Consider the following 122708-nt stretch of genomic DNA (forward strand, 5'->3'; position numbering starts at 1 on the left):
TTTTCAGGAAGGTCTATTATGAGTTGTCTTCATTTACTTGCACACAAAAGCAAGACGCAAGTGCAGTCTGATTTATAAACAAATGACTTTTGAACCGGCTGGTTTATTAATGATTTAATAACGAATCATTAATTAATTAATGATTCCATAATTAATTCACACTATTGTTGACACTATTGTTGCTATAGTTCACACTAATTAATTCATTAAAATTCAACAAAAATAGCTTGATAGCTAACTAAATTATCATGGCAATGATATTGCAGATGCTTTCTTATTAAATCATTTAACAAAGAATGACACATTTCCCCTGATCTGCATATATACCTTATTTTAAAACAATGCTTTTCATAGACAAAATCTCAGTTTCCAAACTAAAAAAAAAAAACTAAAAAAAACATTTTCAACAATTAAAGTAAGCACCTGCAGAACTAATTTATTCCATGAAAAGTGTGGGTTACAGTAATTAGCAGAACAGCAGGAGTCTAATTAACTTAAATTCAATAAAAGAAACAGACCTTGGACTGCTAATTGCTACAAAAAAACCTTCTTGGATTTTCTTGATGAAATAATTGCACTTGCTTTTGTATTTAGTACAAAATCTACACAGAAGCCACACCAAACTATAATTAATATAGTAATATGATATAATTAATACAATAAAAAAATGTTTTTAATTACGAACCAAACCAAACATTAACACTGAGTTGTTGAATGCACTTGGGAAAAGTTGCAATTCTGGATGTGATTTTGTATTTATCATGCCATCTTTAGATATTAGTTTGAAGAACTGTGTTTGAAACCACCGTAACCCAATTTTTATTTAAAGAAGTGCTTGAAAAGTACTTGTCAAAGCTAAGCAAATGTACATTCTGATGTGCACAATAATGATAGATCCTGTGAGTAAAAGGTACACCTGAAAGTACCTTCCTAAAAATAATTGGGTCATTTGCAAATTCTTGTTCTTCACGTACAAGCATCAAAGCTACTGACTGACACAAAATCAGCTAATTATCTGGCAACTGTCACTTGGTATTGGCTTGATGTTGAGTACGGCACAGAAAAATGTATATATATAGAGGCTTTCCTATAAATTAAAAACATAATTTGTATTTTCCGTGATTCTGTGCACAACAATAACTGCAACAAAACATAAACAAGTATGTCATTGTTTTAATTATATACACTAATCCACTATAATTTTCTGTCCTTTTGCCAAACAAAATGTCAGTTTCCATTCTCCCTTCCTCCTTAAGCATTCAAACAGAAATCAAAAGCAATCAAAAACATTCTCTAAAACCAAGGGTTATGCCCTTTCCCCCACTCCCATACAAAATCTCTTGGCTAAGAATGTCTTCGTAGATTAGGGAATAGGTAGCTCTGTAAGAGCCGACAGATGGGGAGCCTAATTTAGTAAACCATTAGCTGGCGAAAAAAGAAGAAGCAATAGCTCCCTCCCTCCACTTCACTCAAATCCTCGCACACTGAGGCCTGAGGATTGGCATGCCGCTTGTAGACTTACACTTAGACAGAATATGTCAAAGTTGATTTATACAGCACCATTTATACAGCAACAGCTGAACAACATGCTTTACAATACATCATAAACCATTGATCAAATAACATAAAAGAAGACAGAAGCCATACATAAAATGCTGGTGATACATTTAAAGCCGGTGAAAAGAAGTGAGTTTTAGTTATATGACTTGGAAATGGTAAGCATGATGCAGATCTAATCTGAAGTGGCAGGCTGTTCGACAGTCTTTATGTGTTTTTCTGAGCTGATTTTGAGCGAACGTGCAAAAATGGAGTCCTGCACTCCAGTGTGTCATGAACAGGATTGAGGAATGTATGTAATTGTATGAAGGCATGCAGCAATTCATTTTAAACGTGAGTCGCTGATTTGAGTATGTATGAACGATGTGACAGTTGAGCAGAGTTTAAATTTATGTAAATGCTGTGGCTATCAATTGGAGAGCATGAAAGTGTAATACAGTTGTATGCAGTAGTCAAGTAAGAACGCCAGAAAATAAAGTATCACCATTTCCAGATAAATAATAGGCAGCACAACATGCTTTATTGATAATCATAAATGTTTCTTGAGCAGTAAATCAGCATGTTATAATGATTTCTGAAGGATCATGTGACACTGAAGAGTGGAGAAATGATGCTGAAAATTCAGAACTCATCTTTTTAAAATTGTAATTAACACATTACTGTCTTTTTTTAAATCAAATACATGTAGCCTAGATGAGCAGAAGAGACTCCTTTCAAACTAATTTGTGTAAATAAGTGAATTTGTTATTTTTGTGAAATTTCCCATTATTATTTAGGTCTCTCCAACTGTCTCCCTTATCTGTCACGATGGTTATAGTATAGGAAAAACAATATTCCCATAGCTCTACCTGTATCTTATACCCTCTGGCAACAGCAGACACACTCTCAATGGGAGATTCTCCAGCACAGGAGACGGGAGCCTAACACACTTTTGAGTTGAATCAGGTTAGATTAGGGAGAAATCCCAAATATGCAGTGCTGAATAGCCACTATGAACAGGGATGTGAAACATATTTCATACATAAGTGTGCACTATTTGTAATATTTATTTGTAATAATAATATGTAATAATATTTCTAATAATTCTATATTGGATTGATGGATTGAAGAAACTTTAAAGCTACACTGTGTAAGATTTTCTAGCGGAGAAATTGTATATGACTACCAACTGAATATTACTTTCTAGCCCCTCCCATTCCATGCGTTTTAACTCCTACGGTGGCCGTATTATTCCAGTCACGAGTAATCTCCCCCTCGCATTCATCACGGTCCCACTGAATGTAAAAAAAAACAACCAAAACAACGTAAAAGGCGAAGCTTGAATTTCCAGGTATGTCCCTCTTTGGCTAAGACGGAGGCGCAACACGGCTGCCGCCATTCGAGTGACTCGCTCATATGTATTCTGAATGGCAGATTCTACGCTTACGCGAATACTTGATTAGTTGGTGGAAGTATATACTCACGAATGAGCACATATAATTTTGAAAGAACAGTGTTTTTTGCTAAGAATCAAATTACACAGTGTTAGCTTTAACATCAAGGAATCTTTCTATTTTACACTTAGAAAAAAATTGGTTCGTTTAAAGAACTGTTAAAGGGATAGTTCACCCAAAAATGAAAATGACCCCATGATTTACTCACCCTCAAGCCATCCTAGGTGTATATGACATTCTTATTTTCAGACAAATACAAGTTATATTAAAAAATGTCCAGGCTAATCCAAGCTTTATAATGGGAGTGAATGCCTGGAGAAAATTTGAAGTCCCAAAAATTGCATCCATCCATGATAAAAATACTCATCACGACTCCGTTGGGTTAAATAAAGGCCTTCTGAAGTGAAGCCATGGGTTTTTGTAATCGGAACGGAAGAGCGGTGTTTTGTCCCGCGACTACAGCGTCTCACCGTCCCCCAGTTGCACGGGCTCTATTTCAGCCGGAACCGAACAATGTAAAGAGTTCACTAAGCTAGTTGCATCCAAAGCAGTATCTAAAGCCCTTGCACTCTTACAATTAACCTCTATTAAAGCTTGGATGCGTGTCTCTAGTTCTGAAATCTTCCCCGTCAGCTTTACTATCTCCCTGCATTTATCACATGTAAATCCTGTGCTGACAGAGAAGGATATGCTAAACATGTAGCATGAGGTGCAAGTAACAATAAGAGGAGAAGATGACATGACTTACCCTGTTTGTTGACTGATCCTACTCACCTAAGTTGTTTAATGGACTCGTAAAAGGCGCGAGAGAAAAAAAAATAAAAAAAAAAAAATAAATAAAGAGTGCACAGATGGCACGCTAACAGGCTAGCGAATTACTAGCGTGTTGTGCTAGCAATAACAATTTAGATTGAAGCTAGCAATGTCAGGTTAATGTGTAATGTTGTTGAGTAAGTTATATTTAGCAGTGTAAACAACAAGGAATGATAGTAAATAATGATTCAAAACAGAAAGATATACAAAGCTTTCAGACGCACACCAAAGCAACAGCTGCAGCAGGAGCAACGTGTAACCGTAAATCGATGCGTACAGCCGTCTGTCGGAAACTAGTGATTATAGTTTATAAAGTTTTAAATATGGGTATTTTCCTTACACAAACGCATCGCTTCACTTCAGAAGACCTTTATTAACCCCCTGGAGCCATATGGATTACTTTTATAATGGATGGATGCACTTTTTTGGGCTTCACATTTTCTCCAGCCATTCACTCCCATTATAAAGCTTGGAGGAGACAGGACATTTTTTTATATAACTCCGATTGTATTCCCTAAGAAAGTCATATACACCTAGGATGGCTTCAGGGTGAGTAAATCATGGGCTAATTTTAATAATAACTATCCCTTTAACTGAAAGGTTCTTTGGAGAAACAAAAATGGTTCCCTATCAGTCAGTCACGTTCTAAGTTTGGTGACTGACGAATTGTGATCTCACCGGAGAGCCCAATCACCTTCGAGTGTAAACAAAACAAGCCAATGGACATTGGCGAGTGAGATTGGCATCATGAACCCCGCTCAGCGAAGTGGGTATATAAGGAAGCGTGCAGCACTCACTCATTTAAGCTTTCGCTTCAGAGCAGAGAGCATTTCGTTGATTTTACAAACCCGGAAGAAGCTCTCCAGAGAGTGTTGGTGTGGAGTATCTTTTGTACATCTTTAGTCTCTCTGACTCCACTTGTACAGTGTCTGGAAGCTTGTCTAGCACTTCCTAGCCTGTCTCGCTGGCTCATTCGGACTATCAGACTCGGCTATGCGATTCAGTTTGCGTGCCGTCCCCCCAGGTTCAGTGGCGCCCGGTACACCTCAGTGGTGGACAAGGATGCTCCTGTCCTGCGCGAGGATATCGCAGTCCTACTGGCGAAGGACACGATAGAGCCGCGGTGTTCACATTCTCAACTGCCTTGACGACTGGCTCATCCTGGCCCACTCACGGGAGCAGTCGTGCTAACACAGGGACCTGGTGCTCAAGCACCTCTGCCATCTAGGGCTTCAGGTCAACTGGGAAAAGAGCAAGCTCTCCCCCATGCAGAGAATCTCTTTTCTCAGTATGGAGTTGGACTTGGTCAACATGACAGCATTTCTCACAAACGAGCCTGCTAAGTCAGTACTGAACTGAATTCATTCAAGGGCAGGACAGCAGAGGTTGTTCCACAGAAACTGTTTCAGAGGCTCCTGGGGCATATGGCATTCACAGCCACAGTCACGCCGCTCGGGTTGCTTAATATGAGGCCGCTTCAGCACCGGCTACACGGCCGAGTCTCGACATGGGCATGGTGCAGCGACACACACACCGGGTGGCAATCACACCAGCCTGTTGCTAAACCTTCAGCCCGTGGTCAGACCTTGTTCCCCTAGAACAAGTGTCCAGGCATGTTGTTGTCTCAACAGATGCTATGGTGCCATGTGCCACGAGCATGAAACCTTGGGCTCCTAGACATGACCTCGACTGCATTGGCACATCATTTGTTTTGTGTTGCTAGCCGTACGGTTTGCCCTGTGCAACTTCAGACCGCTTCTACAGGGAAAGCATGTGCTGGTCCAGGCGGACAACACTGCAGATGTTGCGTACATCAACCACCAGGATGACTACGCTCCTGCTGTATGTCGCAATTCGCTCCCCGCCATCTCCTCTTCTAGAGTCAGAAGCATTCACGTACCGGGCGAGCTCAATTGTGCAGCCGACGAGCTCTCATGACAGCCCACGCTTCCGGGAGAATGGAGACACCACCTGGGGTCCAGCTAAATTGGAGACGTTTCAGAGCCACACAGGTAGACCTGTTTGCCACTCTGGACACGTCCCACTGTCAGTAGTTATACTCCCTGACCGAGGGGACCAGTCATGCGCTGGTAACGCAAGTATGAGTTTCCCCTAGTGAGCCTTCTCGCACAGACTCTTTGCAAGGTCAGGAAGGAGGAGGAACAGGTCTTGTTAGTTGCGCCTTACTGGCCCAACCGGACCTAGTTCCCAGAACTGGTGCTCCTCGCAACAGCCCCTCCCTGGCCCATTCCTCTGAGGAAGGACCTGCTTTCTGAGAGACGGGGCACTTTATGGCACCCGCGTCTGGACCTCTGGAACCTCCACGTGTGGCCTCTGGACGGGACATGGAGGACTTAAGTGATCTACCCCCAGCAGTGGGAGACACTATCACTTTGCATCACTTCAGTGAAAGCGCCCTTTGCAAGGGGGCTTCAACCCTGCTTAGAGTTCCTCCAGCACACGGTGGCAGTCAACGCTGCGGGGGCATCTGGCTCTAGGTCTATCTGTTTGTTTAAATATGATTTCGGTCATTTTTTTCTAGTCTAAGGTGCACATTAGACGAATGAAAAAAGACACCAAGAGTTTTCTTTCTTCATTTAGAATTTACATCAACCATATTAGTATTATATTCACATTTTCAAAACGTACCTTTTGTCTCTGGGTTCATGGCTGCAGCATGGTTCCTTGCATGGGTCATTGTTTATTTAGATAGTATGTAGAAATGTATTGTTTATTATTTTGTATTTTTTTCCATGTAAAATTTATGTTAAAGGTGCATTGCGCAACATTTCATGTTAAAAATACCCGTTTTTCTAACCCATACATGCTTAAACAATTGCCTGATGGGCTGAATGAGCCCTTCTCTGATCACTGCGATTGCCTCTATAATCCTGTACAGTAAAATAAATAAGAGGGATTCGGGACGGAATGAGCGTGCACACGTCTGATTGCAGTTTTGCTTGTCGCCAGAGGGGGCATAGTTCTGCAAAAACTCAGAGACTTGCGCAATGCACCTTTAATGTATTTGGAATTTTATTTTCATTTAAGTTTATTTATGTATTCATGTATGTGTTCGATGGGGGACGATGGGGCTAGTGGAGGTGCCGTTGAGCTGATTCCCTCTGAGACTTCTTCTAAGGACATTGGTGAGCTCAAGGATATGTTCCAGAAATTCCTGGTGGATCAACAAGAAAGACAAGTTCGTCAAGAACAAGAAAATGCACGACAAGAAACAAGATGGAGGTCCATGCAACATCCACCGCCTGTGGAGAGTGAGGGCCCAGACACTTCTGATTGAGTTCGACATCCAACTGCTGGGGGTCCACTGAAAGAGCCAAAGAGGCAGCAGCTCGGTGGGATGGATGACATCGAGCATTATCTGACTACCTTTGAGTGAATTGCTACCGTGTGCAAATGGTCTCCAGAGGATTGGGCCATTCGACTAGTTCCTCTACTCTCTGGCAAGGCCCGTGCTGCCTATATGTGGCTATAGATGTGGAAGAAGCGAGAGACTATGGGGACGTGAGAGAGGCAATCCTGGAGAAATATCCTATCAAGGATTTACTCTACAAGTGGGTGAAACCTGCAGAAAAGACAGTACAGCAGTTTGCAGAGACTATAATCAGTTTTGAGAATTTTGTGTCCAGAACTACAAACCTGGATTAAAAAGCATGATCCATCTTCTACTGAGGAGGCCTGGCTGGCGGATGTCTTTGTGGCAGCTAGGCGAAGGACTGAGTTTTGCTCATTGGAAGATCGCAAGGGACAAGCCTTCCTCTCACTTTTCCAAAGGTACATGGTCAAGAATGGCAGTAATGTAGCGCAGTTTGCTAAGGCAGCATACTCTGCACGCAACCGTCCACTGTGCTTGTGTTGATGCAGTCAGTTCTGACTGTGAAAGATGAGGTTATTTGATTGGATGTCATGTATTTACGGCATTTTACCTGCTAGAAATACATGCTCAGTTTTAATGTTATTTTACGGTGGGGTAGAATTAATTGAAAGGCAAAACTCAGTATTTCATTCATATACCCCCTCTGTCCTTTTAAGAATGATATGTAGGCTACTGTTTCTTGATCCTTTCCTCACTGCAAAAAAACTTTCTCTAATTCAACTTAAAAAAATTGGCTGCACAAGTCATTTCAACTCAATTTTTTTAATATTAAACCAAGGTTAAATTGCTTACATTATTTTGATGAAAAGTAATGGGAAAAACACTCTTTTTTGGTTTTAGTTTAATTCTCAGCCTGGTCTTGTTGTTAAACGTAGGTATAAAGACGTAACATTTACAGGTACAAAAGTTAAATTTTTGTACGTTTAGATAGATGCTTAAACATACAATATGGATGTATTGACAACACTTAAATGTAAACATTATTACATATCTACAGCTAAAAACGTTAAATCGGCTTATCCTTCCATTGCTTCACTTCTCTCTCATTCCTATCTAATGAGTATAAATAAATAGACTCGGTTTCACTTTATTTTGATGGTCCCTTTAACACATTCTGTTGCCTATAAGTAATGTTCCACCTTCATGTCTACTAACTCTCATTAGAGTATTAATAGACTGCTAGGGATGGACATGTTGACTGATATTAAGCAAACAGTCTACTAAAACTCTAATGAGAGTTGAAATGTAGTTGCAAAATTACTTCAAAAGTTTAAATGAAAAATGTTCAAAAGGGACCATCAAAATAGTGTTACCAATAAATTGTAATAAGTACTTCAATTCATAATATGTCAGTATTCAATCCAAGAAAACTCATTATGTTAGATATGTCATCTAAACTGTGTCTTTTGTCACACATCTTTTTTTTTGTACCACATATCTACAGGGAAACATCATAATCATGACCCATCATCTCACTCGGCAGCATGATCACAAATAAATGCATCTTAAGTGAACTGACATAAAGGCTTAATGTATTACATTTGAACCCTTTCACTATTGAGTTTGCCGCCTTTTGGAGAACAACCCCAGAAAATAACATTCCTTGTTTTTTTTTCTTTAACTGCAGGCATTTTGTCGGCAATGCATAAATATTGTTATGCTATACATATTACAGATGCAGAAAGACAAAATGGTTTTGATCTGAACTTGTAAATTATTGCAATTGAGTAGAAGCAAAAGGGTAGAAGAGCGTTTTTTTCCTCATGAATTCCAAAGTTGTTAACTAGATTTTTTTAGGAAAGAATAGAAACACAAGACTTCAAAAATATATCTTAAAAGTACATATAAACACAGACCACATTGAAAGAGCAGACTTGTGCAGAAAGGTTAGTTTGCAGACTAATTGCATTTATTTTTACTTATGTCCTTTTGATAATCTGTTTCTTTCATGCTTGTACTGTGATAATTTAAGCACTAAGACTCAAAGTCATCTTTACTTATTTTCTGTGTCTGTTGAAGGATGGTATTTTGTGCGAGGTGTGGAATCTGTGGACAAAAATACAGTGATAGATGCGGCACTTGAGTTCTCAGTAATGCACCACGGCAAGAATACATTATGTAAATTACTATTTGTTTTAATGTTTACTGCCTTGATTCCTACTGCTGCTTTCCTTGTCACTTTCAGTTATTTACATTGATTATTTAGATTCTTTTACTTCATGTTTTCTGTGATGTTTTTACGAATTGTGTGTTAAATTTAGAAGTCCATCCACATCTAGCAATGATAAGTTCACTCTTCTTGACTGTGAGCGATGCATTGTGTTGTGACATGAGAAAGCTCAAGTTTTGGGGTCTGTATTTGTTGAATATTACAGAACTGATTTCATTTCAGTTCCTGATTATCATGTAGAGTAAATAAGCATTTTTGTTTCAGATGGTGTGATACTACCTCAGACATTTACTTTAGCAGATTTTCTTTTAATCGAAGGACATTGTGTGCGGGAAGGGCTTTCATGACTTACTACTACCTCAGAAATTTTACATTTGTAATTAACAAGCGCACAAGTAAGGATGTGTTTGTGAATGGTGTTCAAAATTTGGAGAATTTGTGGGTGTAAATATCACGTCAACCTCGTGATAGTAGCCAACCAGGTTGATATATCAGATCGGCATGCTGAGATCTTTTCTCAGATTGCAAAGGCGGAGACGTTTTGGTGAAATTACTGAGCAATTTTGTGAACAGATTTGGAGACTAGAAGCGGACTCAGTACTGAACCCTGTGGGATTCCAGTGGTGAAAGTGTGGGTTAGCCATTAGAGATATGAGATGATTTAGGAAATAAGCCATCAAGAAACAATTATGCCAGTTTTGACAGAAATAAACAGCTCTGGTGGTTTAACAGGTGGATAATAATGTTTACTCCAGTGTGTCCATGGGCCATTGTGTTTGATGAATGTGCGTGCTGTGGCCTAGTAGTAGTTAAATCTCTGGGTTGGTATCTGAAAGGCTTGTAGGTTCAAACTCCTCAAGGATGATCCAGTAAGCATTGCACCATTGAGCAAGGCACTTAACCCCAGGTTGCTCCAGGGGGACTCTTCCTTTAGTAACTGTTTTGTTCAGTGTCACTATGGATAAAAGCATCCGCTAAATGCCTAATTAGGTAAATCATTTGTTAATTAATTAGTGTCCAGTGCAAGACGCTTTGGCTGACGAAGGTATTTCAAGTCACAGCAAGCAGAACACTTTTTAGTTTTTTTGTATTTGTTGGTAAACTAAAGCTTAGTGACCATATTAGACAGTATTATATAAAAACCATATCCTAATATATAAACAGAGATATTTTAGGCTACTGTTTATCAGTTAACTACAAGCGAACATTTTTTTTTTTTTTTTTTAAAAGAAAGAAAACAAAAGGAAAACTTAACTTGATGATATTAGTAATAGTGATATTTTTATTCCCAAAAGTTTTTTGGAAACTTTATTTTGTATATGAAGGATGACTGATTTTAAAGGGTTAGTTCACCCAAAAATGAAAATTCTGTCAGTAATTATTCACCCTCATGTTGTTCCAACCCCGTAAGACCTTTGTTCATCTTCGGAACACAAATTAAGATATTTTTGATGAAATCTGAGAGTTGTCTAACTCCTCCATAGGCTTCTAAGGGACTGAAACTTGCTGGCCCAGAAAATGTATTAAAGACATCGTTAATATAGTCCAAGTGACTCCAGTGGCTCAATCTTAAGTTTATAAAGCGACGAGAATACTTTTTGTGCGCAAAAACAAACAAAAATAACGACTTTATTCCACTATTCATTTCCTTCTCTCTGGGCCTCGAGTCTTTTCACGTAGTGTTTAAGCGTAGCGCGTCTGTGTTGTACGTCACCACGTAGGCTCACTATTGGGCGACGCTAATCATGTGTGTGATACGTGGTGACGTACAACACAGACGCGCTACGCTTAAACACTACGTGAAAAGACCCGAGGCCCAGAGAGAAGGAAATGAAAAGTGGAATAAAGTCGTTATTTTTGTTTGTTTTTGCGCACAAAAAAGTATTCTCGTCGCTTTATAAACTTAAGACTGAGCCACTGGAGTCACTTGGACTATATTAACGATGTCTTTAATACATTTTCTGGGCCAGCAAGTTTCAGTCCCTTAGAAGCCTATGGAGGAGTGAGACAACTCTCAGATTTAATCAAAAATATCTTAATTTGTGTTCTGAAGATGAACGAAGGTCTTACGCGGTTGGAACAACATGAGGGTGAGTAATTACTGACAGAATTTTCATTTTTGGGTGAACTATCCCTTTAAGCCTTTAAGACCTTTGTAAAGTAAAATGCTAGATTAAGACATAAACAAATACAATAGAAAGACATTGCCAGTAATGATACTGAAAGTTTGTTTTGCTTCATAATTGTATGGATAATTATACGTCTGCAAGTGAGCAGATAACTCGAGTGAATCTCCTTAAAATTTCACTTGATGTCCATATGCCTTCCTAACGCCAGTGCCCATTTAAATCTTCCTAAAACTTGCTTCAGGTTGTGTTTAAAATGGACTTTAACCTCACCAACTGCTCTGTTGACATAGGGACATTGTAGTCACCTTAATTTGCATCACCTTGCAATGCTGCAGTGTGTGAAGTGCTGCAACAATTTAGCCTGCTCCAAGCGTAGGGCCTGTTGCCATGGCAAAATATTGAAATATTCAGAACTGTACAGGCTTTACCTGGCATTCAAAATGTGTTCGCAAATATATTCTTTGTTCAGGGACTGAACATATATATTGCCAATTCTATCCCCTAGTTAAAAATAAAAAAATACCAATATGTATTTGAAATACATTTATTTCATGCTAAGTATACTACAAATGCATTTACATATTTATGTACTTAATAAAAAAATACCCTGCAATTGTACTTTTGGTTTACTAAATTGATAAACTTGAAATCTGCTAAATTGGAACAACTACTGTTATACTTAATGCACTTTATTTGTTTCATTAGTGCTGAGGTTCAACTAAAGATATTTAGTTTGTCTGTAAAGATATTTAAAGATAAGTATATTTGGAATACTTTCTTTAAATAACTTGCATTTAAAGACTGATATTATACAGTGATCATCATGCTATCCTTACTAATAGTGATATTAAAACACATTTTATGCTTAATATTAAGAAATGTGCAATAAAGAAGAACTCCAAATTAAGTTTAATTATAATATCTATACCAATTAGTCTCAAGCGACATGCCAGTAAATATGATAATGGATTTGTACTATACTTAAATGTATTTTAAATGGTATAGTTTTTTTTTCATTAGGAGTTTTGAGTTATTTTCTATATTTTTGATTGATCGAAACCGAGGTGTGTTTTGTTTGACACATTTTGCACATTATATTTCCCCCGTGTTCAGTTAAATCTTTGGCAGCTTTACATTTCTGACCAAAGTATACGAGTATGGACGCGAAGTTGCATGACTTTCCCTCGAAGCATAAGTCTGAAAGAAAGCTCTTTTCCCCAATATTATTGGAAAGACATCGATCAGAAATACTAAATGTGTACTGAAATTAATGACAGGTGCGTGCAAGTGTAGGAACGGCCAAGGATTTGCTCTGGAATTGATGAGAAAAACAAGACAAAAAGTTATTTTTACATTTTGAAATCATTTCTTCAAGAAGCAATATGACACTATAGTTTCAAATGCGTAGTTTAGTCAACATTTTAGACAATTATATCATCATAATACATCTACATTACTGTGTTGTGTCTGTCTAACTGTCTAACCTTAACCCTAACCCTAGCAGTAACCTGGGGAAACACAACTTCAACATGAGACTGGGTTTGAGTCTGATTGTTGAGGCCTATCAAAATGATTATTTGGTGCAATTCACATCTTCATTTGAATGAGCGGCAGGTAACGCATCTATTTGACCGACACAATCGTTCGCGTGCCATGAATATGACTGATTTTTTTGTATGCTGAGGTGTCTTTCTATTCTTTTCCTTTAGCACTGCAAATTAAAACTGGCCAACCAATAAAGGTGTGGTCCCATTTTACTGTTGTTCAGCGAATTTTGGCAGGCGAAGTCCAGTCATTTCAATAGGAATCCACGTGATCGGGAATGTTGCTTGAGGGCAAAGAGATTTCCCCATGCAGAATTTGACACAGAGAAAACGAAGGTAAGGAAGCTCGTTTCCGCCCCAGAATAAAAACTATTAAAAATGATAATTGCAACTTTTTATCAAAACATTCTGATTTTTTTTCTTCGAGCAATTCTGACATTTTCTCACAATTCTGACTTTTTTCTCGCAATTGCGTGTTAAAAAGTCAAATTCTGTGAAAAAGACTTTATTTCTCAGAATTGTGAGTTTATATCACGCAATTCGGAGAAAAAAAGTTAGCAAAACAAAAATCACAATTATCTTTTTTCTTCAGTGGCGGAAACAAGTTTCCATAGAAAGCTGCTCGGTTTGAATATTTAGCTAATGTGAGCACACCTTATGTCTAGCACTTTTCACCAATCAATTGTTGGGTTTCAGGATTTTTTTTTAACCAAAATTTGCATAAAGATGATTCTCAAGTATGTTATGAAAGGTATAACGGAATGAATTGATACACCATTTTTCTTAAATGAGTAAAATGTATCTATACACTGTATCTAATTTGTATATTAATGTGTTCTTGGGGCAACATGCAATGAAAGAAGTTTAATAATGCGAGTAAAATTGGCAAAATTGTAATAATATCATCTAATATTTCATAGGAATATTGATGTATCATTTATTTCCCTATTCACTTGTTGTGTCTCCCAAAATGCCTGATAAACATGATTGTGTGTGATTGATACGGGGAAATCAATGCCCTTGTAACAGAAAGTCATATTTTGAATTGAAACCCCATTACGTTTTCCTTTAGATGTTGGTTTATGAAATATAATTTGAAAAGTAGTCCGATTTAAATTACAATTACAATACATTACAACTCGGGTTCGGACCAGGCAATCGAACCAAGTGTGAATTGTGAAAATTCACACTTCTGGTCATGTGCCTGAAGGTGCTGTTTTAATACTTTTTTTACTCCCAAAACTTAGAATGGAAATATACAACATATTTGCAAACTTGGTTTCAAGTTCAATTAAAGCTCTAAATGTTAGAGATTGTCAGAAGAAACGAGGCTTTGCCTCAGGAACTAGTTAATCATGTGCAACTCGGCTCAGTAGAGGAGCGCAAAGGGTTCGGGCTGAAAGCACAGCAGACACAGACGGGTCAGGAGGATGAAGAATGATATGAATACCTTTAAAACATCTTTCTTCATTACCACTGCATTAATGACTGAGAGGGTAACGTGTTGGTGTTGTCTCGAGGTCGACGCATCGCCTTGGGTGAGGACCCGTGCTGCAGAAATGGTTGAGGAGATGTGAGAAGAAAAGAATAGTTCACACAAGGTTTGGCAACAAGGACAGTCAGACAAGAAATTTACAGAGAAAAAAATCTGAAATGTCAGAGCAACAGCTCTCTAAATAGACTGAGAATGAGGTGAAGAGAGAGGATAATGACTGCTCTCAGTCTAGAGTTTCTTGTCATTTTGCTCCCAGCAAGAGTCTCTCTCTCTCTCTCTCTCATTTTCTCTCATCCTCCAACAATCTACCATTTAGAGATGCATGACTTATACCAATGCTTTTTATCCTTTATATCTTTAAAAAAGACAGGTTTGCACCTCATCAGACAATATAAACGCCGCTTGGTGGTGAAGAGCGCCCACTTGTGGTCGCACATGAAACTGAACCCTCTGGTTCACTATAATACCGTTTCGTTTCACAAACATTGTATTTAAAAGTTTTGAAAGTATTGAAAACATTGTTTTAATTAAAAAAAAAAAGGATATACTAATATTGTCTCGTGATCCTACAGGGAATAGGTGTGGATGAATACAAATATTGTACTTTCAAAATATGCAAAGCATTTTTACTTCAAAACAACATAATATTGTCCAGTCAAAATCCTAAAAATGTTGTTCCGTTTCTAAAACAAGAATGTAACAAATATTGAAAGTATTGTTTCCTCTCTTACTCAAATAAGGATTTCATACTGTATTTTAAGTGTTGTTTTGCTTTATTTACAACTGTATAAGCTGTACATACAGTTGCATGTGAAATTTTGAAGTCCATCCACCACATCTAGCAATGAAAGAGAAGTTCACTCTTCTTGAGAGTGAATGCAGGACGTAATATCACATCGGGAATGGCTTTTAAAGATGTGTTGCACCATGCATAGAGAAACAATACTGTGATGCAGGAAAATAATAATTAAAACACTGAAACTATGCAAAAACTGAATGAACAGTTTGATTTATAATAAGCACGCAACATAAAACATCCAGAATGGAAGAGAAAATCAATGGAAATATTTTACGTTTCTTGAAAGGGAAAATCTCATGAGAACATTAGTTTAAATGAATGATATCACAAAAAGAATAATTAAACATTGGGTTTACTGTAACACTTTGATTCTGTTGCGCTCTCTACGTCTACAGCCATCCGTTGGAGGAGAAGCTCAGTTGAAGCCGAGCTAAATCTGCCTTTGACAGCGGCTGTAAAGGGGACCGGCACGCGCCACCGTGATATCCAAACCACTCCATTGCTTGTTTCAAAGCTGGAACGCCATACTGTCGAGTTACCTATAAAAACCAGAGGGAGACATTGTGCTTTAATGAATACAGTTAAAGTCAATCATTGGTTTAAACAAGGTCAAAGACATCATTCAGAGTCTGTTTATTCTCATCAAACGTTTTTAAAAAGCGCATTTGCACCATAGTGCAAATTTTTCTCTTGGCCTTTGAAGCAAAGCTCAACAGCTCTTGGGGGAAGGGTTGCTTCCAGTGTTTATCGTGCCTATATGGCAGTAAACGTATCTGTGGTATAAATGTGCGGCGTTGCCATGGCGATGTGATGCTCACTGCTGTGTTGGGTTCGATGAGGCGATACTGGAGCTCTCTGGCCTCGTCCCAGCGTCCTGAAACACACAGCTGTGCTAGATCACACACCTGTTGACCCAGGACATTCGCCAGGGCGCACACGCCTCCCACGGCCCCTGCAACAAACAGAGAGAAAGCGGCCTTTAAAGGAGACCTATTTTACAAGATGTAATATAAGTCTCAGGTGTCTGTGAAGTTTCAGCTCAAAATACCAAACAGATCTTGGTTACACTTTATTTTAAGGGTGTCATTGTTACAGTGTAATTCTATATTTAAGTACTGAGTAATATTAAGCAACTATAGGGTTAGGGTTTGGTCGAGGGTTAGTTGCATGTAATTATGCATAATTTACTGTTATTACTATGGTAAGTACATGTAACATATGTGACAAGGACACTGTAAAATAAAGTGTTACCCAGATCATTTGTTATAACATGTTGCAAACGGCCATTTTTGAGTTAAAGCAAAAACATGCTGTTTTTTGTGCATGTATCTTTAAATGCAAATGAGCTGCTGCTCCCCGCCCACTTTCCAGAAGAGGGCGGAGCCTTTACAGCTCGTGCCTCAGATGCTCTAACAACTAACTTGTTTTGATTATCATCTCTATCGAGGTCATGCTCACGTGACATTGCAGTTCTTCAAAATCATGAAAGTTTATTATCTGTGTGTATTTTAAAGCCATATCAATCTAAACTTCTGATGGTTTTCTGAGCGAACACATCCGAAGCACGCATCCAGACGGCGCGTCCCGTATTAAACTAAGTTCTCTTTCACGTCTTTTTGCGCTTAAATTGTCAAAAACACAGTCGGTTATGTCTGTGAACATAAACAGCAGGGAAAGAAATCGCATGTGTGTATTAGATCTGTGTATTAGCAGCGTAATATACAGTATTTAATGCTATATATGCTGTTAATATGAATCAAACAACAAAAGAAAAACAGAAAATCACTCACTGCTCTTGACTGAATAACATTAGTAGCTTTAATAAGAATACATTTCTTACTTGAATGCTGCTGTTAATGCTCTGGCGAGGAGATAAACATGGCGGACTGTGTTCGGATCACTGAGGGGAGGAGCTAAGCTAATAGGGCGGAGCCTGTCAGCAGTCGTGGGCGGGGCCTGTGCAATGTGACATCGCATAGAAACTGCAAACGGCTTGTTCTGAGACACTGATTATGATTTAAGGGATTAAAAAAGAGGAGTGGGTGGATTTTTACCATTATAGGGTGGTTGTGAACACACAGCCGACAGACAATTTTGCATAATTGGTCCCTTTTAACCACATTAGTAACATGCATGCAACAAATACAGCCCGAAAATGTCCAAGTGAAAAATTTCGCAATTCAATACCCCTACATTCCCTCTACAATCTGATTGACACCGTATAAACCACTCCAACATAAACAACAGCTTGACTGACGGGCCGACACCACCCATGCACATTATAATAGCCCAGACCTCGCCAGGCTTTCTGACAGACATTAAAGCCACTTTGATTGTGTTGATTAATTGACAGACTCCAGACGCTCTCCCACAAGCTGACATGTGATTAACCATAGTTTAGTCTCCGTGGAAGTTATCAAACCTTGCCATTATGAGAAAAATGCAGTGGATATTGTATTATGACTGATATGTTTCTATTAAGGACCCTATTTGTACTGTTACTCCATGAATCAATCGCCCTTCAAGGTGGATGGTGACCGGATTTGCATAATTCGTTTTTTTATTACGGTAGCAAATTGTACGACATGTTCAACACGTGCTACCTGTACATTAAGATGAATTTTTACCGATTTGTGTAGACAAACAGTACATATTAATCAGTTGTGCAATGTGCAATGTCAAAAACAGGTCATAATTAACCTAAAATATTAATAACATTTTTTCTTTCATTGTGACTAAACAGATCTACACACAATTTCCCACCATTCTTAGTCGCCTACTGTAAAGTGAAAAAATTGCATTCATTTGTGAAGTACAACTGCAAGTTTATACAGCTGTAGTACGTTTTGCAATTCATTTCTGATTATCTATTTTTTTTAAACATACATACATATTTTATGACAGGGTGCATCCAAGTTTATTGTTTATAAGAGTATTAATACTTGGACTGTGTAAAGATGACAAGGAAGTCATTCTCACCTACAGCGTACGCAGCCATGAGGAAACCCGCTGATCCTGCAAGCACCTGGAAACCCTGAGATCTGGTCTTCTGCACGATCAGAGCTATTCTGGTGATCTATCAATTATCAGAGATGAATGTGTTTTAAGGTGATAGAAGACTGTAAAATAAGGGAGATCGTGAACAGAACTGCTACACAGTATTTAGAGTGGTTAGAGGCGAGGGCAATTAACAATGGCACAAAACATTTAACTTTGAATACAGTGATTACTCTGTCAACTCAAGTCAAAAAACAACACTGGAGCATCTGTGGGAAATTAACACACTCCCAGTGACGAAGAGAGAGAGTCCAGTTTCTTTCCATGTAATTTTGTTTCCTGTCACTTATGTCCGAGACAGTGCTGGGTCGATTACTGATTCCAAATTACATTACAAAACTTGTGGTTAGTAACATAATCCATTATATTAAACATTTAAGGTATTATAATCGGACTACTTTTGGATTACTTTTAGATTACTTTTTAACTGATTTGTTTATCACACTGATTTGATTATAAACTTGTACTTTATAAAATACAAAGGGAAAGAAAATATATTCCATTCTTTGTAGGGCTGAGAAAAGATTAATCGGGATTAATCGCATCCAAAATAAAGGTTTGTGTTTACATAATATATGTGTGTGTACTGAGTATAATTATTTTGTATATATGAATACACATACATGTATATATTTAAGAAATATTTGCAAACACACACACACACACACACATATATATATATATATAATTTATATTATATATAAATATATATTATTTTATATATATATATATATATATATATATATATATATATAAATATTTTTCTTAAATATATACATGCATGTGTGTGTATTTATATATACAAAATTAATTATACACAGTGCACACACATCAGGGTTACTATTATTATTACAGACTGGGGTTCGTGGTGGAACTGCAGAGGGTTTGTGAGTTTAATGAAAAGCTATTAAGTAATTAAATCATAATTTTTTTTTAATTAAAATAAATAATGAAAAAATAAAAACAATCAAAATAAATTGTATTTGTTTACCTGCGTGTCATCTGTCCATTAACCGAAATCAGAGAACCGTGAACTTAATTTTATTCATTTATTTATTATTATTGACTTAATTTTATTACTGGCCCAATTTATTCATTTAAAATCTATTTAAGTAAATATATTAGGTCAAATAGATTCAGCTGACAAAAAAAGTTGGGGAATCCCTGCATTGCATGAAAATATGAAATTATGTGAATTTGAAGATTTTAATGTGTTTGAAAGACAAAATCCTTCTGAAGAGAGCAATACATGGTTAAATCACTCACTGTGTGATACCAAATAATAATTAATGTGTTCGTCAGGAGCGGATTAGATATGCACTGTTGCAATGTTGAGAAAACACTTGTTTTCTGTGATCGAATGCTGTGGGTCTCAGTTTTCAGTGATAGTCACATGACCAGTATCTGATGGTGTGTGTGTGTGTGTGTGTGTGTGTGTGTGTGATTCCACAAACCTGGAAAACCTTCTGAACGGATTTAAGCAGTGGACGTTTTAGGAAGGAACATTTAAAAGATGAAAAGGAAGTAGTTGGAAGAATAAATGAATTACGAATAATTTACTGCCATTATGAAAATAACATGTAATAAATAAAAAATTAACTGTAGTCTGATTACGAGTATTTTAAAATGTAATGCAATCTAATTACAAGTACTTATTTTTTGGAATCTGATTATGTAATTCAGATTACATGTAATCAGTTACTACCCAGCACTGGTCTGAGTGTAATATATATATATATATATATATATGAAGGGTTCAAATGCAAAAGCCTCTAAGTGCCATCTTAAATTTTCTTCTTGAATGATCATTTTTATCAAGCTCGTATATTTAAGTTCAGGCTTTTGCATCTGAACTCTTCATATATATATATATATATATATATATATATATATATATAGCTCTCAACTGAAATGTTAAATACAGCTAATCATCTGAAATGTTAAAATGTTAATTAAACATTATTATGGAAAATACATATTACTATACTAAATCTGTCTAATGGTAGCTCTTACATCACCACCACTATCTTTGAGGCCGACAATATTGGGGTGCTGTGAGAGTTGTATGATTGCGTCCACCGGCAGGTCCAGACCAGTGTTTGCGGGAACACTGTACAACACAACCGGCACTGAACTGGAATCTGCCACCTCGGGAAAGAGGGAAGCAACAATGCATTTTAATAAGACGGAGTGTGAAGCTCAGCCACAACTGAACTAAGTAAAATGCAAATGAGCGCAAAAAAGATATGCATAATGTCCACGGTTTCATTTGATCACGACGGAGAGAACAAGTCCTTGATTAAATGGATCATTATTCATGAAAATATTCTCTCCAGTTTATACATATTATCAACTGAGTGGAATGAAAATGAAAAACAATTACTCAAGACTTACCTTGGTGTAGTGGTTTATAAGAGCTCGGCTGTCCATCCGACCTCTGTAAAAACACGGTGTTACCACTAACAAACAATCGGCCCCGGCCTCAGCCATTCTCTGGCTCATGAGGATCGTGCCTCGGGTGGCTACAACAACACACAAAGACAAAACTACTGGCATCTGGTGTGTAAATCTTATGTATTTAATACAGAGCATGTGCTACAAAAACACTGGTCTGTGCGATGAATACATTTACCACAGTAGCTCGCGATTCAGTTTTGCATGTGTGTGAGGCAGAGCTGTTTGTGTGAAGTGAGAGTTTGTTGTCTGATTAAACTGAAATTGAGCCAAAATTGTGATTTGGCTGCAACCGCAACATTTTAAAGTGCGGATTGATCGGTTCGCAGTAAATGCTCCATCTCTGAAAGCACTGCGAGTTTGAGAAAGCAACATATACGCCAAACATCTCTCCAAACTTGTAACGAGAAGCGTTTACAATCCTGTTGTGCAACAAAAGAGAACATTTAAACATTCCAGACTCACTTCGTAACGCCAGTCGAGTGTTTGAAATAACTGTCTTTTGTGAGCGGATGTGGCTTCTTATCATAGATTATATTATCTTATGCTATACAGTGATAAAGGCTGTCGATTAGCATTGCATTATACATATACTTTGCTCTTATGAAAAAACCCAAGATGTCTAGAAAAACACGGCCATCATATTGTCGCAATGTGTTTATTGTCTTCATTCTTCATCAGTCAATACGTCTCTCTCTGTGTTTTATATATATATGTACACTCACCTAAAGGATTATTAGGAACACCTGTTCAATTTCTCATTAATGCAATTATCTAATCAACCAATCACATGGCAGTTGCTTCAATGCATTTAGGGGTGTGGTCCTGGTCAAGACAATCTCCTGAACTCCAAACTGAATGTCAGAATGGGAAAGAAAGGTGATTTAAGCAATTTTGAGCGTGGCATGGTTGTTGGTGCCAGACGGGCCGGTCTGAGTATTTCACAATCTGCTCAGTTACTGGGATTTTCACACACAACCATTTCTAGGGTTTACAAAGAATGGTGTGAAAAGGGAAAAACATCCAGTATGCGGCAGTCCTGTGGGCGAAAATGCCTTGTTGATGCTAGAGGTCAGAGGAGAATGGGCCGACTGATTCAAGCTGATAGAAGAGCAACTTTGACTGAAATAACCACTCGTTACAACCGAGGTATGCAGCAAAGCATTTGTGAAGCCACAACACGCACAACCTTGAGGCGGATGGGCTACAACAGCAGAAGACCCCACCGGGTACCACTCATCTCCACTACAAATAGGAAAAAGAGGCTACAATTTGCACGAGCTCACCAAAATTGGACAGTTGAAGACTGGAAAAATGTTGCGTGGTCTGATGAGTCTCGATTTCTGTTGAGACATTCAGATGGTAGAGTCAGAATTTGGCGTAAACAGAATGAGAACATGGATCCATCATGCCTTGTTACCACTGTGCAGGCTGGTGGTGGTGGTGTAATGGTGTGGGGGATGTTTTCTTAGCACACTTTAGGCCCCTTAGTGCCAATTGGGCATCGTTTAAATGCCACGGCCTACCTGAGCATTGTTTCTGACCATGTCCATCCCTTTATGACCACCATGTACCCATCCTCTGATGGCTACTATCAGCAGGATAATGCACCATGTCACAAAGCTCGAATCATTTCAAACTGGTTTCTTGAACATGACAATGAGTTCACTGTACTAAAATGGCCCCCACAGTCACCAGATCTCAACCCAATAGAGCATCTTTGGGATGTGGTGGAACGGGAGCTTCGTGCCCTGGATGTGCATCCCACAAATCTCCATCAACTGCAAGATGCTATCCTATCAATATGGGCCAACATTTCTAAAGAATGCTTTCAGCACCTTGTTGAATCAATGCCATGTAGAATTAAGGCAGTTCTGAAGGCGAAAGGGGGTCAAACACAGTATTAGTATGGTGTTCCTAATAATCCTTTAGGTGAGTGTGTATATATATTTATACTACAGGGCCGTTGAATGCTTGAATCTGATTGGTTGACGAACATTCTAAGGTGTGCATTATTTTCAGGGAAACGCACAGCTAAAGTAGTTCCAGGCAGGTCTTGACCGCATTACAGTTCCATATCACTTCGCATAGTTAACTGTAATAAAGGAAAATAGGATACAATTCATAACAAGAAAAAACATGCAGCCCCATGCGCTTGATCTGCAATTTTCAATGTCTAGCTTCACAATCAATGGAAACATGCAGTTTAATTTTAATAAATAAAGTATATAGTCCTATCTATATTATAATCAATAGAAAATTAAACTGAATATAGGCTAAATAAATGGATAGTCCTGCAGTACGGATTTTTATTGCAGATAATAACAAATAAATAATTATTGATAGGCCTACTTGTTAAAAGGGCTTTGTGTTTCATTTATTTGGCTATAGTCTACTGTCATCTGTCAATGAAAAAAAAAAAAAAAGAATGAACGAATGAATTAAAACGAATTAAATTAATAAATAAATAGGCTAATAATACTGACGCACATGCTTTTCTGTCTCATTATTGCAACATCTCTCTCTAATAATTGCATTAACAACTGCATAAAGCCGGGGACACACTTTAAGGCTGGTTATGAATGTAATTTGATACTTATGACTGATCATGTCCAAACGCGTGTTCAGCGCGTTCAGTCTGTGTTCAAAGTCGGTGTTTAAAATCTGCTGCAGTCGATGAAAACAGTCAGAGAATGTGTCAGCTAGTCGTGTGTCCCAGCATTAGTCTGCTATCAGAGGCTCAACCCTCCGTTACTAACTCTAAAATGACGTTTTGGAATTAGCAACGGAGGCATTGGATTAGATGCGTAAGAAATTAGTCCTACATACAAGAGCGTTTTAATGACAAAAACTTTACAAACGTCTTGAAATACATAATCTGAACAATGTTTCGAGGTGAGGTAACTGTAGTATAAGCGGAATAATTGACTTCAGGCCGTTGAATTATTTTTCTAATAATTCAACGGCCAGTCGTCAATTATTCCTTACATATATACATATAGTTATTATATCAGGATGTCTTTATCCATATAAAGGACTTCCTGGAATATCATAAGTTTTATGACTTCTATGAGTCTCACTTGTGGACTTTCTGCACGAGGGCGCCCCCTGGCAAGGAGGATGAATGAAACAGACATTACATAACATGTGAGACCACAATAATGCTCACAACACTCTATTTTGGGGAAAAATAGGGAAAAGTAAACATGTAAATCCACATGTTTTTCTCCAGTGTAGAGAAGTGTACAGGTTTTATTTCCTCTCAGTGGATATATAAGATTTCCTTACCAAAATTACGAAATTGTCGTCACAGATTTTTATCAGAACAATTTAATATTTTATAATAAAAAGTTACGCCTTTCTTATGATTGGTAGGAAAACGAAGTGGTATTTTCAAGCGCTCAACCAAAACGGACGGATGTTGTTTGGATCGTATATATACAGTATAAAAAACTTACATTCACAGCCAGATCCAGCCATGACCAGCTTGTGTCCTGGCAGGGCCTGTTTGACCCTCTTCACCACCTCCACCCTCTCCTCCGCGGTCAGGTATGGATATTCCCCATTAGAGCCCTGCACTACAAGACCTGCCAGCGGAGGAGTTGTCAAATAAACACATTTCAACTGACTTTAGGATGAGGAAAAATATTGACATGTAATTTTCAAAAAGTCCACTAGGTCGAGCACTGTAAACGGTCTGAAGGTGGACTTTAACCTGCAACGGTTCACTAACATCTGTGTTTACTAACATGAGTCACACACATATTATTACTGTATATGCCACATAATCGGTGTTGTAGGTTTTATATTCATATAACACTTAATTACATGAAATGCTGTATTGTAGTTTTGCACGTGTCAAACAATGACTGCAAACCTCTTTAACTCGCCTCTGAAAGGTAAGTTGCTGTACTTCTTGAGATTGTCTTCAAGTTTCTGATAGTCCACATCTTCACTCTGGGTAAACGGAGTGGCGATGGGAGGATAAATCCCACTTATATCCAGCCTTTTCCCAGCACTCTGACTTGTATTTCTCCATGTTGACACTGTTGATCTTCTGCACAGAAGATTGAAACTGCGAATTGCAAACATGCCTCTGGTTGGGATCCGACTGTAGAAAAAGGGGGAAAAAATAGATGGTTAAAGGAAAGGGTGAACTCTATACCAAGCAGTTAATAATCAACACACTTATCAACTCAACATGCTGACAATGTAGGAACACATATTTAGGAAAACTAAAGTCACTAGTAAACACTTTAAACCTCGCAAGTAGCCTATGCATTCGTGAAGCATAGACAGTCTTAAAATATAGGCAACATATTGCATAAATAAATCAATATAGCTAAAGCTTTTAAAATGCTGCTGGGTTTTGCATACCTGGTTGCTGCAGATGTCCAGACAAACTTTGTCAAACAGTGTCACAATGTGTCTCGTTAATATTAATGTGTATTATTATAGTATCTGAAGGAGAGAAACAGTGATTAGCTCAGTTCACTTTCTCCTGCACAAGCAGAAATGGGTCTTCACGTGACGGTACTGCAGGTTTAGCTTATGAATATAAATGAGGAGGTTGTCCTGGAGTTGCATGGAAACCTTCTTTAAACGTTCTGTCGCTTATTGTAAATAATAATAATTTGGTAGTTTCACCACAGCGTTTGCCTTTCAGCGCAGTCAGACTCCGGAAGTATAACGTTAAATCCCTTTAATTTTCTCTATAGGGGACTTAACTTTGAACGACAACTTATAAAGTCAGATGTACCATGAGCTCCGAGCTTGTTTATTAATTATATGTAGGCCTACTTCAGTTTAAGCGGCCAGTTCACGTTATTTCATTTTTTAAAACCATGTTTACCATTAGTTAAAAACTACACTACCCATGAGCCTGCAGAGAAATATAGACCAATCACAGAATCGGAGCTCTGCGGTGATCACGCCCACTCTCTGAAAGACCTCCGAATGTCGCTAATGTAAACGAGAACCTCTACACGTATAAACTACAACTAGTACACACATATATATACGAATCTGGTTATTTTGCTAAATAAATGAACAAATCATATATTATAAAAACTAAAATATTTATATTATAAACAACTAAAATAGTTTCCTGTTTTTCTGCCGTTTTAAAAAAAAATTATTACGTTGTTCACAATGCTTAATGGGATTATAGTTAATTTCTTTATTTCTTTATTAAAGACTTAGTCGGATTTTCAGATACTTGTTTTTTGCTTCATATGAAAGTTTGTGATATTCTGATTTCCCTCACAGGTTAACTCTTTAATGAACACTTACAAAAATTAATAAATAAATAAATGGCAAAAATATTTAAAGAAAGGCTGAAAAACTGTTCTTAAGCATTAGTAATTATGCATCAGGATTTTGGCATATAGATGTAGATCAACATAAACATTTTTTTATTTAGTTTTTCCTTTATGAAAGCCATAAGTAATGAATTTGATCAAGACTGTAGCCTAATGCATTTGTAGAGTTAATTTTTTTTTTTTTATATATATATATAAAAAAATAATTCTGGCAAAAAAAAAAAAAAGAACAGATCACAATGAACTTTCTGATTCATTCTGTTATCAATGTTAACATATACATATTAATTTACGGTCAAAGTTTGTAGTTATTATTATGGTATGAATACACAGAATATATTTAAAACGCTTTTCAATTCTTCCAAACAGTTCACAACTAATCAACAAAAAACCCAGATGAATCGCATGCTATCAAGGCCGTTTTGCTTGTTTTCTTGCTTGTCTAAGTATTAACATCAAATCCTTTCAAAACGAGTCATAATAGTTTTTAATCAATTCTTATTGTTGTACAGTCCTTGAATTGCAAAAACTTCTGTACGCTTCTTCTGACCTACCCATGCAAACATGACTGATATAAACCTGTGGCCCGACACGCATTCAGAAATCAAACATTCTCTAATCCTGCATACTTCATACACAGCAGGTCACGCCATCATAACAACATCACAGACCTTCAGTCGCTTCAATACTCCGCTTTATTTTCTGAAGAGCTTCCTGGTTTTTCATTAACACGTCTGACACAGCTTCAAAATCTACATCTGATGACAGAACACATCAATAGGACGCCATTCACGTACAAATAAAAAAATAAAAACCATAAATGAAAATTGCAAGTAAAAGTGGATACAGTGTCACATGCAAGTGAGGACAACATAATAAAAATAAGTTAAAGTCACACATTCTTCAACATAAGCCTTACTAAACAAAACGAAAACCATTTACTCATACAGTATAGTCATATTACTCTCTTCTTCACATATCACAATAATATCATTATCATTTTGTACATAGAATGCTTTCAGTAGTATTTTCCACATATTTGATTCATTATGTTGCATTATGTGAAGTAAAACATTGTAACTGTTGTTTAATGTTTTCCCTTGAAGTAGATCCTTCACTGTTTTGTGGGATTATTGATTGTAATAGTTAAGCCAGTTGAGATAAATACTCTGAATCTTCCACGGGACACCTGCAAGACATGAGGATAATAATTAATCAAATCTCAATCATTATAGTATCCTCGTTAATCCAGTTTTCAACAATGAATCTGACATGAGTGCAGGTTTAGCCTACCTCCATCTACTCCCAGAAGTACCGCAGATACCATATGGTCTCATTTTTAAGCTGAGGTCCGAATAGAGGATTTGTTTGGGCCAGTATTGCGATTAACCAGCTGAAATGGGTGCATACGATATTAAACAATCAATATATTATTTCATACATTTTAGTTACAATATCAGCAACAAATGCACTGCAAACAGTGAATTTGTAACGCTGATTTCCTACATTATCATGCATGCATGCATAGAGGGTTAATATTTTAATCCAATTACCAAACATGATTAAATGTCTATTTAACCATGTAAGAATATATTTGACAGTACTTCCAATTATTTTTTACATTATACTCACAATAGATAGCAGCAAACGGCGGTCAGCACCAAACTGGTTATGATGACACTGCAAATATAAAACACAATCAATGTAATAATGCAATAAGGAATAGCACTGCAATAATATTTAAATGAAGCGAGTGGATGCGTGTAAAGATGGATGGATGAATCTCTGTTCGGCCTGTTCCAGCATCATTCCTCACCCTCTGTTCGGTCCTTTCGGGACAAAAAACGGGGCGACAATCCCGACCAGACCCCACAACGTGGTGAAGCAGATCACGGGTAAAGCCAGCGAGTGCGAAACCATTGCGACACTACTGCGTTATTCTGGAGATATTATAGAAATATAACAGTAACCAGTTCAACAACACAGCTCGATTCCGCACTAATCCTCTGGTCACGCCCACCTGTTCCTGATTGGGCCGAGGGTATTCTGAGTCTGTACGCTATTGGTTGAAAGCAGTTGTCACTCAAACCGAATCCTTGCTCACTACCACTACACTGACGTAATAGACCCCATAGGTCATTTAAAATGCTATATATATATATTTCATTTTTTATTGAACAACATCATAGGGAACAATAATATGCATATGGAAAAATACACAAATATCTCCAGTCGTAGCCTATATCTATAATTTTGTGTGCATGGTCTTGTTTTCCGTAAAATTTCAGCTGCAGGATAAACATTATTAATGACTTTAAACTGAATTTTCTTCATTTTAGGATACATTTGCCCATTTAATATAATTACAGTATTTGTTTCTAAATGTTTCATTATCAAAGATTCATCATTATCGTAAAATAATTTACCTTTTGTCCCCAATGTATTCTTTGCCAAACTTCAACTCAGGCAACTTAACAAAAACATTTCAATATGTTAAGAGTGTTTTGTATTAGTTGTTCTAATGAAAGAGGGATTTATCTACACAAACTATTACATTCTTTAAAGGAATATTTTATCACAAACTTCTCCATGAATATATTATATTGAATAAATCAAATTAACTATCAAATTAACAACATATACAGCTTTTTTCTCATACCACTCTTGTTTGAATATCTTCCTATTTATTGTAATGGGTCTATTACTCCACAAGGTGGCGCCATGCGGTGTGAAGTTAACAGGTATTAAGTAAATATACTTTTCCAGTATATCTAAATATCTGCTTGTGGGAAAACGAAAACTTAATAGGCTATTTAGAAATGTCAAAATCACATTTCAGCAAAAAATTCTAATCTGAAGACTAACACACTTTGGTATATGAAAACATATTGAATTATGCTATTTAATCCAATTCAGTTTGAGTACTCAAATCACTGATTCAAATTCAGTGGCTTTCAGACCTCCATTTTTATAATTTATATAATTTTATTCTAATTAAAGATCTGAGATTTTTTAATATTATGAGTTTTATTTAATGTTTTGTTTTGTCTCCTCAATGAGAGTCATCACAAGTCATAATTGAACTTACAAATATTAAGAGAGATCAGAGGCCTGTTGCATGAAGCTAGTTGAACTTGAGTTGACAAATCCATATAAATCTGGTTTAGATCAGTGTCAGCGGTCTCACAACGCTATAAAGTTATCGTGAGAGAGCCAGTACAATTCATTTCTCTTTTGAAGATTATGAAAAAAATTCATGATATTAAACGCATTCACAAGGCAGGAGTAAACACTGCAGCTGCCGCGAAAGTTTGAGAAGGCAGCTGAAAGAAAATATCTGACTATTAATGCAAGTACATCAAACAAATAGGCCTTATAATTTAGTTTCACAAAGAGCTCGAAAGAAGCTCGTATTCTTTGTAAAAGATAAATATATAGGCTATTAAAGCTTGCATTTATATTTATGTTAATTTAAAAGCAAAGTTTACTATTAATTGTAAATTTATATAATTGTTATATGAATTATACATTTTTACAATTCATTTAATATAAATATAATAAATAATTAGCAGCTAAAGATGGGCACATTTGTCTTTCACTCTAAAAAACTGCTTTAATTTGGAGCGAGAGTTAAAGTGTTTGGAAACGGTCCGTGTAACGCTTCACAATTCAGTTTTCAGACCATACAATGCAAATGCAAAAATGAAAAAGTGAAACCAGACATTCTTTTTTCTTGTTTTTCCAGTACATTATCAATGGATATTTGCCTTTTCCCCCCCTTTTTTCAATTTTACTTTTGCTAAATTGTGACTTCAGAAACAAACATTTGAATAAATGAAATCTAACCGATTTTTTATTTTTCCATTTTTTCGTCTTGTAATTTGTGCCGTGGGCGGTACCATTAGCACGGGGGTGTGGCCGTGGACTAACTTAGTCTTTACTATCATTTCATTGATGTAACTGCTTTATTTACACTGCATGCACGTTTGAGGGAAAGTTTAAAAGACGGAACACAGGACAACATTTTTTCACCCGAAGTGCCATAACTTGTATTATTAGGCTAATAGTCTACGTGTACTAAATTATAAGGCAGTCTCGGACCGGCCATCGGGAGCAGCCGGGAAAAGTGAAATCCCGGTGGCCTGGGTATGATTTGGCACATTGCCCTACCTGTTTGTATTGACCTTATAAAAATACTACCAAGCGAAAATATAGAAAAAAAAAAAGTTTATTTTTTTTTGTTAGGTTTTTAGCTCTCGTTTGTAATAGTCTACAATACAATAAAGATGCAGATGTTTTCACTATAACGGGCATTGTTCGTTACCACGGCATCCGCTTGAGCTTCTGTGTGCTTTAGCTCTACACCGCTTCACTATGGAGGTAGATTTGTGTCTTTATTATTCAATCAAAAAAAAGGTTGCTTCAATCAAAAAATATATTTTCAATCAAAAAAACCCGTTTCAATCAAAGAAAAAAAGTGTTTGAATGCAAAAATATATTTGAGACTCAAAAAAATGCATTTGAACACTATTTTTTTTTGCTTGAAAATGTTTTTTTTGATAGAAGTGAAGGTTTTTTTGTTTGAAGCAACTTTTTTGATTGAAGTATTGTTGTTTTGTGTTTGGGCCATATTATGGGTAGGACATTTGTGTCTTTATAATTCAATCAAAAAAGAAGTTGCTTCAAACAAACAAAACATATTTTCAATAAAAAAATCACTTCAATCAAAAAATAAACCTTTTCAATCATAGAAAAAATGTTTTTGAATGCAAAAAAATATTTGAGATTCAAAAAATTGCACTTGAACACTTTTTTTTTGATTGAAAATGTTTTCTTTGATTGAAGTAATCTTTTTTGTGTTTGGACCATGTTATGGGTAGGACATTTGTGTCTTAATTATTCAATCCCAAAAAAGTTGCTTCAATCAAAAAAAAAACATTTTCAATCAAAAAAAAATAATTTCAATCAAAGAAAAAACTGTTTAAATGCAAAAAAAAAAAAAATCATTTGAAGTGTTTTTTTTTTATTGAACTTTCTTTTTTTTTGAATGAAGTGAAAAAAGTTTTGAAGTCGTTTTTTTTTTAAATCATTTTGACACAAACGTACCGCAGTGGGGGCGGGTGCTTCCCCATTGGTCAGACATGCTTGAGTGACAAGTGTCTACACCAACGACGTCTTTCTGACAAGCAAGTCATGGTCGCCACTCGCCAGCGAGCCAGGAAGCAGTGGTGGAGTTGTTGGTAAGTAGATAAAACCGTATTAAAATGATTGGTGTCACGTTATTAGCCTACTCTGTTTGATATTTCGATTAAACATACAGCTTGCTAACTTAGCTCACGTTGACTAATTTGTGTGATGGTGTTAGATATCTGACGCCTCATATTGTCAGGCAGGCTAGCAGGGTGCGCTAACGGCTAATTGAATTGTTTATTTCACTTAAGTAACGTTACAGAGGCTTGCTATGTGCTTGTGCTATATTGTGTTATAATACGTAACGTCATTAGTGGTCAAACAACAGTCCACAGGCCAACTGTTGCCCACAGCGCTGCCTGTTTAGCAGCAACAGGTCATGCAGAGCCTGAGTCTATCTTCTCACACAGCCCACAGGATTACAGCTATTTGACCGTCCCGCTCTCTCTCTCGCTCACGGGTAGTGGTCTCCCCACCATCACAGTCAAATGCTCGCAGACACAGAGGCAGATGCTGTTATTTTGAGAGCGGGGCTTACATATGCCGTCCCGTACGGAAAATAATGTTGCATACCACCGGTAACATGAATATATATTCCGTTGCTCGGTGCGCAAACTAGCTGTGTCAGGCATTATTTATAAGTAGCCTAATGTCCTGCACAACTCCACATGGAAAACTGGCAGTTCAATGAAGTGATGCTTATTGTCTGACATAGTGTACAAGTAGTTACTAGCTTAAAGTATTGTGCCAATAATGATCCTTATTTAAGTTAGCAAGCTGTATGTTTAATCGAAATATCAAACAGAGTAGGCTAATAACGTGACACCAATCATTTTAATACGGTTTTATCTACTTACCAACAACTCCACCACTGCTTCCTGGCTCGCTGGCGAGTGGCGACCATGACTTGCTTGTCAGAAAGACGTCGTTGGTGTAGACACTTGTCACTCAAGCATGTCTGACCAATGGAGAAGCACCCGCCCCCACTGCGGTACGTTTGTGTCAAAATGATTTAAAAAAAAAACGACTTCAAAACTTTTTTCACTTCATTCAAAAAAAAAGAAAGTTCAATAAAAAAAAAACACTTCAAATGATTTTTTTTTTTTTGCATTTAAACAGTTTTTTCTTTGATTGAAATTATTTTTTTTTGATTGAAAATGTTTTTTTTTTGATTGAAGCAACTTTTTTGGGATTGAATAATTAAGACACAAATGTCCTACCCATAACATGGTCCAAACACAAAAAAGATTACTTCAATCAAAGAAAACATTTTCAATCAAAAAAAAAGTGTTCAAGTGCAATTTTTTGAATCTCAAATATTTTTTTGCATTCAAAAACATTTTTTCTATGATTGAAAAGGTTTATTTTTTGATTGAAGTGATTTTTTTATTGAAAATATGTTTTGTTTGTTTGAAGCAACTTCTTTTTTGATTGAATTATAAAGACACAAATGTCCTACCCATAATATGGCCCAAACACAAAACAACAATACTTCAATCAAAAAAGTTGCTTCAAACAAAAAAACCTTCACTTCTATCAAAAAAAACATTTTCAAGCAAAAAAAAATAGTGTTCAAATGCATTTTTTTGAGTCTCAAATATATTTTTGCATTCAAACACTTTTTTTCTTTGATTGAAACGGGTTTTTTTGATTGAAAATATATTTTTTGATTGAAGCAACCTTTTTTTTGATTGAATAATAAAGACACAAATCTACCTCCATACTTCTCGTTCCCGTAAAATGCCATTAAATCTAGCACAGTTGTAGAACTCTAGTCTGTTCATTACAATAGAAGCAGTTCGCCGGGATATGAGCATGAGGCGATATAGGCTATAGCTACTGTGCTGCAAATCAAAAGCAATAATATTTATTTATTTTCAATAAATAAACAGAAATACCTTGCTACGTTTGGCACATTGCCCAGCTTGTTTTTTATTTATTTATTCGAGCACATTAAATTCGCCATTCGATAATGAATCAGCACTATAGACATTAAATATTGTATTAGCCTACAAACGGGGAATATGCTTATTTTTTTCTATATTTTTGCTTAGTAGGCTATAATTTTTATCGTTATTCTAGATTCCCGTGAAGGATCTTGAAAAGCGCTGCTGCTCGCGAGCCACCCCCGTTCTGCTGCACTGAAAATGAACTGTCTGGGATTTCGTGGTTGTGGCTGCCTAGGCTTCTGTACCATGTAAAATGAACAACAACAAGGATATAGCTAGGCCTATATATCAATAAAATAAAGTAAGAATGAATAGGTAAATACAAACAAGGGCAATGTGCCAAATCCAGGCCACCGGGATTTCACTTTTCCCGGCTGCTCACGATGGCCGGTCCGAGACTGCCTAATTTAGCACAGACTATTAATAATAAAAATGATGGCACTTCGGGTGAAAAATGTCGTCCTGTGTTCCGTCTTTTAAACTTCTCCTCAAACGTGCATGCAGTGTAAATAAAGCAGTTACATCAATGAAATGACAGTAAAGTTAGTCCACGGCCACACCCCCGTGCTAATGGTACCGCCCACGGCACAAATTACAAGACGAAAAATGGAAAAATAGAAAATCGGTTAGATTTCATTTATTCGAATGTTTGTTGTGCATCACACTGGTGCATCGAGAAGAAAGGCTTTTTCTGCCTCCCCGATGTCAGCCAAGTTCAACCACAGATGCCACCATCGCCGCCATCGAGCTCACCCGTTCGCGGCGGCTGTTTGTTTGATGGCCCAGAGAGCTAAATCTGCGGTGCGTTCCATAACACTCAACATACACGGGGAAGGGTGGCTGTGAGGGTTCAGGTTGTACGTCTTCTTCATCCTCATCAGCCATCTTCTGCTCTCTCGGGCTGCCAGCAGAGCATTCGTTGCCGGATCAGAGGATGTTAGTGACAACACATCCTCACAAGCTCCCTCTGAGAACCCCATGATTCTACCCTGATGAAAAATAAAAGGCTAAGTATACTTGCAGCCAGACTAATTTAGTATACTTCAAGTGTGTTAATTATTAGTTAACTTGAAGTGTGCTATTTTGAAACAACTTATTTTGTACAAAGTATATTTTAGTTGTAATTAAATTGTAGTAAAGCATAACTTTAAGTGTATTTAGTGTACTTTTGTGTACTAAATTGGAACAACTTCAAGTATATTTAGTATACCTTAAAACAGAAAATAAGCTTTGCAGGGCACACTGCCTCATATAGCAAAACAACAGTTCCGGATTGTAGCACATAAGTCTCTCTCTCATCACAGGTGTGCGGGCCACTTATATCTGTCTCTCCGCCAATCACTAGAATTAGAGACAGATGTTAGTCATCATTCACTTGACCTCCTTTTCACCGCTCGTCTCCGCACTCGTTCCCCCTCTGCAGACTCCGCTTTACTATGCCCCCACCACCCGAATCAGGCCGGGGAGCCATCCGGCATGCAGCCGCCTCTCCCATTTCTACAGAGGAAGTCGGCTACAGCCTGTGAACCACTTTGAACTTAAAAAGACTGTAAAGCTAAATACCAACGGGTGATCCACGCGTTGGTATCCTTCATGTGGTGGAGTCACTAGAGGGGCGCGTGGTCCAATCAGAGAGTGAATTCACAACCCAGGAGGTAATCCTGAATTCACATCCCACCTCCTTTTTGGTCTTGGGACTTGGGCAGGCTACAATCGCAGCAGTCTTGTCAATTTGAGGACGCACCTGTCCATGTCCAAAGTGGAAGCCCAGATACCATACCTCCACAAGCCCAATTGCACACTTCCGCGGGTTCGCCGTGAGTCCAGCCACCCTCAGCGATCTCAGGACATTACATGTGTGTCCCAGGTGCTGTAGATAATGATATTGTCGATGTACAGGGTGGGCCATTTATATGGATACACCGTAATAACATGGGAATGGTTGGTGATATTAAAGTCCTGTTTGTGGCACATTAGTATATGTGAGGGGGCAAACTCCTCAAGATGGGTGGTGACCATGGTGGCCATTTAGAAGTCCACAAACAGGACTTTAATATCACCAACCATTCCCATGTTATTACGGTGTATCCATATAAATGGCCCACCCTGTAGACATCGGGATACGTGGAATGGGGCCAGAGGATTTTGTCCATGAGACACTGAAAGGTTGCGGAAGCCCCGAACAGCCCAAACGGAAGAGTAATAAATGGGGCAGGGGTTAAAACACATCTGCAAAATCTGCTTGCAACTTGGCTAAATCGGTGAGCCGCAGCGGTGAGCGGTGATCTCCCCCCGAGACCAGAGCGAGCGGACTGGGTTTGACAGCTGCTTCTGGCCCGAGATCTTCCTCTGCATGAAACGGCCATGGCTAACTCAACTGACATCACCACATTCCAGTGTGATTGAGATAATAATTTGACATGAATCACCCCTGTCCATTCGTCTTACCTCATAATCAAGATCCCCAACTCGCTGTGTGAGCACAAATGGTCCTTGCCACTCCGCGAGTAACATGGAAATAGAGGTTGGAGGTAATAAAATCACTCTCCTGGTGCAAATTGACACTCTCGCATACCCCTGTTGTACAGCTGACTTTGTCTGTCCTGTGCCTTGAGCAAATTCTCCATAGAGAGAATGTGAGAGAGAGGTCCATGACATACTGAATTTCACTACGCAGTTTGAAGGCCCCTCCTCCCAAGCCCCTCTAATGCCGTCAAGCAACCCACGGGGCTGACGACCATAGAGAAGTTCGAATGGGGAAAACCCAGTGGAGGCTTGTGGAACCTCCCGCATGCTTGAGAGGGGGCTTGAGCCATTTATCCCAATTTTTGTCTTCTTTTTTACGAATTTGCGAACCATGGACATCAAAGTGTGATTAAATCGTTCCACCAAGCCTTCTGTTTTTGGGTGACTGGTGGGAATCGATTTAATGCCCAAAAGTTTGTATAATTCGCTTAATGTACGTGACATAAACACCATGCCCTGATCAGTGAGAATCTCTTTGGGGATTCCCACTCGGGAGATAATGCTAAATAGTGCGTCCACCACACTTTTGGCAGAAATTGTGCGTAACGGCAGTGCTTCCAGATATCGTGCTGCATAATCCACTAGAACTAATGCAAAGTGAAATCTGCGTGCTGAATGTTCTAATGGCCTGATTAGGTCCATACCAATTTTCTTGAAGGGCACAATGTGCTCTTGAAATGTCAGGAGGATTACTTCATGTAATCACAGACGGACTCGATGATGGTGAGATCAGATCATCCTGGCTGTTGTCAGATTCCTTGTGCATATAGAAATCTCACTGGATTATTACAATTAATGCCAAAAATAATGTTTGGAAATGTAAACTGATATTTCCTACTGATACACTACAGCAAAAGATATAAATAACTGACTTAAATTTTTTTTTGGGGGGGGGGGGGTAACATGCCTAACTTTTGCACAGTTCTGTATATATATACTGTATATATATATATATTAGGGCTGGGCAAGTTAACGCGTTATTATCGCGTTAACGCATTTATTAATTAACGTCGACAATTTTTTTATCGCACGTTAACGCAGTTTTTTTATTATTATTTTGAAAGTCCGTTGCTCAGTTTAGCGGGGATGCTCTGCCATGTGTAATCCCTCCTGTTGATGTCCTGATAACTATTTAGATTCAGGAAACTCACAAACAGCGAGGATCAGTCTCTCTTCAGTCTCGCGTCATTTACAAAAAGTTCAAGACAATTCAACTTCGGCAGCGGGCGGGCGTGTGCGCACAACCGTGACAGTTTCACGTGAACGCACCCGCTTGTCCCAGCGCCTTGTGCTCGACCACTTCACCTCACTCTACCAAACGCGAATAGAGCGTCTGGCGCAAGTGATTTCAATGTTAAAGTCAATGCAAAGACGCGTTTATGCGCGTCTAGAGGTCCTGCTATGCGCGCGCGCGTCAAGTTCGCGTCAAACCTTTGCTTTTTACGCGCGTCAATTTCGCTCTGGACGTGCGAATGGATTCAAAATCTTCAACGGTAGACGTGAATTTGACGCGCTATTCACGTTTGGTGTGAACTGTGAACGCAGGAACAGGGAAACTTGCTACTGAACACAGACTGCTTCTGCTGCTCCCTGATGAAAGATACTGTTGATACCTGTTCAGAAAAAAGAAAAAAAAGAAAAAGAAAACAGGACTCTGATGGTAACTTGTTTAACAAGCTAAAAAGGTAATGCCTTGGCAGTGGCAAATAGCTTTGGTTTAATATTTGATTTGATTACATTAGTGTTTAAGTTGAGATTTACAAGAAATATTTTATTGCTACTGTGTAAAGGGAATACTGCTGGTAAAAAGCACATTAGGCTATTTATTTAAAGTTTTTGCAAACCACATGTTATTGCACTTTTGTGTATATAGCAGTACATTTAGATCTGCTATACACTATACTTTAGAATTCATTATAAAATTTTGCTCGTAACAATGCGATTAATCGCGATTAATCGCAAGAAAATCATGCGATTAATCGCGATTAAAATTTTTAATCGTTGCCCAGCACTAATATATATATATATATATATATATATATATATATATATATATATATATATATATATAAGAGTGCACTTTAATGCAGCCTAGGAAATTGACTCTCCTTGACCAGGAACGAGGAAGCTTCTTTAAGACACACCTGTTTTACACATGTCAATCAAACACAGAAGCAGGAAATTATTTCAAATCCTCAGTTTAGGGAAACGTTCAACTGTTGTGTGTTTGTGTCTCTCTATATTTATGCAGTAAAATGGCAGAGGCCATATTTTCTCAGGATAAGTTCATGTGTCCAGTGTGCCTGGATCTTCTGAAGGATCCAGTGATCATCAACTGTGGACACAGTTACTGTAATATCTGTATTACAGGCTGCTGGGATCAGGAGGATGAGAAGAGAGTCTACAGCTGCCCTCAGTGCAGACAGACCTTCAGTCCAAGACCTACTTTGGGCAAAAACACCATTCTGGCTGAACTGGTGGAGAAACTGAAGAAGACTAAACTTCCTGCTGACTGTTACGCTGGAGCCGGAGATGTGGAGTGTGACGTCTGTACTGGAAGAAAATACAAAGCCATCAAGTCTTGTCTGGTGTGTCAGGAATCTTACTGTCAAACTCATTTTGACCCTCATGAGGAATATCACTCACGTAAGCCACACAAAGTGATTGATGCCACTGGACGACTGCAGGACATGATCTGCCGTAAACATGATAAAGAGCTAGAAATGTACTGTATCACTGATCAACAATGCATTTGTGTTCTATGTAAGGAATATGAACATAAAAAACACAAAACTGTATCAGCTGCAGCACAGAGGACTGAGAAACAGGTATGAATTTAAAGAGATTGTTCTAGCAAAATTCTGTCTTCATTTACTCACTGCCAAGTCGTTCTAAACCAGTTTGACATACTTCCATGGAATGTAAAATATGACATCAGGAACGTCTCATCTATTCTTAGTCTGAACGTTACTGAATGGGGTACAAGCATTTCAAGCTCCAAAAAGGAGACAAAGGAAGTGTAAAATTAATCTAAACTTCAGGGATTAAAAAAATTAATAAGTGTGCTTAATTGTATTGAATGTGTAGTTTGGGTGACATTTACCTATAAAACTAATTAAATAATGCTGACTCTTTGTTTTTATAATAATTCATAATCTTTTAAGGAAACTATAAATCTATGGATTAAAGCTACAGTATAAACTTACCACGCCAGATCTTTATCCACTTCACCAATTCTGTATTAATGTAACTTTTAAATTATGGTTTTGTGATAGAAGTTTTATGTGACATTTCCTGTTGTTGGTTTGTCCTTTAGACTCAGCTGAAGGAGACTCAGATAAAGCTCCGTCAGAGAATCCAGCAGAGAGAGAAAGATCTTCAGCAGATGAGAGAGGCTGTGGCGTCTCATAAGGTGAGTCTGGAGAAGAAGAGTAGTTTGTGAAGCCTCAGTTAGGACTCTCCTCCTACAATCCCACTGAACTCACTGAGTGATTGTGATGTGTGTTCGGACAGCACTCTGCACAGACAGCAGTGGAGGACAGTGAGAGGATCTATACTGAGCTCATCCGCTCCATTGAGAGAAGCCGCTCTGAGGCGACGCAGTGGATCAGAGATCAGGAAAAGGATGCAGTGAGTCGAGCTGAAGGACGACTGGAGCGACTGGAGGAGGAGATCAATGATCTGAAGAGGAGAGACGCTGAGCTGGAGCAGCTTTCACACACACAGGATGACATTCATTTCCTTCAGGTAACAGAGATCTAGAAGAACAGGATCATAGAATTTAAAGATGTAATTAAATCCTTCTTAAGTGGCTGAAAAACACTCTAAAGTTCAGCTACTTACATTTAATGTAAATTGAAACTATAATACACTCAGGTAATTGCAAATAACATTCAATTAAGTGTCGGAAAACGTCTTGGGTTACGACTGTAATCCTCGTTCCCTGAGAAGCATGATAACGTCTGAAGTATGTATGGAACTAGTCCAATCTTGATTGGTGTTGCGTCATGACGTCACATGTGACGGCACATGTGTCCCTATAAAGGGACACCGGCTCATAACAGTGTCAGCTTCTGATAGGTCGAAGCAAGAAACGTTCCCTTTCGCGGGAACTCGTGCTGCTTCGAAAGAGGACACTTTGGGGAACGAAATACCCACTGCACCACACTGACTAGCGCCTGTCCTAGTGTGAAGCAAGTTTGGCACAAACTTGAGAACCCAGTGTGCAGGACAGATCCAGGCTGAATATAAAAGTGTGTGGGGAGGCCCAGCCAGCAGCATTGCAGACTTCTTGAAGGGAGACCCCTGATAGCAGTGCTTTAGAGGATGCCATCCCTCTAGTTGAGTGGGCTCTAATCAGAAGAAGCTGAAGCCTCCACAATCCACCTGCTAATGGTCTATTTAGAGGCAGGGGAACCCTTCTTTGGTGAACCAAAACACACAAGCAGCTGGTAAATGTAAATGTAGCTTCTCTTGATCAGCCGACACATGTGGTGGAGGATGAAAAGCCTGCAGGATCACAGACCGTACCACACTCAATGGCACCTTGGGCAAATAGCCAGGCCAGGTGGAGAATGGTGCCGGGGGATAACCCTTCGAGAACCACTGCCAGGTCCCAAAGAGGAACCCTGGCTTGGATGACAGGCCTCATCATCTGAGCACCATGAAGGAAACAAACGATTAGTTGGTGCCTCCCCATGGGGCCCTCACTTAACAGCATGTGGAAGGCAGCTATGATCGCCACATAGACTTAAGTGTGGAGAGAGCCCATCAAAGAAACGACCGCGGAGGAACTCCAGCACTGAAGCCACTGGGTAGTTAACTGGGTCCAGCTGATGTTCTCTGCACCATAAAGTGAACACATTCCACTTTAAAGCATAAAGTTTCCTCTTGGAAGGAGCTCTAGAGTTCAAGGTGGACTCAACAACCTCGGATGAGAGACCAGCACTTATGATTTAGTGGAGGCATCCACTTCCATGATGAAGGGTTTCTTGGGGTCTGGATGGATGAGGAGCGGTGCACTGGTGAATTTCTCCTTTAGATGTTGAAAGGCTTCGTTGGCAGATGGTGACCAGGACAGAGACTTGGGCTTGTTTCTCAGCAGACTGGTGAGAGGATTGGTGATGAAGCTGTAGCCATGGATGAACCTTCGGTAGAAATTGGCGAAGCCAAGGAAACACTGGAGCTCTTTGATGGTGGATGGTGTGGGCCAGTTCTTGATGGTTTCCACCTTCCCTTCGTCTATCTGGATACCCGTGTCACTTATGTGGTAACTAAGGAACTGCACTGAGGGTTGGTGGAAGGAGCATTTCTCAACCTTGTGAAACAGGTGGAATTCCCTCAGGCATTTAAGGACCTCCGCAACGTGATGGCGATGGTCGGCCATGCTCTGGGAGTAGATGAGGATGTCATCTATGTAGACAAGAACAAAGCAATTGAGATACTCCCGGAGCACCTCATGCATGAAATCCTGGAATACGGAGGGGGAGTTTACCAGACCATACGGCATGACGAGGTACTCCTAGTGTCCAGTAGGGGTCACAAAGGCGGTCTTCAACTTGTCCCTCTCACGTACCTGGATGAGTTTATATGTGCTGCGGAGTTCCAACTTGGTGAACACCTTGGCTCCACGGAGGTGTTCTAGTGCAGCTGGGACGAGGGGAAGAGGATAGAGGAATTTGCTGGTGATCTTGTTCAGGGAGCGGTAATCAATACAAGGCTGCAAGCCTCCATCCTTTTTTGCCACGAAGAAGAAACTCAAAGTAGCAGGGGACATAGAAGGCTGGATGTAGCCTTGTTGGAAGGGCTCTTCTACATACTCCTCCAAGGCCTTCTGTTCGGGGAGTGATAAAGGATAAATGTTACCGTGGGGCACTGGCTCACCCGGCATCAGATCGATGGCGCAATCCCATGGCTGATGTGGAGGCAGCAAAGAGGCTCTTTTAGGGCAGAATGTGTCACTGAAGGGGGCGTAGCAGGTTGGGATGTCGACTGACTGCTTATCGACGGGACTCTCAATGGATGTGGAGTTCACCTCGGCCGGAGCTGGAGCAGGACGAGGGATCAGAGGGAAGCAGTCAGGAGAGCATTTCCTGCTCTACTTCAGGACTTCGCTGGTTCTCCAGGAGATGATGGGATCATGCTGCACTAGTCACAGACACCCTAGGATCACCTCAGCAGTGGAATTCTCCAGAACCAGGAGATGGATGGTTTCTACATGGAGTTGACCGACCCGTAGTTCGATGGAACCGGCGCTGTAGCGAACATATTTGCGGCACAGTGGTCGTCCAGTCACCAACTGGACCTGGTAGATTGTCTGGGTAGCGGTCGTCGGGCTGTGGAGTTAGTGGCAGAGGTTTCCGGAGATGAAGGTTTTTAATTTGTAATGGGATTCTTCAGTACACTCACCATAGGACGGGGAAGACGAATTGGGCATTCGGAGAGATTATGCCCCCCAGCACCGCAGTACAGTCAAAGCCTCTGGGTCAGCCACCTCTGCCACTCCGTAAACGGTAGCCGATTTGAGTCGATCTGCATAGGTTCATTACCTGGTTCTGGAGTGCTGAGGTGCTCTTGCTGGCGAAAGAAGAAGGACGGTGCTTGACCCTGGTGCTCTTCGAGACACAACTGCATACGATTGGTGACGCGGGTAGATGATTGGATTAAGCATTCAAGTCTGATGGAGTCATCGTATGCAGCGAGATGCAACCGCACTCGGGGATCTAATCCCTGCTGGTATATGGTGAGGAGCGAGCGCTCATTCCAACCGCTGGCGGCTGTGAGGGTTCTAAACTTCAGTGAATAATAATGAATTGACATTTTCCCTTGACGGAGATGATAAAGCTGCTCACCCACTGAAAAATCTCCCACAGGCTTGCTGAAGACGCACAGAGGGCGTAACCTCAGGCCCCCCTGACGATTCATATAGGCAGGGGTGCAAACACATGTATGGTCAAAAAAGAGAGCGGTAATCGAAACCCTCGTCCCGCGGCAAATATCCAGATACTACATTGCCACCATCCCCAACCCACCCCTATAGGCACATAGAGTCAAATGAAATTTAGAAAAACTATCTTGCACTTCTTCTTGCTTTACTGCTACTTCCTGAAAACAATTTCACCTGATGATTTGAATAGCTCTTTTTGTAAAGAATTAATAATTCTAGGATGATTGGGGTAATTGTGTAGGGTAGGCCTAGTGCATCTGCATAGAAACTAATAAACATAATACAAATATAAATACAATAAAACACAAATACACGAGAAATAAAGCAGTGCTTTATGTTTTTCAGGTAAATTAACTGTATTAAGTATTAATACAGTTTATCTTTTGACAAAACGTGATTTTTCCCTTTCTCTTTTGTTGTTTGATTAACTTTGGTGACACAAACAGCTGCAGGTATATTGGGTGCTGTCCCTTTAAGACGAATGCACGTATCTAATACCGGCAATGACACGCATCCGTTTTATTTTGACTGCGTTTACGGGGAAACTCGTTGAGACGGTCACTGGCTTATTTTTTCGTGCACATGTCTGTTCAAACACAAATAGATAAGGGACCGTTCGGTATTTATGGAAGGGGCCACCGGAGGAAAATAGGGGAGGGTCATGTCTTTTTATTCTTTGTTGAGGGGAGGGTCATCCAACTTTTTTTAGTCTAGGGGGAGGGTCACCCAACTTTTATATTCATTAAAACAGCAACATTTCAAAGTGGCTTGTTTGGTGCTATTTTTTTCCATTTAGCTCCATGTTGATCTCGCGTTATCAGCCCCCCTTCGATATCAGATGGGTCTGACCCAACAAAAATCCAGTTTGGCGCTGTTTGACAGTGTGCGCTTCAGTTCGCGCTTAGAAAAAGTGCATCATGTCAGAACAGAATGCCAAAGAAATGTTTACCCGGCAAAGCTTTAAAGCACGAGCAAATAATGAACTTTTGTTAAGTGCACAGTGTCCTGTGAGTGTAACTCTACCGCTGCATTAACATGTGATGTGAACGTACGTCGAGTTTAACAGTATTGGGACTGAGGCGCCAGAACTGCAGCTGATAGAATGTGCGCTGTAGGGCGATACTGCATATTTTAGTTTCCATTCTTATTTTGTTTCCACGATGTGTAAGATGTAGGGCTACCACCAGCCGCGGCGCTACCATTGGGCCCGGGTGGGCATTTAGGTCCGGGCCCACCCATTTTCTATAGCCTATGGTTTTGTACGTTTCTTCATTCGGATCTATTTGCGATGATCGATCCAAATTCTAAACAAACAGTTTACATGCTTTGTCCTTGTTACATTATTCATTAAAATAATAATTAATAAATGCACGCATAATTATCAGTGAACTTGATAAATGCTGGAGATATGTTTTACATGCATGCACAAACAAATGCCTTTCAACTTGTGTGTGCAAAATTCAGAATAAAATGAATGTGCATGCGTTTTATATTTAATATGAGGGAAATACACATGTGACGTGACACAAAAAAATCTTTAACTTTTAGGTGGCAAAATATTTTTTAGTAATTCTATAAATTACACTGTGCAAACCAGGATATATATACCCACCGGATGAATAAAGATCGGCCTCCACAGAAAATTAAATTTTATATTATTTTTATTTTATTTTTCGTGTTTGCATTTATGTAAAAACGGACGTGATCAGTTCTCCATTACGCACGGACATGACTGCTCTGAAGCGACTTTAAAAATTGCACAGAGACCTCAAACAGAAAGTACAAAGCCTTTCTTTAAAGTGAATTTCGTTTTTTTATTAATTTTATCTTAATTTTAATCAATGTTTCATCTGGATTTAATAAATAAGAAGTAGTCTAAATATAGTAGAAAATAGATAATCATGACACGGAGGCGCGGGCGAGTGAACTGGACTCTTGTCTCATAAATGAACCGAAACTCAGCGTAAGGTATGCTACTTGCCTCATAGACCTGAGAAATATATAGAAAGCTTGAAATGTCTACTTTTAAACATGCAGAACAATTCAAAACGAAGGAAAACAGACTGCTTTCTCCTTATGAAATCTCTCTGGCGCGTTCTGAGAAGATCGCGACGCATCGTCAACTTCATCTTTGCAGTCGACACAGAAAACACTTGTTTATTAAAAACAATTAAAATGTCTAGCAATATATGACATTATAATAATCATTACTTTTGCCGGTTCTTTGTGACAGCTTTTAGATGCTTTATTGGCAGCGCCACCCACATGTAGAACGAGTCACACCGCATCAGCACCAAAAACATGATTTTTTTTTCAAATCTAAAATAAAAAATCGTGATACGAACCGAATCGTAGGTTTGGTCTATCGTTACAGCCAGATGAGAAAGCAAGAGTTTATGGTTTAAAAAACAAACAAACAATGGCTATCTGAACATCTTTGCCAAGCGCAAACCAGTACAGAACAATAAATTATCGGGGAGGGTCATGCCTTTTTTCACAATCATTTTGGAGGGTCATAGAAAAATGTATTGCTGGCGAAGGGAGGGTCATGTCTTTTTTGACAACAGATCTCAAAACTCCTCCGGTGGCCCCTTAAATAAATAACGAACAGTCCCTAAGAAAGAAAAGGGAATTCGGTGTTCACGAACTTCACGTGCTGTCTGCGACTGCGTGGCTCTGTGCGCCGACAGACCATCTACATTTGGATGTTAAACATAATATATATAGCCTGATACAGCAAAGACAACGTCGGCAGAATTGACGGCAAAATAGGCTACAGAATATTTCGTTCTGTAGGCCTATTGACAGGGGCAATATTTGAAAATCGATAATTAGGCCTATTTTTTAAATTACAATTATATATGCATTTGTCAAAACCGAGAGACTTTCAAGCATCAAAATATAATTATTAATATGTATTTGCGCCTTCTATTTTGTCTGAAAACTTCCAACACTCTTGCGTGTTGCGTGAAAAATAGGCGTCGGTTGCGGTTCTATTTCTAGCACGCGGTTTCGGCGCGGCTCGAGAAGTGTGTGTGTCACGCAGGCATTGTGCTCTAACACAAGCTCTAACCAGTTAACATGAGAGCCGACATAAAAACGGACACTCCACGCCACGCAGAGAGAAATGTGATGCAGTGGCAGATCCAGAGAGTGAGACAGAAACACTAGTGGTTCACGCTTGCGCACATACTGCTGGTTTGGCGCGCAGTGTTCTGATTCGCTTATTTCCTATTTACTTGTTGGTGGACGCAATCCAGAATATAATCAGACCCTCTCAAACAACCCCCCCCCCCCCCCCCCCTTAAAAAAAAACTCTTCGGATCTGCACGATTCACACAAGTCACCCAAACTGACGTGAAAAAAGCGGGGGGCGCCGAAAAGCGCGCTGTTTGCACCCCTGTATAGGAGACTACATTTACATTAACATGTATTCATTTAGCAGACACTTTTATCCAAAGTGACTTACAAATGAGAACAATAGAAGCAGTTCAACTTACAATAGGACAATAAAATGCAAGTGCTATGACCCTTCCCAGTTTAATCTAACGCAGAACATGTACTTTAAAAATAAAATCAATATAGAATAGAAAGTGTTAGTATTAATGGATCAAGTGTTGCCGAAAAAGATCCGTCTTCAGCCGTTTCTTGAAAATGGCTAAAGACTCAGCAGCCCGAGTTGAGTTTGGCAGGTCATTACATTACAGAGTTTGGCAGGATTTTGTGCCTCTTTGAGATGGCACCACAAGACGACGTTCACTTGCAGAGCGCAAGTTTCTGGATGGCACATAAGTCTGAAGTAATGAGTTTAGGTAAAAGGGAGCAGAGCCAGTGGTTGTTCTGTTGGCAAACGTCAGTGACTTGAATTTGATGCGAGCGGCAACTGGCAACCAGTGCAATTTTGTGAGGAGAGGAGGCCTGATCCTCCTGATGTTGTATAAGGCAAATCTGCAGGACCGGGCAATTCTAGCAATGTGGTCTGTGAAGTTCAATTGATCATTAATCACAACTCCAAGGTTCCTGGCTGACTTTGATGGAGTTATGGATGACGAACCTAGCTGAATGGAGAAGTTGTGGTGTAGTGTTGGGTTGGCAGGGACCACAAGCAGCTCTGTCTTCGCAAGGTTTAGTTGAAGATAGTGGTCCTTTATCCAGCCAGAAATGTCTATCAGACAGGCTGAGACCACCGACGTATTGTCTGTTCATACTAGAACATGATGGCCTCTGAGGTCCGGAAGGAAATGTCTCAGAGCTAGAAACACTGCTAACATCTCCAGGCAACTGATGTGCCATGAGAGATGATGGTCCTTTCATAGACCTCTGGTGTAGCGGCCGAAAGGGAACATTACATTCAATCTGCACTTGAGTATAACTTTTTAATTATATTATTTCCATAATAAGTATATTTTAAAAGTGTGCCAAAGTGTACTGGCAAACACTATGTTTGCCACATAATGAATAATATAAGAAAGTCTCTGATTGTGTGAAAGTGCTGGATTGAGCTGAATTACTGAAGATAAATCAAGTCAACAAGAGCTGCACAGATCTGATAGTAGTGCAGGTTATTGAGTGAAGTGTGAAGCTGATGAGTTTTGATTTCTGTTTTCTGTAGAGTTTCCAGTCTCTCTCAGCACCTCCTGAATCTACAGATGTAAATGATGTTCCCTTCAGTTCTCTCTCTTCTTTTGAAGGCGTGAGAGAATCTGTCCATCAGCTGAAAGTCAAACTGGAGGATTTCTGCAAAGAGGAGCTCAAGAAGATCTCTGACAGAGGTAAAGTCCTGGGCCTCGTTTATAAACACGTGCGTAGAATGATCCTGAATGTGAATGTTCAACAATTTCAGGAATGCTTCTACAATTTATAAAACATCTATACGGACAAAAAATGTTTGCAAATGCATACCACTTTATAAATCACAGTTCACCTAAAATGCAAATGGAATGTGAACAAGCATTCATTTTCACCTACAGAACGGTCACAAAAATCCCTTGATGGTTCAGAGGTTAGGCACTCATCATCATGGACAAGTATACACTATATTGCCAAAAGTATTGGGACACCCCTCCAAATCATTGATTTCAGGTGTTCCAATCTCATCCATGGCTACAATTGTATAAAATCAAGCACTAGGCATGCAGACTGCTTCTACAAACATTTGTGAAAGAATGGGTCGCTCTAAGAAGCTCCGTGAATTCAAGCTTGGTACCATGATAGACTGCCACCTGTGCAATAAGTCCATTCGTGAAATTTCCTCCTGTTCTCTGGAGTGACGAATCACGCTTCTTTGTCTGGCAATCCGATGGACCAGTCTGGGTTTGGCAGTTGCCAGGAGAATGGTACTTGCCTGATTGCACTGTGCCAAGTGTAAAATTTGGTGGAGGGGGGATTATGGTGTGGGGTTGTTTTTCAGGGGTTGGGCATGGACCCTTAGTTCCAGTGAAAGGAACTCTTAATGCTTCAGCATACCAAGATATTTTGGACAATTTCATGCTCCCAACTTTGTGGGAACAGTTTGGGGATGTTCCCTTCCTGCTACAACATGACTGCACCAGTGCACAAGGCAAGGTCCATAAAGACATGGATGAGCGAGTTTGGTGTGGAGGAACTTGACTGGCCTGCAAAGACTCCTGACCTCAACCTGATAGAACACCTTTGGGGTGAATTAGAGAGGAGACTGCGATCCAGGCCTTTTCGTCCAACATCAGTGCCTGACCTCACAAATGTGCTTCTAGAAGAATGGTCAAAAATTCCCATAAACACACTCCTAAACCTTGTGGAAAGCCTTCCCAAAATAGTTGAAGCTGTTATAGCTGCAAAGAGTGGGCCAACTCTATATGAAACCCTACGGATTAAGAATGGGATGTCATTAAAGTTCATGTGCATGTTAAGGCAGACATTTCAAAACTTTTGGCAATATGGTGTATTTATTGATGTAGGATGGAATCCATGGAATTTGGGATCAAATCCAATATATGTGTTTTATAAATGAGGCCCTTGGAGATTCATTTGCTCTCAGAAATGAGTCCAACATCATCTAATATCATGAAAAACATCACATTAGAAATGTCTTAGAAATTGATTAACTTTATCTTCACATTTTTCTTCACACTGTTCATGTCTGTTTATTTCCACAGTCACATTCACCAACATTAATCCCAAAACCAGGAACGACTTCCTACAATGTAAGTGACTAAGAAAACTAGCAGAAAAACTCACTGAGTGTGTTCATGTTCTTCCTGTAGAAGCTGAAAGAAATCATGATTTATGAGTTTAATAATTGATCATGTAAATAATGATGGGCACAGGATATCTGGTCAGATGTACTGAGACACTGCTGATACACTGAACATTTAGTCATGAAGAGTTCAGCTACATTAAAAGATCAGACAGATTCATAATTCCTGATTCTGATGTGTTTTCTCTCCATCAGATTCCCATCAGCTCACTTTGGATCTGAACACAGTGAATAAACGCCTCAGTCTGTCTGAGAGGAACAGTGTGATTACTAACACTGACATAGAGCAGCCGTATCCTGATCATCCCGACAGATTTGATGGATATCTGCAGGTGTTGTGTAGAGAGAGTGTGAGCGGACGCTGTTACTGGGAGATTGAGTGGAGTGGGAATAATGGTGTGTATATATCAGTGTCATATAAGAGCATCAGCAGGAAGGGACGGGGCATTGAGTGTGTGTTTGGAGGGAATGATCAGTCCTGGAGTTTGTACTGCACTCCCTCCAGTTACTCATTCAGACACAATAAGAAAGCAACTGATCTTCCTGCAGTGTCCATCAGCCGTAGAATAGGAGTGTTTGTGGATCACAGTGCAGGAACTCTCTCCTTCTACAGTGTCTCTGACACAATGAGCCTCATCCACACAGTCCAGACCACATTCACTCAGCCACTCTATCCTGGGTTTTATGTTTATAAATCATCAGTGAAACTGTGTTGATGTATCAGAATAGACCGTAGAGAGATTTTACCTGTAATACTTTGAGCTGCTTGATAAATATTGCTTAATTATTACAGCTGAATTTCTGTCACTGAAATAATGTCAGAATAAACGTGTAATAAATCCTCATATAGACAGTAAGATAAGTTTGTGTCTGTGTGTGTGAGATTGTCCATTTCATGTTTCACATCAGCTGTATATTTATTGGTGTTTTTAACAGTGTACAGAATAATTGCTATATATAAATTAAACAATCCGCTGATTCAGATTATTCCAGTTATGCCATTTAATATTCATTCACCTGATCAAATAAGAGAAATGTTGATTTTTCTACCTCAAAATTATTTTTTTGTCCAAAGACTTTAATTGTGTACTGTCACCTTACAGATGCACATGAGGATGAGAACAGAACAATAAAAGTGCAATAATGCTTTCAGTTTACAAACTACAAACCCAGACTGACAACATTCCAGAACTGAATAAAACCATTTATGGTGTCCTGTTATTCAGTGCAATACGTACTGAAACCACTAGGGGGAAGTAGGTATTAAGAGGGGAATATGAATATGAATAGGAGAGTAGAAAAGAAGAATGATGAGCACGAGTTGCATGTGTGTTAAGTTAGTAATAAAGTAAATATGTAATTAACATTGTCTGTTATAATTGTTTATAATTAACAATATTAAAATTAACATTGTCATTTTAGTGACGTGGCGACCCACGATTGCATAAGTTAACATTAGCTGATGCTGTTACAATTTTGCAACAAGTTGAATCTGCTGGAGAGCACGTACCTGCTTTCGCTGCGGATAAGATAAACATCTTGCAAATGCAGTAGAATGTCCAGCAGTCAAGGTAACCTGTAAAAATTGCAAGAAAAAAGGACATTTTGCACGTGTCTGTAGTGCATGAAGTAGTAATGCCTACGTACACACTACTGTTGTGTTACTACAAGATAAGAATGTAAGCACTAAACGGCACTGTACTGTTCAAGTCAAAGCTGGTGCGATTCAGAGGCCTGTTACACTGACTGTTGACACTGGTGCTTCTGTCTCAGTTCTGCCTAAGAGCATGTTTGATGATTACTTTGGGGAAGTACCTCTAAAGCCACCTGCAGCGTGCTTAATCACTTACTCGCGAACTCTAATTAAAGGAGAACTCCGGTCAATTTTAACATTGAGCTCATTTTTTGTACATTTGGAGTGCTGTCAGTACAGAGAACAACGACAAAAATCGGTGTTGCCTACACCGTGTTATCCTGTTTTTAAAATTTGCACCCTGTTGACTTCAATGGGGCAAGTTTTAAACCTGCTTTTAGCCTCGTAACATCCTTGATGTGTCATTACAAGTGCACAGGTCATGTGAGTGATTCCTTCGGGGTGAACGCGGGTTAATCTGACTGCAGTAGATGTGAAAGATATGAATAAAAATGATGTTATTCAGCCATCGCGCATACCTGTATTTACATCCTGTTTTCGGTCGAAGGCCACAGTAATCGATTGTCGAGTTCACGCGCATAGGTTTAGTACCTATGATCACGCGTGTGAACTCGACAATCTGAACTCGGCTGCTTGCATGCAACAGTAATAAAAAACTGCCGCAAATGCTCTGTTAACTTCTATGTAGTGGACAAAGGAACTGCATTAATGGGCATGGATCTCATAACAGCTCTGAAACTGTGCATTAAAGGAGATACAATCCTGCCAGAGCTTGCTGCAACCTCCGCATCTTGCTCTTCAGAACCAGTGTTACATCTTTCTGCTCAGGTGGACTCATCCTCAGTAGGCTGTGTTGCAGGGTTTATGCATAAAGTCAAAGTGTCAGATTCAGTCGTGCCAGAATGACAGAAATTACGACGCCTTCCCTTTTCTGTGAGAAAATCCGTGTCCGTTAAGTTTTCTGCTGTAACGCTGCAGAAGCCACATCCTGCCTGCAGGGAGGTAAATGTGGAACTGCACACATGGACTACACCACTAGGGCTGTACTACATATGGAATGTCTTTGGGGTGGCTTCGACCTAGTTAGTCGACAGAGCTAACAATATCAAGGGAAAGACACTTGCTTCCGATTAGGAGCTATTACGTGGAAGAATACACATATGGGATCCCCCGCGGGGGAATGACATATGGGCACCCAGACTAGCACCGGTTCTCATGGATACAACAGATGTAGGCCTGGCACCAAACGCTCCACCACGTCCAGCTGCCAAGGGTGATGAAGTAGGGTGACCATACGTCCTGTTTAACCAGGACATGTCTGGCCAGGATTTCGAGATCGCCCAAAATGCTTCGGCTTTTTCTTTCTACTGTCACCATTCATTATGTTTACATTATTACATTATTTGACACTGACACGTATGTGCCAGCTTTGCAGGTCATGCATTCTGCTTCACACGGATCCCGACCGAGACGAAAACACAGGAATGTTCATGTAAACACTAGATTCAGATTCACCAATCGGAATTAATTCAGTTCTATTGAAACAAAAGGTGTGCATGTAAACAAAATGAATGGCAACGAGAAAGCAAAAGCCGAATCCCGGATATTTTGGGCGATCTCGAAATCCCGGCCGGACATGTCCTGGAAAAAGAGGACGTATGGTCACCCTAGATGAAGAAGCTCACAGGGTTTGCCCATTAGGGAACTCTACTGGAGCAATATAAGTGCATGTATTGGCACAGCAAGCTGACACTAAGCAGGGGGCTCTTGGCTTTTCTACCCGTTTGAGGTGAGAACACAGGAACATACTGGCTCTACAAGAAGGCTATAGAATCTAGCGAACATGTTAGGTGTCGTCCAGCCTGCAGCTCAACAGATATTTGTCAGCAAGGCGCAGCGTGTCAGCGCCCAGGAGGATGCAACAATTCTAGTAGAGTGAGCTCTCAACCCGAGTGGGCAGGGCACGCCTGGGGCTTGGTAGGCCAAGGCGATGGCATCCACTATCCAGTGGGCCATCCTCTGCCTGGAGACAGCCTTTCCCTTCTGCTGGCCTCCGTAGTAGACAAAGAGCTGGTCTGAGGTCCTAAAGCTCTGTGTTCGATCCACGTACAGGCACAAAGCGGGGACAGGACAAAGCAAAGCTAGGGCTGGTTTTGCCTCCTCCAGGGGCAGCAATTGCAGGTTCACCACCTGGTCCCTGAAGATCACGTGAGAGTCAGTCGGCCCGAATTCCAGGCACGAATCGTCAACTGAAAATGTTTAAAGGTCCCCTACCCTCTTGATGGAGGCCAATGCAACCAGGAGAAATGTCTTCATTGACAGAACTTTCAACTCAGCTGACTGCAAAGCTGACTTGTGTGTGTCGGACTTAACTGACTGAAGGGGTCAGTCTACATTTTGAGGGTATTAAACTCCAGAGTAGTGTGTGGGCGGCAGGCGTAACCGTAGCAAAAGTTATGCGTTTTAACGAAAATGCACTAGTGTAAACGTAGATATTTCACAGTCTGCTCGGGAACCGATGCTCTTGAGCCAAATATAGTTCTTTCAGTGAGTGCTGTAGGTAGTGTGTCGATTCAATTAAAAATCCATATTACATATTTTAAAATATTACATAATTCATTGATACCTGTTTGTCATAATACACAGAGCAATCATCATCTGGCACAACATGTTCAAATTTCATTGAACAATGTGAAGTTGAGTGGTAATTTTCCATAAATCATTTGAAAATGACATGGACAGATGAATTTACATTTATGAAGTGATCTGAATCAGTGTTGTTGAAACAATGGATGTTATTTGACTACAAAGCACTTCACAAAAGTACCAAAAGTCACATTAACCCATTTAATCCCAAATTTTTCCCAGACACAAGAATATCCAAATCATGTGTCATTAGTATCCCTTTGAAACAATCAATCATCATTTTTACTTGATGTACTTGATTTTATTTGATGTGTGTGTTTGTTTGTGTGTGTGTGTGTGTGTGTGTGTGTGTGTTTCTGTGTGTGTGTTGTATCAACCATTGGACAGACTGAATATAGGTATATTTGACCTGTGCAGTGTGTTTGTGTGTGTGTTTGTGTGTGTGTGTGTGTGTGTTTGTGTGTGTGTGTGTGTGTGTGTTTGTGTGTGTTGTATCAACCATTGGACAGACTGAATATAGGTCTATTTGACCTGTGCAGTGTGTTTGTGTGTGTTTTTTTGTGTGTGTATGTTTTTTTGTGTGTGTGTGTGTGTGTGTGTGTTTGTGTGTGTGTGTGTGTGTGTGTGTTTGTGTGTGTGTGTGTGTGTGTGTGTGTTTGTGTGTGTGTGTGTGTGTGTGTGTGTGTGTTGTATCAACCATTGGACAGACTGAATATAGGTATATTAGACCTGTGCAGTGTTTTTGTGTGTGTTTTTGTGTGTTTGTGTGTGTTTTATCAACCATTGGACAGACTGAATATAGGTCTATTTGACCTGTGCAGTGTGTGTGTTTCTCTGTGTGTTTGTATGTGTGTGTTTCTGTGTGTGTGTTTCTCTCTCTCTCTCTCTCTCTCTCTGTTTGTGTGTGTGTGTGTGTGTTGTATCAACCATTGGACAGACTGAATATAGGTCTATTTGACCTGTGCAGTGTTTTTGTGTATGTGTGTGTGTGTGTGTGTGTGTGTTTGTGTGTGTGTGTGTGTGTGTGTGTGTGTGTGTGTAAGCATGCATTATGGAGTTAACATGGAAAAACTGGTTTGCTTTAGTGCAGAAAACTGGTGAAAATCATGAAGTTTAACCCTCTGGAGTCTGAGCGGTTTTCTGGGCCCTGGAGGTGTTCTGACATGCTCTGACATTTGTGCTTTTTTCAGTTATTTATAAACATGTTAATGGCAAAGGTGTAAATTCACTCTATAAAGCACAAACAGGGCTACCAAAATATGTGATCACCATGCATGTATATTTTTGATTTTTTAAGAGAATAATGTTTATGCGTGGTTATTGAAAAAAATAAAAATGAAAGTTACTGAAATAAGACCACAAAACTCATAATAAATATGTGTCAATAAGACTTTTGACTAATGGATGTTGTTGCTACTAGTTCTGGCTTCAAAATTATGTGAAAATAGTCTTGCTTTGTCGTTCACATTAAACAATACATTGATTTAAATTGATGTAAAACAGGTTTTGCTTGGAAAGCCAATATGCGAAGCGGGTGTGAACGAGGAGTGGTTTACACCTGAGAATACAATGTCCCACCCACTCTGCATAATTAGCCATTCATTCAGGTGTGACACTGACTGAGCCACAATGCAAGGACAAAAGATATATTTAGAAGAAGACTTATATTGACCATTTAAGATTTTGCTTACATCTATCTTGTAAATATGTTTTGCTATTTTATTAAAAAGGTTACAATTACAACAATAATTACAATTTCAACAATATTTCAAGTGTACTCTTTCTTTGTAAAAAAAAAATGATTATAGGCCTACATTTTATCTATGTATTAATTAGTTTGAATTGTAACGCAAAGAAGATGATCAGATTACCAGCTCTCTCTCTATATATATTTAAAATTACTGAAATTACCAACAAACGGACTTTGTTCCTCTGGAACTGTCTACAAGCAACAAATGGTCATTTGGCTCACATGATCGGAATCTTCCTCTGATTAGTCTGGGTCCTAATCAACTTCTTGAAAACCCCATGTACAACACCTCTATTGTCTTAAGATTCGGCCACGTAGACCTAACGGCGCCTCGAATTCAGATAGATCATCACTGCCTAGCGGCAAGCACAGATCCCCCACTACTAAGTCAATAAGAAGCCTTTTGTTTATTACCCGGCAAGCATTCATTGACCAATAAGAGCAATCTCAGAGAACCCCCCGGGGATTTGCTCTGGACATTTATTTACATTTAACCCTGAGTTACACTTCAGAAAACAACAAAACTTTGTTGACCAGATGTGCTGACTGCTAATCTCATTAAAACACCCCGTGAACTCTTCAACTTGCATGAACTCTCCATACGGAGCACATACACACACACACAGAGACTCATCGTATTCAAACCACGTGTAATCAGAAATCAATTTGTAAATGTTTAAAATGTATTTTCTTGAAGTGTGCATGATCCCTTGTCCCAAATATTATGCCTATATAACTTTATTGGTTTGTAATCAATGTGATGTGACTATAATCGTGTATTTGTGTGAAATTATGTCATAGCAGTGCCATTCATGGTATCGTCTTGTTCCAGATATCCCAACGGTCTCGAATGTTTAACGCAACATATCAGAGGATGCATTGTTTTATTAATACCAGTGATATTAATGTTACGAACGAATCTATCGTTCCAATTTCTAAGAGGAAGGGGGGTATAGATCTCGAAACGTCAGGAGGTGTGCCCGATCCGTGGTTAAAGACGGTTGGCCCACGTCCGTGAGAGGGCGTGAGTTTTGGCCCCTTCAAAATATCATGCTTTCCTTCTCTCTCTATTCTTGCTCTTACTTCTTCGCTCACCTCTCTTCTCTCTTCGACCGCTCTGACCTCCTCCTCTCCTCCCCGGCAGCGCTTCTCCAAGGATCATCTGAAGAAGGCCTTAGTCTTCTCCTCGGACAACACATGTTCGAGTCGTAGCTGCCGTTCTTTGCAACTAAGCTCATCCGTGCCTTTCCCCTCAAAAGGGGAAATGATCTAACTTTCTCGGTAACTTAAATTCGAGTAAGCCTTTACCTCGTCTTGCGAAACGACCCAGAAGACGAAGCCAGACGCAAACCAGCCGGACACGCGCGCCTCTTCTACAGCCTCACCAGACAGAGCACAGAATTCTGCAAGTAGGCCTATATTGAGTTGATAAAAGCTGTTTTCCGGGTGTCTATCTCTTAGGTCTGTGAATTAAGTTACCCTTCTTCCTCTTCTCTTTTCCTTTTTTTTCTTTCTTTCATTTCATTCTGATCACTTATGTTATTGTTTGGTTATATGTTGTTTGTTTATTGTTTGCATTTTTACGTACGTTTATATTCGTAGCTCATATAATCATAGTTTTGCATTTATTAAAATTCATAAATACTTTTCACTGTCTCCGTGTTTGAAAATCCACCATTCTAAAGTCAATGAAACAAAAGATCTTAAGCTACAAGCTCGATATTAGACTACATTCAGTAGTTTTAAGTAATAAACTCAGAAGGTTTGATGTCCGTGGCCAGGAGATCAAACTTTCTTGGAGTTTGTAAAGAGATAACCCTTCTTAACTGTGATAATCTCACCTTTATTCGCGGGACGAATAACGATTAGATCAGTTACAGAACCAGTTAATCTCTATAATTGATAAAATAAATGTACATGCGACTTATGAATTATGACCATGAGTCATAATTATTAATATTTCCAAAATTCCCTATATTCTTGAGCTAATTCAAATTTACCCAGAGTCGTATTCGTTACAGAATATAGCCAACATTGGAACAGCTAACATCTTAGTTGATGACTTTATTTTTGACAAAAATAGTATTTTATATATATAGAAATTGCTAAACAAAAGCTTATTTGTTGTGGCAGTATATTCTACAGTAAAAACTGTACCCAAATCTAGTCAACAAAATGTTGTCTTTCATATTTTGCCTGACTGTAACGTTGTTTTTATGAAATATTAGGGGATATAAATGTTAATTTGCAGTTTAATACGTTGCTTATACAAATAGCCTACATTTTATTTCAACATATTTCAGTCGATTTTTACTCATCTCAGTATAGCAATACAGTTTGCTAAAACATCATCATTCATTCACACACGCGATTTAAATTTAAACTGTCTTTTTGCGAGCTGTGGTAAACAGCGCGCATCTCTGCCGTTCATTCATTCATAAACAGAAACCTGATTCACGTGAGAAGGAAAAAAACTTACTTCAGTATTCCTCAGCTCGCTCCTCGATATACCCGCACTTCTGAGGTACATTTTCCATTATTATTATTCCTCACAGCGCTGCGAGACGGTGTAAACAAGTAATGATCTGAATAAACTTGTGTTTTCTCGAGCTGATATGGGGCATTCACAGGTTTGCGTGGATTGCCTCAATCATTTGCGTTTGAATAGCGTGCGCTCTCCGTGGGCGTGTCACATTACATTTGAATCAGCTGTAATGAGCTCGACTGGAATCGCTCTCTTTTAATACAGATTTCACAAGATGAGAATATTTGTTTTTTATATAAATTACTTCATTTAAAAGAAGAGAATTCAAGCTTCATGCCTGTGTGTCTGTATGCCTGTTTGACTGAGTATTCGCTGAGTTATTGTTCATTTTCGGACGCGTTTCAGAATGGACTACACTGGCAGAGAGAAGGCAGAACTCGCTTCGTGTTTATTTTTCTTTATTTGGCAAAAAGCACAGCACTTTGTTTTTATTGTGAGTATACACAAAAATAATACACATTTAACAGAATCGATTGATGTATGAAACTTGTTTGTAAAATCAAAGTCAAAAGAGTATTTCGGGTCTCAATTCAACTGATAAGGAAAAAAGCGAGCAGATCACGCCGGCGTGATTGCCGACCTCAGAGGGTTAAAGTGAAAGTGAGCCAATAAGTGGTCTTCTAGTGCCCTCTGCTGGCCATTCTACTTATTAATGAAGTCTTTTCACATGTGCTTTTGCATGATTCATACTTAGACACTAAAAAATCACTTATATAACAATAACTATTATAACACAATCATATTTTGTCAGTGTTTATCACTTCATTTGCACTGACACTTCACATAATTGCTAGTAATGTGGTAAATCATGGTAAATCACGCTAGAAACATGGTAAATCATAGTAAATAATACTAGAGTGTGGTGTATCAAGGTAAATCATGCTAGAATCCTGGTAAATCATTCTAGAATGTGGTATGTCATGGTAAATCATGGTAAATCATGCTAGAACATGGTCTTTTCCATCTATGATGTCAGTGGTTACATGCTTGCTAAATAAAACTTTATAACTTTTGATGCTTTTGTGCTTAAATGCCTTAAAGGCCTTAAATGCTTGAACCCTGCTAAATGCTGCTTGCAGCTTTAATATTGTTTTTGAATTTGAAGAATAATGTTCATGATGAGTCTTCCCTTCTCTAATGAGTACTTAAAGTCTACTGAATCACTGATAAACTGAATCTGCTTAACTACAGTGACCAAATGAACTTGAATATAAACTATATACGTTGTTTGTAGTATAAGAAGAGATGGACTAACCATGGAGAGCACCAGGATTTGATGGTTTTCCAAGCTAAAATCAAAAGTAACCAATATAAAACTGAACTCCTCAACATGTGCGTTTGAGAAGCACTTTGAGAAATATTACTTTATTCTAATTTAAAAGTGTACTTTTTTGTTATATAAGAATGATTGAATATTGTCAAATGTTTAAAGCAAGCCCAGATGTTTAATTTTTTTGATGTGGAAACTTTTCTCATGTGTAATATTATTTTTCTTCTACTTTAGTGAGAAATCAGCAAGTTTGAGCTTTCTCCAGATTAACACCCACACACTGTACACTGTAAAGAATAATGGAAAATCGAACGGTAATTTTTTTTTTTACCAGAACATCATCCAGAAATACAGGTAAAACTTTAAATTGGTAAAAAAATAAAAAAAATAAAATAATAATTACAGGTAAAGCTGTAAAAACCCAATACGGAAATGGCCTATTGCATCATATACATTGTGCCCTATTTTTTAAGGACATTTTTTAGTTTTTTGTTTTAATGCAGATGATCTTTACAGATGGAGCCACACTATTGTATGATTAATTGTAACAGATTAAAATGAAAGGAACTCATCTATGACCTAAATGATTAAAGACCTGTTCAACAGACCAGTTAGGATAAGAATCTGCCACAGAGTCTGAATCTGTTGAATATACTTCCCCACTGTGTGTTGATTATGTAAAGAACAGTTATATGGAGTCAATATAATGTCACATAGTTTTGCAAAAGAATAAAGTATTGCAAAAGAAAAATAAAGTAGGCTATTGAGTAAAAAAAAAATAAAAAAAAAAATAATAATAATGTTTTGCTCACAAAAATAAAGATTTGCAAAGAGGAAAAAAGTAATGATAGAAAAATATAAGTTTTGCAAACAAAAATAAAGAATTGCAAAATAAGATAAAGTACTGCAAAAATAAAGATATAATTAACTGCAAAAATCAATGACAGCTGACTCCAAATGGCGCTGTTTTGACGTGGGGGTGGAGTCAAGAAACTGGGGCGTGTACAGCGGGCCTGGCCACGCCCCCCGAAGTCACGTCATCGGCAGGAGATGCAGATTGCAACAGTTCAAGGCTACGTTCCAGTCCACTTTTAGACATGCACTTGTGAACTTCCCTAAGCACTTCCCCTCGGGGGAATCCCTGCCGCCATTTTGAAGTGAGGGAAGTTTATATGGACAGACCCTCGCTCCCTCGATTTTGGCTGAGGGAGCGAATCTACTTCATATGTACATTTCAGACAGCTCCATATACAGTGGGGAGATCAAGTATTTGATACACTGCCGATTTTGCAGGTTTTCCTACTTACAAAGCATGTAGAGGCCTGTAATTTTTATCATAGGTACACTTCAACTGTGAGTGACGGAATCTAAAACAAAAATCCAGAAAATCACATTGTATGATTTTTAAATAATTAATTTGCATTTTATTGCATGACATACGTATTTGATCACCTTCCAACCAGTAAGAATTCCGGCTCTCACAGACCTGTTAGTTTTTCTTTAAGAAGCCCTCCTGTTCTCCACTCATTACCTGTATTAACTGCACCTTTGTGAAGAAGAACTAAGGAAGCAAGAGATGGTTACAGCTATTCGTTCAATGAAAACAAATAAATCGCCAGGCACAGATGGTCTTTCAATTGAATTTTATCTCTGCTTTTAGGATATTATTGAAAACCCCTTATTCGAAATGTATAAGGAATATATTGAATTGAACGAATTATCGACTTCGATGAAACAAGGATTAATAACCCTCCTTCCTAAACCCGATAAAGATCAATTGATTTTAGATAACTGGTGTCCTATAACATTATTAACCCCTTAAAGGTAGGGTAGGTAATCCTGTTCAGAAACATTTTTTTTTATACTGGGTGAAATGGTCCTTCCATTCTGATAGTAGTCAATACATTATGTGTTCAGAAAAAGGAATGGAAAAAATCTGACCTCTGTAGCAGCTGTAGGACAGTAAAAACTCTGACCAATCACTGCCATTCGGTGCGAATGTAAAGAACCAATCAGATGCCTTCATGTCTCGTGCCCGAGCACCACTGCGTGCACTCATCATCACATGTCACCGTTCCCGGAAATATTCAGCTCACTACACCGAGTAAGCAGGAGTTTGCGGCACAATGGCTGAGAAAATGCAGCAAAAAGTACCAATGCCAGCTTTGCTACTTTGCTAAACTACTTCCTCGGACCCTGCCCGCACTCTTGAACGACCTCCTCTGCTTCGTCCCCGACCCCGGAGTGGACCTGTCCTCGAACCGACGATGCGGTACTTGTCACCGGAGTGTAACGTTAGTCCTCATCAGAGTCAACAATGTTTTCATCATGGAAACTCTTACATGCAAAACACCGTATATGTTATGACTCGTACACGAAATTCACCTTCATCACAGTTTAACTGATGGTAATGGAAAAACGTGTATCAATGCAACCTAGCTTTGCCTTATAAATATAGCTCGTTACCTATAGCCTAAATATAGCTCGTTACCTAATCAAACAAAATATATTTTAAACTTTACCAGTATCGATATGCTAGCTTGATAGTGAGTACTAAAAGCCATCATATTTGTTTATATTCATAGTGATAAAGTTAGGTATTTTATTACATGTGATTCTGACATGATGTCACTGCATGCACTGCGCTCCTTCCTCTCCGCTCGTCTCAGGTAAATAAATGCGTCTTCAGCTGAGCCTGAGCGTTTGGCGTCGCACGTTCATGTGTTTTGGGGGCGTGGCTTTGGAAGGAGCCCAGAAGGGAGGGGGTGGAGTGAATGGAAATAATGACCTGTGTTTACAACAGTCGTGAGAGGTCTAAAGACACTCGATTGTTATACTTTCTTTTTCAGAGTACTTACATTTTAATTATGTATTGGTATATAAAGACAGTTTAAACAAATTTGGAATGTTTTTTTTTCTGAACAGGATTACCTACCCTAGCTTTAAACCCTGAGCCATTTTTGGAGTTTTTTTGTCTGAGTGACACACAAAAAAGTAAAGACTCATAACTTCAAAACTATAACAAGGAGAGTCAAAAGGTAGGTATCGTTTGATAGAACTCTTTTCAAATTTTTTGAAAATATAAATTACATTACATTTGGATATTCTCCTGCCGAGAAACTGCTGATAAATACAAAAAAAAAACATAATTTTTATTATGATTTTGCATATCTCTCTTGTTTGACATGCAATAACTCGGGGAGGAAATATGGTAGCACAAATTTTCTTTTTTGGGGAAGTACCCCTAAATGTGAGCTGCATCTGAATCAAATTTTGTGGTGATCGCATAAAGTACTCAAAAGTTACAGCATTTGGAACAAAGGTAGCCTTTTTGTTTAGTCCTCACACATTTGGAAAGCAATAAAAAAAAAGAGTTTTCTGAGTGACATACACAAAACTAAAGACTCATAACTTCAAAACTATAGCAAGGAGAGTCAAAAGGTAGGTATCGTTTGAAAGAACACTTTTCACATTTTTTGAAAATATAAATTAAATTACATTTGGACATTCTTCTGCCGAGAAACTGCTGATAAAAGACAAAAAATAAATATAATTTTTATAATGATAATGCATATCTTTCTTATTTGACATGGAATAACTCAGGAAGGAAATAAGGTAGGAGGAAAATTCTTTTTTGGGGAAGTCCCTCTACATATGAGCTGCATCTGGATAAAATAATATTTCAACAGTTTCAATATGATAAAAAACTTTTATATTGATTCAATGGATTAATTGCATTTTGAAAAAAAAAAGTGTCATGAATTTATGGCATTTTTGGGGAAAAATAATCCGTTTTTATCAAAATCTGGATTTGAATTTTTTATGTTATTATAACCTAAAGATGCCATGTGTAAGTTTGAAACAGAAAATAGTGGTTTTCTCTTGCCACTTTCTTGGTAAAGAAAACACATTTTTACTCAAATTAAACTAAACTAGTGCAAAAAATGCCCGTGCAAAATCAGTTTTTGTGTGTGTTTTTAGTAATTGTTGGTTTGGTGTGTGCTCATTGTTACAATTACACAGCAAAAGTTCAGTGACATTTTTATTTGTGCATGGTAAAAAGCGCACAGTGAACTCCGAGAAAACGCTATGCTTGAGCAAACAGTTTGTGAATAGGCAACTACAAATGATGCCCGTGAAAGAGACTGTGAACGCATTGAATAGGATATGTTTAGTTGGTGAATAGCATAGGCTATTACACAGTAGCGATAGCGTTAAGCGCACCAGAATGAAATATAATATTTCATTACATGTGGTTTAAATAATATTATGAATAAGCACCTCGATTCAGGGAGCAGTGCAAAGTGCCCGTGCAAAATCAGTTTTTGTGAGCTGATCGCCGTCAAAAAAGTTCAGGAGATATTTCTTGCGATGGCAATATGATCAAAAATAACTTTATATTGATTCAATGGATTAATTGCATTTTGAAAAAAAAAAAAAAAGTCATGAATTTATTGCATTTTTGGGAAAAAATAATCCGTTTTTATAATAAATCTTAAAAAATTCAAATCCAGATTTTGATTTTCAATGTTGTTATAACCTAAAGATGCTATGTGAAAGTTTGAAACAGAAAATAGTGGTTTTCACACATTTAGTGGTTATCTCACATTCGAGAGATATGCGAATAACACACAGACAGACAGACGGACGTTTCTGTAATTTATAGATAGATGGATTTATCACGTTCGGGAACCAAACTATAATATTCAGAAGTAAACAGTGTAGCTGACTGAGTGTTTATGTCAGAATGTTTATTTTTAAACCACAACCTTCTTGGGGCTTCTTTGACCGATACAACTCTCTAATGTCAGAATGTTTATTTTTAAACCACAACCTTTTAAAAATGACATATTTAACGATATCTTTTGCATTTCTCATCCAAACAATGTCAAACTTGGCACTGCACTTACTCGTGCCCGTGGCGAGACACCTGTCGAGTTTGAAATCAATCGGACTAACGGTTCGAGAGATATGCGAGGAACAGACACACACACAGACAGACAGACAGACAGACAGACAGACAGACAGACGTTTCTGTAATTTATAGATAGATGGATTTATCACGTTCTGGAACCAAACTATAATATTCAGAAGTAAACAGTGTAGCTGACTGAGTGTTTATGTCAGAGTGTTTATTTTTAAACCACAACCTTCTTGGGGCTTCTTTGACCGAAACAACCCACTAATGTCAGAATGTTTATTTTTAAACCACAACCTTCTAAAAATGATATATTTAACGATATATTTTGCATTTCTCATCCAAACAACGTCAAACTTGGCACTGCACTTACTCGTGCCCGCGGCAAGACACCTGTCGAGTTTGAAATCAATCGGACTAACTGTTCGAGAGATATGCGAGGAACAGACACACACACAGACAGACAGACAGACGTTTCTGTAATTTATAGATAGATGTCTTACACTTGCGAAACTGTGAAAATGGTAGTTTTGGCATGACTTGGATCTGGTACTGCTCAATAACGGCTTTAACAACCTTTTGAACCGGATCCCCGTCCATCAAATGAATATATTGATTTAAGAGAGGAACGCTGGCGAGATTCCATATAAAGTTCTCCCTCTGAAGGGAACTGATGTTTGGATGCTCCATCTACACAAGAAAAAAGAAACAAAAACAAACAAATGCCTAAATAAAACAAGAAACCGTTGGAAAAAATACAAATAATGACAGAATCATCATTTTTGGGTGAACTATTCCTTTAATGATAGAATGCAATAAAATATTTACTTGGTAAAACTGTATATGCTGTGGCGGCCATTTTCCCTACATCGTACAAGATCTGAGGACTGCAGGTAATCTTGGCTATGGTAGTGCCAGACAGGTAGGCAAGTAAGCGCACTAAATATTTCTGTGTGCCAAAACCACAATCTGTGATAGCAGAAAAAAAAGAAGTGTTAATTTCTTCTGAACTAATCCAATTCCTCAGATGGCTAATCTGATCTTCCGCTTGCCATTATTTCATAAGCAAAGCAGAACACATAGCAGGATTTAAAATACAAATCGCTCTTTTTAAAATTCTGCCTTTCAGAGATTTAGGACATTGGCTCCATATACAGGCCCGTCACATACCCCAGTGTCCTCTCTACGTGGACCTGACATCCAAGTAAATCTTCCTCGTGAAGTATTAAACAACTGATTATTTCTCCTCCATTCAGGAAGTCACTAAGAAAACACCAATAGAACAATCAACGCTCTATTCATCCTCACATTCTTCCGATTTCTCAGATGCTTAGAATCTACTTGCAAATCTAAAATTTGATCCGCAGATCCATTTAGTCTTTCTCCAATCTTCAAGTGCTGTACAGGGACACTATCCGCTTTAATATCGAGCATAGCAGAACAGATTTGTTAATGAGCAACCATTCGATGTTCATTGTTAATTTACCCACACCCTTCCAACCTAACCCAGGCAGTTTCCTTATTTTCAGTTCACAAAATTCCAAAATTGTATGTCCTGCCGATCCCCTCTTCGTCAACGACAATAATATTCCCATCTCTTTAAAAAACACATTGGTTCCAAAATGCTTTCCAAACAGACATAATTTCAAACCTGTGACACAAGCTCATCAATTGTCCACTCAGCAATGTACTTGCTGTGCACGTGTTCATGAATAAATAAATTCCACCTGCTCTCCTCCTACGCAATTGCAGAATTTTTCCCCTCCACCCTATATCTGCGAACAAGTACTGCGAGCCCACCTAGCGTGGGTTTCCCTTCAGGTTATCCAGTTAAACTTTCATGTCTCACTGCCGCAGCAATGCTTTCTCCCCTCATCAAAATACATTTCTCTCACTACCGCAGTAGTGATATTGGCCGTCTCAAACCAGCTTCTGATTAAACTTCATTCCTCACTACCGCAGTAGTGATATTGGCCGTCTCAAACCAGCTTCTGATTAAACTTCATTCCTCACTACCGCAGTAGTGATATTGGCCACTGGTCTCAAACCAGCTTCTGATTAAACTTCATTCCTCACTACCGCATTAGTGATATTGGCCACTGGTCTCACACCAGCTTCTGATTAAACTTCATTCCTCACTACCGCAGTAGGTTTCTCACTCCACTCACAATAACCTCCAATCTTTTTACAACCGCATCAGTGATTTCTACCCCTGCTTCCCGCAGGAGCTCCATCGCTTTCTCTTAGCTTCCACAAGAGATTCACCCCACGAGCCGCCCTATATTTCTCCATAGCGACTTCAGCAAAATATTCTACTCAACTTTGGGAAGGAGAGGGCTTGATGTCTTTTCTACGTATACCTTTATCGCCAAACCATTCATGGTTCATTGCCCAGCTTGCTGTCTTTGCAATACTTTTTTGGGGGTTTAACTCAGAGCTCAAGCTGAGACTCGAGTTCGAGCCTCCTCCAAGGACAGCAAGCCAAGTTAGTTTACTATTAACCTTTAAGGCTGAACGGGCAGGCAAACTAGTGAAATGAAGTTTGGGAGGAGCCTTAACATTCAGTCCTGTCAATCATCATTACGAGCATACTATATAAGCAGCAGACACAACGTCATCTCATTGATAAATTCGTCCGGCAGCCCTCCTCCTCCCCTTCTCCTCCAGTAAATTATGTCTATCCTCTTATGCGCAATTCCATCATAGGGGGGATTGACTCGGAGCTCAAGTCGAGCCTCTGGTTCGAGCCTCCTCCAAGGACAGCAAGCCAAGTTAGTTTACTATAAACCTTTAAGGCTGAATGGGCAGGCGAACTAGTGAAACAGGTATTTCAAACCAGTTACCATCAAACCGTACTGTATTTTAGAACTTTAAAATAGTAAGTTTATTCATTGTGTAATAAAAAAAAACAACAACAACAAAACAAACAAACAAATAAAACAGCATAATACATTAATACAACTTCAGTTGAAGTCACACTAGACTTTGCATGCAAAATTTCAGACACTGCAACAGACATGAATTCACACTCTGCAGTGTCTTTTAAAAAATATATATTCAATGTCTAACAAATAATAAATCCAAAATCCCCAATCCCCAAGATCCCCAAAACGACTAAAAACCCTGTATTCTGCTGCCAGGCCATTAGATGGCAATGAAACGCTATAGACTGAACATGTAATACTCATGTGCATGACGTCATCGTCTTCAGAGTTTAGCATTTTTGTTGTTTACACGGAGACCGTTTTCAAAAACTTGCACTTTAAAACCCGTTTTCAAAAGTTAGCGTTTTCAGGCACCCAAAACGCCATTGTCGTGTTAACGAACGGCCAAAACGCCTATTTTTTTGTTGTTGCGTTTTTAGTTGAAAACGGTGTCGTGTAAACAGCCCCCATATCTGGAAATAAAGCAAAATAACTGAGAAAAATGAGAAATAGTCCTCAGATGCCATGTCCGTAATTTATAGCAAAACATGGTAACACTTTACTTGAAGGGGTGTGCATAAGACTGACATGACAGCTTCATAATCATGACATGACACATGTCATTAATATGAAGGAGGTCTTATGCATGTTAATGACAATTGTCATTAAGTGTCATTCGCTCAATTATGTAATTTTTAATACAAAGATGACATTTTGAGATGTCTTTGTTATGACAACTTGACATAAACCAATACATCATAACCTGTCATAAATGTGTCATAAACATGACATAGCAGATTAATCATCAAACTTAAGAAACTACTTAGCTTTATGGGTTAACATTACTTTAAACTGTCATGTGGTTGGTTTTGACATTGGCTGTCATGAGGCCATTATAACTGTGTCATGAATATATTTCTGACCACTTTTTTTTTTTTTTACAGTATTCCAGTATTAGTTATAAAATAATTTGACAGTATTAACACTTAATTACATATTAAATTTGTATCACTGTAGTTGAGGTCAAGAAAAATATTCATGACACTGTTATAAAATAATCTGACAGAGTATTAACACTTATATGACATTTTAATGACAAATTCAATTTGTACCACTGGAAAAAAAAAAAAAAGTGGTCAGAAATATAATGTAATGTTAACCCATAAAGCTAAGTTGTTTCTTAAGTTTGATAATTAATCTGCTATGTCATGTTTATGACATATTTATGACTGGTTATGTTGTCTTGGTAATGTCAAGTTGTCATAACAAAGACAATGACATGTTATGATGTATGGGTTTGTCAAGTTGTCACAACAAAGACATCTCAAACAATGTCATCTTTGCATAATTGAGCGAATGACACTTCATGACAATTGTCATTAACATGCATAAAACCTCCTTCATATTCATGACATGTGTCATGTCATGATTATGAAGCTGTCATGTCAGTCTTATGCACACCCCTTCAAGTAAAGTGTTACAAAACATCTAGCATTAATTCGATCTCAAATTCATTAAAATAAGTTATTACTCCACCATCTGCGGGACATCATCAACCAACGTGGTTGAAAGACCAATTTGTGAAAATACGGTTTCAGGAAACAGTCGTGACTAGCTAGTTGATTTCTTCAACGATGCATTGTACTATGGTATGTCGTTGCACTGGAAACACTATAGAAACACTACTGGAAACACCCCAGAGCGGAATGCAAACCTTCTTTGTGTGAGCTTGCATTTCCGGTCTCCAAAATTTGTATGCATTTGAAAATGTGGTGTGACCGCCCCTTTTGAGAAATAAACATTTAATGCCTTTTATGACAAATACTCTTACCAAATTCCTCCAAGCTCATGAGTTGGCCAGTCCGAGTGTGCAAAACGGTCTGGGCAGGAAAGCCTCTTTGGTGTAGGAAGGTCATGGAGTGAGTTTGCACCTCAATAAGAGTGATGTTGTGACTGTCTGCTGAGTTCATAACCTTTAACACAATCTCCACCCTCACTGGGGGCCACGTAAAAGTTCTGATCATCATAACTGGACAACGGTCGAATGATGGACACGGTCAAGCCATAGAGACGTTTGATAATCTCTGTCACCTGGGAATGGCTGAGATTTGGCTTTGATTCTTTTGTTGACATGGCTGAGGATTAAAAAAGAAAATTGGTAATTGATGAATCAATTGGAGCAATAAATTGATCAGAAATCACTATAAGCTGCAAGGTTTTTCCTATAAGGGTTAAATTTAGGTCCGAACTACATAAAGATTTTTCAAAAATTCTTTGTTTCATGCAATAATAGATAAATAAAAAAGTAACAACATGTGAGTAAATAGACATAATTGTTCTACTTAATTGTTCTTTTAATGTTCATTACCAGCCCTTGTAAAACGCGTGTAACCTACAATATATATATTTTTTAAATTGTGCATTAAATGTGCAACTCATTAAATATCGAGAATAAAGTCGTTGTGTTTCAAGAAAAAACTCGTTAAATTTCGAGAAAAAAGTCGAAATACAATCTTGAGAATAAACTCATTACATTTCGAGAATAAAGTCGTTGTGTTTTGAGAAAAAACTCGTTAAATTTCGAGAAAAAAGTCGAAATACAATCTTGAGAATAAACTCATTACATTTCGAGAATAAAGTCGCTGTGTTTCGAGAAAAAAACTCGTTAAATTTCGAGAAAAAAAGTCGAAATAATCGTGAGAATAAACTCATTAAATTTCGAGAATAAAGTCGTTGTGTTTCGAGAAAAAAAGTCGAAATGAAATGTAGAGAATAACGTATTCGATCAGAGTTCATTGCATAAGAGGCTGAATCCAGTTACTTATTCGTTAGGCTACTTATTGACGCGCGGACCTCCCCTTTAAATGACGCGACACTTCCTTAAGCACCCTGTATGGCATTGCTCGCACCAAGCTCTGTTAGAAATGAATGAAGAAATTATGCATTTCTCAGCCATATGTAAGGGTGCGTTAAATCCGACTAAAGTGGAAACCAAAATATTGGCACAAATTTCTGTAGGCCACCGTTTTTTTTTTTATGGACCATTAAGTTTTAAATGGGACAAACAAATTCAGAGTCGCCTTATTGCGCCATCATTCCTACTAGTTGTGCATTTTCTAGGCCGCATCAGAGGGTGCGTTAAAGTGGACATTATCCCATTATAGAAGAGCTGTTGTCTAACGAAATCCAAATTTTAAGCAGTTTTTACTGTGGAATTATTGTTTTATGAAGCTTTGAACTTGACACATTACACAATGCACAAAGAGCAGTCTTGCATTTTCTGCACCCGCATATAGGGTGCATTAAAGTGGACATTATTCCATGATAGTACAGCTCCTCCTCTAGCCGACCTAGACGGCTTTGTTACTGAAAGAAAGTCTTGACTAAGTGATCCAACTCTGCCATGTCCTCTATCAGTAGGCTATGTAATGAACACTGATCGAATGCGTTATTCTCTACATTAAAATAAGTTATTACTCCACCATCTGTGGGACATCATCAACCAACGTGGTTGAATGACCAATTTGCGACAATACGGTTTCAGGAAACAGTCGTGACTAGATAGTTGATTTCTTCAACGATGCATTGTACTATGGTATGTCGTTGCACTGGAAACACTATAGAAACACTACTGGAAACACCCCAGAGCGGAATGCAAACCTTCTTTGTGTGAACTTGCATTTCCGGTCTCCAAAATTTGTATGCATTTGAAAATGTGGTGTGACCGCCCCTTTTGAGAAATAAACATTTAATGCCTTTTATGACAAATACTCTTACCAAATTCCTCCAAGCTCATGAGTTGGCCAGTCCGAGTGGGCAAAAAGTTCTGGCAGAAAGCGATGCATCATATGTAATGCATTATATACACAATATATTGAGTGTAAGAGTGGCTCGCCGCACAGGGCAACCTTCACTTTGGTTAGGGCCTGTTGGCACAGCTCCGTCCACTGAACCGGATCTGGTGCTTCATTTTTAGTGAGATCAGTTAGCGGGCTGGTGAGCTCCCAATAATTAAGAATAAACCTCCCATAATATCCCGCTAGGCCCTGGAACTGTCTCACCTCCTTTTTGGTCTTGGGACTTGGGCAGGCTACAATCGCAGCAGTCTTGTCAATTTGAGGACGCACCTGTCCATGTCCAAAGTGGAAGCCCAGAGACCGTACCTCCACAACCCCAATTGCACACTTCCGCGGGTTCGCCGTGAGTCCAGCCACCCTCAGCGATCTCAGGACATTACATGTGTGTTCCAGGTGCTGTAGATAATGATATCGTCGATGTAGGCAGCGGCATACGTGGAATGGGGCCGGAGAATTTTGTCCATGAGACGCTGAAAGGTTGCGGAAGCCCCGAACAGCCCAAACGGAAGAGTAATAAATTGGTGTAATCCAAATGGCATAGTGAAGGCTGTTTTCTCTTTAGATAATGGCTACAAGGGGATCTGCCTATATCCTTTTGTTAAATCTTTTCATAAAAATGTTGATTAAAAGCAAGCCAAACCTAACCGATCAAGCATCTCAGCAACTCTGCCCAACTCTAGCATAGCCTTTAATTCATCCTGTACCACTTTTTTACTTGTGTTCAGGTAAACCATAGGGGCGGCTGCACACCTCTTCCCAGAGATCCTTTCAATATAGTGCTGTATGAGGTCTGTGCGACTGGGAAGGGGTAAAAACACATCTGCAAAATCTGCTTGCAACTTGGCTAAATCGGTGAGCTGCAGCGGTGAGTGGTGATCTCCCCCCGAGACCAGAGCGAGCGGATTGGGTTTGGCAGCTGCTTCTGGCCCGAGATCTTCCTCTGCATGAAACGGCCGCGGCTAACTCAACTGACATCACCACATACCAGTGTGATTGAGATAATAATTTGACATGAATCACCCCTGTCCATTCGTCTTACCTCATAATCCAGATCCCCAACTCGTTGTGTGAGCACAAATGGTCCTTGCCACTCCGCGAGTAACATGGAAAAAGATGTTGGAAGTAATAAAATCACTTTATCTCCTGGTGCAAATTGACACTCTCGCATACCCCTGTTGTACAGCTGACTTTGTCTGTCCTGTGCCTTGAGCAAATTCTCCATAGAAAGAATTTGAGAGAGAGGTCCATGACATACTGAATTTCACTACGCAGTTTGAAGGCCCCTCCTCCCAAGCCCCTCTAATGCCGTCAAGCAACCCACGGGGCTGACGACCATAGAGAAGTTCGAATGGGGAAAACCCAGTGGAGGCTTGTGGAACCTCCCGCACGCTTGAGAGGGGGCTTGAGCCATTTATCCCAATTTTTGTCGTCTTTTTTTCCGAATTTGTGAACCATGGATTTCAAAGTGTGATTAAATCGTTCCACCAAGCCTTCTGTTTTTGGGTGATAGACACTGGTGTGAATCGATTTAATGCCCAAAAGTTTGTATAATTCGCTTAATGTACGTGACATAAACACTGTGCCCTGATCAGTGAGAATCTCTTTGGGGATTCCCACTCGGGAGATAATGCTAAATAGTGCGTCTGCCACACTTTTTGCAGAAATTGTGCGTAACGGCAGTGCTTCCAGATATCGTGCTGCATAATCCACTAGAACTAATGCAAAGCGATGTCTGCGTGCTGAATGTTCTAATGGCCTGATTAGGTCCATACCAATTTTCTTGAAGGGCACAATTGTGCTCTTGAAATGTCAGGAGGATTAACCAGTTGAAATTTACAAAACGGCACACACCACCAACGGACGTTTTCATGAATACCCCGCCAAAAAAAAAAAAAAACAGGCTATGAGATGTTCGCATGTCTTTCCTTCCCCCAAGTGGCCTGCCATGGGACTACAATGAGCTGCCTGGAAAAGCATTTCTTGACGGCTTTTTGCACTAATAACTGGTTTGTATCTTCCTTTGTCTGGGTGTCTTGGGCCACCCGATACAATCTATCTTTTATAATAGAAAAAATAGGGATAGGAAAGTGGTTGATCAGGCTAAAGTAGCGGTCCATCAATGGTGCGGACCCGGTCATAGGCTATGTGTTTTAGAGCATTTTATCATGAGACTGCTCGAGAGAAAAGTTATCTAACTCAGGCGGCATTAGCTCCATCCTTGTTCTCGTTTCCTCTGAGTCAGTCTGTGATGGTCCCCCAACAGCTTCCCCAGCCTGAGTAACGGCTTCTCCCGTCCCTAGTCCTGTCCCCCAAGAGGCACCCGCACACACAAAATCCCCAATATTTGTGTAAATGCTGGGCAATCTGTACCCAAAATCAGCAGACCCCCGATGGTGATTAATCACCACCTTAACTCTATGCTTTTCTCCCCTAAATTGAATATTGATAGGTACTAAAGGATAATACACCACAGCCCTGTGTACACACCTCACCTTAACCTTGCGGCTTATATCCAGTGCCCTCTGTTGCATCAGGCTTTGATGAATGGAGGTTTGATTACAGCCTGAATCCATCAAAGCCTGATATGTACCCCCCTGTAGCAGAAGAATGGCCAAGAGACTGGCGGGGCTTGTCGACCTCTGGGCATGCCACCAGATGGTTATATATATATTAGTGGTGGGCCGTTATCGGCGTTAACGCGCTGCGTTAACGCGAGACTCTTATCGCGCGATAAAAAAAATATCGCCGTTAATCTATTCTCCAAGTTGGGTTGGGAGCGTTGGGAGCTGGCTCAAGCTACACAAGCTATGATGACGCAATCTACCCGCGGCCGCGAGGAACACTCGGCTGCAACGCATCATATTCGTCGTCATCTTAAGTAAACACGGCTGAAAGTGAAAGCTGGTGTAAAAGATCCGTGCAACATCCATTATTTGGACTTGGTTTGTATTTAAGCCGTCCGACGTAGACTGTGTGGTGTAACAGTTCGGTAAGTTAACACACGACTAATGCGTTCTACCACCTCAAATTCAAAACGAAACATATCACTGAATACCAGCGCGCGCGTATTATTCCCAATAGATCTTAGTGAGTGGTGTAGCACATAATCTCTTTTTATTAAAAGCGCCCGATTTTAAGAATCGTTGTTGTGTTTCTTTTTAACTGAAAAGACATCAGTTAGACAATATTCTAATTTTAAATTTGGGGTTTCATAAGCTCCAAGCCATAATAAACATTAGACCTACTTAAGTCTCTGCAGCTAGTGTACTTAAATTTTATTTATCTGCAAAATTATGTTGTATACTTACAGTTTTGCACAATATATGTTCTCAAAACTACATACACCCTTTCAAAAAAAAAAAAAAAAAAAAAAAAAAAAACATTTAGCAGTTGTTTAGCAGGGTCTGTGTAACCTGTTCTGAAATGGTTTTATTATAATATCGTTATCGCAAGAGGCTGCAATGTATATCACAATATGGATTTTAGGCCATATCGCCCATCCCTAATTGATGATAGCCTATAGTAGTTGATAATAACATAGGCCTACCTAATGTTGCCTACGGACGGTAACAGTACAGTAGTAACCTTTTACAGTCTATGAGTAGAACAGCTTTCTCAAGCAGTTTGTGATGCATTTTGGAAACAGGAGATGAGCCCCTGGTCTAATGCGCCACCTGGCTTGAGAAACCCGTTCTCAAAGACTTACTTTTATAGTCATTATTTGGGTAGCACACATACTCTGAATGCCTTCGGCAGAATTCAAATGAGCCATTTTAATCTAGATTAATCTAGATTAATTTCTAAATTAATCTAGATTAATCTAGATTAAAAAAATTAATCTATGCCCACCTCTAATATATATATATATATATATAAATATATATAAAAGTGTACTTTAATGCAGCTTAGGAAATTGACCCTCCTTGACCAGGAATGAGGAAGCTGCTTTAAGACACACCTGTTTTACACACTTCAATCAAACACAAAAGCATGAAACTATTTCAAATCCTCAGTTTAGGGAAACGTTCAGCTGTTGTGTGTTTGTGTCTCTCTGTATTCATGCAGTAAAATGGCAGAGGCCATATTTTCTCAGGATATGTTCATGTGTCCAGTGTGTCTGGATCTTCTGAAGGATCCAGTGACCATCCACTGTGGGCACAGTTACTGTAATATCTGTATTACAGGCTGCTGGGATCAGGAGGATGAGAAGAGAGTCTACAGCTGCCCTCAGTGCAGACAGACCTTCAGTCCAAGACCTGCTTTAGGTAAAAACACCATTCTGGCTGAACTGGTGGAGAAACTGAAGAAGACTAAACTTCCTGCTGACTGTTACGCTGGAGCCGGAGATGTGGAGTGTGACGTCTGTACTGGAAGAAAATACAAAGCCATCAAGTCCTGTCTGGTGTGTCAGGAATCTTACTGTCAAACTCATTTTGACCGTCATGAGGAATATCACTCATGTAAGCCACACAAAATGATTGATGCCACTGGACGACTGCAGGACATGATCTGCCGTAAACATGATAAAGAGCTAGAAATGTACTGTATCACTGATCAACAATACATTTGTGTGCTATGTAAGGAATATGAACATAAAAAACACAAAACTGTATCAGCTGCAGCACAGAGGACTGAGAAACAGGTATGAACTTAAAGAGATTGTTCTAGCAAAATTCTGTCTTCATTTACTCACTGCCAAGCCGTTCTAAACCAGTTTGACATACTTCCGTGGAATGTAAAATATGACATCAGAACGTCTCATCTATTCTTAGTCTAAACGTTGATAGTGAATGGGGTACAAGCATTTCAAGATCCAAAAAGGAGACAAAGGAAGTTTAAAAATAATCTAAACTTCAGTGATTTAAAAAATTAATAAGTGTGCTTAATTGTATTGAATGTGTACTTCAGCTCTTAAAAGTATAATTTTACTTTTTTATTCACTTTCATGATTGTTTCTTAGAATGAAGTACACTTGTGTTCCACAATAGACAGAAAGTCATACAGGTTTAGAACAAAATTAGGTTAAATGATGACAGAATTACTAGTCCAGGCAAAGTAGCGTTTTACGATAGACTAATTGTAAAATAATTTTTTGCAGCTTAGATAATTTCTATGAGGTGTCCAGAACAACATACTAAAAGTCCTAAGAAATCTAGTTGAGGAAATATGTATAATTCTCATCAATCCGAGATGTGTGCCAATAAGGCCAGGCAACAATACACCCCAATGTTTTGTTTTTTTCCCGTTACTCCTATCAAAATGAAACTTTGCACAATGAAAGTACCCATGAAAAGTAAAAAAAAAATTGTATTACAAGTTTCTTTGAAAATGAATTTTAATATGCAAATGAGCTATACACTAATCGAATATGCCCAAAATACACCCAAATAGGCTTATTTTTTTCCTTTACTCCTACCACAATAAAACTTTACATAGTAAAAGTATAAATGAAAAGTAACCTTTTTTGGATTACAAGTTTCTTTTGAAATGAATTTGAATATGCACATGAGCGCCACACTTATTGAATATGTCCTAATTTGCATAGGCAGAAACACCATTCATATGTATGACAAATACATTGGCCCAATCTTCATCCAATCATCCTACTGCCAATGGGTGATGGCAATGCTGCTTTTAGACTGGCCTCTAACCTGAAAACTGCCTGGCTTGGTAGTACCTGCCAGGGGTATAACCCCCGCCGGTATAGTCTTCAGGGTCACGGAGGCACACAAGCCTTCACACCACGACAAGGTAGCAACAACAGGGGAGGTTTCTTTTTGGTGTTTTTATTTTATTTTTTTATTTTTTTTAAGTTAGGGTTAGCTTTAACTAACCTATATATTGCTGTTGCTAGCTTCTCATAACACTGCAAAGCTACTTTACAAACGGTGGAAGTCTGATGTGTGGCCCGCCTGGTCCTGAAATACTTGCTAACTACAAAAATTGCCTGTAATCTCGTAATCTTACCAACAATACCAATAATTTGTAAATCTACCAGCCCAAAATTTAATCTCACCATGTTACTAATGACAAAGATGGCTATTCTGACTTTCTTCTGATGTTATCTGTGGGGGAATGTCATTAGGTAAGGCTTGTTCGCAAAAAAAAGAAAAAAAAAGAAAAAGAATTTAGAAAGCAACTGGAGGCAATCAATTCTTAAGGTCATTATAAGTCTTATTGTGGCAAGTGACCCAGGTAAGTGTGGCAAGTGACTTCAAATTTATCGTGTTTATGCATAGGTTAACTTACTGAATGGACATGAATGTGTTAGTTATTTGGCCCCTGTTTTTTCTACTTGTGACTTTATGGTTTCTTGGCCATAAGTCAATTATAAGTTCTTTATAATTATAATTATATAATTATATAATTAAATAATTATAATTATATAATTATAAGTATAATTATAAATTATAAGTCAATCATAAGTGTTGAGCTCATTTGCATATTTAAAATAGATTTTTCAAAGAAACTTGTAAAACAAAAATGTTTCTATTCATGTATACTTTCACTGTGTGAGGTTTGATTGTGATAGGAGTAAAGGAAAAAATAAGTCCATTAGGGTGTATTTTGGGCATATTCGATTAGTATATTGCTCATTTGCATATTTAAATTCATTTTCAAAGAAACTTCTAATACAAAATGTTTTACTTTTCTTGTAGACTTTCATTGTGTAAAGTTTTATTGTGGTAGGAGTAAAGGAAAAAAAATAAACCTATGCGGGTATATTTTGGGTAGCCTATATTCGATTAGTGTATAGCTCATTTGCATATTCAAATTCATTTTCAAAGAAACTTGTAATACAAAAATGTTTACTTTTCATGGATACTTTCATTGTATAAAGTTTTATTTTGATAGGAGTAAAGGAAGAAAATAGCCGCATTGGGATGTATTGTTGTCTGGCCTTATTGGCACACATCTTGGATTGATGAGAATTATACATATTTCCTCAACTAAGATTTCTTAGGACTTTTAGTATGTTGGTCTGGACACCTCATAGAAATGATCTAAGCTGAAAAAAATTATTTTACAATTAGTTCTATTTTTGGTTCCAAAATGAGTTACTTTGCCTGGACTATAAAGTTTTGGTGACATTTACCTATAAAACTAATGAAATAATGCTGACAGTTTGGTTTTATATTAATTCATAATCTTTTAAGGAAACTATAAATCTATGGTTTAAAGCTACAGTATAAACTTACCATTCCAGATCTTTATCCACTTCACCAATTCTGTATTAAAGTAACTTTTAAATTATGGTTTTGTGATAGAAGTTTTATGTGACATTTCCTGTTATTGGTTTGTCTTCTAGACTCAGCTGAAGGAGACTCAGATAAAGCTCTGTCAGAGAATCCAGCAGAGAGAGAAAGATCTTCAGCAGATGAGAGAGGCTGTGGCGTCTCATAAGGTGAGTCTGGAGAAGAAGAGTAGTTTGTGAAGCCTCAGTTAGGACTCTCCTCCTACAATCCCACTGAACTCACAGTGATTGTGATGTGTGTTCGAACAGCGCTCTGCACAGACAGCAGTGGAGGACAGTGAGAGGATCTTTACTGAGCTCATCCGCTCCATTGAGAGAAGCCGCTCTGAGGCGACACAGCGGATCAGAGATCAGGAAAAGGATGCAGTGAGTCGAGCTGAAGGACAACTGGAGCGACTGGAGCAGGAGATCAATGATCTGAGGAGGAGAGATGCTGAGATGGAGCAGCTTTCACACACACAGGATGACATTCATTTCCTGCAGGTAACAGAGATCTAGAAGAACAGGATCATAGAATTTAAAGATGTAATTAAATCCTACTTAAGTGGCTGAAAAACACTCTAAAGTTCAGCTACTTACATTTAATGTAAATTTAAACTATAATACATTCAGGTAATTGCAAATTACATTCAATTAAGTGTCCGAAAATGTCTTGGGTTACGACTGTAACCCTCGTTCCCTGAGAAGTGTGATAACGTCTGAAGTATGTATGGAACTAGTCCAATCTTGATTGGTGTTGCGTCATGACGTCACATGTGACGGCATAGCGGGAGCTATAAAGGGACACCGGCTCATAACAGCATCAGCTTCTGATAGGTCGAAGCAAGAGACGTTCCCTTTTGAGGGAACTCGTGCTGCTTCGAAAGAGAACACTTTGGGGAACGAAATACCCAAATAGCCTCCACAATCCCCCTGCCAATGGTCTGTTTAGAGGCAGGGGAACCCTTCTTTGGTGAACCAAAACACACAAGCAACTGGTAAATGTAAATGTAAATGTAGCTTCTCTTGATCAGCACACATGTGGTGGAGGATGAAAAGCCTGCAGGATCACAGACCGTGCCACACTCAATGGCACCTTGGGCAAATAGCCAGGCCTAGGGTGGAGAATGGCTTTCACTCTGCCAGGAGCAAACTCGAGGCAAGAGGGAACAACAGACAGCACCTGCAGGTCCCCAACTCTTTTGAGGGACGTAATGGCTAGCAGGAAAGCTACCATTAAAGATAGACATTTCTCTGACACCTCGTTGATGGCTTCAAAGGGTGTCAGGGATAACCCTTCGAGAACCACTGCCAGGTCCCAAAGAGGAACCCTGGCTTGGATGACAGGCCTCATCATCTGAGCACCACGAAGGAAACAAACGATTAGTTGGTGCCTCCCCATGGGGCCCTCACTTAACAGCATGTGGAAGGCAGCTATGGCCATGAATGAACCTTCAGTAGAAATTGGCGAAGACAAGGAAACGCTGGAGCTCTTTGATGGTGGATGGTGTGGGGCAGTTCTTGATGGTTTCCTCCTTCCCCTCGTCCATCTGGATACCCGTGTCACTGATGTGGTAACCAAGGAACTGCACTGAGGGTTGGTGGAAGGAGCATTTCTCAGTCTTGAGAAACAGGTGGAATTCCCTCAGGCATTTCAGGACCTCTGCAACGTGGTGGCGATGGTCGGCCATGCTCCGGGAGTAGATGAGAATGTCATCTATGTATACAAGAACAAAGCGATGGAGATACTCCCGGAGCACCTCATGCATGAAATCCTGGAATACAGAGGGGGCATTTACCAGACCATACGGCATGACGAGGTACTCATAGTGTCCAGTAGGGGCCACAAAGGCGATCTTCCACTCGTCCCCCTCACGTATCTGGATGAGGTTATATGCGCTGCGGTGTTCCAACTTGGTGAACACCTTGGCTCCATGGAGGTGTTCTAGTGCAGCTGGGACGAGGGGAAGAGGATTGAGGAATTTGCTGGTGATCTTGTTCAGGGAGCGGTAATAAATACAAGGCCGCAAGCCTCCGTCCTTTTTTGCCAAGAAGAAACTCAAAGCAGCAGGGGAGTAGAAGGCCGGATGTAGCCTTGTTGGAGGGCCTCTTCTACATACTCATCCTTGGCCTTCTGTTTGGGGAGTGATAAAGGATAAATGTTCCCATGGGGCACTGGCTCACCCGGCATCAGATCGATGGTGCAATCGATCTGGCCGATGTGGAGGCAGCAGAGAGGCTCTTTTAGGGCAGAGGACGTCACTGAAGGGGGCGTAGCAGGTTGGGATGTCGACCGACTGCTTATCAACGGGACTCTCAATGGAGGTGGAGTTCACGGGTAGCACCTCGGCCAGGACGAGGGATCAGAGGGAAGCAGTTGGGAAAGCATTTCCTGCCCCACTTAAGAACTTCGCCGGTTCTCCAGGAGATGATGGGATCATGCTGCACTAGCCAAGGATGCCCTAGGATCAGCTCAGTGGTGGAGCTCTCCAGAACAAGGAGATGGATGGTTTCTACGTGGAGTTGACCGACTTACAAATGAGAACAATAGAAGCAGTTAAACTAACAATAGGACAACAATATGCAAGTGCTATGACCCTTCTCAGTTTAATCTAACGCAGTACATGTACTTTTTTAAAATCGATACAGAATAGAAAGTGTTAGTATTAATGGATCAAGTGTTGCCGAAAAAGATGCGTCTTCAGCCGTTTCTTGAAAAAAGCAGCTCGAGTTGAGTTTGGCAGGTCATTCCATCAGCAGGGAACAGTCAAGGTAAAGGTCAAAGAAAGAGATTTTGTGCCTCTTTGAGATGGCATCACAAGACAGCGTTCAGTTGCAGAGCGCAAGTTTCTGGATTGCACATAAGTCTGAAGTAATGAGTTTAGGTAAAAGGGACCAGAGCCAGTGGCTGTTCTGTAGGATGTAGCAATGTGGTCTGTGAAGTTCAATTGATCATTAATCACAACTCCAAGGTTCCTGGCTGACTTTGATGGAGTTATGGATGACGAACCGAGCTGAATGGAGAAGTTGTGGTGTAGTGTTGGGTTGGCCGGAACCACAAGCAGCTCTGTCTACGCAAGGTTTAGTTGAAGGTAGTGGTCCTTTATCCAACCAGAAATGGATCAAATCAGACAGGCTGAGACCACCGACGTATTGTCTGTTCATACTAGAACATGATGGCCTCTGAGGTCCGGAAAGAAATGTCTCAGAGCTAGAAACACTGCCAACATCTCCAGGCAATTGGCACATCAACGAGAGATAATGGTCCTTTCATAGACCTCTGGTGTAGCGGCCGAAAGGGAACATTACATTCAATCTGCACTTGAGTATAACTTTAAGTATATTATTTCCATAATAAGTATATTTTAAAAGTGTGCCAAAGTGTACTGGAAACACTAGAATTTGTATCATTAATGCCACATAATGAATATTATAAGAAAGTCTCTGATTGTGTGAAAGTGCTGGATTGAACTGAATTACTGAAGATAAATCAAGTCAACAAGAGCTGCACAGATCTGATAGTAGTGCAGGTTATTGAGTGAAGTGTGGAGCTGATGAGTTTTGATTTCTGTTTTCTGTAGAGTTTCCAGTCTCTCTCAGCACCTCCTGAATCTACAGATGTAAATGACGTTCCCTTCAGTTCTCTCTCTTCTTTTGAAGGTGTGAGAGAATCTGTCCATCAGCTGAAAGTCAAACTGGAGGATTTATGCAAAGAGGAGCTCAAGACGATCTCTGACAGAGGTAAAGTCCTGGGCCTCGATTATAAACACGTGCGTAGAATGATCACCTAAAATGCAAATGGAATGTGAACAAGCATTCATTTTCACCTACAGAGCGGTCACAAAAATCCCTTGATGGTTCAGAGGTTAGGCACTCATCATCATGGACAAGCATATGTATACACTATATTGCCAAAAGTATTGGGACACCCCTCCAAATGTGCAATAAAGCCATTCGTGAAATTTCCTCCTGTTCTCTGGAGTGACGAATCACGCTTCTTTGTCTGGCAATCCGATGGACCAGTCTGGGTTTGGCGGTTGCCAGGAGAATGGTACTTGCCTGATTGCATTGTGCCAAGTGTAAAATTTGGTGGAGGGGGGATTATGGTGTGGGGTTGTTTTTCAGGAGTTGGGCATGGACCCTTAGTTCCAGTGAATGGAACTCTTAATGCTTCAGCATACCAAGACATTTTGGACAATTTCATGCTCCCAACTTTGTGGGAACAGTTTGGGGATGTTCCCTTCCTGCTACAACATGACTGCACCAGTGCACAAAGCAAGGTCCATAAAGACCTGGATGAGCGAGTTTGGTGTGGAGGAACTTGACTGGCCTGCAAAGACTCCTGACCTCAACCTGATAGAACACCTTTGGGATGAATTAGAGTGGAGACTGTGATCCAGGCCTTCTCGTCCAACATCAGTGCCTGACCTTACAAATGTGCTTCTAGAAGAATGGTCAAAAATTCCCATAAACACACTCCTAAACCTTGTGGAAAGCCTTCCCAAAAGAGTTGAAGCTGTTATAGCTGCAAAGAGTGGGCCAACTCTATATGAAACCCTACGGATTAAGAATGGGATGTCATTAAAGTTCATGTGCATGTTAAGGCAGATGTCTCAAAACTTTTGGCAATATAGTGTATTTACTGATGTAGGATGAAATCCATGGAATTTGGGATCAAATCCAATATATGTGTTTTATAAATGAGGCCCTTGGAGATTCATTTGCTCTCAGAAATGAGTCCAACATCATCTAATATCATGAAGAACATCACATTAGAAATGTCTTGGAAATTGATTAACTTTATCTTCACATTTTTCTTCACACTGTTCATGTCTGTTTATTTCCACAGTCACATTCACCAACATGAATCCCAGAACCAGGAACGACTTCCTACAATGTAAGTGACTAAGAAGACTAGCAGAAAAATTCACTGAGTGTGTTCATGTTCTTCCTGTAGAAGCTGAAAGAAATAATGATTTATGAGTTTAATAATTAATCATGTAAATGATGATGCACACAGGATATCTGGTCAGCTGTACTGAGACACTGCTGACACACTGAACATTTAGTCATGAAGAGTTCAGCTACATTAAAAGATCAGACAGATTCATAATTCCTGATTCTGATGTGTTTTCTCTCCATCAGATTCCCATCAGCTCACTCTGGATCTGAACACAGTGAATAAACGCCTCAGTCTGTCTGAGAGGAACAGAGTGATTACTAACACTGACACAGAGCAGCCGTATCCTGATCATCCAGACAGATTTGATGGATATCTGCAGGTGTTGTGTAGAGAGAGTGTGTGTGGACGCTGTTACTGGGAGATTGAGTGGAGTGGGAATAATGGTGTGTATATATCAGTGTCATATAAGAGCATCAGCAGGAAGGGACGGGGCATTGTGTGTGTGTTTGGAGGGAATGATCAGTCCTGGAGTTTGTACTGCACTCCCTCCAGTTACTCAATCAGACACAATAAGAAAGCGACTGATCTTCCTGCAGTGTCCATCAGCCGTAGAATAGGAGTGTTTGTGGATCACAGTGCAGGAACTCTCTCCTTCTACAGTGTCTCTGACACAATGAGCCTCATCCACACAGTCCAGACCACATTCACTCAGCCACTCTATCCTGGGTTTTATGTTTATAAATCATCAGTGAAACTGTGTTGATGCATCAGAATAGACCGTAGAGAGGATTTTGCCCGTAATACTTTGAGCTGCTTGATTAATATTGCATAATTATTACAGCTGAATTTCTGTCACTGAAATAATATCAGAATAAATCCTCATATAGACAGTAAGATCAGTTTGTGTGTCTGTGTGTGTGTGAGATTGTCCATTTCATGTTTCACATCAGCTGTATATTTATAGGTGTTTTTAACAGTGTACAGAGTAATTGCTATATATAAAATTAAACAAAACAATCCGCTGATTCAGATTATTCCAGTTATGCCATTTAATATTCATTCATCTGATCAAATAAGAGAAATGTTGATTTTTCTACCTCAAAATTATTTTTTTGTCCAGAGACTTTCATTGTGTACTGTCACCTTACAGATGCACATGAGGATGAGAACAGAACAATAAAAGTGCAATAATGCTTTCAGTTTACAAACTACAAACCCAGACTGACAACATTCCAGAAATGAAATTCACGAGTTCACACTTACATACAATTTGAGGGGTAAAGTTTAATGTGTATTTGGTGTGCTCCGAGCTCGGAGTTCAGCCCGAACCCAGAGTACTCCCCCCGTATGTAAGTGTTTAGGACTGGAAGTGTGGAGAAGGGGTGGTGGGGGGATGCTGCAAAACTGTCAATGGATTGAGGTGAGACTGCTGAGTGTATATATACCTCTTACCATTGATTGCTGAGTGCTCTCCACTTGTGTTAATTATCTGAACGTGCTCCTCCCGAACTTTGTTAATAAAACCTCATTTAAAACCATTTGTGGTGTCCTGTTATTCAGTGCAATACTTACTGAAACCACTAGGAATTAGGTATTAAGAGTTTTAAGTTGCATGTATGTTAAGTTAGTAATAAAGTAAATATGTACTTAACATTGTCTGTTATAACTGTTTATAATTAACAATAATAAAATTAACATCGTCATTTTGGTGACGAGGCGACCCACGATTGCATAAGTTAACATTAGCTGATGCTGTTACAGTTTCACAACAAGTTGAATCTGCTGGAGAGCATGCTAAAGCAATAACGAGTACACATAACTTTCCCATACATACTGTGAGTGTGCAAAGAAACGCAAAAGTATATAGATGCGGTGCTGGGGGATCTAAAAATAGAACGGCTGCAATAGAAATATACGTACCTGCTTTCGCTGCGGATAAGATAAACATCTTGCAAATGCAGTAGAATGTCCAGCAGTCAAGGTAACCCTGTAAAAATTGCAAGAAAAAAGGACATTTTGCACGTGTCTGTAGTGCATGAAGTAGTAATGCCTACGTACACACTACTGTTGTGTTACTACAAGATAAGAATGTAAGCACTAAACGGCACTGTACTGTTCAAGTCAAAGCTGGTGCGATTCAGAGGCCTGTTACACTGACTGTTGACACTGGTGCTTCTGTCTCAGTTCTGCCTAAGAGCATGGTTGATGATTACTTTGGGGAAGTACCTCTAAAGCCACCTGCAGCGTGCTTAATCACTGACTCGCGAACTCTAATTAATGTGATTGGCTGCTTGCATGCAACAGTAATAAAAAACTGCCGCAAATGCTCTGTGAACTTCTATGTAGTGGACAAAGGAACTGCATTAATGGGCATGGATCTCATAACAGCTCTGAAACTGTGCATTAAAGTGCTAATGTGCTATTTCATGCATACTGAGTTTTTTACACTGTTAAAGAGTTGGATTCCCATGCTAAACATGGACAAAGTTTAAAAAATTAAATTGTACGTTTGAAGGAGTATTTCTGTTCCAAAAATGCTCCTTCCGGTTTGTCACAAGTTTCGGAAAGTTTTTTTTCGAGTATGGGCATGTGTGACATCAGATGTAGCGGAATTTCCTTATACGGGTCCTAAGGGCACTTCTCCGGTAAGATCGCGGGCGCGCGGCAACCGTAGACCAGAGCAAGAGAGCGAAAGCAGTACGCCCATCAAAGCGCTATGGCCTTAGGGAAGTCAGTGTCACCAAAGAAGTGGGTTTTTGGTTGCTAGGGCAAGACAACCCTGCACAGATTCCCAAAGAACCCAGCGTTAAGGGACCAGTGGATGGAGTTTGTTTTTCCAGAGCATCAACGGAGGTTGTGCAAGACTGTTTGTTCCCTGCATTTCGACGATGATTGTCTAATAAACAAAGCCCAGATCGACGGATTTGCAGATCGTCTAATGCTTAAGGATCGAGCAGTCACAATGAAAAAGGTTCGCGGTCGTGCGTTGGAACCGGGCGGTGAGTAAAACTGCTTCAAATGTCTGTGTTGTTAGCTCGGCGCGTTAGCACAGCTTTAGCTCCGCCCACACGGCCCGCCTTCAGCCGCTCGCTTTTTTCCGGAAAGACTCGGTACAGCCTATCTTTCCTTTATAAATATAATAAAACTAAAGACTTTTTGGAGATATGAAGGATGCACTACTACTCTATAGGTACTCAAGATTAACAGGAGATTGAGTGAAAATGAGCATTTCACCCCCCCTTTAAAGGAGATACAATCCTGCCAGAGCTTGCTGCAACCTCCGCATCTTGCTCTTCAGAACCAGTGTTACATCTTTCTGCTCAGGTGGACTCATCCTGCAGGGAGGTAAATGTGGAACTGCACACATGGACTACACCACTAGGGCTCTACAAGAAGGCTATAGAATCTAGCGAACATGTTAGGTGTCGTCCAGCCTGCAGCTCAACAGATATTTGTCCGCAAGGTGCAGCGTGTCAGCGCCCAGGAGGATGCAACACTTCTAGTAGAGTGAGCTCTCAACCCGAGCGGGCAGGGCACGCCTGGGGCTTGGTAGGCCAAGACGATGGCATCCACTATCCAGTGGGCCATCCTCTGCCTGGAGACAGCCTTTCCCTTCTGTGGGAACCTTGGGCACAAACCCAGGCCGGGTTTGTCTCAGGATCACGTGAGAGTCAGTCGGCCCGAATTCCAGGCACGAATCGTCAACTGAAAATGTTTAAAGGTCCCCTACCCTCTTAATGGAGGCCAATGCAACCAGGAGAAATGTCTTCATTGACAGAACTTTCAACTCAGCTGACTGCAAAGGCTCAAATGGGGCGTTCTGGAGTGCTCTCAGCATCAGAGACAAATCCCAAGAGGATATGGAGTGAGGGCGAGGAGGATTTAACCTTCTCGCCCCGCCGAGGAACCTGATGACCAGGTCGTGCTTCCTCACCTATTTACCTCCTATGGGGTCAAAATCAATCAAAAGTGCCCCTCTCAAACAGATATCAATGAAAATATTGTGGTAAATAAATCAAAATGCATTTGATTATAATTAACATGGCAATGTGTACAAAACTAAAGTAGCCTAAATTCACGTTTATTTTTACGTATCTGTCAGTCTGAGGTGTCGTTGCCGACACGTTGCTATGGGTTGCGTCACTTGTGTGAGTCGGACTTGACTGACTGAAGGGGTCAGTCTACATTTTCGAGGGTATTAAACTCCGGAGTAGTGTGTGGACGGCAGGCGTAACCGTAGCAAAAGTTATGCGTTTTAAAACGAAAATGCACTAGTGTAAACGTAGATATTTCACAGTCTGCTCGGGAACCGATGCTCTTGAGCCAAATATAGTTCTTTCAGTGAGTGCTGTAGGTAGTGTGTCGATTCAATTAAAAATCCATGTAATATGAATGCATTTAAAATATTACATAATTCATTGATGCCTGTTTGTCATAATACACAGAGCAATCATCATCTGGCACAACATGTTCAAATTTCATTGAACAATGTGAAGTTGAGTGGTAATTTTCCATAAATCATATGAAAATGACATGGACGGATGAATTTACATTTATGAAGTGATCTGAATCAGTGTTGTTGAAACAATGGATGTTATTTGACTACAAAGCACTTCACAAAAGTACCAAAAGTCACATTAATGCTAAGTAGTATCTAAGTCACTTGTATTTAGTCTATGTATATTGATACACCATTTACCATTTGATCAAACTATCATAGTTGGTTAAATGAAGCCCAGGCACCACCTACAGGTATATTATGTGAAGTGTAGGCTGACAACAACACGCAAAATGGTGACATGAAAGGACTTTATTATTCTAACATTTTTGATAATTATGCAACAATAGTATATATAATAGTATGTACAGTATCGGTCAACAAATTTGGACATTACTATTTTTTTATGTTTTTTTAAGTCTTTTATGCACATCAAGCCTGCATTTAATTGATCACAAATACAGAAAAAAACATTTACAATTATTACAATTTAAAATAATGGTTTTCTATTTTAATATCCTTTAAAATATAATATATTTCTCTGATGCAAAGCTGCATTTTCAGTCTCATTACTGCAGTCTTCAGTGTCACATGATCCTTCAGAAATCACTCTAATATGCTGATTTATTATCAATGTTGGAAACAGTTTTGTTTTGGAACCTGTGATACTTTTTTCAGGATTCATTGAAGAATAAAAGTAAAAAAAAAAAAAAAAAAAAAAAAAAGATCAGCATTTAATTAAAATAGAAATTGCTGTCTTTACTATCACTTTTTATCAATTTAATACATCCTTGCTGAATAAAAGTATCAATTTAAAATAAAAAAATAAAAATATAGCTGCAAGCAGCAATACGGGGCCAAGCAAAAAAAAAAAAAAAACAGCAGAAATTGTATATACATGATAAAACAGCTGGTTCAGAAGTACAGATGAAAACAAACTCAAAATGAACAGAAGTTCAGATGAGAATGAACATAGAATGAACAAAAACATACTTATTTCTAATCCAATAGAAAGAAAGATTAGTACAATGCTTGAATAATAAAGGAATCGAAATGACACAATATTCCACACAATTTTTCTAAAGTCGTGCCACACGGAACTCGAACCCATTATCTCTGGATCAGATGTCTGTCACTTATCTCGTCGCGCCACTGGGAAGACATGCATTCACCAAGATGCCGATGTTCCATAATTCAAGTGAGAATCATTTTCTCGTGGCACGTGGTTTAGCAGCTTGCACCACTCAGTTGACGCTTACTTTCCAATCTGCCGAGGAGAGGCTTCAGTGTAAGAATTAGCACGCAAAAGCATGTTAACCAGATTAGCATGCTAAGCTATCTTAATGCTAATGTAGCTTATGGTTAACCTGATAGCTGAAGAGCCACAATGCATTCGTAAAGTGTAGCATTTAATATCATGCTATTATATTGTAATTAATGGCAATGTCCTTGTTTTGTTCTATTATAGCGCCACCAAGTGGTGCAGTTCCACGGCAGTTCTCAGAGTGAGCCCATACATGTGTGTCAAATGTGGTGAAAATATCTCATTTTGATTTAGAGTTATAAACATTTATATGCATGAAAGCATAAAAAATGACCCGTGGGTGACTTTGATTGGATTTTATTGCCACTTACTATAAAAATTTTGACATTTGGGTATTACCATATTATCCAATGACCTATGTTTCCAAAATTCCTACGGTGGTTTCGTCTCGATCGGTCTAACGGTTTCGAAGATATGATAGGATTCGATCGATAATTCGATAAGTCGATAAGTCGATAATTTTTTCCTGCCGGTCCTCCGCTGCAGGGTATCGAAAACGAGACGAAAATAGGGCTGTCCCCCCCGTGGAGGTACGAGCGAGAATCGCTCCTCCGCGGAGCCCTCAGGAAATCGATGTTTGTATCCAGCGTCAAGTGCGCTTCGGGACACATCGGTTTTCAGCGAATGCACGCTGCAGTGTCCGCCCCAAAGGTTTGCGGCCAGGCAGTGTTCGCGTCCGCACATCGGAAACTGTTTTCGATTATTCCCTGCCGGTTCTCTGCTTCAGGGTGTCGAGAACGAAACCGAAAGAGGAAATCGATGTCTTTATCCCACCATTAAGTGCACTTCGAGACACATCGGTTTCCAGCGAACGCACGCTGCTCTGTCTGCCCCACAGGCTTGCGGCCAGACGGCGCTCGCGTCCGTACATTGAGAATCGTTTCGATCAAACACTGCCGGAGAGCCGCTTCAGGGGATCGAGAACGAATCTCGAATAATCAGTCTCGAGAGGTTGGTTCCCTTAGTAGAATATTTCAAAGCATGGCAAGACCTGCCAAATATTTCTCCTTGGGTCCTGCGCACAATAGAGAAGGGTTACAGGCTGCAGTTCGATTCCACCCACTGAAATTCAACGGGTTGGTGTGGACTGCAGTTGACCCATGCAGGGTCGGGTATTGGAGCAGGAATTAAACTTCCTGCTGGTAAAGGAGGCCATAGGGTTCTACAGCCGCTACTTCATAGTTCCCAAGAAGGATGGAGGGTTGCTCCAAATTTAGATCTAAGGCATTTGAATCGGTCTCTGAGGAGATTCAGGTTCAAGATACTTACTATTGCCATCATCGTGAGAAATCTGAGAATTGGTTTGTCATGATAGATCTAAGGAGTTTGCTCCAGGCGACATTAAGGCTATCTTGCATCCCAGGCCGGGCTATGTGCCTAAAGTGCCATCTAATGTGGCACGGCCTACGGTTCTGCAGGCTTTTCATCCTCCACCTCAGGTGACGGCGGATGAAGAAAGACTTAATTTGCTCTGCCCTGTCAGAGCTCTCAAGATTTATGTCCAGAGGTCTTCTTCATTGCGGAAGTCAGACCAGTTGCTAGTGTGCTTCGGGTCGCCCAAGAAGGGGCTTCCCGCATCCAAACAGACCATCAGTAACTGGGTCGTTCAGGCTATCTCTATGGCCTATCAGGTGCGTAGCTTGCCTTCACTTTTGGCCATGAGGGCTCATTCAACCAGAGGCATGGCATCCTCTAAAGCCCTCTTTTCAGGGGCCCCAAACCCATAAGTGTACGATGCAGCAGGACGGGCCACCCCTCATACTTTTATCAGATTCTATAGCCTGGACATTCCTTCTACGCCAGGCACTCTAGTGCTCTCATCAAGTGTGCCTGTGTGCAGCTTCACACTGGGACAGGCAGGGCTCATTGTGGCATAGTGGGTACTCATTCCCCAAAGTGTCGTAGTCGACGCAGTTCGAGTTCCCTTGAAAGGGAACGTCTCGGGTTACGACTGTAACCTCTGTTCCCTGAGAAGGGAACGAGATACTGCGTCCCTCCGCCACGCCTTCCCCTGCCTGGGAGTGACTTGCTTCATCGCAGAAGCTAACTCTGTTGTGTGCCGGCGTCCCTTTGTAGCTTCTGTGTATGCCGTCACATGTTACATCATGACGCAGCATTGGATTGGATTAGTTTCATTCATACTTCAGATGCGTTTTCCCCAAAGTGTCGTAGTCGACGCAGTGCCTCATTCCCTTCTCATTGAACAAGGGTTACAGTCGTAACCCGAGACGTTTTCTTTATAAATCAATATTTTCAAACAATGTACATTTATAAGACAGTATGTAAAACTATGTGAAAAAAAGTATTCAATTTAAAGTATTTAATGAGGCTGCTCAATCAAAAGATTAAACACAACTACAAGCCAAGTTTACTTAGAATACCTTTAAGTAAATCTCGATCAAGAGATTGAGTACAACTATAGGCCAAATAGACTTAGACTTTTCTGTCAATATACGTCAAATATACTTAAGTGCAATTTTAAGTATATTCCTGAGAATTACATATAAAGTAGACTGAAAGTATACTTTCTTATTTTTAGTTTAAAAGAAGTATACTAATAGCACACTTGAATAAACTTATTTTTCGTAAGGGACAGCAGTACATCCATATTCTGAACACAAGTTTAAGCTGAAGATGTTAAGTAATGTCACTGAGGATAATACATCAATCCTTCAATAGAACAGTTCATATGGAATGGCAAGTCTCCCCATATAAAGTATTCAACACTGCAGCGTTGCAAGGATGCTGGTGGACTTGCACTACCGGACTTTAGGCTTTATCATTGGGCTTTTACATTATGACCTCTTACAATATGGTTGAGTCCTGGGCTCTGTTGTATCTTGGCAACCGATTTAATTTAATCTGGCTTTACCTTATAGACTCCAGGATTTGATTTATTGCAACACTCATTTGAAGAGTGCAAAACAGCGTTTTGGCCCAATAATAGCATATCTACCTGTCGGGCGGCTTCAAAAGTTTCCCATGATGACCATAAATGGCATTCTCATTCTCCATTATTTCGTAATCATAGTCTTCTTTTGGATAATAAACCTTTTATTTTCAAAGACTGGAGTGATAGAGGGATTAATGTTTAAGCCGATGCTTTTGGTGACAAAGGTTTACGATTGTTTAATGATGTACGTGCAGAATATAATTTACCAGGCACTTCATTTTTCTTTTATCTGTGCCTGAGATCTGCCATTTCACGAGTTCACATTTACATACAATTTGAGGGGATAAAGTTTAATGTGTATTTGGCGTGCTGTCCGGGGGGAGGGCTCCGAGCTCGGAGTTCGGCCTGAACCCAGAGTACACCCCCGTATGTAAGTGTTTAGGACTAGAAGCATGGAGAAAGGGTGGTGGGGGATGCTGCAAAACTGTCAATGGATTGAGGTAAGACTGCTGAATGTATATATACCTCTTACCATTGATTGCTGAGTGCTCTCCACTTGTGTTAATTATCTGAACGTGCTCCTCCCTAACTTTGTTAATAAAACATCATGTGTGCAAATGGGGTTCCTTGGGGCTCTTACTTTGCATAAGTTGCTTACTTCATATATCTTCCTTCAGTACTTCACAAGGGGTATGGTTTCTTCATTGTACCTGTTGTTTTTGGAAGTAATGACGTATGTTGGGACTCAATATGGGCCAACCTCAAACATGTCTCTAAAAACCCTAATCATTTCAAGATGATTCATAGGATGTATCTCACTCTGAAGAAGTGTCATTTAAGGAAGCTTTTGCTCAATTGGGTGCATAGGCACACATATGCACGTGTTTTGGGATTGCCTAGAAGTCAACAAGTTTTGGAGACAGGTTTCCACAATGCTAAAGGACATTTTGGAATTTAAGGTATCATGCTGTCTGAGACTTTTGTTTCTAAGGGATGATTCCTCTTACACTCTCTCTCTAACTCAGAAAAAGTAGTTTTTCTGTGGACTTACAGATGGCAAGAAAAAGCTTGCCTTGCGCTGGAAACCTAATCACTCTCTAGCGTGGACTCACTGGATGCATTCTTTCTTGGACATTGCGAACATTGAGCTCTCAGTGGCAAGGTTATATGAAGCCTCTCAGAGGACTATCTCAGCATGGCTAGATGCAATTTCAAAAATTAAGGAGCGGTTGTAAGATCTATGTCTCATGTTCCTACTTTTTCCTATCTTTATTTATTGTATTTGGATTTTGATTTGCACTTTTCTTAGACTATTTATGTATGTTCTGAATGTACTTTTGGGAGATGGGGTGGGGGGTATAGTCGCCTTAGGAATGTGAGAGGGTAATTTAGAAAAAAGTGTTGAGAGTGATGTTTATTACATTAACTCTGTACATTGTCTCTGTACATTAACATTCTTTAACTCAATAAAAATTTGATTGCAAAAACATCCTTCAATAGTGCAGAATCCGTACAATGGAGGGCTCAGAATCTAGAGTGAAACATCTTGTAAATGGATCTGAGATTTAGAAAAGATTGTGGTTAAAGGAAGGTAAGTCCTCTTCCTACGGAAGTCTATCACCACCTGGAAGGAGGCAAAGACGTGTCATCCGGTTCCGGTTACTCTGGTCTGAAAGGGAAAGCTGGCGCGTCTTGGCTGCCGCTCCTTTCCCATGTTCTCCTGTTTACTGTGATTGTCTTCAGTGTCTATTGAGTCACGGTTATGACTCTTGGTGCTTTGGAAGTTCCCCTCATCGGCGTAATGCAGAGCTGCATTTTAATAGGGTGACCATATTTTAGTTTTTAGAAAACAGGACGTGGGCGTGGTGTGGGGATGCGTGGTTAAGGGGTGGGGGCGTGGTTGGGGGTAAATGCATCAAAAAATACTTGACAAATACATTCACAACCTTGCAACTATGTTATTACTATGTTACGTGGGTTTATACACGCCTCATCGGACAACATCCTGGAGCCGTCACTTCAACGCAAAGCGCATCGATTGGCACGTGCTGGCGCCAACTTTAACAACTTGTCAGCGCTTCAACTTGTAGAGCAACCGTTATTAGCGTCTACAGTACCCTGTCTGATGAAATCGGCACTCTTTAATGCACGTTCTGTGAACAATAAGTCTCTTATTTTATCGGATATTATCGCTGAAAAAGAACTCGACCTGGTGTGCCTCACAGAAACATGGCACAGTCAATCTGATGGACTTCTGTTCAATGAACTTACCCCCACTGGTTATGGTCTATTTGATACCCCACGAACCTCTGGTAGGGGTGGGGGCATCATTGTATTGTTTAATCAACGTTTAAAAATAAGTCAAGTGGCTACACCGCAGTTTTATTCTTTCGAATGTTTGACTCTGAGTGTCACTGCACCAGTCACTACTGTCATTGTAACAGTTTACAGGCCTCCTAAGACAAATAATCTCTTTTTATCTGAATTTGCTGATTTGGTGTCAATATGCCTTAAGTTTGAGAGAACACTTATCCTTGGGGACTTTAACATCCATGTTGACAAGCCACGTTGGAGCAATGACCCCATCGAATTACGTCTGACCGTAACCCCTCCGGAACAAACAAACGACTCGGTGGGCAACCGGGCGGAGGCGTTACCCCTTCTAAGGCTGTCTTGACCTTCGACTCAACCTCCTATGTGAGTGTGGAGATAACTACTTTCTCAGGTAAAATGCACTTGGGAGTAACCGGACGTTCGGATGGATCAAAAATACGAGATAAAGCGTCGGGTTTGATGTTTTTGGAACCCGGGCGGTACGAGAGAACAAAATCAAAAGGTCAGAAAAAAAGTGCCCACCGAGCCTGCCTGGAGTCTTTTAGCAGATCTAATATATTCAAGGTTCTTATGATCGGTCCAAACGATAAAAGGTACCCCCGACCCCTCTAACCAATGACGCCGCTCCTCCAATGCTAACCAATGTCATAGTTACGTTCGGAAGGCGATAAGCGATGGGAAAAAAACGCGCAGGGATGCATCTTGTCGTCTGAGGAAGCGCGTTGGGAAAGAACTGCACCTACCCCCACCTCTGACGCGTCGACCTCCACCACGAACTGACGTGTGGGATCAGGGGTGACAAGAATGGGAGCCGAAATGAAACGGCTTTTGAGGTTGACGAATACTGCCTCCGCAGTATTGGACCACATGAACGTAGTTCTGGGGGAGGTCAAGGCAGTCAGAGGTGCGGCTAATTGGCTGAAGTTGCGAATGAACCGCGATAGAAATTGGCGAACCCCAGAAACCGCTGTAGGGCCTTTCAGGAATCTAGACTTGGCCAATCCATCATCGCATTAACCTTGTCAGGATCCATGCGCACTCCCTCAGAGGAGATGATGTACCCTAGGAAAGAAACAGACTGTGCATGAAAAACGCATTTCTCCGCCTTGACAAAAAGCACATTCTCTAGCAACCTCTGAAGCACTCGTCTGACATGTTGAACGTGTTCCTGGAGAGACGAAGAAAAAATCAATATGTCATCCAGGAAAACATATATGAACTGATCTACCATGTCTCTCAACACGTCATTGACGAGTGCCTGGAAAACCGCTGGGGAGTTGGAAAGACCGAAAGGCATGACCAAGTATTCAAAGTGCCCCCTAGGGGTATTAAACGTGGTTTTCCATTCATCCCCCTTCCTGATGCGAACCAAATGATAAGCGTTATGTAAGTCCAATTTTGTGAAAATGGATGCTCCCTGCAACCTCTCGAAAGCTGAAGACATCAACAGCAAAGGATAAGTATCCTTTACCGTGATGTTATTCAGCTCTCGGTAATCAATACAAGGTCGCAGAGAACCATCCTTCTTTCCAACAAAAAAGAACCCCGCCCCCGCAGGAGAAGGGGAAGGCTGAATGAACCCAGATGCTAGAGAATCAGAAATATATTTCTCTATGGCCTCCCTCTCAGGAACAGAAAGAGAGTAAAGTTTGCCCTTAGGCGGAGACTTACCTGGCAGTAAATCTATAGCACAGTCATAGGGACGATGCGGAGGAAGAGAAGCAGCACGAGACTTACTGAACACCTCCTTCAGGTCGAGGTACTCTGCGGGCACGTTAGACAAATCCGCTGCCTCCTTCTGAAACACAGAACCAGACACAGACGAACAGGCAGACAGCAAACATGACTCATGACAGTGGTTACTCCATGTGGAAATGGAATTATTGCACCAGTCGACTCGAGGGTTGTGTTGAGTGAGCCATGGGTGCCCCAGAACCACCGGTGCTAATGGTGAGTCCATGAGGAGGAAGGATATTATTTCAGTGTGATTGACAGACAAGATGAGTGTGATGGGTTCAGTAGAGTGAGAAATCCTGGGAAGTTCTTGTCCATTGAGTGCGTTGACAGATATCTTGTGCGTGAGAGAGGTGATGGGAATCTGGAGTTTGAGTGCGAGTCTGAAGTCCTTAAAATTACCCTCTGCTCCCGGATCCAGTAGTGTTTGAGTGTTGTGTGTGGAGGTTGCCCATCTCAGTCTTACCGGGAGGAGGGTCGATGATGGTGATGAGGTCTTCTTGGCGGAGATCCTACCCGATAGTAGCCTCATACTTACTACCGGGCTTGCTCTTTTACCGGGCAGGAATAGAGAAAGTGGCCAGCCTTACCACAGTACAGGCAGAGTCCTTGGGATCTCCGCCTTTCCCTCTCCTCCCGGGAAAGCCGAGCTCTCCCTACCTGCATGGGCTCGTGGTCGAAAACTGGGCTGACCGCGTTCCCGCCGTTGGTCCGTGGGTCTGTGTAGTACTGGGGTCGTCTCGGACGTGCACAATGAGTCACACGATTTAGACAGGCATCGACCCTCAGCACAAGCTCCTCCAGGCCATTCAGGGTTCTGGGAAGGTCCAAGATGTAAATCTCCTTTTGAACGCGGTCAGCCAGCCCATGCAGGAACATATCCCACTGCGCCTCCTCGTTCCAATGGCACTCTGCGGCCAGGGTGCGGAACTGGATCGAGTAATCCGACACCAAGCCATCACCTTGGCGTAGATCTGCGAGTAATCTGGCCGCCACCTTACCCGCTACCGCTCGATCAAAAACTCTTCTCATCTCCGTGGAGAGTGCCTGGAACTAGGCGCAACAGACATCTTGATTCTCCCACACCGCCGTTCCCCAGAGAGCCGCCTTCCCCGACAGTAGAGTCAATACAAACGCCACTTTAGACTGTTCACTGTTAAAGGTCCGTGGCTGCAATGCGAAGTGCATGGGACATCTCGTGAGAAAAGCTCTACAGTATTCAGGCTCACCTGAATAGCCCTCAGGCGTGGGCAGACGAGGGTAGGGTGACCAGACGTCCCGAAAAATTCGGGACAGTCCCGAAATCTAAGCTGTTGTCCCGAATCCCGAATCCAGCCCTAATTGTCCCGAAAATTATACTAAAGCAAATTCTTGAGTAGTTATTGTCTGATAAAACATTAAAAACTGTCCGTGGAGGTTGACTCTTCCTGCAGCCAGCCCCCGCCGACTGCTCATTGGCTGCAGCATCTTTTTTTTTTCTTTTTTTGAAGTTCTACAAAGATACCATAGGCGCGAATTAAAATGCATTGATAAGCGAGCGCGAGTTGTCGCAGCCGCGAGTACAGTGAATGTGCAGGCAGCCAGTCGTAAAGGAATGATTGATTGGTCGCGGCACTGTGTGCAAAAAAAAAACTTCGGCCTAATGTCTGATGTTGGGTTACACAAAGCAAATCATCTACACAATTATTTAGTTTTCTTATTTAATGACCGACAATTTCGTCATAATAATACTTTTTGCATAAGGCTTACTAGCGTTAGACTATAGCCTGAAATATCTGATTTACGCACTGTTTCAACAGTCTATTTTTTTTTTTTTTTTGTCACAATGACATTTGAGTTCATGATTTTAATGTTGTTTTTTTGTGGCAGACTAAATATTAATGGCAGACTGTTGATCTTTGAATAAAAATATGTTTGGTTCAGGTTTGAAAATTCATTTTATTATAGGCTATGTAGTCTAATATCATAGTAGGACTACTCCAAAACCTCCCCAAACATGGCTCTGATGTGGAATTCCAAACAAAATTAAGAAACTTGGGGGGTGATCTTTGACGCTCATTTAACATTTGACCCTCATGTCCAGAACACTGTTAAAACGTAATTTTTTTATCTCAGAAATATTGCTAGATTGCGTCCCATGTTATCATTTACTGTGGCAGAAAAATTGATCAATACATTCGTTTTCTCTCGTATTGATATGTCCAAAATTCAGCTGCTAGAATCCTGACAGGAACCAGGATTAGAGAGCACATCACCCCTATTTTCCCTTTACTGGCTCCCTGTCAGGTTTCGAATAGATTTTAAAATACTTGCTTATAAGGCTTTGCATGGCCTAGCACCCCAGTATCTATCTGAACTTTTAACTGTGTATACTCCAAGGCGTGATCTCCGTTCCTCTGACTCTGGCCTTCTGACTGTTCCCTCAACTCGCTTGCGCTCTATGGGTGACCGGGCTTTTTCTTCCCTTGCTCCAAAACTCTGGAATTCTTTTCCATATGAGATTAGACATGCTGAATCTTTTAGGGCTTTTAAATCCTTGCTTAAAACTATTTTTTTTAGACTTGCTTTTATGTGATTTAGCAATGTATTGGCTGATTGTATATTTTGTATTTTGTATGTTAGTTGCATGTTGAGTTTTATTGTTTTGATGTTTTATTTCGTGTAACATTTAAACCCATCTAGGGTTCTGCCAGTAGTGGGCACTCCTGCAATGTAAGCAATGATGTATCATTTTAAACAAGACAGAGGAAAGTTAACAAGGGAGGGGCATAAAAAAGTGGACTTAAACACAGCCCTGGAAAGTGCCTCTCCTTGACCAGTAATAAGGAAGCTGCTTTACAGACACACCTGTTTTACACACGTCACTCAAACATAGAAGCAGTAAACTATTTCGACTCAGTTCAGGGAAACAGAAACTTAAGTATTGTTGAGCTTTATGTGTTTGTGTCTCTCTGCATTCATGCGCTAAAATGGCAGAGGCCAGATTTTCTCAGGATGAGTTCATGTGTCCAGTGTGTCTGGATCTCCTGAAGGATCCAGTGACCATCCACTGTGGACACAGTTACTGTAAGATCTGTATTACAGGCCACTGGGATCAGGAGTATGAGAAGAGAGTCTACAGCTGCCCTCAGTGCAGACAGACCTTCAGTCCAAGACCTACTTTAGGTAAAAACACCATTCTGGCTGAACTGGTGGAGAAACTGGAGAAGACTAAACTTCCTGCTGACTGTTACGCTGGAGCTGGAGTTGACCGTCATGAGGAATATCACTCTCGTAAGCCACACAAAGTGATTGATGCCACTGGACGACTGAAGGACATGATCTGCCGTAAACATGATAAAGTGCTAGAAATTTACTGTATCACTGATCAACAATACATTTGTGTACTGTGCAAGGACTATGAACATAAAAAACACAAAACTGTATCAGCAGCAGCACAGAGGACTGAGAAACAGGTATGAACTTAAAGTGATTGTTCAAGCAAAAATGAAAATTCTGTCTTCATTTACTCACCGTCATAACGATCTAAAACGGTTTGACTTACTTTCTTCTGTGGAATTTAAAATATGATATTTTGAAGAACGTCTCATCTATTTTAGTCACACATTCACAGTTTAAACCTCAAAAGGAGACAAAAAGAATCTAAACAACTTCAGTGGTTTAAAAACATAAGTCAGCTTAATTGTACTGAATGTGCACTTGTAGTGTTCCTCAAATCTCAAATCTTTAAAAATGGGACTTGCAGATAATATAATGTTAATCGCATCAAAGGCCACTTACGAGTAAAAGTAAATGAAATAATGCTGACACTTTGGCTTCATATTTGTTCATAATCTCTCGTTTTATGTGACATTTCCTGTTATTGTTTTGACCTTTAGACTCAGCTGAAGGAGACTCAGATAAAGCTCCGTCAGAGAATCCAGCAGAGAGAGAAAGATCTTCAGCAGATGAGAGAGGCTGTGGTGTCTCATAAGGTGAGTCTGGAGAAGAAGAGAAGTTTATAAAGCCTCAGTTAGGACTGTCCTCCTACAATCCCACTGAACTCACTGAGTGATTGTGATGTGTGTCCTAACAGCGCTCTGCACAGACAGCAGTGGAGGACAGTGAGAGGATCTTTACTGAGCTCATTCACTCCTTAGAGAGAAGCCACTCTGAGGCGACGCAGTGGATCAGAGATCAGGAAAAGGATGCAGTGAGTCGAGCTGAAGGACGACTGGAGCGACTGGAGCAGGAGATCAATGATCTGAGGAGGAGAGACGCTGAGCTGGAGCAGCTTTCACACACACAGCATCACATCCATTTCCTCCAGGTAACAGAGATCTAGAAGAACAGGGTCATAGTGGATTTGAGCAAGATCCTGCTGTGACAGGGAAACATTTCATGAGAGCTGATTGACCTGTTGACAGATGTTTAAAGGAATTCAGTCAGATTCAGTCAAGGTGGTTATGGTATCATATAATCCTCAGTCAGGTTCTCATCTGATCATCTTCTTTTTAAAGAGACGACACATACAAAGCCCAGAAAAAAAAACTGACCTTTTTCTTTTAAATATATATATACTGTATATATATATATATATATATATATATATATATATATATATATATATATATATATATATATATATATATATATATACAGTGAGGAAAATAAGTATTTCAACACCCTGCTATTTTGCAAGTTCTCCCACTTAGAAATCATGGAGGGGTCTGAAATTGTCATCGTAGGTGCATGTCCACTGTGAGAGACATAATCTAAAAAAAAAAATCCAGAAATGACAATGTATGATTTTTTAACTATTTATTTGTATGATACAGCTGCAAATACGTATTTGAACACCTGAGAAAATCAATGTTAATATTTGGTACAGTAGCCTTTGTTTGCAATTACAGAGGTCAAACGTTTCCTGTAGTTTTTCACCAGGTTTGCACACACTGCAGGAGGGATTTTGGCCCACTCCTCCACACAGATCTTCTCTAGATCAGTCAGGTTTCTGGGCTGTCGCTGAGAAACACAGAGTTTGAGCTCCCTCCAAAGATTCTCTATTGGGTTTAGGTCTGGAGACTGGCTAGGCCACGCCAGAACCTTGATATGCTTCTTACAGAGCCACTCCTTGGTTATCCTGGCTGTGTGCTTCGGGTCATTGTCATGTTGGAAGACCCAGCCTCGACCCATCTTCAATGCTCTAACTGAGGGAAGGAGGTTGTTCCCCAAAATCTTGCAATACATGGCCCCGGTCATCCTCTCCTTAATACAGTGCAGTCGCCCTGTCCCATGTGCAGAAAAACACCCCCAAAGCATGATGCTACCACCCCCATGCTTCACAGTAGGGATGGTGTTCTTGGGATGGTACTCATAATTCTTCTTCCTCCAAACACGTTTAGTGGAATTATGACCAAAAAGTTCTATTTTGGTCTCATCTGACCACATGACTTTCTCCCATGACTCCTCTGGATCATCCAAATGGTCATTGGCAAACTTAAGACAGGCCTTGACATGTGCTGGTTTAAGCAGGGGAACCTTCCGTGCCATACATGATTTCAAACCATGACGTCTTAGTGTATTACCAACAGTAACCTTGGAAACGGTGGTCCCAGCTCTTTTCAGGTCATTGTACAGCTCCTCCCGTGTAGTTCTGGGCTGATTTCTCACCTTTCTTAGGATCATTGAGACCCCACGAGGTGAGATCTTGCATGGAGCCCCAGTCCGAGGGAGATTGATAGTCATGTTTAGCTTCTTCCATTTTCTAATGATTGCTCCAACAGTGGACCTTTTTTCACCAAGCTGCTTGGCAATTTCCCCGTAGCCCTTTCCAGCCTTGTGGAGGTGTACAATTTTGTCTCTAGTGTCTTTGGACAGCTCTTTGGTCTTGGCCATGTTAGTAGTTGGATTCTTACTGATTGTATGGGGTGGACAGGTGTCTTTATGCAGCTAACGACCTCAAACAGGTGCATCTAATTTAGGATAATAAATGGAGTGGAGGTGGACATTTTAAAGGCAGACTAACAGGTCTTTGAGGGTCAGAATTCTAGCTGATAGACAGGTGTTCAAATACTTATTTGCAGCTGTATCATACAAATAAATAGTTAAAAAATCATATATTGTGATTTCTGGATTTTTTTTTTTTAGATTATGTCTCTCACAGTGGACATGCACCTACGATGACAATTTCAGACCCCTCCATGATTTCCAAGTGGGAGAACTTGCAAAATAGCAGGGTGTTCAAATACTTATTTTCCTCACTGTATATTTAAAAGAAAAAGGTCAGTTTTTTTTTTTTTCTGGGCTTTGTATGTGTCATCTCTTTAAAAAGAAGATGATCAGATGAGAACCTGACTGAGGATTATGGAGCATAGGGCATATATATATATATATATATATATATATATATATATATATATATATATATATATATATATATGGAGCATAGGGCATATATATATGCCCTACACTGTAAAAAGTGAATAGTTGGATCAACTTAAAAAATTACTTAAATTGGTAACACCTAAAGAAATAAAGTTTTCTCAACTTAAATTATCACGTTTTATCATGAAAAACGTGATAATTTAAGTTGAGAAAACTTAATTTCTTTAGGTGTTACCAATTGAAGTAATTTTTTTTAAGTTGATCCAACTGTTCACTTTTACAGTGTATGCTCCACTCAAAACTGGAAACTAGCTCATCACTAATCTGACGCAGATTTGCGAAAACAATTGATAATGTAATCTATTAGAGTTAATAATTTCAGAGTAAGTCAGAATAAATAGAAATGTAACAATTTATTATTAGTCAGGTAAATGTATGATGCTAATTACATAATCAATTCAAAGACAATCAATACAAAACATCAAATGCTCAGAGATGAAGGGTAAAAGATGTACCTGACTCAGGAAATACATAATGCATTATGGGCCGATCTCATTACAAATCGCACTGAGCCTCTTGTGCGCTTTCTTTAAATACACAGACCGAGACAGAAACTTCTTTCTCATGGAGACATTTGCTAACAATGGTAATTTGCATTCAAAGTTTACACCTTTTGAGAGCAGACATTTTCCTGGAATACACACCCTCCACTGTAAGCAATGTTATCTCAAAACTCTTTAAAACTTAATTACCTTTTGGTTTACTTTACAAGAGAGAGTTCAAATGTTAATTTCCAGAAAGGTCCTTTGTCTTCTCTGGGAGTGGTCGTTCCTCAACCAGACTGCCCTGCATTTTCTAATTTCTCAAGTCTTACACGTGCCACTCTCCATCACCCGTGACGTCACAAACATTCTCCTCCACAACAGCCTCAGACTGCAGCTCTAGCTCCACCTAGCGGCATCCAAGCTGTATTTCCACCGGCATTCACTCCATCTCGTCTTCTCTAAGAATTCATCATTCTTTTCTTCTCTGTGCTCACAATTTGCTCAGAAACGCCAACCACATACATCCTTTCATCCCAACATCCATTCCTCTACATCTCCTTCAATTCACAGCAATACATTTATAAGTTTACTCCAGTATTTCTCAATCTATTTATATATCCACCCATCTATCCTCATCCCTCCATCCATCCATTCATCCACCCATTCATCCATCCATTCTTCCATTCATCCCTCTCTCCATCCGTCCCTCCATCCATCCCTCTATCCATACCTCCATTCATCCATCCCTTCACCCATCCATCATCCATTGATCCTTTCATCCATTTCTCCATCCATTCAATTCAATTTACATTTATTTGTATAACGCTTTTCACAATACATATTGTTTCAAAGCAGCTTTACAGAAAAATGTATGCATCTACATTTACAATTTAGAGTGATCTGTTATCAGAGGTTATGTACTGTATAAGTTATGTATTCTGAGATGTACATATAAAAAAAATCACACAAGTTAGCTAAAAATTTATTATTTTAAACAATGTAATAATTTAAGGCAGAAACAATGAGCTTATCGAAGTAATGAATGCATGTTTGTTAATAAACGATTATGACATATAGAAATCGAACCATTAGTTCCATCCATCCAGGAAATCAATGGAAAGAGAAGTGTAGTGTGGCCGCGCTTATCTCTTCAGTCCAGATACCTCATCCAGTGCTCCAAGGAATTCTACTTCACTTGGGCCAATCTGGACTCCTTCAACCTCCATTTCTATTTAACTGGTCTATCCTTTTACCCCTCACTCCCTTCTCCACCCCTACCGCTCCCTTCCCCAATATCCTACATCATGCCATATAGCAACAAAGTATATAGTTAGCTACAGCTGCACCATCTACTCTGCAAGCTTCAGCTACCCATCACGTTCTCCAATCTCTGCAGCTACAAAAAATAGAAAATTTGCAGCTAGAAAATTTTAGCAGGTAATTGGTACTGAGGTTTCAGCTGGAAGGCAAGGCAAGTACTAATCGCATGCCAGAACTCCGAGACGTGCACCACTACTGACCCAAAAGCACAAGAAAAGTCGTCTCCAATTTGCTCAAAATCATATAAATGAGCCATAGAAGTTTTGGGATTCTGTTCTGTGGAGCGATGAAACAAAACTGGAACTTTTCGGCCCTATGGATCAGCGATTTGTCTGGAGGAAGAAGAATGAAGCATATGCTGAAATGAACACTCTATCTACTGTTAAGCATGGTGGGACTCAGTAATGCTCTGTGGCTGCTTTGCATCCTCTACCACTGGAAACCTGCTGCGTGTGGAAGACAAGATGGATTCATTGAAGTATATCAGGAAATCCAAAGAGAAAACGTCATGCCGTCAGTGAGGAAGCTGAAGCTTGGGTGTCATTGGACCTTCCAACAGGACAATGATCCCAAACATATCTCAAATTCCACCAAGACATGGTTGCAGAAGTAGTCCTGGAAGATTCTACAGTGGCCATCACAGTCGTCTGACTTGAACCCCTTAGAAAATCTCTGGTGGAATTTGTAGAAGGCGGTTGAAGCACACAAACCTAAGAATATTACTGAACTGGAGGCCATTGCTCATGAGGAATGGGCTAAGATTCCTCAGAAACGCTGTCAGAAGCTGGTGTCTGGTTATACATCTTGATTGCAACTATAGTTACTAGCACTTCCAGGCCACCTCAATTAAGGCATTTGGATAATCCCTCAAGGGAAATCCTTCTTGTCCAACCTTCTGTCGAACGCAGCAGCCATCCCCTATCTCCATGACAGAGTCACATTAAATGACACATGTAAATTGAAACACACCTCTGGCAACAATTCTCATCTTGGAATGGCATTCATTATTTTCTACATTGACTACATCACTCATCCCGATGACTCTAAATCATACACAGACGCAGCACACTCTAGAGGTTTCAGCGGTTATTATGGTGGGCGCCAATTTACATCCGAATGGCCCCAAAGTTCAGTTCTCTCAACTCGCAGTCATGCGTGTTCTCCTCAGCACCTTACGACATGTACTCAATAATCATAGCCACCATCCTTTTGGGGGCCATGTATGGTCTAGAAATTCAGACTTATGGCTCCAGAATCGGACATTCATCCAACACCGGTCCCGCCGTTTTCGTTTCCGTCCTACTTAGCCTCTGCATCCTCTCGCTACGCTCAGGCTATTTAAACCCCACCATCGCCTGAACCTAGAGTCCATGTTCCTGGTTGCCTTTTTGGCTTCCTACAACATTCAAAAATGTACCCCTGTTTTCATCCACCTTCAATCTCTACATCCGTCCCTGCATCTCTGTAATTTCTCTTTCTTCCAGACAGTCATATTCACTCTTCGTAGAAGCAAAACAGACCAATTGGGAGCTTCTTACCCCATTTACATCTTCTGTTTAAACTCCTTCCTCAGCCCATTCGAACCTAATTCTAAATATGTTCACTCCAGTCTTATTGCCAGAGCAACTCTCAGAGCATCTCCCTTTCTTACCAAAACCAAAAACTGGCCACAAGACCCACAAGGTTCAGCAAGCACTTCTATCAATCCTCTGTACCACTGGCATATCTCCAGAACACTACTCAATACTTTCCTTCCGCATAGGAGCAGCGACCTCAGTGGCCAGACGAGATATCTCAGACGAGACGATCCGACTCCTTGGCTGTTGATTTTCAGAAGCTCTTACATTCGTAACAATCTCAACGACCTCCGTCAAGCCGAGCTTACCTCAGCTCTTCCCAATCTTTGGGGGTCCTAATCACTCGGCTCACATTTAACTGAAATGATGCCCCCACACTGAGTCTCCAGGCCTGAGATGAGTTGACTAACTGAGGTTCGGGAGTGGGGCCATGCCTCAACCAGTCACCTGACTTCTCAAAATGGGCCACCGCCTACAGTGCCGTTTGTCTCGTTCTCGCGAAGCCTCTCTTCCCAACCCTTTCTCATCCATTCAACCATCCATATCATCCCCTCTTCTCTTCCCTTCCAGGTTGTATCGGGGGGTCCAGATCATTCGGCCAACATTTAACTGAAATGATGTTAATGTAATGTTTTCCCCTTCCACTTTATCATTTCCTTATTCAACCCCAACTCTATTCAATAACAGATCAACCTGACTACCACCCCTTTTCCCCTTCCAGTTCATCCTTCCCCTATTTCTTCCCCAACTCTCTTTAATAAATAATTTTCAAAATTCATGGTTGTGGCATGGTCCTTGCTCGTGAATGTCAAATTATTGGATTAACATCCTTAGAATGACTGCACTGTAGTAAAATAATCCGTATTTGCACAGGCGCGTTGAAGACGATGAAAATTTCAACATTTATTATTGTTTTCATTATTATTATTATTATTATTACTTTTTATTAATATTCATACTCAGTTGTATTATGATATGTTCCGTTTTTAATTGAAAACGGTGTCGCGTAAACAGCCCCTTAGTGTTTGTTGGTTCTCGTTAACGTTAACGTGTGTTTAACGTTTATCCCTGTTTCCAGAATATTGCTATTAAAGTCTATCTCCTAGTATTATTCCTCATCTTCGTGTGCCTCAATACCACGTGCAGAGACAATAGTAAAGTAATTATGAGATTACAAAAGATGTAAATAAATCCTTCTTAATTGGCTCAAAAACACTATAAAGTTCAGCTAATTGCATTTAATATAAATTTAAACTACAAAACGGAATTGCAAATAAAATGCCATAACGAGTTTCCGAAAACATTACATTCCATCTGCACTTGAGTATAGCTTTTAAAGAACTCTTCTTTTTGATGAAATCTTGGAGCTTTCTGTCCCTCCATTGACAACCTAGACTCCCTTTCTCCCTTACCCTGTCAATGTAACCGAAAGCTCTCAGATTTCATAAAAAATAACTTAATTTGTGTTCTGAAGATAAACGAAAGACTTACAGGTTTGGAACGACATGAGGGTGAGTAATTAATTAAAGAATTTTCATTTTGGGGTGAATAAGCCTTTAATGCCACTTAATGAATATTATAAGAAATTATCTGATTGTGTGAAAGTGCTGGATTGATGCGAGTAACTGTTGACTCAAGTGAACAAGAGCTGCACAGATCTGATAGTAGTGCAGGTTATTGAGTGAAATGTGGAGCTGATGAGTTTTGATTTCTGTTTTCTGTAGAGTTTCCAGTCTCTCTCAGCACCTCCTGAATCTACAGATGTAAATGACGTTTTCTTCAGTTCTCTCTCTTCTTTTGATGGAGTGAGAGAATCTGTCCGTCAGCTGAAAGTCAAACTGGAGGATTTCTGCAAAGAAGAGCTAAAAAAGATCTCTGACAGAGGTAAAGTCCTTGGGCATCCATGGAATTTAGGATTAAATCCAATATATGTGTCAAGTCGAGTCACCTTTATTTATATAGCGCTTTTTACAATACAGATTGTTTCAATTAGCTTTCATTAGCTTTACAGAGATAACAGGACAATAATGCAACAAAGTTTGTTTCTAAATGAAAACAGTCACAGTCCAGCTTAAGTAGGTTCAGTGATAGTTTATTTTTGTTGTAAAAAAAAGTTATTAATATACTTAATTTATCTATACAGCCGATCTGGAGAAAACAGTGATGTCATCGTCCAACTCAGGTGAGTTCTCATATAATGGTGTCAATGCAGGGAGATCAATAATATTGTTTAATGTTAAATTAAATGTCCCCAACTAAGCAAGCCAAAAGCCAAAGTTGACAAAGGCGACAGTGGCAAGGAACCAAAACTCCATCAGGTGACAGAATGGAGAAAAAACCTTAGGAGAAACCAGGCTCAGTCGGGGGCCAGTTCTCCTCTGGCCAATGAATGAACAGTGTATAATTATAATTCAGGCAGCATTATAGGTCAGAAGTAAGATTGAATCCGAAAATTCTGCATATTATCCAGTTCTGCTAGAAGATCGGAGTCATCACGCCGGTATGTTGAGGATACGGGTGTGTTGAGGATCAGTGCCGATGGCTGTCGTGTTGATGAGGCCTTCACAGGGGAGAGTCTAGTTGACACAATCTCTGCTGACACTTCAGGGATGCGTTGTGGTCATGTCTAGGCGCAGGTCCTCCATCTGATCTGGATATGGCCCGGATCCGGCTGATTACAGTAAACCCCGGAATAAACAGAAAAACTAACATTAGCGTAGATGCCATTGAGGCCCCTGGAGATTCATCTGCTCTCAGAAATGAGTCCAACATCATCTAATGTCATGTAGAACATCAAATTAGAAATGTGTGGAAATGGATTAATTTTATCGTATCATTTCTCTTCACACTGTTCATGTCTGTTTATTTCCACAGTCACATTCACCGACATTAATCCCAAAACCAGGAACGACTTCCTACAATGTAAGTCAAGAAAACTAGCAGACAAACTCAGTGAGTGTGTTCATGTTCTTCCTGTAGAAGGAGAAATAAATCATGATTTATGAGTTTAATAATTGATCCTTTAAAAGATTATCAGCTGTACTGAGACACTGCTGACACACTGAATATTAAGTTATGAAGAGTTCAGCTACATTAAAAGATCAGACAGATTCATAATTCCTGATTCTGATGTGTTTTCTCTCCATCAGATTCCCATCAGCTCACTCTGGATCTGAACACAGTGTATAAACATCTCAGTCTGTCTGAGAGGAACAGTGTGATTAGTAACACTGACACAGTCCAGCCGTATCCTGATCATCCCGACAGATTTGATTATTGGCCTCAGGTGTTGTGTAGAGAGAGTGTGAGTGGACGCTGTTACTGGGAGATTGAGTGGAGTGGGAATAATGGTGTGTATATATCAGTGTCATATAAGAGCATCAGCAGGAAGGGAGAGGGTTATGAGTGTTTATTTGGATATAATGGTCAGTCCTGGAGTTTGTACTGCTCTTCCTCCAGTTACTCTTTCCGACATAATAAGATGGAGACTGAACTCCCTGTAAAATCCATCAGACGTAGAATAGGAGTGTATGTGGATCAGAGAAGAATAGGAGTGTATGAGGATCAGAGAAGAATAGGAGTGTATGAGGATCAGAGAAGAATAGGAGTGTATGTGGATCCCAGTGCAGGAACTCTCTCCTTCTACAGCGTCTCGGACACAATGAGCCTCATCCACACAGTCCAGACCACATTCACTCAACCACTTTATCCTGGGTTTTATGTTTGTTCTGGATCATCATTGAAACTGTGTTGATGCATCAGAATAGACAGTAGAGAGGATTTTACCCATAATACTTTGAGCTGCTTGATAAATCAGTAACAGTCTAATTTCAACAGATCTAATTTCACAGCTGTCAATTGTTTATAGGTGATTTAAACAGTCAGGTGAATGTTCTGAGTAAATGTTATATATCAAATTAAACAAGACAATCTGCTGATTCAGATGATTTCAGTTCTGCCATTTAATATTCATTAAATCATCAAATTAAGATCAATTAAGCGAAATGTTGAATTTTCCAACTCAATTTTTTTTTTGTCCAAAGACTTTACTCGTTTAGTGTCACCGTTTAGTGTTTGCATTTTAGTTCCCTCTGTTCAGTCAGTCTTTGTCCGATCTACGTTGTGTATAGTGTGTGTTGCTGCCTGTTCTGCTATCATTTATCATTAAACCTTTGTGTTGGAAATATATCCTCGTCTCCGTCTGCCTTCCTGCAACATCCCAGAATCAGATTTAAAACCATTTAAAGACACAATGTCTGTTTTTTTCAGGTCGACCATTTACTTGTCGGTAGTCAACCACAGCTTTTGATTCGAGGATTTGTGCTCCATTCTTTTCTGTGATCACAATCGGAGGAAAAAGTCACACATCAAAAACACTTTTCACAAATGGTGAAATTGGGTTTTTTTCAAAAAAGTGTTTTGTTGTGAGTTAGTCCTGTTCCTGTTCGTGTCCCTGGGTTCCTGTTTTCGTGTTTCCTGTGAATATTCTGTTCCTGGATCCCTGTTCATCCCAAAGGAGTCTTACGGAGGACTGTTGCCCATTGCGTCCCTGCGCTACCCTGTACCACTGCGCGGTCACTCATCGGACTTTGGACCCTGTCTCTCATTAATTATTCATTAAACTTGTTTTCACTCGCATCTGAATCCGACTCTATTTTTCCAGTCCAGCCCTGACAAAGTCTCCCCGTATAAAGTATTCAACACTGCAGCATTGCAAGGATGCTGGTGGACTTGCACTACCGGACTTTAGGCTTAATCATTGGGCTTTTACATTATGACCTCTTACAGTATGGTTGCCCCCTTTGTCTCAAAATGTATTGTGCCCCTCTCTGATAAATGTAAATAATAATAATAATTATTATAAATATTATAATAAATAACAATACACTTGATGTATTGGTATTGATATACACCCTGGTGGACATTCCTGCAGTCAGCATGCCAATTGCACGCTCCCTCAAAACTTGCGACATCTGTGGCATTGTGCTGTGTGATAAAACTGCACATTTTAGGCCCCGTTAACACGAAGGGAAGACGCAGATATTTCCCTGCGGTTTGGCCTCTCATTTACACAAAACCCTGTTTTTATCACAGAAAACGATTATTTCTAAAAACTCCGGCCAAAGCGGAGATTTCTGATAACGCCGGTTATGTGTTGCCGTGTCAACTGGGAGAAACGGGGTTTTAGGTTCTCAAACGTCAGATTATGTGCCAGAAAATGCTTAACGTCATGTGAGCGCCCTACGGCTGCATTTACACTGCAGGTCTTGATGCCAAAATCTGATTTGCTGACTATATCCGATTTTTTTGACGACCCGCTTACATCATCTTTTAAAAGTGACCCGTATCCGATTTTTGCATTTACACTATACGCTGCCGAAACTACCAAATGTAGACGTTCTGAGTCACATGACTGGCAAACTGTTGAGATTAGATTAATAACAGTTTTTTTCCAGTTGCTAACACACTAAAATGACATGCTTTTTATCTTACGTTGGCACTGTAGCCACGAGCGCTTAAAACCGTGCCTCCCCATATCTCGTGAAATGTCTTCAAACACGGATTTATTTCGGTAACAACCCTGCATTTTTGCCTGCACTGTCTCTTCGCCCCAAAGACTCAAAAGACATAAAACCTCCGCATTACTCCACTGTGTGTAGCCTTCGTCCTCCATAGCGCCTATGATAAGTCATGTGATCTCAGTTGGTGGTGTCCACCTGAGTTGACGTCACTTTTTTAATGACGTACGACTCGCATTTACTGGGGAATATCCGATTTGTCTGCTTACATGGCACACGCAAATGCACGTGAGGCCTGAATCCGATCTGAGAAACTCGGAATCCATGCGTTTTTTTTCCTGCTTACACGTTCACCGGTCATATCCGATCTGTGCCACATGAGAGGAAAAAAATCGGAATTGGGTCACTTGAACCATGCAGTGTAAATGGGGCCTAAGTTTAGGAACAGGAAGATGCTTGTGTTATTCGTTGTTGTCGATTCTGAGCATTCTGATTGGTTTGCATGGCTTTATCCTTCTCCCTACACTACCGCCCATAGGTTTGGCATAGTTATCAGGGTTGCCAACTTTGGGACTTTGGCTGGACTGAGACTCTGTAAAACTTCAGTGCACGCGTGGAGAAATTTTTTGGCAACCCTAACCCTAATTTTAAAAATGTCAGTCCTTGTTTACTTAGTATAAACCCTGATTTATGGGAAAAAAAAGAAAAAAAAAGTAATAGAATGGAAACGTGTTTTCAAAATGTACAATTAATTTATTGATTGAAAAAATTAAGCTAGAGGTGATTAAATAACAAACATGTAAAACAACAACATCAAAACAATAAGAAATCTCAAAACAAAAGGGACACATAGTTACTCCACCTCCCCAGAAAACCACTACTATGGCAAGCCGTTTTAGCTTAAATTGTACCCAGCTTACTCGTCGTAATTGCATTTTTACTAGTAAGAATTAAATCTGAGAGCTCTACAATTCAATTCTTACTAGTAGCAATTACAATTAGAGAGCTCTCTTATTCAATTATTACTAGTAAAAATTACAATTAGAGAGCTCTCTAATTCAATTATTACTAGTAAGAATAACATTTACAGAGCTCTAATTCAATTCTTACTAGTAACAATTCCAATTAGAGAGCTCTACAAATGAATTTTTACTAGTCATATGCACTGTAAAACCTGATGAGTTAGTTCAACTCAAACCGTTTGAGGAAACCGATTGCCTTAAATCATTTAAGTTTATTAACTCAAACAATTTAAGCATAAAAAATATTTGATTTGTGTCCAAGTAACTCAATAACTTATTGTTAAGATAACTTGGGTAAATAAAGTTAATAGTACTAAGTCCATTCAGTTAATATAACTTAAATCTATGAAGTACACTGTAAACCCGAATAAGTTGGCAGAACTCAAAACATTTAAGGCAATCAATTGCCTCAAATTTTTTTAATTCTGAAATTCAAAGTTTAAGCAGAACTAGCAGATTTTTATTTTGTACTTAAACATTTCAAGTTAAGAACAATTAAAATGTATGAGTACATTAATTCATACAATTAACTTGTAAAAAAATACAATAATCTCAATGTAAACACTTTTATTAGTACAAACTTAGTTAGCTTTAAAAAGCTAATCTGCTAACATACTAATTTGCTAACATATTAGCAATAGTATGTTATACAGAAGCACTTGCTGTATGTGCACAACAATATAAAGAGATTATTTGCTCTCAAATCAAGCTGCATGCACCACTTGTCACCATGACGGTAACTATCCTAAAGCCAACATTAACAGAAATTCTTCTAAATTAGCATAACAAAACATTAATCACTACTAAATCTCACACTTAACATTAATCTTACACAAAAAAAACAAACAAAAAAAAAACAAACAAACATTATATTACACTTAATTTTAGCATTTACTCTCCCTTTCGAGTGCCATCGGCAAAGCATGCTGGGAAATAGACATCCCAGCCATTTCAGTTAAACTTAAGTTTGTCTAAATTAAAATAAATAATTTCATAAAACTCAAAACAATGAAACAGTTCAGTTTACTTAAAATATAGTTATGTGAACTTGAAAGAAAAAGAAAGTGCTAAATACTCATAAAAGTTAATTTGACTGAACTAATTCGTTTAATTTAAGTTTGTCCTACTCAAACCAATTAATTATTTTGAGCGTTAGGGTTTACAGTGTGTCTCCATTGACTTCCATTCATTTTTAATTATGGAGCTCTACAATTTAATTGTTACTAGTAACAATAACAATTAGAATTAGAGAGCTCTACAGTTCAATTATTACTAGTAACAATTACAATTACAGAGCTCTCTAATTGAATTTTTAGTAGTAAAAAACGAATTAAAGATATGTATAATTGCAGAGCTCTGTAATTGAACTAAAGAGCTCTGCAATTGCATTCTTAGTAACAACTGAATTAGAGAGCTCTCTAATTGTAATTGTTACTAGTAATAATTGTATTAGAGAGCTTTGTAATTGTAATTCTTGCTAGTAATAATTGAATTAGAGGGCTCTCTAATAATTTTTACTAGTAATAATTGAATAAGAGAGCTCTCTAATTGTAATTGCTACTAGTAAGAATTGAATTGTAGCGCTCTCTAATTGAATTCTTACTAGTAAAAATGCAATTACGACGAGTAACGCTGGGTACAATTTAAGCTAAAACCGCTTGCCATACACAACACAAGTTTCACACATTAGGCCTGTTGTTATGGCAAGCCGTTTTAGCTTAAATTGTACCCAGCACTACTCGTCGTAATTGCATTTTTACTAGTAAGAATTCAATTACAGAGCTCTCTAATTCAATTATTACTAGTAAGAATTACAAATACAGAGCTCTCTAATTCAGTTCTTACTAGTAACAATTCCAATTAGAGAGCTCTACAAATTAATTTTTAGAAGTTATATGTCTCCATTGACTTCCATTCATTTTTAATTACGGAGCTGTACAATTGAATTGTTACTAGTAAGAATTACAATTAGAGAGCTCTCTAATTCAGTTGTTACTAGTAAGAATGTAATTGCAGAGCTCTTTAATTCAATTACAGAGCTCTGCAATTATACATATCTTTAATTCATATTTTTACAAGTAAAAATTAAATTAGAGAGCTCTGTAATTGCATTCTTACTAGTAACAATTCAATTGTAGAGCTCTCTAATTGTAATTCTTATTAGTAACAATTCAATTGTAGAGCTCCATAATTAAAAATGAATGGAAGTCAATGGAGACATATGACTAGTAAACATTTATTTGTAGAGCTGTCTATTGGAATTGTTACTAGTAAGAATTGAATTAGAGAGCTCTGTAATTGTAATTCTTACTAGTAATAATTGAATTAGAGAGCTCTGTAATTGTAATTCTTACTAGTAGTAATTGAATTAGAGAGCTCTCTAATTGTAATTGCTACTAAGAATTGAATTGTAGAGCTCTCTAATTGAATTCTTACTAGTAAAAATGCAATTACGACGAGTAATGCTGGTAAAACGGCTTGCCATACTGCTTCACCACCTCTGCAGGAGGCTCGTATCTGAAGCAGGGTTCGATCCGTTCATGAACGTTCATTGCGTCTGTCACGTGACAAATGAACGAAAGACTTGGAAGGTAAAGTAAGTATTTATGTTACCTGTAAATGATTTTTGACTGCATTATAATGATTTCTTAATTTAGAATATGATAAAGACTGCGTAGGTGGATGTGTTCGTGGAATTTGGCTGTTAAAAGTAACATTTAAAGCCCCTTAAATGAACGAAATGACTCGAAAAAGATTCGTTCATTTTAATGAACGAGATCAAACAAGCGAGTCAGTAAAATTGTCACGTGCAAGGAGAAAGGACCCAAAAGCAGAAGGCGAATTGACAATATTTAATAATTGAAAAACAGTTCAGGCAAAATAACACAGGTGGCCGCAAGCATGTAAATCCAACAGAAAGTCTCTCAGTATTAAATCCAACAGAAGATAATCTCAGCCAAAGGGAACAGAAAGTCTCTCAGCAATAATGCAACAGAAATACTCGGTCAGGACTGGCAATGGGAAATCCCGGAGGTAGAGAGAGAGAGGCTGTCCGTAGAGAGCACGGGAACGCCAAACCGTGGACCACTCACGTAGCTGGAGGTTGGATAAAGCAGAGGCGAGGTAATAATGCAGTCAGTCAAGAACACGCACCAGACAGGACACGACAAGACAGGGGCTGGAATAACAGGCAAAACAGGTACGTAACATTCGGCAATAATCTGACAAAGATCAAAAGAAGGGAAAGCCTAGAGAGTCTAATCAGAGAAGGTGGGAAACAGGTGGGGAGAGAGAGTGAAGAGATGAGGTGATGAGAAACAGCTGAGGATGAATGAGATAATGAATGAGGATGTGTGTGCGTGGAAGGATGTAATAATGAGTGTGACCAGAAGAGGGAGGAAGAGTGTAAGAGAAGGATACCAGGATCATGACAAAAATGATCCGAACTTCCCATCACTCACAGGGTGCCATCAAGTGACAGTCCCTGGTGTCAGTCTTGTTTAGGCCAATAACTGAAAAGGTTCGCTCAGCATCCGCATTTGACTGTGGCCGACTCAACACAATCTGGGCAACCTTTCATAATTTGGGGAATTTTAAAATGCCACTTACTTGCCCGATTTGACAAAACGTAATTTGTACCATGAGCCTATTTTTATTGAGCAAATAGCTAGCCCACATAACGCACGTCAGACAACGTTTGCAACTATAGTTGAAGTCTGTAGCCTACTCTTGAGTCGGCACACAAACTAATTAGTCAAGGCTACGTCTGCAGTGACAAGGCACACCATTTTATTATCTGCTTACCTTGATTATTATCCAAACTTTCAAACGCATCAGTGGGCTCCGACCATAGACAGTATATAAATAGCTCCGACCAGGGGCGATTCTAGGATTTTCATTTTAGGGGGGCTCAGCCCCCAATGAGGGTATGATTTAAAAAAAAAAAAAAAAGTTAGTTTATGGTCTAATGTGCATTATTAACTAGTTTCATTCATTCATCCAGTAACATGCATATGGCAGGGTTTTATAATCACTTAGGTACCAAATGCGAGGTATTTAGGGGGGTTCGGGGGCATGCTCCCCCGAGAAAATTTTGATTTCTCTGATCTACATATGTGCATTTTAAGATGTTTTGAAGGCCAAAAAAATTGGATAACAACAGCTTTAAAACCATGTGCGGGTAGCTGTTTATTTTCCACACTTCATCAGCATCACACTCTTCTCTTTGTTTTTATCTTGCTCTGTCTTTTCCCCTCCTAAAGCTGAGCTTTGACTGATATAGGCTTTTCATTTTTGTCTGTCAGTGAAGAAAGTAAACATAGGGTCAACTGATAGGTTGATTTATGAATCTGATTTATGAATCATTTTCTCAGACAAAGCTACCAGGAAAGCTAGGTAACTAAGTTTATTAAATTCATTCACAATATGTACACATTCATTATTGATCTAGGCCTAATACATGGCCGTAGACAGGGCTTTATAATCAAAGAGGTCATAAATTTGAGGTTGTTATGGGGTTAAACATTTTTATTTCTCTGATATGTGCATTTCAAGACGTTTGAAGGCCAAAAAAGGATAAGAAATAGATTTAAAACCTGCTCTCTCCTCATCTCCATTACCTACTCTGTCTTTTTCTCTCAGTCTCCTGATCTTGCCCTGTCTCCCCTCCTAAAGCTGAACTTTTTTAATTTACTGAAGGCTACAAATTGTATTATATTAATTCTCAACATGTACACATTCATTATTAATCTTGTGCCTATGATGAAAACGGCTTTGTTAATGTTTCTTGTCCCCTCACAATGACATAATCACACGTTATAGGCCTATTTTTAGCTCAAAATGGCGAAATTAGACAAAAGTTTATTAGTTTTCTAATTATTTTTGTCATTCGTTTAACATTTATGACCTAAAAAAACTGTCAAATATAAAATGTTTAGTTTAGCTACTTACATCTTCTTAACTCGCACTTGACCGTAAACTGAAGCGTCAGTCGTGCTGCTAAAATTCCATGTAAAATTCGCGCTCAGCAACTTCTGTGAACATAAAGCCCGCCTACTTTGATTTGATTGGTCATCTCAAATATTCTGACACTGACGAGAAGTGAAAGACCAATGAGGCTCAGATGAACAAACACACACACAAACACGCGCGCGCCTCTGTTTCTGACCTGCGCTCTGCTTGGCGCTGCTGCCGACTGAAGATGAAGAACATTATTTAACCTTGTCAAAGACAATATATATAAACTTTATAAACTTTATTACAGGCTCTAGGCCCAACAGCAGGACATACACCATACACACACACACAAAAAAAAAAAAAAAAAAACAATTACATAAACATACAATACACCCTTTTTCACAAAAGTCTTAAAAGGCACTCATACCAATGCTTCCATAGATGTGATTGATATCGGACCGAGCTACACCTGGGACTTGTGAGCCTTACCATAATATAGTTTTGTGACTCATCAAGTCGACACATAAACTTAAACATTAGGTTCCTCAAGAGGGCCTGTAAACAGCTTAGCCTCAAGTCACAAAAAAGCTTACTTGCACTGCTGCTCCTGGGCTTCTTCAGCAGTATCCTCAGACAATCATTATATGCTACCTGCAGTTTGCGCATGGTCTCCTTTTTGTAGTTGACCCATAATGGGGCTGCATACATAGGGGTACAGTAAGCACGAAACAAGTGCACTTTCACATCATCAGAGCAGTAATGCAATTTCCTGACTAACATGTTCGCTTGGACATACAACATTCGTCTTTGCCTATACATGTCAGCATCATCTTCCATCTTGTCAGTAATGATATGCCCAAGATATTTTGTACAGTTAGACACACAGATACATTGCCCTGACAAGTAAAACATAGGGAAGTGCAGCTTCTGATCTTCCTTAGTCCTACAAACCAACACAACACTCTTCTTTGCATTGTACTGTACATCAAACTCACCCCCATACTTGGAGCATATATCCAACAACTGCTGGAACCCAACAGTACTGGGGGACATGACAACTAGATCATCTGCGTACATCAGGTGGTTTAACAGAGTGTTTCCTATTACACAACCCGTCTTACATATCCCCAACTGCTTTGAGAGGTTGTCCATGTATAAGTTAAACAAGGCAGGAGACAGAAGCCCCCCCTGCCGTACTCCATTGCTTACACTAAATGGTGTCGATAGGCTATTTCCCCATTTAACCTGCATGCTTTGTTTCGCATACCAGTAAGCCAGTATACGTATGATGCATCCCGGCACACCCCTAAGCATAAGTTTAGTAAAAAGCTTATGATGATTTACTCTGTCAAATGCCTTGGACGCATCAATAAACCCAATAAACATTGTAGAGCCCTGCCTTCTATAGGATTCAACAGCTTCTTTCAATGCATAGATACATAGATCAGTACTGTGTTGAGACTTAAAGCCAAATTGATTTTCCGTGGTATAAATGAACCCACTCAGTCTATCTAGTAACATCTTTTCTAACACCTTTGAAAGAATGCTAGCTATAGCAATGGGTCTATAGTTGTCCAAACTCCCTATTTTCCCTGCCTTGTCCTTAATGACGGGCACTAATGTGACGGTCAACATGGTGTCTGGCAGTATACCATGAGTCATCAGCCCTGTCAGGCAAATGGATATATATATTTTTAGAATAACAACATTTCTTACTCCAAGTTTTAGGGGTGCTGAGCTCCTTTTTAGGGGTGCTGAAGCACCCCTAAAAAGGGGCTAGCCTCGCCCATGGCTCCGACTCCGAACCAATGCTCCGAACTCTCTCTGAACTTTTCACACGCAACTGACGTATCAGGTTTCAGCGAATCAACGATCAGAGAAGACTGCAGTGAGAACGTTATAGGCAGATGTTACAGCTGTGTGCCTTAAACTCCTCTCCTGTCATTAATACGCTGTGGTCTAGTATAGTCATCAACAGAAAATTAACGGATTGAGAGGGGAGAAACGTGGATTTTGGCGTGACATTTCTTGCGTGTACGTGAGAGCGTAAGATTGATGCTGAAAGCGTGAGAGTCACGCCAGATGCGCGAGAGTTGGCAACCCTGATGTAATGTGATTTGACCCCTTTTTTAGATAGACTGCAGATAGACAGCAAGGTTACATTATGTTTGTTTTTATAACCTTCAATATGAACATTGTTTGTAGGACAATATTGATCAAGATATTAAATATAAAAAAAAAAAAAATTAAATACAGTTTTTTTTTTTATTCAAATAGAAAAATAATAATTAAATACTCAGATTATACCATACATCGCCGTTTAGCCCAAAAATTCAGATTTATTTGGCAATTGGCTATTTCCCAACCCAACAGGCTGAAGTTTTAGCTAAACTTTAGGCTAATGATAGCTACATTATTATCACTGTTAAATTGTTATTTAACAATAAGGCCATTGCACACTGAGTCCGAAATTCGCATCCGAAATTTTCGCACGTAAAAAAAAAAAATTCGACCTCACGTTATGTCAATCACGCTTGCACACTGTCTACGAAACTTTCGTCCGTAATAAAAAAATTCGGATCGGGTTCGATTTTCTGCGTTTTTCGCATCCACAGCCAGTATTTTGAGAGTTTTTTTTTTTTTTTTGACAATTCAGAGCCACGTACGTACAAGCGAACGACAAAATCCAGCTGTTCTGTCTGCCCAGCGTGTGTGTGTCCATACCTTAAATACTGCTAGATTAATCTAGATTAATTCCAAGATTACAGTGAGATTAATCTAGATAAAAAAAAAAAATCTATGCCCACCACTAATATATATATACAGTGCCCTCCACAATTATTGAACCCCCTGGTAAATATGATCAAAATTGGCTGTAAAAAATAAATCTGCATCGATTATCCTTGTGATCTTTCATTCAAAAAATGTGCAAAAATCTAACCTTTCATTGAAGTAAAAGAATTGAAAGTGGGGGGAAAATCACATTATGAAATAAATGTTTTTCTCCAAAACATGTTGGCCACAATTATTGAAACCCCTAGAATTTTTTACGAGTAAAATATCTCTGAAGTATATTCCCATTAATATTTACCTTTTTTAGCACACCAGGGTGACTAGGAACATGAAACTGTCCAGCTATGACTTCGTGTTTCACAGGAGTTTAAATATGAGGAAACACAAAGGCCAAATCCCCTAAATCATCCATCACAATGAGTAAAACCACAGAATATAGTTCTGATGCGTAGCAAAAGATTGTTGAGCATCACAAACTAGAAAGTGGCTGTAAGACAATAGCTAAAGAATTGAAAATCCCCATTTTGACCATCAGGGCAATAATTAAGAAGTTATAACCAACTAAAGATGTTATGAATCTGCCAGGAAAAGGACGTGTGTCTATACTGTCTTAATGCACGGTGAGGAGGATAGTTTGAGTGGCCAAAGACTCTCCAAGGATCACAGATGGAGAATTGCAGAGATTAGTTGAGTCTTAGGGTCAGAAAGCCTAAAAAAAAAATTATCAAACAACCCCTACATCCCCACATGTTGTTTGGGAGGGTTTAAAAAAAAACCTCCTCGCTCATCCAAAAACAAATTCCAGCAAATTTAATTGTCAGACACGACTGGAACTTCAAACGGCACAGGGTTCTGTGGTCAGATGAGACTAAAACAGAGCTTTTTGGCAGCAAACACACTAGATGGGTTTGGTGAACACAAGGATAAAAAGTACCCCATGTGTACAATTTAATATACCATTGGATCTTTAATGTTGTGGGCATATTTTTCTGCTGGAGGTCCTGGACTTCTTGTTCAGATACATGGCATCATGGATTCTATCAAATATCAACAGATAAAAAATCAAAACCTGACGCCTTCTGCTAGAAATCTTATAATGGGCCGTGGTTGGATCTTCCATCAGGACAACGATCCAAAACAAACATCAAAATCAAAACAAAAATTTGTTGTGGAGCACAAAATGAAGCTTCTGCCATGACCGTCTCAGTCCCCTGACCTGATGAGTGGGCTGAACTGAAGAGGAGAAGCACCAACATGGATCTGGGAATCTGAAGGATCTGGAGAGATTCTGAATGGAGGAATGGTCTCTGATCTCTTGTCAGTTATTCTCCAAACTCATCAGGCATTATAGGAGAAGACTCAGAGCTGTTATCTTGGCAAAAGGAGATTGCAAAAAGTATTTAATGAAAGGGTTTCAATAATTGTGGCCAACGTGTTTTGGAGAAAAACATTTATTTCATAATGTGATTTTCCCCCCACTTTCAATTCTTTTACTTCAATGAAAGGTTAGAATTTTGCACATTTTTTGAATGAAAGATCACAAGGATAATCGATGCAGATTTATTTTTTACAGCCAATTTTGATCATATTTACCAGGGGGTTCAATAATTGTGGAGGGCACTGTATATATATATATATATATATATATATATATATATATATATATATATATATATATATATATACACACACACACACACACACACACACACACACACACACACACACACACACACATATATATACACACACATATACACACACACACACACACACACACACACACACATATATATATATATATATATATGTGTGTGTGTGTGTGTGATATATATATATATATATATATATATATATATATATATATATATATATATATATATATACCGTTCAAAAGTTTGGGGTCAGTAAGATTTTTAATGTTTTTTATAGAAGTATCTTCTGCTCACCAAGGCTGCATTTATTTGATAAAAAACAATAAAATAAAAAAACAACAGTAATATTGTGAAATATTATGACAATTTAAAATGACTGTTTTCTATTTTAATATATTTTAAACTGTAATTTATTCCTGTGATCAAAGCTGAATTTTCAGTATCCTTACTCCAGTCTTCAGTGTCACATGATCCTTCAGAAATCATTCTAATATTATGATTTGGTGCTCAAGAAACAATTATTATTATCAATGTTGAAAACAGTTGTGTACAAATTTTCTAAATTATAAAAAAAATAAAAAAATAATAGAAAGTTCAAAAGAACAGCATTTATTTAAAATAGAATATTTTCTAACATTATAAATGTCTTTACGGTAACTTTTGATCAGTTTAACTCATCCTTGATGAATAAAAGTATTGATTTATTTTATTTATTTCCCCCAAAAATAACATTCAAATTCTTACTGACCCCAAACTTTTGAACGGTGTTCAAATTAGTGTTTAATGTTACAAAAGCTTTCCATTTCAGATAAATGCTGTTCTTTTGAACTTTCTATTCATCAAAGCATTTTGAAAATAATTTGTACACAACTGTTTTCAACATTGATAATAATCATAAATGTTTCTTGATCATCAAATCATCATATTAGAATGATTTCTGAAGGATCATGTGACACTGAAGACTGGAGTAAGGATACTGAAAATTCAGCTTTGATCACAGGAATAAATTACACTTTACTGTATATTCACATAGACAACAGCTGTTTTAAATTGGAATAATATTTCACAATGTTAATGTTTTTTTTTTTTTTTTTTTTTTTTTTTTAATCAAATAAATGCAGCCTTGGTGAGCAGAAGATACTTCTTTTAAAAACATTAAAAATCTTACTGACCCCAAACTTTTGAACGGTATATATATATATATATATATATATATATATATATATATATATATATATACACTCACCTAAAGGATTATTAGGAACACCATACTAATACTGTGTTTGACCCCCTTTCGCCTTCAGAACTGCCTTAATTCTACATGGCATTGATTCAACAAGGTGCTGAAAGCATTCTTTAGAAATGTTGGCCCATATTGATAGGATAGCATCTTGCAGTTGATGGAGATTTGTGGGATGCACATCCAGGGCACGAAGCTCCTGTTCCACCACATCCCAAA

The 122708-nt window shown here is 39.4% G+C and overlaps 6 protein-coding genes across 7 annotated transcripts; 3 read left to right on the forward strand and 3 right to left on the reverse strand.

Moving 5' to 3' along the window:
• Positions 1-13492: 13492 nt before the first annotated feature.
• On the reverse strand, positions 13493-25746 carry hoga1 (4-hydroxy-2-oxoglutarate aldolase 1). Its single transcript, XM_079889516.1, has 8 exons — positions 25223-25746; positions 24736-24956; positions 24304-24432; positions 20786-20913; positions 20405-20539; positions 18314-18410; positions 16153-16286; positions 13493-15873 (listed from the first exon to the last, which is right to left on the reverse strand). The coding sequence occupies exons 2-8, from the start codon at positions 24935-24937 to the stop codon at positions 15724-15726; spliced, it is 975 nt and encodes a 324-aa protein (XP_079745642.1). The 5' UTR covers positions 24938-24956; positions 25223-25746; the 3' UTR covers positions 13493-15723.
• A 1096-nt stretch (positions 25747-26842) lies between these two features.
• Positions 26843-28177, reverse strand: atpv0e2 (ATPase H+ transporting V0 subunit e2). The gene is made up of 4 exons (XM_079891315.1): positions 27983-28177; positions 27799-27846; positions 27460-27559; positions 26843-27355 (listed from the first exon to the last, which is right to left on the reverse strand). The coding sequence occupies exons 1-3, from the start codon at positions 28084-28086 to the stop codon at positions 27466-27468; spliced, it is 246 nt and encodes an 81-aa protein (XP_079747441.1). The 5' UTR covers positions 28087-28177; the 3' UTR covers positions 26843-27355; positions 27460-27465.
• A 3151-nt stretch (positions 28178-31328) lies between these two features.
• Positions 31329-49998, forward strand: LOC307169325 (tripartite motif-containing protein 16-like). 2 transcript variants are annotated; one of them, XM_079889902.1, is made up of 7 exons: positions 31329-32347; positions 38202-38659; positions 39148-39243; positions 39345-39578; positions 47390-47549; positions 48912-48959; positions 49208-49998. In XM_079889902.1, the coding sequence occupies exons 1-7, from the start codon at positions 32311-32313 to the stop codon at positions 49726-49728; spliced, it is 1554 nt and encodes a 517-aa protein (XP_079746028.1). In that variant the 5' UTR covers positions 31329-32310; the 3' UTR covers positions 49729-49998. The 2 variants fall into 2 exon arrangements, with proteins under 2 accessions (XP_079746028.1, XP_079746027.1); XM_079889901.1 differs by lacking the exon at positions 31329-32347 and having other exon boundaries at positions 37969-38659.
• A 9466-nt stretch (positions 49999-59464) lies between these two features.
• Positions 59465-68852, reverse strand: LOC307169578 (hydroxylysine kinase; the record flags this gene model as incomplete). Its single annotated transcript, XM_079890312.1, is given in 6 exon segments — positions 59465-59472; positions 64299-64485; positions 64624-64627; positions 64629-64764; positions 68551-68702; positions 68704-68852. Coding segments are annotated over 6 exon segments (636 nt in total).
• A 5735-nt stretch (positions 68853-74587) lies between these two features.
• Positions 74588-84244, forward strand: LOC307169326 (tripartite motif-containing protein 16-like). The gene is made up of 6 exons (XM_079889903.1): positions 74588-75218; positions 77886-77981; positions 78081-78314; positions 81392-81551; positions 82660-82707; positions 82956-84244. Exons 1-6 carry the CDS (start codon positions 74646-74648, stop codon positions 83474-83476), a joined length of 1632 nt encoding a protein of 543 aa, XP_079746029.1. The 5' UTR covers positions 74588-74645; the 3' UTR covers positions 83477-84244.
• A 14221-nt stretch (positions 84245-98465) lies between these two features.
• LOC307169579 (tripartite motif-containing protein 16-like protein) lies at positions 98466-109058 on the forward strand (the record flags this gene model as incomplete). The annotated part of the gene is made up of 6 exons (XM_079890313.1): positions 98466-98951; positions 99375-99470; positions 99572-99805; positions 107029-107188; positions 108179-108226; positions 108454-109058. 6 exons carry the CDS (start codon positions 98466-98468, stop codon positions 109056-109058), a joined length of 1629 nt encoding a protein of 542 aa, XP_079746439.1.
• Positions 109059-122708: the final 13650 nt, after the last annotated feature.

This window comes from Squalius cephalus (assembly GCF_949319135.1).
Source record: "Squalius cephalus genome assembly, chromosome: 13".
Lineage (NCBI taxonomy): Eukaryota > Metazoa > Chordata > Actinopteri > Cypriniformes > Leuciscidae > Squalius > Squalius cephalus.

Coding starts and splice junctions, on each gene's coding strand:
- hoga1 (XM_079889516.1), bottom strand. CDS start 24,937: ATGTTTGCAATTCGCAGTTTCAATCTTCTGTGCAGAAGATCAACAGTG. Junction 18,411..20,404: donor TCAAAGATAGTGGTGGTGAT/GTAAGAGCTACC, acceptor GATAATTGATAG/ATCACCAGAATAGCTCTGAT. Junction 16,287..18,313: donor CATGGCTGCGTACGCTGTAG/GTGAGAATGACT, acceptor TGTTTGTTGCAG/GGGCCGTGGGAGGCGTGTGC.
- atpv0e2 (XM_079891315.1), bottom strand. CDS start 28,086: ATGGTTTCGCACTCGCTGGCTTTACCCGTGATCTGCTTCACCACGTTG. Junction 27,847..27,982: donor CCGAAAGGACCGAACAGAGG/GTGAGGAATGAT, acceptor TTATATTTGCAG/TGTCATCATAACCAGTTTGG. Junction 27,560..27,798: donor GCCGTTTGCTGCTATCTATT/GTGAGTATAATG, acceptor CACCCATTTCAG/CTGGTTAATCGCAATACTGG.
- LOC307169325 (XM_079889901.1), top strand. CDS start 38,087: ATGGCAGAGGCCATATTTTCTCAGGATAAGTTCATGTGTCCAGTGTGC. Junction 39,579..47,389: donor ATGACATTCATTTCCTTCAG/GTAACAGAGATC, acceptor TGTTTTCTGTAG/AGTTTCCAGTCTCTCTCAGC. Junction 47,550..48,911: donor CAAGAAGATCTCTGACAGAG/GTAAAGTCCTGG, acceptor TTATTTCCACAG/TCACATTCACCAACATTAAT.
- LOC307169326 (XM_079889903.1), top strand. CDS start 74,646: ATGGCAGAGGCCATATTTTCTCAGGATATGTTCATGTGTCCAGTGTGT. Junction 78,315..81,391: donor ATGACATTCATTTCCTGCAG/GTAACAGAGATC, acceptor TGTTTTCTGTAG/AGTTTCCAGTCTCTCTCAGC. Junction 82,708..82,955: donor CAGGAACGACTTCCTACAAT/GTAAGTGACTAA, acceptor TCTCTCCATCAG/ATTCCCATCAGCTCACTCTG.